Source organism: Gallinula chloropus (assembly GCF_964237585.1).
Source record: "Gallinula chloropus genome assembly, chromosome: 25".
NCBI classification, from domain to species: domain Eukaryota; kingdom Metazoa; phylum Chordata; class Aves; order Gruiformes; family Rallidae; genus Gallinula; species Gallinula chloropus.
Window position 1 is genome coordinate 4,808,458 of NC_140110.1, and position 140,815 is coordinate 4,949,272.

Consider the following 140,815-nt stretch of genomic DNA (forward strand, 5'->3'; position numbering starts at 1 on the left):
AATGGAGAGGGGCTGCTTGGGGGCCCCCTGGGGACCCTTCAGGCCAGCTAGGTCTTTGGGTCCTGGCTCCTTCGCTTTGGGAGCAGTCGCTGGACGTTGGGCATGTTGGCCGGAGAGTGCTTCTCGGGCCGCGGCCTGCAACCTGGCAGGTACCTCCCAGGTTCCCGGCCCAACGAAAGCCCCCAGACCCAAATGGAGAGGGGCTGCTTGGGGGCCCCCTGGGGCCCCTTCAGGCCAGCTAGGTCTTTGGGTCCTGGCTCCTTCGCTTTGGGAGCAGTCGCTGGACGTTGGGCATGTTGGCCGGAGAGTGCTTCTCGGGCCACGGCCTGCAACCTGGCAGGTACCTCCCAGGTTCCCGGCCCAACGAAAACCCCCAGACCCAAATGGAGAGGGGCTGCTTGGGGGCCCCCTGGGGCCCCTTCAGGCCAGCTAGGTCTTTGGGTCCTGGCTCCTTCGCTTTGGGAGCAGTCGCTGGACGTTGGGCATGTTGGCCGGAGAGTGCTTCTCGGGCCGCGGCCTGCAAACTGGCAGGTTCCTCCCAGGTTCCCGGCCCAACAAAAGCCCCCAGAGCCAAATGGAGAGGGGCTGCTTGGGGGCCCCCTGGGGCCCCTTCAGGCCAGCTAGGTCTTTGGGTCCTGGCTCCTTCGCTTTGGGAGCAGTCGCTGGACGTTGGGCATGTTGGCCAGAGAGTGCTTCTCAGGCCGCAGCCTGCAACCGGGAAGGTACCTCCCAGGTTCCCGGCCCAACGAAAGCCCCCAGACCCAAATGGAGAGGGGCTGCTTGGGGGCCCCCTGGGGCCCCTTCAGGCCAGCTAGGTCTTTGGGTCCTGGCTCCTTCGCTTTGGGAGCAGTCGCTGGACGTTGGGCATGTTGGCCGGAGAGTGCTTCTCTGACCGCGGCCTGCCACCTGGCAGGTACCTCCCAGGTTCCCGGCCCCACGAAAGCCCCCAGACCCAAATGGAGAGGGGCTGCTTGGGGGCCCCCTGGGGCCCCTTCAGGCCAGCTAGGTCTTTGGGTCCTGGCTCCTTCGCTTTGGGAGCAGTCGCTGGACGTTGGGCATGTTGGCCGGAGAGTGCTTCTCGGGCCACAGCCTGCAACCTGGCAGGTACCTCCCAGGTTCCCGGCCCAACGAAAGCCCCCAGACCCAAATGGAGAGGGGCTGCTTGGGGGCCCCCTGGGGCCCCTTCAGGCCAGCTAGGTCTTTGGGTCCTGGCTCCTTCGCTTTGGGAGCAGTCGCTGGACGTTGGGCATGTTGGCCGGAGAGTGCTTCTCGGGCCGCGGCCTGCCACCTGGCAGGTACCTCCCAGGTTCCCGGCCCAACGAAAGCCCCCAGACCCAAATGGAGAGGGGCTGCTTGGGGGCCCCCTGGGGCCCCTTCAGGCCAGCTAGGTCTTTGGGTCCTGGCTCCTTCGCTTTGGGAGCAGTCGCTGCACGTTGGGCATGTTGGCCGGAGAGTGCTTCTCGGGCCGCGGCCTGCAACCTGGCAGGTACCTCCCAGGTTCCCGGCCCAACGAAAGCCCCCAGACCCAAATGGAGAGGGGCTGCTTGGGGGCCCCCTGGGGCCCCTTCAGGCCAGCTAGGTCTTTGGGTCCTGGCTCCTTCGCTTTGGGAGCAGTCGCTGGACGTTGGGCATGTTGGCTGGAGAGTGCTTCTGGTGCCGCGGCCTGCAACCTGGCAGGTACCTCCCAGGTTCCCGATCCAACGAAAGCCCCCAGACCCAAATGGAGAGGGGCTGCTTGGGGGCCCCCTGGGGCCCCTTCAGGCCAGCTAGGTCTTTGGGTCCTGGCTCCTTCGCTTTGGGAGCAGTCGCTGGACGTTGGGCATGTTGGCTGGAGAGTGCTTCTGGTGCCGCGGCCTGCAACCTGGCAGGTACCTCCCAGGTTCCCGATCCAACGAAAGCCCCCAGACCCAAATGGAGAGGGGCTGCTTGGGGGCCCCCTGGGGACCCTTCAGGCCAGCTAGGTCTTTGGGTCCTGGCTCCTTCGCTTTGGGAGCAGTCGCTGGACGTTGGGCATGTTGGCCGGAGAGTGCTTCTCGGGCCGCGGCCTGCAACCTGGCAGGTACCTCCCAGGTTCCCGGCCCAACGAAAGCCCCCAGACCCAAATGGAGAGGGGCTGCTTGGGGGCCCCCTGGGGCCCCTTCAGGCCAGCTAGGTCTTTGGGTCCTGGCTCCTTCGCTTTGGGAGCCGTCGCTGGACGTTTGGATTGTTGGCCGGAGAGTGCTTCTCTGGCCGCAGCCTGCAACCGGGCAGGTACCTCCCAGGTTCCCGGCCCAACGAAAGCCCCCAGACCCAAATGGAGAGGGGCTGCTTGGGGGCCCCCTGGGGCCCCTTCAGGCCAGCTAGGTCTTTGGGTCCTGGCTCCTTCGCTTTGGGAGTAGTCGCTGGACGTTTGGCATGTTGGCCGGAGAGTGCTTCTCGGGCCGCGGCCTGCAACCTGGCAGGTACCTTCCAGGTTCCCGGCCCAACGAAAGCCCCCAGAGCCAAATGGAGAGGGGCTGCTTGGGGGCCTCCTGGGGCCCCTTCAGGCCAGCTAGGTCTTTGGGTCCTGGCTCCTTCGCTTTGGGAGCAGTCGCTGGACGTTGGGCATGTTGGCCGGAGAGTGCTTCTCGGGCCGCAGCCTGCAACCGGGCAGGTACCTCCCAGGTTCCCGGCCCAACGAAAGCCCCCAGACCCAAATGGAGATGGGCTGCTTGGGGGCCCCCTGGGGCCCCTTCAGGCCAGCTAGGTCTTTGGGTCCTGGCTCCTTCGCTTTGGGAGCAGTCGCTGGACGTTGGGCATGTTGGCCGGAGAGTGCTTCTCGGGCCGCGGCCTGCCACCTGGCAGGTACCTCCCAGGTTCCCGGCCCAAGGAAAGCCCCCAGACCCAAATGGAGAGGGGCTGCTTGGGGGTCCCCTGGGGCCCCTTCAGGCCAGCTAGGTCTTTGGGTCCTGGCTCCTTCGCTTTGGGAGCAGTCGCTGGACGTTGGGCATGTTGGCCGGAGAGTGCTTCTCGGGCTGCGGCCTGCCACCTGGCAGGTACCTCTCAGGTTCCCGGCCAAACGAAAGCCCCCAGACCCAAATGGAGAGGGGCTGCTTGGGGGCCCCCAGGGGCCCCTTAAGGCCAGCTAGGTCTTTGGGTCCTGGCTCCTTCGCTTTGGGAGCAGTCGCTGGACGTTGGGCATGTTGGCCGGAGAGTGCTTCTCGGGCCGCGGCCTGCAACCTGCTTGGGGGCTTGGGCCCTGTGGTACCTGCCAGGTTGCAGGTCGCAGCCCGAGAAGCACTCTCCGGCCAACATGCCCAACGTCCAGCAACTGCTCCCAAAGCGAAGGAGCCAGGACCCAAAGACCTAGCTGGCCTGAAGGGGCCCCAGGGGGCCCCCAAGCAGCCCCTCTCCATTTGGGTCTGGGGGCTTTCATTGGGCCGGGAACCTGGGAGGTACCTGCCAGGTTGCAGGTCGCGGCCCGAGAAGAACTCTCCGGCCAACATGCCCAACGTCCAGCGACTGCTCCCAAAGCTAAGGAGCGAGGACCCAGAGACCTAGCTGGCCTGAAGGGGCCCCAGGGGGCTCCCAAGCAGCCCCTCTCCATTTGGGTCTGGGGGCTTTTGTTGGGCCGGGTACCTGGGAGGTACCTGCCAGGTTGCAGGCCGGGGCCCGAGAAGCACTCTCCGGCCAACATGCCCAACGTCCAGCGACTGCTCCCAAAGCGAAGGAGCCAGGACCCAAAGACCTAGCTGGCCTGAAGGGGCCCCTGGGAGCCCCCAAGCAGCCCCTCTCCATTTGGGTCTGGGGGCTTTCCTTGGGCCGGGAACCTGGGAGGTACCTGCCAGGTGGCAGACCGCGGCCCGAGAAGCACTCTCCGGCCAACATGCCCAACGTCCAGCGACTGCTCCCAAAGCGAAGGAGCCAGGACCCAAAGACCTAGCTGGCCAGAAGGGGCCCCAGGGGGCCCCCAAGCAGCCCCCCTCCATTTGGGTCTGGGGGCTTTCGTTGGGCCGGGAACCTGGGAGGTACCTGCCAGGTGGCAGGCCGCGGCCCGAGAAGCACTCTCCAGCCAACATGCCCAACGTCCAGCGACTGCTCCCAAAGCGAAGGAGCCAGGACCCAAAGACCTAGCTGGCCTGAAGGGTCTCCAGGGGGCCCCCAATCAGCCCCTCTCCATTTGGGTCTGGGGGCTTTCGTTGGGCCGGGAACCTGGGAGGTACCTGCCAGGTGGCAGGCCGCGGCCCGAGAAGCACTCTCCGGCCAACATGCCCAACGTCCAGTGACTGCTCCCAAAGCGAAGGAGCCAGGACCCAAAGACCTAGCTGGCCTGAAGGGGCCCCAGGGGGCCCCCAAGCAGCCCCTCTCCATTTGGGTTTGTGGGCTTTGGTTGGGCCGGGAACCTGGGAGGTACCTGTCAGGTGGCAGGCCGCGGCCCGAGAAGCACTCTCCGGCCAACATGCCCAACGTCCAGCGACAGCTCCCAAAGCGAAGGAGCCAGGACCCAAAGACCTAGCTGGCCTGAAGGGGCCCCAGGGGGCCCCCAAGCAGCCCCTCTCCATTTGGGTCTGGGGGCTTTCGTTGGGCCGGGAACCTGGGAGGTACCTGCCAGGTGGCAGGCCGCGGCCCGAGAAGCACTCTCCGGCCAACATGCCCAACGTCCAGCGACTGCTCCCAAAGTGAAGGAGCCAGGACCCAAAGACCTAGCTGGCCTGAAGGGGCCCCAGGGGGCTCCCAAGCAGCCCCTCTCCATTTGGGTCTGGGGGCTTTGGTTGGGCCGGGAACCTGGGAGATACCTGCCAGGTGGCAGGCCGCGGCCCGAGAAGCACTCTCCGGCCAACATGCCCAACGTCCAGCGACTGCTCCCAAAGCGAAGGAGCCAGGACCCAAAGACCTAGCTGGCCTGAAGTGGCCCCAGGGGGCCCCCAAGCAGCCCCTCTCCATTTGGGTCTGGGGGCTTTTGTTGGGCCGGGAACCTGGGAGGTACCTGCCAGGTGGCAGGCCGCGGCCCGAGAAGCACTCTCCGGCCAACATGCCCAACGTCCAGCAACTGCTCCCAAAGCGAAGGAGCCAGGACCCAAAGACCTAGCTGGACTGAAGGGGCCCCAGGGGGCCCCCAAGCAGCCCCTCTCCATTTGGGTCTGGGGGCTTTGGTTGGGCCGGGAACCTGGGAGGTACCTGTCAGGTGGCAGGCCGCGGCCCGAGAAGCACTCTCCGGCACACATGCCCAACGTCCAGTGACTGCTCCCAAAGCGAAGGAGCCAGGACCCAAAGACCTAGCTGGCCTGAAGGGGCCCCAGGGGGCCCCCAAGCAGCCCCTCTCCATTTGGGTCTGGGGGCTTTCGTTGGGCCGGGAACCTGGGAGGTACCTGCCAGGTGGCAGGCCGCGGCCCGAGAAGCACTCTCCGGCCAACATGCCCAACGTCCAGCGACTGCTCCCAAAGAGAAGGAGCCAGGACCCAAAGACCTAGCTGGCCTGAAGGGGCCCCAGGGGGCCCCCAATCAGCCCCTCTCCATTTGGGTCTGGGGGCTTTCGTTGGGCCGGGAACCTGGGAGGTACCTGCCAGTTTGCAGACCGCGGCCCGAGAAGCACTCTCCGGCCAACATGCCCAACGTCCAGCGACTGCTCCCAAAGCGAAGGAGCCAGGACCCAAAGACCTAGCTGGCCTGAAGGGGCCCCAGGGGGCCCCCAAGCAGCCCCTCTCCATTTGGCTCTGGGGGCTTTCGTTGGGCCGGGAACCTGGGAGGTACCTGCCAGGTGGCAGGCCGCGGCCCGAGAAGCACTCTCCGGCCAACATGCCCAACGTCCAGCGACTGCTCCCAAAGCGAAGGAGCCAGGACCCAAAGACCTAGCTGGCCTGAAGGGGCCCCAGGGGGCCCCCAAGCAGCCCCTCTCCATTTGGGTCTGGGGGCTTTCGTTGGGCCGGGAACCTGGGAGGTACCTGCCAGGTGGCAGGCCGCGGCCCGAGAAGCACTCTCCGGCCAACATGCCCAACGTCCAGCGACTGCTCCCAAAGCGAAGGAGCCAGGACCCAAAGACCTAGCTGGCCTGAAGGGGCCCCAGGGGGCCCCCAAGCAGCCACTCTCCATTTGGGTCTGGGGGCTTTCGTTGGGACGGGAACCTGGGAGGTACCTGCCAGGTGGCAGGCCGCGGCCCGAGAAGCACTCTCCGGCCAACATGCCCAACGTCCAGCGACTGCTCCCAAAGCGAAGGAGCCAGGACCCACAGACCTAGCTGGCCTGAAGGGGCCCTAGGGTGCCCCCAATCAGCCACTCTCCATTTGGGTCTGGGGGCTTTGGTTGGGCCGGGAACCTGGGAGGTACCTGTCAGGTGGCAGGCCACGGCCCGAGAAGCACTCTCTGGCCAACATGCCCAACGTCCAGCGACTGCTCCCAAAGCGAAGGAGCCAGGACCCAAAGACCTAGCTGGCCTGAAGGGTCTCCAGGGGGCCCCCAATCAGCCCCTCTCCATTTGGGTCTGGGGGCTTTCGTTGGGCCGGGAACCTGGGAGGTACCTGCCAGGTGGCAGGCCGCGGCCCGAGAAGCACTCTCCGGCCAACATGCCCAACGTCCAGCGACTGCTCCCAAAGCGAAGGAGCCAGGACCCAAAGACCTAGCTGGCCTGAAGGGGCCCCAGGGGGCCCCCAAGCAGCCCCTCTCCATTTGGGTCTGGGGGCTTTCGTTGGGCCGGGAACCTGGGAGGTACCTGCCAGGTGGCAGGCCGCGGCCCGAGAAGCACTCTCCGGCCAACATGCCCAACGTCCAGCGACTGCTCCCAAAGCGAAGGAGCCAGGACCCAAAGACCTAGCTGGCCTGAAGGGGCCCCAGGGGGCCCCCAAGCAGCCCCTCTCCATTTGGGTCTGGGGGCTTTCGTTGGGCCGGGAACCTGGGAGGTACCTGCCAGGTGGCAGGCCGCGGCCCGAGAAGCACTCTCCGGTCAACATGCCCAACGTCCAGCGACTGCTCCCAAAGCGAAGGAGCCAGGACCCAAAGACCTAGCTGGCCTGAAGGGGCCCCAGGGTGCCCCCATCAGCCCCTCTCCATTTGGGTCTGGGGGCTTTCGTTGGGCCAGGAACCTGGGAGGTACCTGCCAGGTTGCAGGCCACGGCTCGAGAAGCACTCTCCGGCCAACATGCACAACGTCCAGCGACTGCTCCCAAAGCGAAGGAGCCAGGACCCAAAGACCTAGCTGGCCTGAAGGGGCCCCAGGGGGCCCCCAAGCAGCCCCTCTCCATTTGGGTCTGGGGGCTTTCGTTGGGCCGGCAACCTGGGAGGTACCTGCCAGGTTGCAGGCCGCGGCCCGAGAAGCACTCTCCGGCCAACTTGCCAAACGTCCAGCGATGCTCCCAAAGCGAAGGAGCCAGGACCCAAAGACCTAGCTGGCCTGAAGGGGCCCCAGGGGGTCCCCAAGCAGCCCCTCTCCATTTGGCTCTGGGGGCTTTCGTTGGGCCGGGAACCTGGGAGGTATCTGCCAGGTTGCAGTCCGCGGCCCGAGAAGCACTCTCCGGCCAACATGCCCAACATCCAGCGACTGCTCCCAAAGCGAAGGAGCCAGGACCCAAAGACCTAGCTGGCCTGAAGGGGCCCCAGGGGGCCCCCAAGCAGCCCCTCTCCATTTGGGTCTGGGGGCTTTCGTTGGGCCGGGAACCTGGGAGGTACCTGCCAGGTTGCAGGTCACTCAGGTTGCCGGTTGGGCAAGGCAACCCATCAGGCCAGGAAGCCAGTGTGCATGGTGGCCACCTGACCCGCCGCCTGACGTGACCTGTCGCCTCCTCTGACACGCCGTGAACAGCAACTGTGGAGCACTTCTTCGGCTGTGAACAGCACCTATGGAAATATCTCAAAGGTTTCCTGGCAAACCAAAGCCCTCAGAGCCACAATGCTAGGGGCTGCTTGTGGGCCGCCTGGGGAGGTTTCAGGCCAGCTATGTTTTTCAGTCCTGGCCGCCTTGCCCTACCTGACCAGCCGCCTGACCTGACCTGACCAGCCACCATGCCCAACCGGCCACTTGACCTGACCTGACCGGCTGCCTGACCTTACTGGCCGCCTGCACAATCTGACTGGCCGCCTGCCCGACCGACGGCCCAACATGACCAGCCGCCTGCCCCACCTGACCAGACGCCTGACCAACCTGACCGGCCGCCTTCCCGACCTGCAGCCTGACCTGACCAGTCGCCTTGCCCGACTGGTCACCTGACCTGACTGGTCGACTCTCCCTTCTGGCCGCATGACCTGACCTGACCGGCCGCCTTGCCTGAACTGACTGGCAACCTGACCTGACAGGCCGCCTTGCCCAACCGGCCACCTGACCTGACCGGCTGAGTGACTTGACCTGACCTGACCGGATTCCTGACCTGACGGGCTGCCATGCCCAACCTGACCAGCCATCTGCCCGACTGGCCACCTGACCTGACCTGACTGGCCGTCTGACCTGACCAGACCGTCTGCCATCCTGATTGGCCCCCTTGCCCGACCGGCCGCCTGCTTGACCAGCCGTCTGACATGACCGACCGCCTTGCCCGACCTGACTGGAAGCCTGCCCAACCGGCCGCCCGACATGACCAGCCGCCTTGCCCGACCTGACTGGCCGTGTGCCCGAATGGCCTCCTTACCCGGCCTGACGTGCTGCCTGCCCGACCTGACCGGCCATCTTGCCCAACCAGCGTCCTGACTTGACCGATCGCATTGCCCGACTGGCCGCCTGACCTGATCTGACCAGCCGCCTTACCTGACCTGACTGGCCACCTGTCCTGACCGGACGCCTTGCCCGACCTGACCGTCATGCGGCCACTCAGGTCAGGTCAGGCGGCCGGAAAGGTCAGGCGGTCGTTCGGGCAGGCGGCCGGTCGAGCTGGCGGCCGGTCATGTCGGGCAAGGCCACCACTCAGTTCAGGCAGCTGGTCGGACAGGCAGCCTGTCAAGTTGGGCAAGTCAGCCGGTCAGGTTAGGCGGCCGGTTGGGAAGGCGGCCGATAAGGTCGGGCAGGCTGCCGGTCAGGTCAGGCGATTGGTCATGTAGTGCGGCCAGTCAGGCAGTCAGTCAGGTCGGGTGCCTGGTCGGGCAGGCGACCGGTCAAGTCTGACAAGATGGCCGGTCAGGTAAGTTGGCCGGTGATGTGAGGTGGCCGGTCAGGGCTGGCGGCCGGTCAGGCAGGTTGCTGGTCAAGTCTGGCAAGGCGACCATTCAGGCAGGCGGATGGTCAGGTCAGGTCAGGCAGCCAGTCAGGTAAGGTCAGGTCAGGCGGCCAGTCAGGTAAGGTCAGGCGGCCAGTCAGGTCAGGCAGGTGGCCAGTCAAGCAAGGTGGGCAGTCAGGTCAGGTGGCCTGTCAGGTTGTGCAAGGTGGCCAGTCAGGTCATGTGGCCGGTGAGGTTGGGCAAGGTGGCCGGTCAGGTCAGGCAGCCTGTCAGGTAGGTGGCCTGTCAGGCAGGTGGCCTGTTGGACAAGGTGGCTGGTCGGGTAGGTGGCCAGTCTGGTTGGGCAAGGCAGCCATTTGGGCAAGGTGGCCGGTCAGGTCGGGCGTCCAATCGGGTAGGAGGCCGGTCACGTTGGTGGGCTGATTGGGCAAGAGGCCGGTCACATCGAGCAAGGGGGCCAGTCAGGTTGGGCCGTTGGTCAGAGAGGCTGCCGGTCCCGTCGGACAAAGCAGCCGGTCAGATCAGCTGGCCGGTCAGACAGGCAACCAGTCAACTCTGGGAAGGCGGTCGGTCAGGTCACGCGGACGGTCAGGTAAGGTCACATCAGGCGGCCGGTCAGATAAGCTGGCCGGTCAGGCAAGGCGGCCGGTCAAGTCAGGCGGCCGGTCTGGTCACGTCAGGTGGCCGGTCAGGTCAGGCGACTGGTCGGGCATGCGACCGGTCAGGTCAGGCAAGGCAGACGGTCAGGTCAGGTGGCCATTCTGGCCAGGTCAGGTTAGGCATCCGGTCAGGTCAGGCTGCCGGTCAGGCAGGCGGCCGGTCGGGGAATGCGGACAGTTGGATATGCAGCCGGTTGTGTCGGGCAAGGCGGCCAGTCAGGAAAGGCAGCTGGTCAGGTCAGGCAGCCAATCAGGAAGGAGGCTCGTCACGTCGTGGGGCCGATCGGGCAGGAGGCCGGTCACGTCGAGCTAGGTGGCTGGTCAGGTTGGGCCGTCTGTTGGACAGGTGGCCAGTCAGGTCAGAGAAGACGGCTGGTCAGGTCAGCTGGTCGGTCCGGCAAGGCAGCCGGTCAGGTAGTGCAGCCGGTCAGGCAGGCGACCAGACAAGTCTGGGAAGGCGGCCAGTCACGTCGGGCGGCCAGTCAGGTAGTCGGCCATTCAAGTCTGGCAAGGCAGCCTATCAGGTCAGGCGGCCGGTCACGTCAGTTCAGGTCAGGCATCTGGACAGGTCAGGCGGCAGGTCAGGTCAGGTCATGTCGGGTGGCCAGTCAGGGAGTGGGCCAGTCAGGTCAGGTCAGGTCAGGTGGTCGGTCGGTCAGGTGGCCAGTCAGGTAAAGGAAGACGACCGGTCAGATCAGGCAGGCGGCTAGTCGGGGAGGCAGCCTGTCAGGCAAGGTGGCCGGTCAGGTCAAGCAGCTGGTCAGGTCAGGTCAGGCGGCTGTTCGGGAAAGGCAGCCGGTCAGAGAGGCCAGTCAGGTCAGGCGGCCGTTCAGGTCAGGAAGGCGGCCGGTCAGGTGGGGCGGCTGGTCCAGCAAGGTGGCCGGAAAGGTCAAGCGGCCGGTCAAGTCAAGTCAGGTCAGGCGGCCGGTCAGGTCAAGCGGATGGGCAGGTCAGGCGTCCGGTCAGGTTAGGTCAGGTCAGGTCAGGCAGCTGGTCCGTTCGGGCAAGGTGGCCGGTCCGGACAGGTCAGGTGAGGCAGCCGGTCAGGTCAGGCAGCCAGTCAGGTCAGGTCAGGTCAGGTCAGGCGGCCGGTCAGGTCAGGTGGCCAGTCAGGTCGGGAGAGTTGTACGGTCACGTGTGGCGGCTGGTCGGGCAGGCATCTGGTCAATTCGGGTAAGGTGGCTGGTCAGATCAGGTCAGGTCAGGCGGCCGGTCAGGTCAGGTCAGGTTAGGCGTCCGGTCAGGTAGGCAGCCGATCAGGTTGGGCAAGGCGGCTGGTCAGGCGTCCGGTCAGGTCAGGCAAGGTGGCCGGTCGGGCAAGGCGGCCAGTCAGGTCAGGTGTCTGGTCATGTCAGGTCATGTGGCCGGTCAGGCAAGGCGGACTGCTAGGTCACGTGGAAAGTCAGGTCAGGTCAGGCGGCCAGTCGGGCAAGGCAGCCGCTCAGGTGAGTCAGCTGGTTGGGCAGGCGGCATGTCGGGTCGGGCAAGGCGACCGGTGAGGTCAGGATGCCGGTCGGGCAGGTGGCCGGTCAGGTCGGGCAAGGCGTCAGGTCGGGCAGGCGTCTGGTCAATTCGGGTAAGGTGGCCAGTCAGATCAGGTCAGGTCAGGCGGCTGGTCAGGTCAGGTGGAAGGTCAGGTCGGGCGAGGTGGCCGGTCAGGTCAGGCGGCTGGTCGGGCAAGGCAGCCGGTCAATTCTGGCAGGCGGCAGGCCAGATCACGCGGCCAGTCAGGTCAGGCAAGGAGTCCTGTCAGGTCAGGCAGCAGGTCGGGCAGGCAGCCAGTCAGGTTGGGCAAGATGGCCGGACAGGTCGGGCCGTTGGTCAGGCAGGCGGCCTGTCAGGTCAGGAGGCCGGTCAGGTCAGGTCAGGCATCGAGTCAGGCATGGCGGCCGGTCACGTCAGGTGGCTGGTCTGGCAAGGCGGGCAAGGAGGCCTGTCAGGTCAGGCGGCTGGTCAGGTCAGGTCAGGTAGCCAGTCGGGTAGGAGGCCAGTAAGAAGAGCAAGGCAGCCAGTCAGGTCAGGTGGCCGGTCAGGACAGGCAGCCGGTCACTCAGGCGGACGATCAGGTCGGGAAGGCAGTGGGTTGGTCAGGCGGACGGTAATGTTGGGCAAGGAGGCTGGTCAGGTCAGGCAGGCGTCCGGTAAGGTGGGGCAGGCGGCCAGTCAGTTCGGGCGGGCGGTCAGGTCAGGTGGCCGGTCAGGTGAGGTCAGGCGGCCCGGTCGGGCAGGCGGGTGGTCAGGTCGGGCGAGGCGGGTGGTTAGGTCAGGTGGCTGGTCAGTTCAGGCCAGGCAGCCAGTCAGGGAGGCAGCCGGTCACGTCGTGCAAGGCAGCCAATCAGTTCAGGTGGACGGTCGGGTCACACGGCCAGTCAGTTCGGGCAGGTGGCCGGTCAGATCGCGTAGCCGGTCAGGTCAGGCAAGACGGCCGGTCAGGTCAGGCCGCCAGTTGGGTCAGGTCAGGTCAGGCGGCCGGTCAGGTCGGGCGAGGTGGCTGGTCAGGTAGGGTGGCCGGTCGGGTATGCGGCCGGTCAGGTCGGGCAAGGAGCCCGGTCAGGTCAGGAGGCTGGTCGGGCAGTGGACAGTCTGGTGGGTCGGGCGGCCGGGCAGGTCGGGCAGGCGGCCGGTCAGGTTGGGAGAGGCGGATGGTCAGTTGGCCTGTCAGGTCGGTCAAGGAGGCTGGTCGGGCATGCGACCGGTCAGGTCAGGCAAGGCAGACGGTCAGGTCAGGTGGCCATTCTGGCCAGGTCAGGTTAGGCATCCGGTCAGGTCAGGCTGCCGGTCAGGCAGGCGGCCGGTCGGGGAATGCGGACAGTTGGATATGCAGCCGGTTGTGTCGGGCAAGGCGGCCAGTCAGGAAAGGCAGCTGGTCAGGTCAGGCAGCCAATCAGGAAGGAGGCTCGTCACGTCGTGGGGCCGATCGGGCAGGAGGCCGGTCACGTCGAGCTAGGTGGCTGGTCAGGTTGGGCCGTCTGTTGGACAGGTGGCCAGTCAGGTCAGAGAAGACGGCTGGTCAGGTCAGCTGGTCGGTCCGGCAAGGCAGCCGGTCAGGTAGTGCAGCCGGTCAGGCAGGCGACCAGACAAGTCTGGGAAGGCGGCCAGTCACGTCGGGCGGCCAGTCAGGTAGTCGGCCATTCAAGTCTGGCAAGGCAGCCTATCAGGTCAGGCGGCCGGTCACGTCAGTTCAGGTCAGGCATCTGGACAGGTCAGGCGGCAGGTCAGGTCAGGTCATGTCAGGTGGCCAGTCAGGGAGTGGGCCAGTCAGGTCAGGTCAGGTCAGGTGGTCGGTCGGTCAGGTGGCCAGTCAGGTAAAGGAAGACGACCGGTCAGATCAGGCAGGCGGCTAGTCGGGGAGGCAGCCTGTCAGGCAAGGTGGCCGGTCAGGTCAAGCAGCTGGTCAGGTCAGGTCAGGCGGCTGTTCGGGAAAGGCAGCCGGTCAGAGAGGCCAGTCAGGTCAGGCGGCCGTTCAGGTCAGGAAGGCGGCCGGTCAGGTGGGGCGGCTGGTCCAGCAAGGTGGCCGGAAAGGTCAAGCGGCCGGTCAAGTCAAGTCAGGTCAGGCGGCCGGTCAGGTCAAGCGGATGGGCAGGTCAGGCGTCCGGTCAGGTTAGGTCAGGTCAGGTCAGGCAGCTGGTCCGTTCGGGCAAGGTGGCCGGTCCGGACAGGTCAGGTGAGGCAGCCGGTCAGGTCAGGCAGCCAGTCAGGTCAGGTCAGGTCAGGCGGCCGGTCAGGTCAGGTGGCCAGTCAGGTCGGGAGAGTTGTACGGTCACGTGTGGCGGCTGGTCGGGCAGGCATCTGGTCAATTCGGGTAAGGTGGCTGGTCAGATCAGGTCAGGTCAGGCGGCCGGTCAGGTCAGGTCAGGTTAGGCGTCCGGTCAGGTAGGCAGCCGATCAGGTTGGGCAAGGCGGCTGGTCAGGCGTCCGGTCAGGTCAGGCAAGGTGGCCGGTCGGGCAAGGCGGCCAGTCAGGTCAGGTGTCTGGTCATGTCAGGTCATGTGGCCGGTCAGGCAAGGCGGACTGCTAGGTCACGTGGAAAGTCAGGTCAGGTCAGGCGGCCAGTCGGGCAAGGCAGCCGCTCAGGTGAGTCAGCTGGTTGGGCAGGCGGCATGTCGGGTCGGGCAAGGCGACCGGTGAGGTCAGGATGCCGGTCGGGCAGGTGGCCGGTCAGGTCGGGCAAGGCGTCAGGTCGGGCAGGCGTCTGGTCAATTCGGGTAAGGTGGCCAGTCAGATCAGGTCAGGTCAGGCGGCTGGTCAGGTCAGGTGGAAGGTCAGGTCGGGCGAGGTGGCCGGTCAGGTCAGGCGGCTGGTCGGGCAAGGCAGCCGGTCAATTCTGGCAGGCGGCAGGCCAGATCACGCGGCCAGTCAGGTCAGGCAAGGAGTCCTGTCAGGTCAGGCAGCAGGTCGGGCAGGCAGCCAGTCAGGTTGGGCAAGATGGCCGGACAGGTCGGGCCGTTGGTCAGGCAGGCGGCCTGTCAGGTCAGGAGGCCGGTCAGGTCAGGTCAGGCATCGAGTCAGGCATGGCGGCCGGTCACGTCAGGTGGCTGGTCTGGCAAGGCGGGCAAGGAGGCCTGTCAGGTCAGGCGGCTGGTCAGGTCAGGTCAGGTAGCCAGTCGGGTAGGAGGCCAGTAAGAAGAGCAAGGCAGCCAGTCAGGTCAGGTGGCCGGTCAGGACAGGCAGCCGGTCACTCAGGCGGACGATCAGGTCGGGAAGGCAGTGGGTTGGTCAGGCGGACGGTAATGTTGGGCAAGGAGGCTGGTCAGGTCAGGCAGGCGTCCGGTAAGGTGGGGCAGGCGGCCAGTCAGTTCGGGCGGGCGGTCAGGTCAGGTGGCCGGTCAGGTGAGGTCAGGCGGCCCGGTCGGGCAGGCGGGTGGTCAGGTCGGGCGAGGCGGGTGGTTAGGTCAGGTGGCTGGTCAGTTCAGGCCAGGCAGCCAGTCAGGGAGGCAGCCGGTCACGTCGTGCAAGGCAGCCAATCAGTTCAGGTGGACGGTCGGGTCACACGGCCAGTCAGTTCGGGCAGGTGGCCGGTCAGATCGCGTAGCCGGTCAGGTCAGGCAAGACGGCCGGTCAGGTCAGGCCGCCAGTTGGGTCAGGTCAGGTCAGGCGGCCGGTCAGGTCGGGCGAGGTGGCTGGTCAGGTAGGGTGGCCGGTCGGGTATGCGGCCGGTCAGGTCGGGCAAGGAGCCCGGTCAGGTCAGGAGGCTGGTCGGGCAGTGGACAGTCTGGTGGGTCGGGCGGCCGGGCAGGTCGGGCAGGCGGCCGGTCAGGTTGGGAGAGGCGGATGGTCAGTTGGCCTGTCAGGTCGGTCAAGGAGGCTGGTCGGGCATGCGACCGGTCAGGTCAGGCAAGGCAGACGGTCAGGTCAGGTGGCCATTCTGGCCAGGTCAGGTTAGGCATCCGGTCAGGTCAGGCTGCCGGTCAGGCAGGCGGCCGGTCGGGGAATGCGGACAGTTGGATATGCAGCCGGTTGTGTCGGGCAAGGCGGCCAGTCGGGAAAGGCAGCTGGTCAGGTCAGGCAGCCAATCAGGAAGGAGGCTCGTCACGTCGTGGGGCCGATCGGGCAGGAGGCCGGTCACGTCGAGCTAGGTGGCTGGTCAGGTTGGGCCGTCTGTTGGACAGGTGGCCAGTCAGGTCAGAGAAGACGGCTGGTCAGGCCAGCTGGTCGGTCCGGCAAGGCAGCCGGTCAGGTAGTGCAGCCGGTCAGGCAGGCGACCAGACAAGTCTGGGAAGGCGGCCAGTCACGTCGGGCGGCCAGTGGGGCCGATCGGGCAGGAGGCCGGTCACGTCGAGCTAGGTGGCTGGTCAGGTTGGGCCGTCTGTTGGACAGGTGGCCAGTCAGGTCAGAGAAGACGGCTGGTCAGGCCAGCTGGTCGGTCCGGCAAGGCAGCCGGTCAGGTAGTGCAGCCGGTCAGGCAGGCGACCAGACAAGTCTGGGAAGGCGGCCAGTCACGTCGGGCGGCCAGTCAGGTAGTCGGCCATTCAAGTCTGGCAAGGCAGCCTATCAGGTCAGGCGGCCGGTCACGTCAGTTCAGGTCAGGCATCTGGACAGGTCAGGCGGCAGGTCAGGTCAGGTCATGTCAGGTGGCCAGTCAGGGAGTGGGCCAGTCAGGTCAGGTCAGGTCAGGTGGTCGGTCGGTCAGGTGGCCAGTCAGGTAAAGGAAGACGACCGGTCAGATCAGGCAGGCGGCTAGTCGGGGAGGCAGCCTGTCAGGCAAGGTGGCCGGTCAGGTCAAGCAGCTGGTCAGGTCAGGTCAGGCGGCTGTTCGGGAAAGGCAGCCGGTCAGAGAGGCCAGTCAGGTCAGGCGGCCGTTCAGGTCAGGAAGGCGGCCGGTCAGGTGGGGCGGCTGGTCCAGCAAGGTGGCCGGAAAGGTCAAGCGGCCGGTCAAGTCAAGTCAGGTCAGGCGGCCGGTCAGGTCAAGCGGATGGGCAGGTCAGGCGTCCGGTCAGGTTAGGTCAGGTCAGGTCAGGCAGCTGGTCCGTTCGGGCAAGGTGGCTGGTCCGGACAGGTCAGGTGAGGCAGCCGGTCAGGTCAGGCAGCCAGTCAGGTCAGGTCAGGTCAGGCGGCCGGTCAGGTCAGGTGGCCAGTCAGGTCGGGAGAGTTGTACGGTCACGTGTGGCGGCTGGTCGGGCAGGCATCTGGTCAATTCGGGTAAGGTGGCTGGTCAGATCAGGTCAGGTCAGGTTAGGCGTCCGGTCAGGTAGGCAGCCGATCAGGTTGGGCAAGGCGGCTGGTCAGGCGGCCGGTCAGGTCGGGCAAGGTGTCCGGTCGGGCAAGGCGGCCAGTCAGGTCAGGTGTCTGGTCATGTCAGGTCATGTGGCCGGTCAGGCAAGGCGGACTGCTAGGTCACGTGGAAAGTCAGGTCAGGTCAGGCGGCCAGTCGGGCAAGGCAGCCGCTCAGGTGAGTCAGCTGGTTGGGTAGGCGGCATGTCAGGTCGGGCAAGGCGACCGGTGAGGTCAGGATGCCGGTCGGGCAGGTGGCCGGTCAGGTCGGGCAAGGCGTCAGGTCGGGCAGGCGTCTGGTCAATTCGGGTAAGGTGGCCAGTCAGATCAGGTCAGGTCAGGCGGATGGTCAGGTGAGGCGGCTGGTCAGGTCAGGTGGAAGGTCAGGTCGGGCAGGCGGCCGGTCAGGTTGGGAGAGGCGGATGGTCAGTTGGCCTGTCAGGTTGGTCAAGGAGGCTGGTCGGGCATGCGACCGGTCAGGTCAGGCAAGGCAGACGGTCAGGTCAGGTGGCCATTCTGGCCAGGTCAGGTTAGGCATTCGGTCAGGTCAGGCTGCCGGTCAGGCAGGCGGCCGGTCGGGGAATGCGGACAGTTGGATATGCAGCCGGTTGTGTCGGGCAAGGCGGCCAGTCAGGAAAGGCAGCTGGTCAGGTCAGGCAGCCAATCAGGAAGGAGGCTCGTCACGTCGTGGGGCCGATCGGGCAGGAGGCCGGTCACGTCGAGCTAGGTGGCTGGTCAGGTTGGGCCGTCTGTTGGACAGGTGGCCAGTCAGGTCAGAGAAGACGGCTGGTCAGGTCAGCTGGTCGGTCCGGCAAGGCAGCCGGTCAGGTAGTGCAGCCGGTCAGGCAGGCGACCAGACAAGTCTGGGAAGGCGGCCAGTCACGTCGGGCGGCCAGTCAGGTAGTCGGCCATTCAAGTCTGGCAAGGCAGCCTATCAGGTCAGGCGGCCGGTCACGTCAGTTCAGGTCAGGCATCTGGACAGGTCAGGCGGCAGGTCAGGTCAGGTCATGTCGGGTGGCCAGTCAGGGAGTGGGCCAGTCAGGTCAGGTCAGGTCAGGTGGTCGGTCGGTCAGGTGGCCAGTCAGGTAAAGGAAGACGACCGGTCAGATCAGGCAGGCGGCTAGTCGGGGAGGCAGCCTGTCAGGCAAGGTGGCCGGTCAGGTCAAGCAGCTGGTCAGGTCAGGTCAGGCGGCTGTTCGGGAAAGGCAGCCGGTCAGAGAGGCCAGTCAGGTCAGGCGGCCGTTCAGGTCAGGAAGGCGGCCGGTCAGGTGGGGCGGCTGGTCCAGCAAGGTGGCCGGAAAGGTCAAGCGGCCGGTCAAGTCAAGTCAGGTCAGGCGGCCGGTCAGGTCAAGCGGATGGGCAGGTCAGGCGTCCGGTCAGGTTAGGTCAGGTCAGGTCAGGCAGCTGGTCCGTTCGGGCAAGGTGGCCGGTCCGGACAGGTCAGGTGAGGCAGCCGGTCAGGTCAGGCAGCCAGTCAGGTCAGGTCAGGTCAGGCGGCCGGTCAGGTCAGGTGGCCAGTCAGGTCGGGAGAGTTGTACGGTCACGTGTGGCGGCTGGTCGGGCAGGCATCTGGTCAATTCGGGTAAGGTGGCTGGTCAGATCAGGTCAGGTCAGGCGGCCGGTCAGGTCAGGTTAGGCGTCCGGTCAGGTAGGCAGCCGATCAGGTTGGGCAAGGCGGCCAGTCAGGTCAGGTGTCTGGTCATGTCAGGTCATGTGGCCGGTCAGGCAAGGCGGACTGCTAGGTCACGTGGAAAGTCAGGTCAGGTCAGGCGGCCAGTCGGGCAAGGCAGCCGCTCAGGTGAGTCAGCTGGTTGGGCAGGCGGCATGTCAGGTCGGGCAAGGCGACCGGTGAGGTCAGGATGCCGGTCGGGCAGGTGGCCGGTCAGGTCGGGCAAGGCGTCAGGTCGGGCAGGCGTCTGGTCAATTCGGGTAAGGTGGCCAGTCAGATCAGGTCAGGTCAGGCGGCTGGTCAGGTCAGGTGGAAGGTCAGGTCGGGCGAGGTGGCCGGTCAGGTCAGGCGGCTGGTCGGGCAAGGCAGCCGGTCAATTCTGGCAGGCGGCAGGCCAGATCACGCGGCCAGTCAGGTCAGGCAAGGAGTCCTGTCAGGTCAGGCAGCAGGTCGGGCAGGCAGCCAGTCAGGTTGGGCAAGATGGCCGGACAGGTCGGGCCGTTGGTCAGGCAGGCAGCCTGTCGGGTCAGGAGGCCGGTCAGGTCAGGTCAGGCAACGAGTCAGGCATGGCGGCCGGTCACGTCAGGTGGCTGGTCTGGCAAGGCGGGCAAGGAGGCCTGTCAGGTCAGGCGGCTGGTCAGGTCAGGTCAGGTAGCCAGTCGGGTAGGAGGCCAGTAAGAAGAGCAAGGCAGCCAGTCAGGTCAGGTGGCCGGTCAGGACAGGCAGCCGGTCACTCAGGCGGACGATCAGGTCGGGAAGGCAGCGGGTTGGTCAGGCGGACGGTAATGTTGGGCAAGGAGGCTGGTCAGGTCAGGCAGGCGTCCGGTAAGGTGGGGCAGGCGGCCAGTCAGTTCGGGCGGGCGGTCAGGTCAGGTGGCCGGTCAGGTGAGGTCAGGCGGCCAGGTCGGGCAGGCGGGTGGTCAGGTCGGGCGAGGCGGGTGGTTAGGTCAGGTGGCTGGTCAGTTCAGGCCAGGCAGCCAGTCAGGGAGGCAGCCGGTCACGTCGTGCAAGGCAGCCAATCAGTTCAGGTGGACGGTCGGGTCACACGGCCAGTCAGTTCGGGCAGGTGGCCGGTCAGATCGCGTAGCCGGTCAGGTCAGGCAAGACGGCCGGTCAGGTCAGGCCGCCAGTTGGGTCAGGTCAGGTCAGGCGGCCGGTCAGGTCGGGCGAGGTGGCTGGTCAGGTAGGGTGGCCGGTCGGGTACGCGGCCAGTCAGGTCGGGCAAGGAGCCCAGTCAGGTCAGGAGGCTGGTCGGGCAGTGGACAGTCTGGTGGGTCGGGCGGCCGGGCAGGTCGGGCAGGCGGCCGGTCAGGTTGGGAGAGGCGGATGGTCAGTTGGCCTGTCAGGTCGGTCAAGGAGGCTGGTCGGGCATGCGACCGGTCAGGTCAGGCAAGGCAGACGGTCAGGTCAGGTGGCCATTCTGGCCAGGTCAGGTTAGGCATCCGGTCAGGTCAGGCTGCCGGTCAGGCAGGCGGCCGGTCGGGGAATGCGGACAGTTGGATATGCAGCCGGTTGTGTCGGGCAAGGCGGCCAGTCAGGAAAGGCAGCTGGTCAGGTCAGGCAGCCAATCAGGAAGGAGGCTCGTCACGTCGTGGGGCCGATCGGGCAGGAGGCCGGTCACGTCGAGCTAGGTGGCTGGTCAGGTTGGGCCGTCTGTTGGACAGGTGGCCAGTCAGGTCAGAGAAGACGGCTGGTCAGGCCAGCTGGTCGGTCCGGCAAGGCAGCCGGTCAGGTAGTGCAGCCGGTCAGGCAGGCGACCAGACAAGTCTGGGAAGGCGGCCAGTCACGTCGGGCGGCCAGTCAGGTAGTCGGCCATTCAAGTCTGGCAAGGCAGCCTATCAGGTCAGGCGGCCGGTCACGTCAGTTCAGGTCAGGCATCTGGACAGGTCAGGCGGCAGGTCAGGTCAGGTCATGTCAGGTGGCCAGTCAGGGAGTGGGCCAGTCAGGTCAGGTCAGGTCAGGTGGTCGGTCGGTCAGGTGGCCAGTCAGGTAAAGGAAGACGACCGGTCAGATCAGGCAGGCGGCTAGTCGGGGAGGCAGCCTGTCAGGCAAGGTGGCCGGTCAGGTCAAGCAGCTGGTCAGGTCAGGTCAGGCGGCTGTTCGGGAAAGGCAGCCGGTCAGAGAGGCCAGTCAGGTCAGGCGGCCGTTCAGGTCAGGAAGGCGGCCGGTCAGGTGGGGCGGCTGGTCCAGCAAGGTGGCCGGAAAGGTCAAGCGTCCGGTCAAGTCAAGTCAGGTCAGGCGGCCGGTCAGGTCAAGCGGATGGGCAGGTCAGGCGTCCGGTCAGGTTAGGTCAGGTCAGGTCAGGCAGCTGGTCCGTTCGGGCAAGGTGGCCGGTCCGGACAGGTCAGGTGAGGCAGCCGGTCAGGTCAGGCAGCCAGTCAGGTCAGGTCAGGTCAGGCGGCCGGTCAGGTCAGGTCAGGTTAGGCGTCCGGTCAGGTAGGCAGCCGATCAGGTTGGGCAAGGCGGCTGGTCAGGCGGCCGGTCAGGTCTGGCAAGGCGGCCGGTCGGGCAAGGCGGCCAGTCAGGTCAGGTGTCTGCTCATGTCAGGTCATGTGGCCGGTCAGGCAAGGCGGACTGCTAGGTCATGTGGAAAGTCAGGTCAGGTCAGGCGGCCAGTCGGGCAAGGCAGCCGCTCAGGTGAGTCAGCTGGTTGGGCAGGCGGCATGTCAGGTCGGGCAAGGCGACCGGTGAGGTCAGGATGCCGGTCGGGCAAGTGGCCGGTCAGGTCGGGCAAGGCGTCAGGTCGGGCAGGCGTCTGGTCAATTCGGGTAAGGTGGCCAGTCAGATCAGGTCAGGTCAGGCGGCTGGTCAGGTCAGGTGGAAGGTCAGGTCGGGCGAGGTGGCCGGTCAGGTCAGGCGGCTGGTCGGGCAAGGCAGCCGGTCAATTCTGGCAGGCGGCAGGCCAGATCACGCGGCCAGTCAGGTCAGGCAAGGAGTCCTGTCAGGTTAGGCAGCAGGTCGGGCAGGCAGCCAGTCAGGTTGGGCAAGATGGCCGGACAGGTCGGGCCGTTGGTCAGGCAGGCGGCCTGTCAGGTCAGGAGGCCGGTCAGGTCAGGTCAGGCATCGAGTCAGGCATGGCGGCCGGTCACGTCAGGTGGCTGGTCTGGCAAGGCGGGCAAGGAGGCCTGTCAGGTCAGGCGGCTGGTCAGGTCAGGTCAGGTAGCCAGTCGGGTAGGAGGCCAGTAAGAAGAGCAAGGCAGCCAGTCAGGTCAGGTGGCCGGTCAGGACAGGCAGCCGGTCACTCAGGCGGACGATCAGGTCGGGAAGGCAGTGGGTTGGTCAGGCGGACGGTAATGTTGGGCAAGGAGGCTGGTCAGGTCAGGCAGGCGTCCGGTAAGGTGGGGCAGGCGGCCAGTCAGTTCGGGCGGGCGGTCAGGTCAGGTGGCCGGTCAGGTGAGGTCAGGCGGCCCGGTCGGGCAGGCGGGTGGTCAGGTCGGGCGAGGCGGGTGGTTAGGTCAGGTGGCTGGTCAGTTCAGGCCAGGCAGCCAGTCAGGGAGGCAGCCGGTCACGTCGTGCAAGGCAGCCAATCAGTTCAGGTGGACGGTCGGGTCACACGGCCAGTCAGTTCGGGCAGGTGGCCGGTCAGATCGCGTAGCCGGTCAGGTCAGGCAAGACGGCCGGTCAGGTCAGGCCGCCAGTTGGGTCAGGTCAGGTCAGGCGGCCGGTCAGGTCGGGCGAGGTGGCTGGTCAGGTAGGGTGGCCGGTCGGGTATGCGGCCGGTCAGGTCGGGCAAGGAGCCCGGACAGGTCAGGAGGCTGATCGGGCAGTGGACAGTCTGGTGGGTCGGGCGGCCGGGCAGGTCGGGCAGGCGGCCGGTCAGGTTGGGAGAGGCGGATGGTCAGTTGGCCTGTCAGGTCGGTCAAGGAGGCTGGTCGGGCATGGCGGCTGGTCAGGTCAGGAGGCCTGTCAGCTAAGATCAAGTGGCCAGTTGGGCAAGGTGGCCGGTCAGCTCAGGCAGCCAGTCAGGTCAGGTCAGGCGGCCCGTAGGACAGGGGGACCAGTCAGATCGCACAGCTGGTCAGGTCGGGTAAGGCAGCCGGTCAGTTCAGGCGGCCGGTCGGGCAGGCGGCCTATCAAGTTGGACAAGGCGGCCGGTCGGTTCAGGCGGCCATGCAGGTCAGGTCAGGCGGCCAGTCGGTCAAGGCAGCTGGTCAGGTCAGGCAAGGCGGCTGGTCAGGTCAGCGAAGGTGCCCAGTCAGGTTACGCGGCTGGTCAGGCAAGGCCGCCGTTCAGGTCAGGTAGGCGGCTCTTAGGGCTTTTGTTTGCCAGGAAACCTTCGAGCTCTCTCTGTAGTTGCTGTTCACGGCCTCAGAAGTGCTCCCTTGAAAACATGCCGAACGTCCAGCAATAACTCCCAAACCAAAGGAGCCAGGACTGAAAGACATAGCTGGCCTGAAACCTCCCCAGGCAGCCCACAAGCAGCCCCTAGCATTGTGGCTCTGAGGGCTTTAGTTTGCCAGAAAACCTTTGAGCTGTCTCCATAGGTGCTGTTCACGGTGGGTCAGGGGAGGTGACAGGTCACGTCAGGTGGCGGGTCAGGTGGCCACCATGCACACTGGCTTCCTGGCCTGACCGGCCGCCTTGCCCAACCGGCTACCTGAGTGACCTGCTGCCTTAGTGACTGGCTGCCTCACTGACCGGCCACCTGCCTCACTGGCCACCGTCACTGACCGGCCGCCTCAGCGACCGATCGCCTTGCCTGACCTGCCGTCTGCCTGACCAGACACCTTGTTTGACCGGCCTCCCTGCCTCACTGGCCACCTTGCCTGACCATACACCTGCCTGACCAACTGCCTTGGTTACCGGCCTCCCTGCCTGACCAGCTGCCTACCTGACCTGATACCTTGCCTGACCAGCCACCATGTAGACCGGTCTCCTTGCCTTACTGGCCGCCATGTTGACCGGTCTCCTTGCCTGACCGGCCGCCTTGCTGACTGGGCCTTACCTGACCGGCCGTATGTGGGGAGATCACATGGGGAGAAAGTCAGAAGGGCTGAAGCCCAACTGGGACTCAGCCTGGCCAGTTCTGTACCAGAGAATCAAAGTCCTTCTCTAGGGAGATGAACAGGAACAGGAGGGTCAAGGGGAATCTCCAGCCCTGACTGGACGCAGGGGGAACAGGAGTGACAAGGGATGAGGACAAGGCTGAGGTCCTGAATTCCTTCTTTCCCTCAGCCTTTACTAGTCAAATTATTTGCAGGAGACTGAGGGCGCTGCACTTACAGTGCCTTCCTCCTCCTCCTCTGCATGGGGGTGCAGCGGCACAGGACAGAGCGGCGCCCTGGGTAAAAAGGGAATCTGTGAGTCCCCTGCCTCGCTCCTTGCTGCCCGGCCACCCTTGCGTCGCCCACCGCCCGCAGCCCCAGGACATCCCACAACGCCTGGGGACAGGCCCCCATTTCCATCGCCTCCCTTGGCGTTGCTGCCTGTGGCTGGCAGCTGGCTGCCTCCCCCTTCTCCGGCTGTGTGTCTGCCGGGTGCGCCTGGAGCGGGGTCTCTGCCGGCGGCTGCTCCAGCTGTGGCTGCAGCGGTACCCAGCCATGGCTCCTGCTGCCACGGCTGCTCCTGGCCTTCTGGCAGCCCCACAGCCGCAACACCCCAAGTTATAGTGGAGGGTGAGTGTGACGTGTGATGACATCACAGTGCCGAGAGGTGACGGTGCAAGGGGCAGCCAACCACGTGCCACCACCTGGGCAAAGTCAGTGCCTGGCGTCGCCTGGGAGACCAAGAGGAGCTGGCCCTGGCCCCCCAAATGCCCCCAGCCCCTTGCCCGGGGGGTGAGGGTCAGCTGGGGGCCTGCTGAGGCTTTGATTCTGGCTTTTCGAGGATTCAGGATGAGTCCCCAAGCCTGCCAGCTTCCCAGAGGCCATGTAAAAGCCACGGTAAGAAGATGGGAAAGGGAGTGAACCTCTGGGTCAAAGCCCCCCCCAAGCACAGCACTTGGTCTGAGCAGCCCCTCTTCTCTCCCAGCACCCAGCGACCCAGAACTGGGACAGAGCTGGAGGAGGCCGAGCTGGGAGCAGGACGCCAAAGCTGGGCCATGCGTCGCTCCAAGGGCAGATGGCTGGCGTGACCAGTGGAGGGTTGGGGTGGAATGGTCATGGCTGGGTCCTTTGACCGTTCCCCTCATTGCTCAGCCGTATTTGCCCCAAACCCCAACCCAAACCTTGACCCCAGGAGCCATGGCAAAGGCTCAGCCCAGACTTGCTCCCCTTGAAGGATGAGGACACGGACGTGGAGGCGACTTCTTGGATCTCTCTCCTCAGCCAAGCTGGCTTCCTTCCTGGCCGACTCCTCTTCCCACAGCCTGGGACAGCCTGTTCTTGTGCCGCCAAGTTTTCCTTCAAGGGATCGGTGGGCCCCACAGTTGGGTTCTGAAGGAAACTGGGGGAGATTTTGGCCAGAAACACTCCAAGTTGACTTAAAAGAGATCGAGAATGGGACAAAATGGTTCTCCAGGGAGGTGGGGATACAGGGATGGGGTCAAGGCCACCACCAGCACCACCAGTAGCACCACCAGGAGCTCTGGCTCAGTAGTAGGTGGCCGTGTCACCATCCCTGAGGCTGTTCATCTGCAGCATCACCGTGCTCTGGGAGTTGTCCTTGGAGATGGTGAACCGGCCCTTGACCGATGACCCGTAGTCAGTGCTGCTACCATCGTTACTAATGTGTGTGACCCACTCCAGCCCATTACCGGCGGCCTGGTGAGCCCAGAATATGTGGGTGCTGCTGAAGTCAAAGCCAGAGGCCTTGTAGAGGAGGCGCAGGGAGCCCCCGGGTGTCTTGAAGCCCCTCTGTACTCGACCACTGTCCCAGCTGGAAAAATTAGAGGGTTTTGGAGGAATATAAAGGAATTTTGGGGGAAATGAAGGAATTTGTGGAAAATATGAGGGAATTTTGGGGTAAATTAAGGAAATTTAAAAGATAATTAAGGAATTTGTGGAAAAATTATGAGAATTCTGGGAAAAATTAATAGAATTTGGGGGTAAATTAGGGGTGAGGCTGTTTGAGAGAATGGGGGCTGCAGAAAATGGGTGCTGTAAGAAGCAGCCAGAAACTCTCTGCAGACCCCAGAGAGTAAACATTGGCTGATTCAAGGCCAGAGCTGCTGCTGACTAAGGCCGAGCCAATTGGCGATGGTCACAGCGCCTCTGGGAATCACATACAGGAGAAAGAGAAACACAAGCAGCTGCATTTGCCACCAGAGAAGGGAGCAAAATCCTGACTAAAATTAAGTCTGCTAAGAAGGGAGGGGTGGGGGAAGGTGCTTTGAGATCTGGTCACGCTTCTGACTCGACTCTGGTGTCACTGTCTGTGTAGTGCAGTGTCATCAATCAGAGAGTTTTCTTTCCTTCACTCTGTGTTGAGTCTGTTCTGCCGTGTTGTTGATTACAGGATGATCTCTCCCTGTGCTTATCTTGACTCCTGAGCCTCTCTATATCTATTTTCTCCCCTGTCCAAAAAAAGGGGAGTGATAGATCGACTTTGGTGGGCGTCTGGCCTCCAGCCAGGCCTAAACCACCACACATACTAATCTCACAGAACTGGGGCCTCATTGTTTCCTTGCACCCCCTCAGGATGCTGGGAGCTGTGGTACCCTTGTACCACACGCTGCATCACACACCCCATGTGACACTGGCCCAGGAAGAGCCCTGAGGCAGTGCAGGGGGCAGAATCCCACTTCTGTGGGGCTGGCTCTTCTGCTTGATAAAATACATCAAGGCTTTACTCAGCATCACATCCACCTGCACAGTGCCTTAGTCTACCTTAAATCACAGACTCCAATTTTCTGCTCTAACCCATTCATGAGGAGAGAGGCTTTCTCAGTAACGGGCCTCAGTGGGGCCAATTAACACTCTACAGCAGTTCAGCTTTTTCTTCTGACCTTAACTCTTGGAGAGACTGCTTCAATCTCCTCACAGGATCTGCAGTTCATGGAATCAGCACCAAATACACCATGGGGCTCATTAAAATTGAAAAAGCCCTAACAAGCTATGTGTCTTTTCTTCAGAGTTTCAAGACTTGTACAGCTAATTGGAGAAGTTTCAGGGCTCGATTTAAAGTGGAAGATTTCAATGAGCACTTACTTGAAAAGAAAAAAGAGATTTCAACACTTTCAGGCTTTTTAGTTTTTCAAATTACAGAAGTGACAGCAGCTTTCTCCAATTGATAGTGCACCAGAGGACCTCCTAAGGAGGTGTGGAAAAGTCATAACACCTGTCTCCCTGAGTTCTCACACTGCTTAGATGACCTCCCTCTACACCTCCCCAACCCCACCATGTCTCCAAGAGATGTTTGGGAGCTGCACTCTTTTCCTCCATCAGGTTTCTGCTCTGAGTCTGCAGCTGAATGTTGCAGCCCCTTTGCTGCAATTCCCACCCCGTTTACCCTGAGGACTGGCTGGGAATAGAAACAGAATTCTTCCTCATTTTGAAAAAAGTTATAAAAGAAATAAAACACATTCCCCAACTAGGAGTAAAAAACTGTATGGGGGTGGAGTATATCCCAAAAGTAAATGACAGGGCACATGGCCAGAGAGTCTGCTGAACAGGGGCCCTGAGACACAGTCGGTTTCCTCAGGGCAGGTGGAAATACCCGAAAGGCAAGTTTCAGTGCACAGTGTGACAGTGTCCTGACACCCCAAGGACTCAGGAGGATGTGTATTTCCCCTCCTACTTTTAATACATATCCCCAGAGTTCCTAACTTAGTCTGAGTTGAGAGGCAAGAATAAACTTAGTGGCTGCACACTAACAAGCTTCCAGGGGAAAGGCACTGAGTGTGGAGGGCCATGGCAGGAATGAAGATTCCTGGAGGTTTAGTAGAAGCTGCTAAGGGCTGTGGGTGATGAAACTCCTTCAGAACATTGACACGTGCCTCCCTGAATGCTGATTAGAGCAGAAAATCAGAGGGAGCAATTTCAGGATGACAAAGTGAGAAGATACAGACGTGCTGTGTCATGGAGCCACTTGGATGTGTCCTGGCACACCACAGGGCCCAGTGGTAGTCTAATGCCCACTGAAATGGGGAGGCTTTTGGTCATCACTTCTCCCCCTCCTCTTTTCCTTTAAAGAGCAGGCAGCTGCCTGGATCTCAGCTCTCAGCTGGGGTAAAACCACGACCCTCAGGTCTTTCCTTGGCAAGGGAATGTTCCTAACGATGCCTCTGTCATTCCGTGTGCTAACAGTGTCCATATTTAAAACTGATAAAGGTCCAGCAGTAGCTCCCAAACAAGAGGATTGAGGGCAGAAATATGTTCCTGTCCTGAAACCATGCCAGGCAGCCCAGTAGCAGCCCCAGTAACCTTGGGACTCATGTCTGCCCCTACCAAGGGATCGTTCCTAACAGTGCCTGACACCATCACCTGGGAAAGAAATAACTGCTTGAATCAGTACAGGCTGGGGGATGACCTGTTGGAGAGGAGCTCTGCAGAGAAGGACCTGGGGGTCCTGGTGGGTGACAGGTTGGCCATGAGCCAGCAGTGTGTCTTGGGGGCTGAGAGAGCCAATGGGATCCTGCGGGGCATCAAGAGGAGCGTGGTCAGCAGGTCAAAGGAGGTGATCCTCCCCCTCTACTCTGCCCTGGTCAGGCCCCACCTGGAGTATTGTGTCCAGTTCTAGGCTCCCCAGGACAAAAAAGCCAGGGATCTCCTGGAGAGAGTCCAGAGAAGGGCTACAAAGATGATTAAGGGCCTGGAGCATCTGCCCTATGAGGAAAGGCTGAGTGAGCTGGGACTAATCAGCCTTGAGAAAAGAAGGTTAAGAGGGGATCCTATTAATGTTTATAAGTATCTGAAGTGTTGGACACAGGGGAAAATTTTCAGCCTCTTATCAATGGTCTGTGGGGGCAGAACAAGAGGCAATGGTTTCAAGTTGGAGCACAGGTAGTTCCGCAACAACATGCGGAAAGATTTTTTCCCAGTGAGGGTGACAGAGCCCTGGGACAGGCTGCCCAGGGGGGCTGTGAAGTGTCCCTCTCTGGAGATATTCAAGACCCCTCTGGACACTGACCTGTGCGACCTGTCCTAGGGAAGCTATTTTGACAGGGGGTTGGACCTGATGATCTCGTGAGGTCCCTTCCAACCCCTACAATTCTGTGACTCTGTGACTAGTAGATAGATTGTGAGGCAAGGGGATTGACTGATACATTGAAAGATGAGGTAAGAGGATTGACTGATAGATAGATTGTGTGGTAAACCGGTAGACGGGGATTCACTGACAGATAGATGTGAGGTAAGGGGACTGATAGAGAGATTGTGACATAAGGAGATTGTGAGGTAAGGAGATTGATAGATAGATTGTGAGGTAAGAACATGGACTGATAGATAGATGTGAGTTAATGAGATTGATAGATTATGAGGTAAGGGGATTGTGAGGTAAGGGGATTGTGAGGTATGATGAATGAGAGGGGGATTATGAAGTCACAGGATTGATTGACAGACAGATTGTGAGGTAAGGGGATTGAATGAGATAGATTGTGTGGTAAGGAGAGTAACTAATAGATTTTGAGGTAAGGGGATTGTGAGGTAAAGGGGATTTTGAGTTAAGGAGTTTGTGAGGTAAAGAGATTGATTCATAGACAGACTGTCAGGTAAAAAGATTGACTGAGAAATAGATTGTGAGGTCAGGAGTTTGACTGAGAGATAGTTTGTGAGGTAAGGAATTAGACAGATTGTGAGTTAAGTGGATTGTGAGGTAAGCAGTTTGTGACTATCGCAGTTTTGTGTAGCTGGGTGCTGGGAGAGAACTGGGGCTGCAGAAAATGTCTCATGTAAGGAACAGCTAGAGCTCTCTGCAGGTCCTGAAGAGCAAACATCGGCCAGTTCAAGGCCATAGGTGCTGCTGACCAGGGCCGAGCGAATCTGCGATGGTCACAGAGCCTCTGGGAATCACACAGAGGAGAAAAAAACCACAAGCAGCTGCAACGCCCATCCTGAAGTGAGGCCAGAGGGAGGTCCCAGGGAACTGCAGGCCTGTCAGCCTGACCTCAGTGCTGGGGAAGGTGATAGAACAAATCATCGTGAGTCCCATCATGGAACACATGCAGGACACTCAGGTGATCAGGCCCAGTCAGCATGGGTGTAGGAGAGGCAGATCGTGATGGACCAACCTGATTTCCTTCTATGACAAGGTGACCTGCTGCTCAGTGGATGAGGGGAAGGCTGTAGATGTGGTCTACCTAGATTTCAGTGAAGCCATCATCACTGTCTCCCAAAGCATTTCCCCCTCTGCAGAAACTACCCGCTCATGGATTAGATGGGTACAGTCTGTGCTGGGTTAGAAACTGGCTGGGCAGCCAGGCCCAAAGGGTTGTAGTGAACAGAGTTAAGTCCAGCTGGTGGCAGGTCACAAGGTGTGTTCTCCAGGACTCAGTGCTGGGACCTGTCCTCTTTAACATCTTTATTCATGATCTGGATGAGGGGATTGAGTGCACCCTCAGTAACTTTACACATGACACCAAATTGTGTGGGAGTATTTATTGTCTGGACGACATGTAGGCTCTGAAGAGTGATCTGGACAGGCTGGATCGATGGGCAGAGGTCAATTGTATGAGGTTCTTGGGTTCTTGTGGCCAAGTGCCAGGTCCTGCATTTTGATCAGAATAACACCAGGCAACGCTACAGGCCTGGGTCAGAGTGGTTGGAGAGCTCCCTGGAAGAAAAGGATCTGGGGGTGTCCGTGGATACCTTGGCTGGACATGAGCCAGCACTGTGCCTAGGAGGTCTAGAAGGCTAACAGCATCCTGGCCTGGATCAGGAATCGTGTGACCAGCAGGAGTAGGGAGTGATTGTTCCATTATCCTCAGCTCTGGTGAGGCTGCACCTCGAGTGCTGTGTCCGGTTTAGGGCCCCTCACTACAAGAAGGACCCTGAGATGCTGGAGCATGTCCAGAGAAGGGCAACAAAGCTGATGAAGGATTTGAAGGACAAGTCCTCTGAGGAGCAGCTGAGGCAACTGGGGCATTTTAGCCTTGAGAAAAGGAGGCTGAGGGGGAGACCTTGCCGCTCTCTCCAACTACCTGCAAGGAGGAATGTAGAGAGGTGAGAGCCGGTGTCTTCTCTCCGGGAACAAGTGACAAGATGAGAGGGAATGGTTTCAAATTGCACCAGGGGAGATTTAGGTTGGATATCAGGAAGAATTTCATTACTGAAACTTTAGTCAAGTATTGGAACAGGCTGCCCAGGAAAGTGGTGGAGTCACCAACCCTGGAGGGATTTAAAAGGTTCTTATAGATGTTGTGCTTGAGGACATGGCCTAGAGGTGGACTAGGCAGGGGTAGGCTTTGGTTGGACTCAATGATCATAAGGGTCTCTTCCAACCTAAGTGATTCTATGATTCTCTGGTACAGTTCCAGGAAATTCCTGTTCTGTCATGGTGGGAAAGCACTGTCATGTCAGAAACATAGTTGAGTGGTTCTGCTGTTGGAAATGTGCTTGTAAAACTTTTATAAATGTCAGGGGGAAAAAACGGAATAAAAAGTTGTGCCCCTTTCCAGGCAGAGATGATGGAAAGAGAGCCCAGCTCATCATTACGCAGTGTCTGGGTCACACAAGACCAGGAGATACTGCATTAGCAATGGGATGAAGCTGGTCCATGTTATTAAAGCTGAGACAAACTAGGAGGGGAAAAAAAACCCAACCCAACAGCTAAAAACCCTACTAAATACAGACTGGTCCTAACATGAGTTACATGGCCAGTGATACGCAGAGTGAGCAGTTTGTTGCTGGTTTGAGACATCCAGTCATCACTTTCCAAACAGCATCATTGAGCTCCTGGTTCCTCATGCTGTAGATGGGAAATTTTAATTCTGGAGGAACCACTGACTAAAAATTGTCACTACCAGGTGCAAATGATGGAGAGAAGCTTCAGGTAGGTGAACACAGCAGTGATGAGGAACAGGGAGACCATGGCCAGGTGAGGGAGGCAGGTGGAAAAGGCTTTGTGCTGTCCCTGCTGCGAGGGGATCCTCAGCACAGCCCTGAAGATCTGCACATAGGACACCACGATGAACACAAAACACCCAAAACCTAGACATGCTTTGATTACAATTTCACTGAGGTAGCACCGTGAGCGAGAGAGCTGGAGGATCTGAGAGATTTCTCAGAAGAACTGGTCACAGGCATTGCCCTTGCAGAGGTGCAGTGACAATGCATTGGCCGTGGGGATCAGAGCACTGTGAATCACAACACTGTGACAGTGTTTTTAAGAAGGGAAATAATAACCAGCAGCTGCTTTTTGCCACCAGAGAAAGGAGTGAGAAAGTGTAAGGGAATTTGCAGAGAACAAGGTTGGTGATGTAGGGGGAGAAGGTCCTCCAAGCCTCACTGCAGAGATTCCCCTACAGCCTGTGGAGAAGACCATGGTGACTGAGGCTGTACCCCGCAGCCCATGCTGGATGATGTGGAACAGTGATTCTACCTGCAGCCTGTAGAAGTCCCCAATGTTGAGCATGTGAGGACACTGAAGGAGGCTGTGACCTCATAGGAAGCCTGTGCTGGAGCAGGTTTGCTGGCAGGGCTGTGGAGGACCCATGTTGGGGCAGTCTGTTGCTGAAGGACGGCACCCCACTAAAGTGACCCACACTGGAGCAGTTGGTGCTGATTTGAAGCCATGTGGGAAGGACTCAGGTTGGAGGGGTTCATGGAGGACTGTCTCCTGTGTGTGGGACCCAATGCTGGAGCAAGGGGAGACTGTGAGGAGTCCTCCCCCTGAGAAGGAAGGAGCAGCTGAGACGATATGCGATGAACAGACCCCAACCCCCATTCCCTGTCCCCCAGTGCCTCTCAGTCAGAGATACAAGAGAGTTAAAGAGTGAAGTGGACCCTGGGATATGAGGGGAGGGTCGTAGGTGGGTGTTTAAAATTTCATTTCTTTAGGTTTTGTTCTCATTTCTCTGCTCTATTTGGATTGACTAATGAATTAGATTGATTTTATTGTTGGTGTCAAGTCTGTATTGCCAGTGAGAGTAACAGCTGCATGGCCTCCTCCTGTGCTTTCTCCCTGCATGATATCTCCCTGTCCTGATCAATCTGCTCCCAGGTAGAATGATCTCAGAGATGAGGTCATAGAATGATCCCCATGAGGCCTGAGACACCAAGAGGGAGCCTACAAGAACTGGTCTTCTCCTGCTGAGCTGGGCCAGGCTCCTGGGATGGAGGGAGCTCATGGCAACCCGGCAGCGCTGCAGAGAGACAGCTCTGCCCAGGAGCAGCTCCTCTGCCAAGCACACAGGGCTGGGGACACTGCCTGGAGGCACCAAGGGGAGACCTGTGAGGCTGAGAGAGCTGATGGATGCTGAGAGCTCACTGGAGGAGAAAGGTAAAGAGACTTTGCTTTGAGTTTTCTGCTCTTGGTGACTGGGTGGGAAGAGGGAGCTGAGCTTTTCTCGATAACTTTGCAGCAGGCAGTGCAAACTCATTGGTCATTACGACTTGTAAGAGCATCTCCTTAGCCCTGCACACACAGAGTTTCCCAGGGCAGAGCCCTGATGCCAGGAGGGGTCTGCAAAGTGGAGCAGAGCACAGGGCGGTATGGATGAGGTCTGTGAGCACAGAGCAGGAGGTGACATGGGCAAAGAGAAGCAGCTGCAGTGACAGTTTCAGGAAGCAGAGACTTTGTCAGGAAGGGAGAAAGAGCTGCTCCCAGAAATGCCTTGACAGTGGGGATTTGGTACCTCCCTGACATCCCTCACAGTGGAGACACTTTCCCCCACTGATCCCCTGGTTTCTGCTGCCCAGCAAAGACTCTGCACTACGAGTTCCAGGGTTTCAGGCTGAGATTTCTACTTGGCAGCCCAACCCACAGACAGGAAAAATCCCTGAGTGCCTGTCTGTCTGTCCCTGTACTTCCCGCCTGGGCTGGAGCATTTCTCCCTGATTCCTCTCCTGTCCTTGCTGCTATTGTCTCCTGGTTACCTGAGGCTCTGAGCACGTCCATTGGTGGGGCTGACCTTGAGATGACCCTCACTTCAGGACCCAAATCTGAAGGACTTTGGTCTTTCCAGCAGTGGTAGACCCAAGCCAGCACAAAGCAGACCTCCCAAAAGGGACCTGACAGAATTCTCCCTGAATACGGAGTCAACCTGAGGACATTCCATAAGTAGTGGAAGGGATTTTCCTCAAAGAAAGATTCCCTAATTTCTCTTTGCCTTTTCCTCCTCTGACAGGTCCCCTCACTTGACAGCAGCAGATGTCCAACAGCAGCAGCTCCATCAGCCAGTTCCTCCTCCTGGCCTTTGCAGACACACGGGAGCTGCAGCTCCTGCACTTCTGGCTCTTCCTGGGCATCTACCTGGCTGCTGTCCTGGGCAATGGCCTCATCATCATCACCATAGCCTGTGACCACCACCTCCACACCCCCATGTACTTCTTCCTTCTCAACCTCGCTGTTATTGATCTTGTTTGTGTCTCGGCTACAATCCCCAAATCCATGGTGAATTATTTTCAGGACACCAGGGCCATTTCCTACACAGGATGTGTGGCTCAACTCTTTTTCTTTGTATTTTTGATCACAGCAGAGTTCTGTCTTCTCACTGTCATGGCCTATGACCGCTACGTTGCCATCTGCCACCCCCTGCACTACGGGACCCTCCTGGGCAGCAGAGCTTGTGTCCACATGGCAGCAGCTGCCTGGGCCAGTGGGTTTCTCAACGCTGTGCTGCACACAGCCAATACATTTTCACTGCCCCTCTGCCATGGCAATGCTGTTGACCAGTTCTTCTGCGAAATCCCCCAGATCCTCAAGCTCTCCTACTCAGATGCCTACCTCAGGGAAATTGGAGTCATTGTGGTCAGTGTCTGTTTATGTTTTGGGTGTTTTGTGTTCATTGTGGTGTCCTATGTGCAGATCTTCAGGGCTGTGCTGAGGATCCCCTCGCAGCAGGGACGGCACAAAGCCTTTTCCACCTGCCTCCCTCACCTGGCTGTGGTATCCCTGTTTCTCAGCACTGCCTTCTTTGCCTACCTGAAGCCTCCGTCCATCTCCCCTCCTTTTTTAAATATTGTAGTGTCATTTCTGTACTCGGTGGTTCCACCAGCAGTGAACCCGCTGATCTACAGCTTGAGGAATCAGGAGCTCAAGGATGCCGTGTTGAAACTGATGACTGGATGTTTCTTAGCAGCAATAAACTGCTCATTCTCTTCTACATCCATCTTGCAAACTAACACGTTAGGTCCAGTCTGTATTTAGTAAGGATTTTAGGTTTTTATTTTTCCTTCTATATTTTCTAAGCCATAATAACATTGTCCACATTTATCCTATTCCTAATGCAGTATCTCTAGGTCTTGTGTTCAAGGACTAAGGACGTACTTTCTGCAGGCTACCTGGAGGTATGCACTTAACTTTGATCAAAGGTTTCCACCCCCACTTGCTCCTTGGACATTCAGATGCCCTTCAGCTCTCCGGTTGCTGCTTTGAGGTTCAGAGAGTTGGAAAATGTCCCATCTTTCAGCAGTCTAATGAACTGTTCTGTCAGCAAGTCAGTGTGTTTATAAGTGACCTTTCTATGTATCTGATTGAAATTGTTCTGGGAGAGAATCTCCTCTGAAAGCTGACCCCCTTCACACGCTGCTTGGCCGTAGCAGCAGCTGAGGAGAGAGATTTCATGGGTATTGAACTGTGTCATGTTTAACTGCTGTTTGTTGTCAGAGAAATCTGTCTGTGCCTGTGAGCACAGATGATGCCAGGAAAAGTGTTGGGAGTCCCAGGAGGCCAGTGAGGGACCTGCTGGTCTTGGGGAAGAGAAAGGTTCTCCATGCAGGGTTGGATCTCCAGAGACTGCTTTTCCTGCCTGTCCAGATCTCCTTAGCAGACCCATATCCATCACAGAATGCTGCTGTCACTTCTTCTATCAACTGAGCCATGAGAGAAAATACCCGTGAAGGAAAAATAGTCTCCATTGTAATATTCCTTTGAACTGTCCATCATTAAATACCTAACTGAAATCTAATTATTTGTAGAAGTCTGGATTTTTTTAATGAAAAGGACTTGAACAGATATGCTTTTTAAGGCTTTCTGTATTTTCATGAGTCCCATTGTATATTTTCTTCTGAGTCCGCAGACCTCAGATACTAAGAGGACACTGAAAAAACCTCTGAAAATGTCAGTCAGACCTAATGCCCAAAGTACCTTGAAGCATTCATGGGCCCTACTGGGAGCCATTCCTGACAAAGCCTCCCCATGAACATCTTACACCTCTCAAGTGGAGGCCATGAGGACAAACACAGGCGAAACACAGGCAGCTCTGATGCTGAGGACACCCTGGCTTGGTCTGATGAAGCAGAAATGCCAAGCACTGACCCCCAGCCCCTGGGCATGGAGATCCTGACCCTCACCTGTGTCTCAGGGCTCTTACATGGGATGTGGGCAGTGTGATGCCAAGGGAAGGACAGGGGTATGACACATGGATGCCTCCCTACGTTGAGTTCAAGTAGGCAACAATGCTCCATCACTGTGAGGACAATGGGTCTCCTCTGAGGCCTCTGTTGGAGGGCCATCAGTCGTAGACAAGGGGGAAAAGTCTGCATTTCTATCAGGCCCTTTCAGCCTAGCCAGCATTTTTGCCCATCTGCAGCACAGCCCATCTCACACTGCCCGACGCCTGTGCCTGTTTCCCTGCAGGCTGCAGGCACCCAAACCCTTTCCCCACCTTGTTCTCACCCCACCATGTCCCTGCCTGTACTGCTGTCTCCCCCTCCTCACCAGCTGTTCCCAGAAAAACAAAGCCACCAGCTCATCCACACTTCCACCAAGTAACTCCAAACACCACAGCACTACCCTCAGAATGGCATTTCTCCATGCTTATAACCCATCTGCACCTCTAGTTTTAATTGCCATTCATTTGAAAAGGAAATTTCAATCTCTCTGGAGCTACCCCTATACTCTCCTCAGACTCCCCTTCCCCAGGCTAAAGAAGCCCAGATCTCTCATCCTCTCCACACAAGACATCTAACCCTATCTTAGCAGAATTTCTCTCAACCTCGTGACTGTTCCTCCACACTCGTCCTGAGCTGGGGACCTCCCACTCCTGGACACTCTGCTGGTGTCCACACCAGTGCTGAGTCAAACTGACAGTGAGTGCCTTTGCCTGGGTGGCCGTACTGCTCCCAGTGCTGCCCAACGTGCTCATGGCCAGGTTCCTGTGTAGCAGCCCTGGCTGCTGTGGCATCCCTCAGAACGCCCAAAGCCTCCTCCTTGACACTGCTGCTCCACCAGTCATGTCTGAATTCCCTTGATGTGCGGGTGTTGAGGTTTAACCCTGCTCACTGATGATGTCATCATGCATGGGAGATTCTTTTGGGCAGTTGGCAGCAGCTGCCCTGGCAGTCCTCCCTCACAACAACCAGTGCTCCCTGAGCTTACTTTCTAGTGCAGCACCATGTGAATCAGGAAGGGCCTTGATGCTGTGCAAGCACTGGGCAGCAATGAATAAATTATCATGTGTCACCAGTGCTGGATTGGTCACAAAACAGGACGATGTGTTGGTTCTACCCCCTGTTGTGATTATCCCCTGATGCAGAACATCACAAGATCAGAAGGAGCAGATCAGCTCTGGTTGGAAAAGTTCTTGAGGTTTCTCTTTGTAAAACCACAGAGGGTTGTTCCAGGGTCTGCTGGAAGTGAAGCTCTGATGTGTGAGTGGTTAATTCATGCGTGTAGAAGCCTCAGCTGACTTGTGGTGCCTCAGCAAGAGGCATTAAAGGACAAGATAGAAAATAAATAAAAAGAGGAGAGAGTGCTGTAAATGCTTGTGGTAGTTCAGCCCCAAACAGTGTCTCAGCACCACACACCACTGGCTCACTCCCAGAGGAGAAAGAGACAGAGCCTCTGTTGGTTGGGATAAGGAGAGATCACTGAAAAAAGCACCATGAAACTAGAACAATAAACAGCCCATGACACTCATACCCGGTGAGAACACAGAGTACCTTACCCACCTGAGGATTACAGAGTGCTGCAGGACAGGAGGACCAACCCAACACCCCAGCTGCACTCAGACTGCCCTGGAGGCACCCAGGAGTGGTGCCCAAACCAGCTCCTTTATGGAGAAGTGCTGTCAGGTGGTGTGGAAAACAGCCAGGGCTAACTCAACCTCCCCAAGCAGCCAGCACAGGTGAGATAACTGTGGCCTGACCAGAACCAGGATAATATCCACCCCTTTTTGCTCACTATCTACATCATGGCCAGATGGCTTTGCCTCTGCACTCCCAGTTGCTTTGTTTCCATTGCTGCAACCACCCCCACAGGGCACCCCCACAGGAGTTTGCCAGACCCATCAGCCGCTGTAGGTGCTTCTTCCTTTCCCCAATCTATTACTGCCAGGCAGTTGGCATATGATGCTGGTGCACTCCACACAGACCTACACCACATGGGTGAGGAACATTGGACTTCATCAGGATTGGTGGGTAGCTGCAGATCATCAGGATCATAGTAATTCATCTCTCACATGGCTGATCCCCTCAAACACTGCATACTCTGCTCTGTGGTCATCCACTTGCCTGGCCAACACATGACATCTTCACTGAACGGGTACCTTTCCCCCACACTTGACAGAAGTGGCCTCCAGAGGCTGAGGGCTTGAGACTTCTTTCCAATCACCTTGTCAATGAGTCCTTTTCTGAACAGGGATCCCAGCTGCTTGGCCTCCCTGTCTTCTAATTCCAGGCTGTGTGCCCCATTGTCCCAGCATCGGAGTAGCCAGGGGATGATGTGCTTCCCTGGAAGGCAGCTGAAATCTTTTCTCATTTCTCCCAGCTCACTCATGTACAAGGGTCAGGTTATAATGCTCACTCCCGGAGGAGAAACAGACAGACGCTCTGTGGGCTGGGAGGAGGACAGTTTACTGACAAAATCACTGTGAAAAAATGATAACAGCACATCACAAACTACACTGACATCCAGTGATAACAGAGAGCACTTTACTGACCAAAGGACCACAAGGTACTGCACAATGCAAAGACCAGCCAAATGCCCCAGCCACACTCAGACTGCCCTTAAGGAACCCAGGAGTGTCCCTCCCCAACCAGCCCATTTTATGGGGGGTGATGTCAGGTGGTGTGGAAAACAGCCTGGACACACTCAGCTCAGCTGTGCTAACTCAGGTCACCTCTGCTAATTTAGCTCACCTCTGCTGCCTGCCTAGGGAGGTGAAATCTTGCCTGGCCTGAAACAGGACAGCTGTGTATTTAATCTGCCCTATCTGTCACATATTTCTACCTGTCCAAAGTAAATTGACCATTGTTCCCAGAGTGGATCTGCACACCAATGCTTCTGGTTGCTCTCTAGATTTCCCTTCTCCTTCCCCTTGGACCATTCAGACACCTCTCATCCATCCAGCTGCTGCTCTGAGTTCCAGGGAGTTAAACCCTTGCCTTTCTGGCAGTTGTCTGACTCATTCTGTCTTTAGCAAGCTCTTGAGTTGTGGTGATTTCACAGTCTCCTTCCTCACTAGAACATCTCTCACAGGGTTAAGCTTTGTGGCAGGTGAACCTCACTGGTGGCAGATTGCACTTGGCACACAGTGAGGAGTGTTTGATTTAATGGTGAATCTTGTCAGGTTTCTCCTGTTGTTGGGAAAATAACTCCCTGTGTGCTGCCTGTGTGCAGCCAGTTCTCTAAGGAAAGCAGGGGAGCTGGTACAGAGGGGCTGTAATGCCCCACTGTGGAGTGCAGAGAGAGACCTGATGTAAGGACAAGGGATGCAAGTCCCAGTTGGCTGGTGAGAGTCATGGTGGGCTTGTGGAGATGTGCAGCAAGGTTGTCCCCACTGCCTCAAGGGACCCTTTTTCAGACCAGTCCAGACCTCCTTAGGAGGCACCCTGGATCAATCTCAGTCAGAGGTTGTCACCTCTCCTCTACAGTGAAAATAATACCCTACACCCTTAAAAAGAAATCAATTTTACTCTGAGCTCCCTTTGAAACAGCTTCAATGATCTGTACATCTCTTGAAGACTTGAAGGTAATTCCATGAAGAGACAGAGCTCGTTAGGGCTTGCTTGTTAGTTTAATGAGCCCTGGGGTGCATTTGGTGCTGAGTCCTTGAAGCTCAGGTACTGAGAGGAGATTACACAGAAAACTCCATGTCAAAAGCAGAAGCCAAAGTCCCCTGAAGTATTAATGAGTCCCACTGAGAGCCATTGCTGGCTGAGCCTCCCCAGGGACTCGTTAGAACAGGTAATTGGAGGCCATGTTGGCTGGTAGGCAAAGGCAATGTACAAGCAGCTGAGATGCTGAGCAAGCCCTGGGTTGGTTTGATGAAGCACAAAGGCCAAGCCCTGACCCCCAACCCCAGGAAAGACAGGTCCTGTCCCTCAGGCATTGCTCAGGCTCTTCCTGGGACAGTGTGGGGTGTGTAATGCTGAGGGAAGAACAACAGGATGAGAGTTTCTCCTCATTGTTGGTCCAAAGCCCAGCTAGAAATTCATCTGCCCTCCATTTAAATAAAAGAAAGAGCAGGGAGACCCTCCATCCCCTATCAGATTCAGGAGGAAACATTGTTGAGAGATGAGGTCAAGGCTGAGGTGCTTAATGAAATCTTTGCCACTGTCTTTAGTAATAGGAGCAGTTGTACAGAGAGAATCCAATTCCCTGAGCTGGGAGACAGGGACAGGGAGCAGAATGAGCCCACCTCAATCCAGGAGGAGATGGTCCTGCTGCACCACAGAGATGTGCAGAGATCTGTGGGGCTGAATGGGATGCAGCCAAGGGTGCTGAAAGAGCTGGCAAGGGGGGTTCTCCAAGCCACTTCCCATCAGTCCTGGCTGACTGGAGAGGTACCAGCAGACTGGAAATCAGTCAACGTAACCCCCTGTATAAGAAGGGACAGAAGAATGATCAGGGAAATTACAGGCCTGATAGTTTGACTTCAGTCCCAGAGAAGCTGATGGAGCAGATCATCCTGAGCAGCATTATCCAGTTCATGAAGAACCCCCAGGTGATCAGGCCCAGTCAGCTTGGGTTCATAAGGGCAGGTCCTGTTTCATCAACCGTATCTTCCTCTATGACAGAGTGACCTGCTTCTTGGACAAGGGAAGGGCTCTGTATGTTGTCTACCTTGACTTCAGCAAGGCCTTGGACACAGATTCTGACCAACTTCTCCTAGAGAATCTTGCTGCTTGTGGCTTGGAAACTGTGGTGGTTCAGCCCCAAACAATGGCTGAGCACCACATGCTGCTCGCTCACTCTCGGAGGAGAAACAGACAGAACCTCTGTTGGTTGGGATAAGGACAGTTTACTGACAAAAGCACTACAAAAGGGGAACAATAACAGCCTCAATTGCACTCACACCCAGTGATAGCACAGAGAGTACCTTACAAACCCAACAATAACAGTGCTGCACCATGCCATGACTTCCCCTCCCCAGCCAGCCCCTTAGATGGGGAAGTGATGTCAGGTGGTGTGGAAAACAGCCCAGGTGAACTCAGGTCACCTGTGCTGGCTGCTTGGGGAGGTGAGCTCTGGCCTTGCCAGAACCAGGACATTATCCACCCCTGTTTCCACACCATTGACATCATGCCTGGATCTCATGTTTTCAGAGGATTGGGGACATTCATAACATCATTTATCTATTATTTAGACCATCTGCCATGGAGAAATTTTGTTATACACCAACAATTTAGGGGCTATCCTCACCTAGAACTATTACCTCTCAGGGTACACATTGGAGTTCTCTATACTTTTGCATCACTCATCAAGTGCACCCAGGTCCCTGAGTTAAAGCAATCTCACAAATGGGTTTGTCTTTGCCTGAAGCAGGAATAACCTGGTCTGTTCTTGCCAACTGGTTTTATTGTTTGATGGCAAAACCAGCTTGTAAACAGAATTTGGATCATTTTCTTCCCTTTCTCATAAAATTCCTCTGCTCTGTTGTCCCATGACATGACATCATCCATATAATGCAGGTGTTCTGGGGCTTCACACTGTCCCAACACACTCTGGATCAGTCTATGGCAGTTGGTGGGGCTGTGTTTCCAGCCTTGGAGCCATCATCCCAGATGTACTGGATTCTCTTCCAACTGAAGGCAAACTGTGGCTTGTATTCTGATGCCAAAGGAGTTAAGAAGAAAGCATTTGCTGTGTCATTTGTGGCGTAGCACTTGGCTGCTTTTGACTCCAGTTCATACAGGAGTTCCAGCATGTCTGGCACTGCAGCACTCAGAGGCAGTGTGACCTCTTTCAGGGCACGATAGTCCAGCGTCAGCCTCCCCTCGGCACTGGGCTTCTGCACTGGCCAGATTACACTGTTGAAGGGTGAGCGGGTTCTACCAATCACTCCCTGACTCTCCAGTTGATGATCAATTTCTGAATGGGAATCAGGGAGTCTCTGTTGGGTGTGGTATTATTACCTGTGCACCATCATGGTAGCAATTGGTACTCGCTGTTCTTCAATCTTTAGCAGACCCACAACAGAAGGGTCTTCGGACAGTCCAGGCAGAAGAGACACTTGTTCAATGTCTTCTGTCTCTGAGGCAGCTATTCCAAAAGCCCACTGGTACCCTTTTGGGTCTTCAAAGAGCCCTCTCTGCAGGATGTCTATGCCCAGTGTGCATGGAGCTGCAGATCATCAGGATCACACTAAATCATCTCTCACATGCCTAATTCCCTCAGATAATGGATATCTCTCTCCATGGTCATCCACTGGTCTGGCCAATACACAGCATCTTCAATGAACTGGTACCTTGCCCTTATACTTGGTAGAAGTCACCTCCAGAGGCTGAGAGCTTGAGACTTCCTTCCAATTGCCTTGTTACTGCCTCCTCTCTGGACAGGGATCCCAGCTGCTTGGCCTCCCTGCCTTCTCCCTGCTGCGTGCCCCATTGTCCCAGCATCGCAGTAGCCAGGTGATGATGTGCTCCCCTGGAAGGCAGCTGAAGTCTTTTCTCATGTCTCTCAGCTCAAGGACAAGGATCAGGTTATAACCTCTGGTATTGCCTCTTCAGGTCCTTGCAATGGTCCCAGTTCATCATCATCTCTCACAATGAGGACTGATTTCTTCTGGATAGAGGTGACTGACAGGCGTACTGGTTGGCTGTCTGGATCAGCTCTGGGGTTGGCCTCTGAGGTTTGAGTACCCATGGTGCTTGTTGGGGAGACTGCAGTAGCTGCACTCTCTGAGGTCCAGGTAGCTCCAGTGCCTATTGTAAGGGTTCTTTCTGGCTCAGCTGTGGTGTTGGTTTCTGAGGCCTGGGCAGCCACAGTGCCTCTGGATCTGTTTTTCTTGTCTAGGTATTTTTTAATGCCCTCCCACACCCCATGCCACCCCTGACCCTTCAGCCCAGGGAAGACCTCTTGGCAATATTCTTGGAAGAGTAGTTGGTAACATAGGTCCAGACAGAAATTCAGGAGAGAGAGCAAGACACATATGCTGGTCTGAACCCCCCAGGGATAGTCAACATTCTCAACTGATGCTGTAAAAAGCCTAAAAGGGAAAAGGGGAGGAGAAAGCACCCCTCACCTCATCCTCTACCGTTATCAAAACCCTCAGGCCCAGCCTTGGGCTCCAAAAAGGGCTGTGGTGGTTCAGCTCCAACCAGTGGCTGAGCAGCACATGCCGCTCACTCACTCCCACAGGAGAAACAGACAGAGCCTCCGTGGGCTGGCCTAAGGACAGTTTACTGACCAAACCACCATGAAAGGCGAATAGCCCACAGTGAATTTCACTTATACCCAGTTATGACCCAATAACTGCACAACATGATGACCAACCCAATGACTTGGCTGCACTTGTACTGCCCTGGAGGCACCAGGAGTGCCTCTCCCCAGCAAGCCCCTTTTATGGGGGAGTGATGTCAAGTGGTGTGGAAAACAGCCTGGGCTAACTCTGCTCACCTGTGCTGCCTGCCTGGGGAGGCTAATTCTGCCCTGAAAAGATCCAGGACAGATTGGATGGGATTGGGATGTGATTGGGATGGGATTGGGATTGGGATGATGTAGCCTAGGCACCCATTGAACAGGTGACATGTCAGTTTGCCAGGGTTGTTTGCCTCTGCCCCTATAAAGTCACAGGCTGTAGGAGGTGATAACTGCCCTATGACCTGCTCAAATCCTTCCACAAACTCTGCCAGCCAGGGACTGGCTGCTGAGGGAGGGGGAAATGTTTGAGAGACTGTAATAATGATGATTAAACTGTTGCCCAGGGGAGCAGACAGGAAGATGCCCAGGAAGAGGCAGAACTGCAGGAGCTGCAGCTCTCATGCGTTCTGTAAAGGGCAGGAGTAGGAACTGGCTGATGGAGCTGCTGTTGGACATGTGGTGCCTCTGGGTATGGATGGTCCTAACTGTGACCATCTGGTGTTTTTTCATTTGGCCAAAGGAATTCCCCACCAGGCTCAAAAATGCTCCTCATCCCAGGCAGCATTGCTCTATTGGACCTCGAACCCACTCATGTGTCTTGGACCACCTCTGGCCCTTCAGGCGACAAAAGGGGTTGGTGTCTGAGCAACTCTCTCCTGGCCTCCATCCTCAGTAATTCCCATGGGCACTGGGACCAGCAGCTGCCAGGCAGCCATGCACCTTAACCTTTACAGAGGGACAGAGAACCCTGCCTGTCCCTGCCTGGGTGTCCTGTCTCATGGGGAGACAAGGAAAGGTGATTGTCCTGCCCAGCTCTGTTTTGATCAGGAGAAAGGACTCTGCTGGACACAAGGATTTCTCCCCAGCCAAGGGAGGGAAAGGCAGTGAGAACTTCAGTTTCTTTCCAAACAGGTTCCCTGGAGCTCCAGGGAGGAGCCCAGAGGGGATGGAGGGTATGATGTCTTCACCTGCTCCTCTGCTGTGAGCTGGGCTGGGCTCCTGGGATGGACAGAAGGAGCTCAGAAATATTGCAGCACTGCAGAGAGACAGCTCAGCCCAGGAGCAGCTCCTCTGCCAAGCACACAGGGCTGGGGACACTGCCTGGAGGCACCGAGGGGAGACCTGTGAGGCTGAGAGAGCTGATGGATGCTGAGAGCTCACTGGAGGAGAAATCTCCACAGCACTCTGCCTGGTATGTCTGTGGGTGCAGGGCAATGCAGGTTCTGTTCCTGGAGGGATCTCCTAAAGCTGGGACATGGGGCAGTGTGTGGGGTCTGTCAGGAGGACAGGTTCTCTCTAGGACCAGAAGGTGCTGCCTGGAAGGGATGCCCTTCTGGCCCATCAGAGGGACAGGGCAGGACAGCTGTCTTCTCCTGGGCATTGCTGCAGAGCTGTGAAGCAGTGTGTGAACCCAGGGGTGCCCAGGGCTGTCCTTGTGAGCAGGGTCCTTGTGACCCAGGGTCTGTGTGCTGGGGCAGGGACTCTGCTGCTGCCAGGGTCAGCACTCAGCCTGGCTGGTGGGCTTTCCACAGCAATAGAGACAGCAGCTGTGGGTTGAAGGAGTGACCCAGGGAAGGGCAGCACAGGTTCCCTTTTCTGTAAGAAAATGCTGCCTGGGTCAGCTTCACTTCCAGCTCCAGCTGATTCTTGAGACATTCCAAAGGGACTTTGAAAAAAAAAATCAAGGAAGCATTTTCCTGCAAGGCAGAGTCTGCTTTGACTGTTCCTCTCCTGTGGGCTGTGCTGTGGTAGATGAGAAATTATTTCTCCCCAAAGAATATGCAATGAAAACTCGAATCTTATTAAGACTTTGGAGCTTCTCCTGAGCCCTGCACACACAGAGGTTCCCAGGGCAGAGCCCTGATGCCAGGAGGGGTCTGCAGAGCAGAGCTGAGCACAGGGCAGGTTGGATGAGGTCTGTGAGCACAGAGTAGGAGGTGACATGGGCAAAGAGAAGCAGCTGCAGGGACAGCTGCAGTTAGCAGAGACATTGGCAAGGAGGAAGATTGAGCTGCTCCCAGCAATGCCCAGGCAGTGGGGATTTGGTACCTCCCTGACATCACCCACCGTGCTGACACTTTCCCACAGCAACCCCCTGGTTTCTGCCACCCAGCACAGACTCTGAGACAAGACTTCCACGTTTTCAGTCTGAGAAACCTGCGAGTACCTGTCTGTCTGTCCCTGTCCTTGCAGCCCTGGCTGGACTGTTTCTCACGGTTTCCCTTCCTGTCCTTGCTGCCTTTGTCCCACCATTACCAAAGCTCTGCTCTGCCCTCAGGTGAAACTGGAGTGACAGTGCTGAAAAGCTCATTCTTATCCACAGGGCATTTAGTCTGAGATCACACCATCCTTCTATTTACTGACTGCTGCCAGGCAGGACTGAGTTCTTGAGAGCCACAGCTGACCCTCCTCCCAGCAGTGGCACGCTGGAGCCAGCACAAAGCAGACCTCCCAAAAGGGACCTGCCAAAATCTTCCTGAATACAGGGAGTCAATCTGAGGGCATTCCCTAAGAATTAGAAGACGTTTTCCTAAAAGAAGAGTTCCATCACTTCTCACTGTGTCTTTTCCTCCTTGGACAGGTCTCCACACTTGATGGCAGCAGATGTCCAACAGCAGCAGCTCCATCAGCCAGTTCCTCCTCCTGCCCTTTGCAGACACAAGGGAGCTGCAGCTCCTGCACTTCTGCCTCTTCCTGGGCATCTACCTGGCTGCTCTCCTGGGCAATGGCCTCATCATCATCACCATAGCCTGTGACCACCACCTCCACACCCCCATGTACTTCTTCCTCCTCAACCTCTCTGTTACTGACATTGGCTGCATCTCCACCACTGTTCCCAAATCCATGGCCAATTCCTTGTGGGACACCAGGGCCATCTCCTACACAGGATGTGTGGCTCAAATATTTTTCTTTGTATTTTTTATCTCCACAGAGTACTTTCTTCTCACAGTCATGGCCTATGACCGCTACGTTGCCATCTGCCACCCCCTGCACTACGGGACCCTCCTGGGCAGCAGAGCTTGTGTCCACATGGCAGCAGCTGCCTGGGGCAGTGGGTTTCTCCATGCTGTGCTGCACACAGCCAATACATTTTCCCTGCCCCTCTGCCATGGCAATGCCCTTGACCAGTTCTTCTGTGAAATCCCCCAGATCTTCAAGCTGGCATGCTCAGAGACGTACACAACGGAAACTGGAGTCATTGTGGTCAGTGCCTGTTTATATTTTGGCTGTTTTGTGTTCATCGTGGTGTCCTATGTGCAGATCTTCAGGGCTGTGCTGAGGATCCCCTCGCAGCAGGGACGGCACAAAGCCTTTTCCACCTGCCTCCCTCATCTGGCCGTGGTCTCGTTGTTCCTCAGCACTGGTGTGTTTGCCTACCTGAAGCCCCCCTCCATCTCCTCCCTATTCCTGGACCTGGTAGTGTCTTTTCTTTACTCAGTGTTTCCACCAGCAGTGAACCCCCTCATCTACAGCATGAGGAACCAGGAGCTCAAGGATTCCATGTGGAAACTGAGGACTGGATGTTTCTAAGGAGCAATGAACTGCTCATCTTCGGCATATCACTGGCCATGGAACTCACATTAGGACCAGTCTGTATTATTTGTTTTTTTAGTTGTTGTTTTGTCTTCTTCGTAGCACAGATAGATGTGTGCACTTCACTTTTCTCAGCACGTTTCCACCTCTACTTGCTCTTTGGTAATTCAGATACTGCTCAGCTCTCCAGTGTCTGCTTTGAGCTTCAGGGAGTTGGAAAATATCCCATCTTTCCAATGTTTGTTTAAAAATTCTCTCAGAAGTTCAATGCGTTGATAAGTTACATTTCTATGTATCTGAACAAAAGTTGGTTTGGAGAGAATCTCCTCTGAAAGCTGACCCCCTTCATATGCTGCAGGATGAGCATCAGCCAGCAATGTGTCCTCATAGCTAAATAGGTCAATGGCATCCTGGGGTGTATTAGAAGAGGTGTGTTCAGTAGGTCAAGAGAGGCCTTTCTCCCTCTTGCCCTGGTCAGACTGCATGTTGTGTCTAGTTCTGGGCTTCTCAGTTCAAGAAGGACAGAGAACTCCCTGAAAGGTTCCAGGGCAGGGCCAGCAAGATGGTTAAGGGAATGGAACACCTTCCTTATGAGGAAAGGCTGAGGGAGCTGGGCCTCTTTAGCTTGAAGAAGTGGAGACTCAAGGGTGACCTTATTCATGTTAAGAAATACGCAAAGGGTGAGAGTTGGGAGGATGGAGCCAGGCTCTTCTCAGTGATGGCCAGCGTAGGACAAGGGGCAATGGGTGCAAGCTGAAGCAGAGGAAATTCTCTGTGACTATAAAGAGAAACTATCTCACTGTGAGGGTGATGGAGCACTGGGACAGGCTGCCCAGAGAGGTTGGGGAGTCCCCTTCTCTGGAGACTTTCAAACCCACCTGGATGTGTTCCTGTGTGGTTTAGTGTAGGTGATCCTGCTCTGGCACAGAGGTTGGACTAGATGACCTTTTGAGGTCCATTCGAACTCCTAACCTTCTGTGACTCTATGATTTTGTGATTCCTACACAACGGAATGATCCTAAAAGCTCCTGTTCTCATTTTCAGGTTCAACCAGTGTCCACCTTAGGAAGTGCTAAATGTGCAGGTAGGGCTCCAAAGCAAAAGATTTGAGTGCTGAAAGCTATTCCTGGCCTGAAACCTATCTAGGAAGCCTACCAGCATGTAACCTTAGGGCTCAGGTCTTTCCTTTCCTAGGGAAGAGTCCTAACAGTGCCTGTGGACATTTACGGGCTCTCCCAGAATCCAACATTGACACGCTAAATGTAAAGCAGTAACCTCAAACGTAACGTGTGATGGTATAAAAGTCTTCTTGGCCTGAAAACTCCCCATGTAGCCCACTAGCAGCCACAGTAACCGTGGGGCACAGGGTTTTCATAGACAATGTAGTGGTATGAAATTTGCCTGATGTCTTTTTCCAGCTCTAACAGCGTCCACCTTTGAAAAAGTTACAAGTCCAGCTATAATTCCCAAAGAAAAGGTTTGAGGTGTGAAAGATGTTTCTGACCTTCAACATGCCTGGGTATCCCATTAGCAGCCCCAGTAACCCTGGGGCTCAAGGATTTCCTTAATAAGGGAACAGTCTTAAAACTACCTGACATCATTTCTGGCCATACCAGCGTCCACCTTTGAACCTGCTAAATGCCCAGCAATACATCCCAAACTAAAGGTGTGAGGGATGAAAGATGTTCATGGCCAAACATATCCCCAGGTATCGCACTAGCAGCCCCAGGAACACGGGGGTCAGGGCTTTTGTAGCCATGGGAGGAGATGTAACTCTGCCCAACATAATTTTCCAGCTTCAACAGTGTCCACCTTCAACTCACTGCTCAATGTCCAGCACCAGCTCCATGGCAAAAGGTGTGAGGGCGGAAAAAGGTTTCTGGCCTGAAACCTCCCCAGGTATCCCACTACCAGCCCCATTAACCTTGGGGCTCAGGGCATTCCTAGCCACAGGAACAGTCTTAAAATTTCATTTTTGGGCTCTGCCATCATCCACTCTCGAATATGTTGAACAACCAGCAGTAGAGTCCCAGGTTCTTTAGCACTTATTGCTGTCATTTTGTTATCTCTAGGGAACCTTCTTGGAAAGAAACTGAAGTTCTCACTGACTTTCCCTCCCTTGGCTGGGAAGAAATCCTTGTGTCCAGCAGAGTCCTTTCTCCTGATCAAACCAGAGCTGGGCAGGACAATCACCTTTCCTTGTCTCCCCATGAGACAGGACCCCCAGGCAGGGACAGGCAGGGGTCTCTGTCCCCCTGCAAAGGTTAAGGAGCATGGCTGCCTGAGAGCTGCTGGTCCCAGTGCCCATGGGAATTACTGAGGGTGGAGGCCAGGAGAGAGTTGCTCAGACACCAACCCCTATTGTCACCCGAAGGGCCAGAGGTGGTCCAAGAGACATGAGTGTGTTCAAGGTCCAATGGAGCAATGGTGAAAGAGGGCAGTGCCTGGGAGCAGCAGTTTTGAGCCTGGTGTGGAATTCCTTTGGCCAACTGACAAGACACAGTTACGACCATCCATGCCCAGAGGCACCACATCTCCAACAGTAGTTCCCATCCCCATCCCAATCCCATCCCATCTGTCCTGGATCTTGCCAGGGCAGAGTTAACCTCCCCAGGCAGGCAGCACAGGAGAGCTGAGTTAGCCCAGGCTGTTTGCCACACCACTTGACATCACTCCCCCAGAAAAGGGGCTTGTTTGGGAGGGACACTCCTGGTGCCTCCAGGGAAGTGCAAGTGCAGCCGAGTCATCGGGTTGGTCATCATGTTGTGCAGTGACTGGGTCATAACTGGGGAGAAGTGAAATTCACTCTGGGCTGTTCTCCTTTCATGGTGATTTGGTCAGTAAACTGTCCTTAGGCCAGCCCACTAAGGCTCTGTCTGTTTCTCTTGTGGGAGTGAGTGAGAGGAATGTGCTACTCAGTCACTGGTTGGAGCTGAACCACCACAGCCCTTTTTGGAGCCCAAGGTGGGGCCTGAAAGTTTGTGATAATGGTAGAGGATGAGGTGAGGGGTGCTTTCTCCTCCCCTTTTCCCTTTAGGCTTTTTACAGCATCTGTTGAGAATGTTGGCTATCCCTGGGATGTTCAGACCAGCATATGTGTCTTGCTCTCTGTCCTGAATGTCTGTCTGGACCTATGTGTAACCAACAACTGTGCCAAGAATATTGCCAAGAGGTCTTCCCTGGGCTGAAGGGTCAGGGGTGGCATGGGGTGTGGGAGGGCATGAAAAAATACCTAGACAAGGAAAACAGATCCAGAGGCACTGTGGCTGCCCAGGCCTCAGACACCAACACCACAGCTGAGCCAGAAAGAACCCTTCCAACAGGCACTGGAGCTACCTGGACCTCAGAGAGTGCAGCTCCTGCAGTCTCCCCAACAAGCACCATGGGTACTCAAACCTCAGAGGCCAACCCCAGAGCTGATCCAGACAACCAACCAGTACGCCTGTCAGTCACCTCTATCCAGAAGAAGAAATACATGGAGAAATCAGTCCTCATCGGGAGAGATGCTGGTGAACTGGGACCATTGCAAGGCCCTGAAGAGGCAATACCAGAGGTTATAACCCGATCCTTGTCCTTGAGCTGAGAGACATGAGAAAAGACTTCAGTCGCCTTCCAGGGGAGCACATCATCACCTGGCTACTGCCATGCTGGGACAATGGGGCAGGCAGCAGGGAGAAGGCAGGGAGGCCAAGCAGCTGGGATCCCTGTCCAGAGAGGAGGCAGTAACAAGGCAATTGGAAGGAAGCCTCAAGCCCTCAGCCTCTGGAGGTGACTTCTATCAAGTGTAAGGGCAGGGTACCAGTTCATTGAAGATGCTGTGTATTGGCCAGACCAGTGGATGACCATGGAGAGAGATATCCATTATCTGAGGGGATGAGCCATGTGAGAGATGATTTAGTGTGATGCTGATGATCTGCAGCTCTGTGCATACTGGGCATAGACTTCCTCTGGAGAGGGCACTTCAAAGACCCAAAAGGGTACCAGTGGGCTTTTGGAATAGCTGCCTCAGAGACAGAAGACATTGAACAACTCTCTCTTCTGCCTGCATCATTAGAAGACCCTTCTGTTGTGGGGCTTCTAAAGGTTGAAGAACAGCAAGTACCAATTGCTACCATGATGGTGCACAGGCAACAATACCACACCCAACAGAGACTCCCTGATTCCCATTCAGAAACTGATCATCAACTGGAGAGTCAGAGAGTGATTGGTAGAACCCGCTCACCCTTCAACAGTGCAATCTGGCCAGTGCAGAAGCCCAATGGTGAGTGGAGGCTGAGGCTGGACTATCGTGCCCTGAATGAGGTCACGCTGCCTCTGAGTGCTGCAGTGCCAGACCTGCTGGAACTCCAGTGTGAACTGGAGTCAGATGCAGCCAGATGCTAGGCCACAATGGACATTGCAAATGCTTTTTTCTTGATTCGTTTGTGGCAGAGTGCAGGCCAGACTTTTCTTTCACTTGGAAGGGAATCCAGTACACCTGGGATTGACTGCCTCAGGGCTGGAAACACAGCCCCACCATCTGCCATGGACTGATCCAGTCTGCATTAGAGCAGGGTGAAGCCCCAGAGCACCTACAGTATATTGATGATGTCATGGCATGGGACAACACAGCAGAGGAATTTTTTGAGAAAGGGAAGAAAATGATCCGAATTCTGCTAAAGCTGGTTTTGCCATCAAAGTAAGGGCAAGAGACCTGCTCCAGAAATCCACTTTTAAGGATTAAAATAGCAGGATGGGTGTCATCAGATCCCAGTGGATGTTATCAATACAACAGCAGCTATGTCTCTATCAACCAACACAAAGGAGACAGAAGCTTTCCTAGGCACTGTGGGGTTCTGGAGAATGCATATCCCAAACCACAGTCTCATTGTCAGCCCTCTCTACTGTGTAACCTGGTAAGAGAACGATTTCCAATGGGTTCCTGAGCAGCGAGAAGCCTTTGAAGAGATCAAACAGGAGATAGTCTGTGTAGTAGCCCTTGGGCCCGTCCAGACTGGGCCAGATGTAAAAAATGTGTTCTACAGGTCAGCCTGGGAGAATGACCCTACCTGGAGACTCTGGCAGAAAGCACCAGGGGAGGCTCAAGGTCAATCTCTGTGGTTTTGGAGTTGGGGCTACAGAGGATCCAGACACTCTAACAGAAAAGGAAATACTGGCAGCACAGGAAGGGGTTTGAGCCACCTAAGAAGTGATTGGGACTGAATCCCAGCTCCTCCTGGCACCCTGACTGCCGGTGCTGGGCTGGATGTTCAACGGGAAGGCCCCTTCTACACACCATGCCCCTCATGCTACGTGGCAGCAAGTGGGTTGCACTTACCACACAGTGGGCTGGAATAAGAAACCCCACTCACCCAGGAACCCTGGGAGTGATCACAGACTGGCCAGAAGGCAAAGACTGTGGAATATCACCACAGGAACAGGTGCCACGTGCTGAAGAGACCTCAGTGTACAGTGAACTGCCAGAAAATGAGAACAAATATGCCCTGTTCACCAGTGGTTCCTGTGGCATTGCTGGTAAACATCAGAGGTGGAAGGCTTCTGTGTAGAGTCCTACACGTCTAGTTGCAGAAGCTGCCTATGGAGAAGGCAAATCCAGCCAGTTTGCAGAGGTGAAAACCATCCAGCTGGATTTAGACTTTGCCAAAGGAGAAAACAGGCCATATATTACATATTTCTTTATACAATTTCCCGGATGGTGGTCCATGGCAGATGGTCTAAATAATAAATGATGTTATGATCCTCCCCAGTACTCTGCAAAAGTAAGATCTGGGCATGATGTAGATGGTGTTGAAACAGGGGTGGATAATGTCCTGGTTCTGGACAGGCCAGGCTCACCTCCCCAAGCAGGCTGCACAGGAGACCTGAGTTCTCCTGGGCTGTTTTCCACACCACCTGACATCACTTCCCCATCCGAGGGGCTGGTTGGGGAGGCGTGGTCCTGGCATGGTGCAGCACTCTGTTATTGTTGGGTTTGTAAGGTACTCTCTGTGCTATCACTGGGTGTGAGTGCAATTGGGGCTGTTATTGTTCCCCTTTTATGGTGCTTTTGTCAGTAAACTGTCCTTATCCCAACCCACAGAAGCTCTGTCTGTTTCTCCTCCGGGAGTGAGCGAGCAGCATGTGGTGCCATTGTTTGGGGCTGAAACACCACAGTTTCCAAGCCACAAGCAGCGAGTTTCTCTAAGAGAAAGTTCTGGAAAACTGTGTCCAAGGCCTTGCTGAAGTCAAGGTAGACAACATCCAGAGCCCTTCCCTTGTCCAAGAAGCAGGTCACCCTGTCATAGAGGGAGATCCAGTGGGTCAAACAGGACCTGCCCTTATGAACCCAAGCTGACTGGGCCTGATCACCTGGGGGTTCTTCATGAACTGGATAATGCTGCTCAGGATGATCTGCTCCATCAGCTTCTCTGGGACTGAAGTCAAACTATCAGGCCTGTAATTTCCCTGATCATCCTTCTGTCCTTTGTCATATAGGGGTTACACTGACTGATCCAGTCAGCCAGGACTGATGGAAAGTGGCTTGGTGAACCCCCCTTGCCAGCTCTTTCAGCACCCTTGACTGCATCCTATTCAGCCCCACAGATCACTGCACATCTCTGTGGTGCAGCAGGACCATCTCCTCCTGGATTGAGGTGGGCTCATTCTGCTCCCTGTCCCTGTCTCCCAGCTCAGGGAATTGGATTCTCTCTGTACAACTGCTCCTGTTACTAAAGACAGTGGCAAAGATTTCATTAAGCACCTCAGCCTTGGCCTCATCTTTCCACAATGTTTCCTCCTGAATCTGAGAGGGGATGGAGGGTCTCCCTGCTCTTTCTTTTATTTAAATGGAGGCCAGATGAATTTCTAGCTGGGCTTTGGACCAACTATGAGGAGAAACTCTCATCCTGTTGTTCTTCCCTCAGCATTACACACCCCACACTGCCATAGGAAGAGCCTGAGCAATGCCTGAGGGGCAGGACCTGTCTTCCCTGGTGCTGGGGGTCAGGGCTTGGCCTTTCTGCTTCATCAAACCAACCCAGGGCTTGCTCAGCATCTCAGCTGCTTGTACATTGCCTTTGCCTACCAGCCAACATGGCCTCCAATTACCTGTTCTAACGAGTCCCTGGGGAGGCTCAGCCAGCAATGGCTCTCAGCGGGACTCATTAATACTTCAGGTACTTTGGCTTCTGCTTTTGACATGGAGTTTTTTGTGTAATCTCCTCTCAGTACCTGAGCTTCAAGGACTCAGCACCAAATGCACCCCAGGGCTCATTAAAAATACAAGGCAAGCCCTAACGAGCTATGTCTCTTCATGTAATTATCTTCAAGTCTTCAAGAGATGTACAGACCATTGGAGCTGTTTCAAAGGGAGCTCAGAGTAAAATTGATTTATTTTTAAGGGTGTAGGTTATTATTTTCACTGTAGAGGAGAGGTGACAACCTCTGACTGAGATTGATCCTGGGTGCCTCCTAAGGAGGTCTGGACTGGTCTGAAAAAGGGTCCCTTGAGGCAGTGGGGACACCCTTGCTGCACATCTCCACAAGCCCACCATGACTCCCACCAGCCAACTGGGACTTGCATCCCTTGTCCTTACATCAGGTCTCTCTCTGCACTCCACAGTGGGGCATTACAGCCCCTCTGTACCAGCTCCCCTGCTTTCCTTAGAGAACTGGCTGCACACAGGCAGCACACAGGGAGTTATTTTCCCACCAACAGGAGAAACCTGACAAGATTCACCATTAAATAAACACTCCTCACTCTATGCCAAGTGCAATCTGCCACCAGTGAGGTTCACCTGCCACAAAGCTTAACCCTTTGAGAGATGTTCTAGTGAGGAAGGAGACTGTGAAATCACCACAACTCAAGAGCTGGCTAAAGACAGAATGAGTCAGACAACTGCCAGAAAGGCAAGGGTTTAACTCCCTGAAACTCAGAGCAGCAGCTGGATGGTTGAGAGGTGTCTGAATGGTCCAAGGGGAAGGGAAATCTAGAGACCAACCACAAGTGCTGGTGTGCAGATCCACTGCTAAGTGGGGATTTCAGTCATGGTCATAGAATCATAGAATCTCCTGAGTTGGAAGGGACCCATAAGGATTATCAAGTCCAACTCCTGGCTCCACACAGGGCCAGCCAAGTCAGAGCAAGGGACTGAGCGCATCATCCAGATGCTTCTTGAACTTGGTCAGGTTCAGGACTGTGACCCCTCCCCTGGGCAGCCTGTTCCAGGGCCTGACCACCCTCTCAGTAAAGAACCTCTCCCTCATATCTAGCCTAAACCTCCCCTGCCACAGCTTCATGCTGTTCCCTAAGGTTCTATCTCTGGCCACCAAAGAGAGATCAGCACCTGCCCCTTCTCTCCCCCTCCTCAGGATGCCACAGACTGCAATGAGGTCTCCCCTCAGCCTCCTTTTCTCCAGGCTGAACAAACCAGGGGGCTTCAGCCTCTCCCCAAGAGACTTCCCCTGCAGACTCTTCACCATCCTCATTGTCTCCTCTGGACACTTCCCAATATTTTTATGTCCCTCTTGTCCTGTGGTGCCCAAAACTGCACCCAGCACTTGAGGTGAGGCTGCACCAGCACAGTGTAGAGTGGGACAATCCCCTCCCTGGACCTGCTGGCAATGCCATGCTTGATGCACCCCAGGACACGCTTGGCCCTCCTGGCTGCCTGGGCACACTGCTGGCTCGTGTTCAACTTGTTCTTGTGTTCTTGTGTCTCGTGCAGCAAGGCCACAAGATGTGGGAGCAGGAGGTGTGATAAGGATTCAGTGCTCCTGGGACTGAGAAAGAGACATGATTGCCAAGGTGCAAGATGGGTGGAGTATGTAAATGTAACCTTTAGTTAAGAGCCAATTAGAATACGACAAGTACAACATGTGGTAGGAACAGTATCAAAGGAAGGGTGTGCTTGCAATGAAGTTGAAGTTGCTTTATCAGTCACACTGATTGGCAGCATCTTCCCTCTCATCGTGGCACCCATCCTTGGTAACAGTCTTGGTAACAGTCTCTTCCCTTGAAAGAATTTTGGGGAAAATGTGAGAATTAGGCAATTTAGGGGGAAAATAGAGGATTTGGGGGGAAACGTGAGGATTTTGGTGGAGATATGAGGATTTGTGGGAATTCCTGTTTCCTTGGGCATGGAGAACATCCTGCAGTGACCAGAGGTGAAGCTGGATGAGTCGTGGCCAGGATTCTGGGAAGACTTTGGGTGAAATTCCAATGGTTTTGGAGTTTGTGCTTGAACGAGACCTGGATCTTTGTGCCAGGATGCCAGGGAGATGCCAGGAGGTGGGGACATGGCAATGGGGTGGTGACCACCATCAGCACCACCACCACCATCTCTGGCACAGTAGTCGGTTGCCGTGTCATCGTCATTGACTGATGATGCGTATCGGGCGTCCCAACCATCTCCAGCCCCTTCCCAGGGAATCCTTATGCCCTGGGATCTTTGATGGTTGGATCAAGAGTTGACCCAGTTGACCCAACCCTTGGCCATTGCCCTCTGGCTTTGACCGTTTCCCTCCAACATCAACCCCTTTCACCCCAACACTCAACAATCACCCCAATCCTCAACTGGTCACCCCAACCCTTTATTCAGTGTCAGAGCATTCTCTGTGTCCCTCCCCCTCCAGAGGATCCTTTGGGTTTCTTGACAGTGGCAGAGATGTCACTCTGTGTGGGACTCCACATCAGTGGCTTTGGCAGCAGAGAGGCAGCAGGAGCCCCAGTGAGAAGGGAAATTGGGTTCCCCATTCTGGTTCCCCCACGTCCAGGCAGCCCTGCAGCAGCCCTACTGCTGCCATCAGCTGAGCACATCAGCAGAGGGGGTGCTGCTCTGTGAGGGTGGGTTTAGAAAGAGCACAAATGCCAGACTGGGACAGGGGTAAGGGAGGAGGGGGAAACATGAGGAAAGATCCCAGACACACCAGGGTCAGTGAGGAAGGAGGGGGAGGAGGAGTTCCCTCCCACAGAGTTGAGAAGGAGAAAAATACCCCTTCCTACCCCAAAGGCTTTAATAGGAACAAGTGGGGAGGCACAGAGTAACCACAGGAGAATAAACAGAGAGCAAACCCCGGGCTGTTTCTGCTGCCCCTGGGAGAAGGGAGATGGTTCCCTGGTGCTCAGGGCTCTCCCAGCTGCACAGACCTCTCCTCCCTCCTGGCTGCACCCAGCTGCATGGGTGGGACGGGCTGTGCTGGCCCAGGGCTCAGGGGCTGCTGTGCACTGAGCTCTGGTTTCACAGCCTTGGTGTCCTCAGGGGGCTGTGCCACAGACACCCCTTCAGCATCGTCATAGCCTGTGCTGTCCTGGGGAGGGGACCAGGCATCTCCCTCAGCTCCAGGGGCCTCAGCACGTCTCTGGGGGTGCAGGTGTGTCCCTGCAAGCAGCAAGGCAGCCCACTGAGTGATCGTCCTACGAGGTGCCCGTCCTGACCTGTACATCACCTTCCTCCCTTCTCCTCACCAGTGGAGAAATATTTACCTCCCCCTCCCACCAAGGGTCCCCCCCCAAGGGAAACACCAAGGGCAGGTAGGTCTATTGCCAGATTGTGGGCTCTCAATATGGCAGCAATTCATCTGGCACCACAGGAACCCTCAGCACTGTCTTTCCCTCTCACCTCCACGTGCATCCCTGGGACCAGCTCCATCCTCTGGTGCCCTGGGCATTTCCCAGTCTCCTTGCCCAGACACTGGATCCTCCCCAAGCTCAGAAACCTCCCTGGCATCGTCATAGCCATCTGCTGGGTCACCTCTGGGCAGGACAGGCATGTCTGAAAGGGGAGGGGAGATGCTGACAGAGAGAAGACACATCCTGCAGAGCAGAGGAAGGGAGGATGGGCAGGGACATGGGCCTCAGACACTGGATTTGGCAGCACCAGAGGATTCCCCTGCCCATTTCCTCCCCTGCTGCTCACGGTGACACTGGTGTCCATCACCAGTGTGCAGGGAGGAGAGATCCACCCCTTCCTGCCCCCCATTACCTGGTGCTGATCCTGGACCATCCTCCTCCTCAATGTCCTCATAGTGGGTCTGCATCATGTTCAGGGACCCCTCTGAGTAGGAGCCTGGAGAGAAGTGATGGAAGTTTTATGGGGTGAGTTCTGCTGACCCAGCTTGTGCTCAGTGCTGCTGGGGACAGGGGACCCACCGAGCCCGGGCTGCATTGGACAAGGGCTCAGGAGTTCTCTTGCTCTCCTGGGAAAACCCCAACTCACAGGGGCTCCCAGAGCTGCCTTGGGACAGCCCCTTCCCTCACCCCTCAGGTGACAATGGGATGTAGAGACATGCAGTGAGGGGCTGTCCACTGGCTGGGACAGGATGAGCTGGTGAGGATGAAGCTCTTCTCCAACAACAAGACCTGGCTGCTCTCCCCACAGAACCCCACAGCCCCAGTGCTGCAGGGACCTTGGGCCAGGGGGCTGCAGGGGGTCAGTCTTAGGTGGGAGCCATGGGAAAGAGCCTTAGAGATATGGCCCCCATGAGGGACCCAGACCCACCTGACATGCTGAACCTTGCCTGCTTCTCCAATGCTGGGCTGTACCCGATCTCCTCGTACAGGGCCTCAGGGAAGGGCTCCCAGGCTCACTCAGAGGCTGCAGACAGAGGCAGGGCTGACTCAGGGATGTGGCTCAGGGATGGGCAGAGAAGGGATGGATCCTGATCTGCTCCCCCAGCCCTGTTCCCCTGGCTCAGCCCAGGGCTTTCCCCACAGCACAGCCCCACTGCGCTCTCCAGTCACTGCTGCCACTTCCTCAGGAAGGGCAATGTCCCCATGGAGATGGTCAGGGGCAGCAACACCCTCACACCCTCCCTCAGAGACAGCCCTTGTGCCCCTCTGGACCTTGGATCCTGTTCCTGGTGCTGAGCTTGGAGCAGCTCCTGCCTTTCCTCTCCCCTGGAGCTGTCCACTCTCTGCCCAATGGATCCATTACACAGCCCCTGCCCTGCTGGGGGGAGGTAAGGGTTGGATGGAAGAACAACCAGGGGTCCTGATGCTGAAAGGATGGAAGGTGCTGTCCAATGATTGTCCCAGCATCTCACACCCCCAGAGCCCCCTCCCCATCTCCCCAGAGCACTCCCAGTGGCACATCCTCATCTATCCCCCTTTATCTCATCTCCCCAGCCCAGCTGTGCCATTTCTCTCCCGGCCCCATCCCTGACTCCCCCCATGTCTGGACTCTCTCTCCCCCTTCCTGCTGGTTGCCCGTGGTCAGGCAGTCAATGGGGTGACACATGGGAATGAGGGCAGCACACACTCTTGTCCCCCAGCTCTGCCTGTACCACTCACTGACACCCCACAGCACCCCTGGCCTTGCCAACACACATCTTCACCTGGGACCGTGGAGAACAAACCCACCTCTGCGCCCAGCCCTGGCGCTCCACGCTTGCCCAGCCAGGAGGGCCAGGAGCAAGCAGAGAAGGGCTCCCAGGATGATGCAGATGATGACAAGCAAGGACTCTCTCCTGCTGCTGGTCAGACGGTCCCGGGTGGCATCTGCACAGGCAGGAAGCCAGAAATAGCAGCCCCAGGGCTGGGAGAGGTGGGGGGCTGTGACACCGCAGTCCTGACCCCATGACACCGGGGTAAGGGACCCCAGGGGGGAGTGATGGGAAAGGTCCCACCCTTCTGGGGACTGACATCCCACCTCGGTAAGTCCCACCCTGGCAAGGAGCCCCTTCCCCCTGGCTGTGGGTCACAGCCTGGCCCTGGGAAGAGCCGGCGCTGACACACAGGGCAGGTTACCTGCTCGGGGGGTTGGTGTTGTGGTCCTGGGTGCAGCTGCAGAGGAGGAGAAGGAGAGCTGTGGGTTAACTGGGATACTGCTGTGCTGGGTAATGGGAATACTGAGGGGCTGGTTACTGGGGATACTGGTGGGGTGGTTACTGGAAATACTGGTGGGACTGCCATGGGCCTCTCCCAACCAGTATGCACCCACCCTCAAACCAGTACAAACCCCCCAAAAAACCGTTATATACCCCCCGAAACCAGTATGAACCCTCCAAACCAGTACAGAACTACCCAAACACAGTATAGATGCCCTAAAACCAGTAAAAACACCAAAACATGTATGAAACCCCAGAAACCAGTATAGAACTACTAAGACCAGTATAAAACCTCACAAACCAGTATAAATTCCCCTAAACCAGTATGGACCGCCAAAACCAGTATAGAATCTCCCAAACCAGTATAGAACCCCAAACCAGTAGCGAATCCCCTCAAACCAATATGAACCCCCAATAAAACCAGTACAGAATACCCTCAAACCAGTATAGACCCCCCTGAAAACCAGAATGTACCACCCAGACCAGTACGAACACCCCAAAACCAGTATAGCACCCCTCAAACCAGTATAGAACCCTGAAAAACAGCTGCAGAGGAGGAGGAGGACACGTGCTGAGGGGCTGGGTGTGCAGGTCCCGGGGAGCCTCCTCTCTGACCTCCCTGGCACATCCCAACACACTGGCCCTCCTGTGGGGCTGCTCCTTCAGGGGTGGCCAGGCAGGAGCCCAGGGCCCTGCTCGGGGCCACGGGCAGGACAGTGCAGCCCCCGGGAGATGCTCACCCGAGCAGTTGACGGCAGCGTCCTCCTTATGCCGGCAGGCGCCGCTGTCCCCGGGCCGGGCCCAGCAGTGCTGCAGAGACGGCTCTGTGCCCCGGCACTCCACCTGCTCCAGCCAGATGGGGCCCGTCCCCTTCCCAAACGCCGCCTCGCCCAGGGCAGACCCTGCGGGGCCACAGCCCAGCTGCCGGCACGCCACCGCCGCGTCCAGCATGTCCCAGGAGTCGTCGCACACCGTCCCCCAGGAGCCGCGGTGCCAGACCTCCACTCTGCCCGAGCACCCGCTCTCGCCTCCCACCACACGGATCTTCTCCCTGTCTGGAGAAGGCAGAGACCTCTCAGGGCTCCAGGGCAGCAGGCAGAGCCCTGCCAGGGGAGAGAGGCCTGCAGAGGAGCAGCTACCTGTGCAGCTCCTGGAGTTTGGGCACGGGGGATCCAGGGTTGGGGCCGTTCTTGTCTCTCTGTCTGTAGAAGGAAATGCCGTGGTGAGGGGCTGCAGCAGGGGGGTCGTGTGGCAGAGAGCGGGGCTGAGTTCTGCCTGTGCATCCCTGAGTCACCTTGCTCAAGGGAGCAGCTGAACCCCGGTCACTCAGGGGACACACCCGGCAATGTGGGGGACCCTGACTGCTCAGCCCCCAAGGGAGCCTGGTTCACAGAGGGCAGGATGGGGGACACTGTTTGGAGCCCTGATGGGTCTCTGTTGAGACCTCTCCTGCAGACACCTCTGCCTCCCCCAGGCACTGCTGGCAGCCTGGCTGCCCACTGCTGCTGAATGTGTGGGGTCCGAGAGCTGAAGGCTCCTTTGTGCCACCACCAGCAGCAGAAGGGTCTGGCATGGAAAGAAAAGCCCCTGTGGGCTCTGTCTGTGTCTGACAGTGCCCAAAACTGAGCAGAATCTGGGGATGCTGGTGCCCAGGTGGCTCAGAGTTACCCTTGCAGGTGATGTGGGTCTCATCACGCAGGTCAGTGCAGGACTGTGGGTGCCAGGGAGTGGAGGGACACTGCCAGAAGGAGCTGTGACTCTTCCCACACTCCACATGATCCACCCAGGCACGGCCAGGCAGCGTTCCATAAGTCAGGAATGGATCCAAGGATACTGCATTCCCACAGCCCAGCTCCTTGCAGGCCAGAGACACCGTCTGGGGAGTCATTGAGTTGGAGCAAACGCTGCCCCAGGTCCCGTTATAGAAAACCTGCAGGCGCCCGGAGCAGCTGTCGTTCTTCTCCAGCCTCAGGGCCACAAACTCTGCGAGGAGAGAGACCAAAGGGAACAGGATGGTGCAGGGCTGTAGGATCAGGGGTGCCCCTGAAGCCCCCAGACAAGGAAAATGCATGGCCAGACAGTTGCCCTGGCAGCCCCTGACAGACAGACAACCCTTCCCTCCATTGTCTCCCCAGAGACGCCATGTGGGACAGAGAGGACCTGTGCGTGGGTGTCCCCACGATGGGCTTGGGCAGGGGCTCAGAGGCAGCCAGGGACAGACTCAGCCATTACCGGCTCTCCCCTTTTCCCCACCTCCCCTGTCCCTGGGCTCCCAGCACAGCTCCCAGCACAGACCTGAGCAGACGACTCCGGCGTCCTCTTTGTGCCCGCAGTCGGGCTGCCCCCAGGGCCGTGCCGGGCAGTCCCAGAGAGCAGCTTCGGCCCCCGAGCAGCTCACGCTGCCCAGCCAGACCTGCCCGGCGCCTTCCCCGAAGGCAGCAGAGCCAACGGCCTCCACCGCCCCTCCGCAGCCCAGCTGCTGGCAGACGACGGCGGCGTCGGGCAGGTCCCAGCCGTCATCGCAGACGCTCCCCCAGCTGCCCCGGTAGTAGATCTCCACTCTGCCTGCACAGCGCCCGGGCCCGTTCACCAGCCACACCCGACGGCTCCCTGCAGCAGGAAGAAGCCCGGCTGCTGTCAGGGGATGGTGCCCACCCAGCCCAGAGCCCGGGGGTCCCTGCAGTGCCACTCACCCCGGCAAACGACCCCCACGTCCTGGGCAATCCCAGCTGCCAGTGCGCTCTCGGGCAGGGAGGTGTTGCAGAGGGTCAGGTTGGACTCATGCCCTGCGCACCGCACCCCTCGCAGCCCCACAGGACCCGTCCCTCTCTCGGGCTTTGGGGGGTTGTAGGCTCTCTCTGCCTCTCCACACCGCAGCTGCCGGCACACCACGCTGGCCTCCTGCACGTCCCACTGGTCATCCAGGACTCGGCCCCAGGTCCCGCGCTGCAAGATCTCCACTCGCCCGTCACACCGGCTGCCTCCACCCACCAGCCGCAGGGCCCCGGAGCTGTCTGAGCCTGGGGAGAGCAGCCATGGCCCAGCCTCAGCAGCACCAGAGAGCCCAGAGACCTGCCGTGCCTCTCCAGGCTCTAGAAGCCTGATGGAGCCCTTGAGACCTATTGCCTGCCCAAACACTCTACATTGAGCTTCAGGAGCAGCTTTTCTCATGGTTGGTTTCCCAGGGACTGAGCCCTGCTGGGCAAGACACTCTCTTTGCTCTTGGTGGGGCACAAACACAACAACATGTCCCTGCTGAGGCAGATGGGCAGCTTCTGCAGGAGGGAGCAGCAGATGGTGGGATGGCCTGGGGATGGGCAGCACCAGGAGAAGCCTTGCTCATCCTGAGCCCTGGCACTGCTGATACATGGGACACCCCACACATCTCTGCCCCTCTGCACCCCTGGGTTCAGGGACTGGGAGCTGGTTTGACCCCAAGGCTGCTGGTGGCTCAAGAGACTGACCCCTGCCCCAGGAGGGCAGAGATGTCTGACCCTGTTCAGTGTCAGCTCTCCCACCTCAGAGCGTTCAGTGGGAGCAGATCAAGCTCTCCAGATCACTCCAGGTGAAGGGAGGGTTTCTCCAGGGAGAAGCTCACCCTGTGCCCACCATGGGGTCCCTTGCTTTGGGTGGCCATGTCACACCCCAGGGGACAATGGGGGTAAGACGCTGTTTTCCCAGCACTCACCTGAGCAAATGACAGCAGCGTCCCTGTCATGGGAGCATGGGGAGGCTCCCAGGGCAGTCACTGGGCACTGTCCCAGCTGGGCTTCTGTCCCATCACAGTGGAATGACTCTCTCCAGGTGGGGCCGGTGCCTCTCCCAAAACGCCCTCCTCCAGGAAGGGACTCGGCGAACCCACAGCCGAGGTGGCGACAGAGAACGTGGGCGTCCAAGAGGTCCCAGTGGGAGTCACAGAGGGTGCCCCAGGTCCCCAGCACCTGGACCTCCACCCGCCCATCACAAGCCGTGCTGCCATTCACCAGCCTGAACCCTGGGGAGAGAGGAAGAGGAGAAAAGGGGCATTGGTGCTCTTCACCCCTCCTGCCTTCAAACCCAGTTGTGTGTCCTGTCCCCATCCTGCTCCCTCCCCCCAGCTCATCCTCAGCATTCAACACCCCACCCTGAGTCCTTACTTGTGCAGATGACACTGGCATCGTTGGCGTGGGTGCAGGGTGGGTCCTTGTGGGACCCTGTGGGGCAGAAGGCCAGAAAGGATTCATTCCCCAAGCACTGCAGCTCTCTGTCCCAGATGGAACCAACACCTTCTCCAAAATGAGCTGCCCCAGGGATGGACAGGGCTACCCCACACTGCAGCTCTTCACAGACCACGTCAGCGGCTTTGGGACCAAAGTCTGAGTCACAGACAGTTTTCCACTGGTTCTCATCACGGATCTCCACTCGTCCTGAGCAGCGGCTGCCCCCTCCAACCAGCCGCACAAACCCTGGAGCAAGCAAAGACCCCTGTTTGTTCCCAGAGCCCTCTGGCAATGTCCTGAGCATGTCTCACCCCATCTCTCAGGTGGCTACAGGCCAAGAGCCTCACAACCATCCCAGCAGCTCCCAGTGGGTGCTGATGGTACAAACACACCAGAGCCCCTCCCTGCTCTCAAGAAATCAGCACAGCACTGGGGTCTGGTTGTTCTCCCACAGCCACAGCCACAGGCACTGCTCAGATAAACTGCTGCTCTTCTAGAGACCTTGGGCTGCTGGGCATCAGCCCCAGGCCCTGAAGCACCCAGAGTTCTCTGGCCCGAGGTGATGGGCCCAGGTGCTATTGGATGCTGCAGCCTTCTCTGCCTACCTCTCATGGAGTGACCCTGTAAGAGGCAGGAGGTAGCCAAGGGCCACCCTGCTCTTCGTCCTAATCCCTTTGTTCCTCCCCTCTGAGTAGCTCCTCTGCTTTGGGACACTCCTATCTACCAGGGAACATAACTCGAAAAGCCCTGGCCACCTTTGTTCCTTCCCTGGAGCTGCGCATATCATGGGAGCTGCTATGAGGTCCTCATGGCTTCCAGACAGGTTTTCCTGAACACATCTATCTCCCTACACCAGGCAGCCATGGAGCATGGGCTGAGCCACATTAGGGGTCAGGCAATGACAGGTTCCCACTGGGCTTTCCTCAGAGACCAGGGAAACCATCAATGACAGTCTCAACTCAGCAGTGACCAGCCACACCAGGCCCTTTTCCAGTAGCCCCTTGCTGCCCTGAGGGTACACTCAGCTCCCTTCCCCATCGTGGCCACAAAGGTGGTGACCAGCTGGCCCCTTACCTGAACATGTCACTCCAGCATCCCAGCTGTGATAACAGTTCTCTTCACCTGAGCCATCGTTTGTGCACTCAGACAGGGCAGACTCGGTGCCATCACACTCAACACCGTACATCCAAATGGGGCCAGATCCTGGCCCAAAGTGTGCAAAGTCATGACCTTCAACAGCATCCCCACAGCCCAGCTGCTTGCAAACCACTGCAGCATCTTTAATGTCCCAGCCGATATCACACACTGTCCCCCACTGTCCCTGTTGTTTCACCTCCACTCTTCCAGCACAGCGTCCACCACCATTTTCCAGCCTCACCTCTGCAGCCCCTGAAACACAAACATGGGAACCTTCAGGAGAGCACTGAACACTAGACCACAGGTCTGGAGGTTCCTCCTTCCCAGGAACCAGTGTGCATGATGTACCCTTCCATGCTGTCCTCAGGGCAGTGTCAGGCTCACATTTGTCCCCAAGGCTTTCACCATGCTGGAGGTGCTCAGCTCTAACCCCACTGGGTTATTCACAACCCCACAGCCAGCAGCACCTCCTCCAAACTCAACCACCACCTTCCCCTTCCCACCCATACACTGTGCCCGGATCTTCACAGGGCACAATCTCCCCACAAGCCCAGACCCCCCCTGCAACAGCCCTGTGCCCCCAGACCCACTGGGAAAGGCACAAGTTCAGTTGACTTGAGCACTGTCTGCCTCTCATCTCAGTGGCACCTCCAAAGACACCCCATTCTCAGAGATACCTCGATGTTCCCACTACTGCCCGCTGACCCTGTCTGTGGACAAGGATGCTGCACTTACCCCTGCACAGATGAACCCAGAGCAGCAGCCACAGCACCCGAAGGGACAGGAGACTCTCCATCCCCAGCCTCAGCCTTCTGTCCTACTGGAACAGCCCTGCAGCAGCACACTCCCTGTCACGGCTCCTGGGGACCCACAGAGACGACAGTGATGAAAGGGTAATATATCTCTTAGATGCAGACCCAGCTGCATGAGGAGCCAATCAAAGCAGCAGCCCCTTTTTAGTCGTTATCGGGAGGTATCTCCCCTCCGACACAGCCCAGCCCTCCAATGAACTCCTCCAGCTCCGTTCATGACCATATATGAGGGACACAGAGGTCCCGCTGCGCATGTCACGGTCACTGGGGCAGGGGATGGTCATGGGACAAGCTGGGTGTGGAGGAGAAATGGGTCTGTCCCCGCTCGGTCCCTGCTGGGGGCACTGGGAGCAACGAACATCTCCTCTGCTGGGCTTATCCAAGAACCCAAGGCCAAGAACGTCCAGGCACCGCCAGCCGTGGGAGCCACGGAGCTGGGACTGCTGCGGGTGTGTGTCAGGCTGGAAAGGAAACAGCCCCTGCTCCTGCTCCAGCCCCGCTGTGCTGGGAGCAGCAGCTGGGAAAAGCCCTTGGCCAGGGGCAGAGCTGCAGCCCAGGAGTGCTGGCTGGCCCCTTCCTCCCCGCAGAGCCCCACGGCGAGTCCCTGGCAGGAGCCCGGGCTGGGCCATGTCCCTGCCCTGGCAGCAGACACGCAGCCCAGGGGCTCAGCCGTGTCCCTGGCTCTCAGCGTGTCACCCAGGGGCCATTATTCCCCCCGGGCAGAGCGGGAGCTGGAGCCTGCAGGTGCACAAACCACAGCCCACGTGGCCTCGCAGCGCTCGCCCTGCTCCCCCCGGGCAGCAGCCTGTGGTTTCCTGCTGGCACTGTGCCCAGGCACATCCCTGCAGTGCCCTGAGACAGCCCCAGCCCCACTGCTCCAGCCAGGGCTGCAGCTCCTGAGCCCTGGGATGCCCCTCTGATGCACAGGGCTGCTCTGCACCCAGCCCATGGCCACGGGCTGCCCTCGGCCATGTGACCTCACACCCTCCTGCTGCCACCGCTCTCTGCTCCTCAGGTCAAGGGATGGTGACCTCACTCACGAGTCCCTGTGTCCCACGGGGGTGGGTGCTGTGTGCAGGCTTCTGGGGATGATGGTTCTTCCTAAAAGCCATATTTGGGTCGTACTGGCCATATTGGCCCAACTCTGCTTTTGATGACGTCAGAAGGGCGCCCACAAGCCATGTGCCTTCTCTTGGCATCACAGCTACTCCAGCACCAATGAAATCACAATGTCACACACAAGCCATGTGCACACTCCTGGCCCATCCACCCCTCAGGCAAAGGTGATGTCACAGCATCTACCACTGCCATGTCCCCATTGATTCAATGAGATACAATAATGCTGAGTCAATTGATATAGATTTAGCTTAAGAGACAAATAATATGACTTTAATATAAGAAGAATTTGCTTGTTTTGAGAATAGAAAGAATTTGAGTGGTTTAGAGTAGATTTGTTTTGGATTTCAGTAGGATATGGCTGTACCTGTGGTTTAGAAACTATGGAGAAAACTGCAAAGAGAGAAGAAGACATCCAGCCTTCATCCCTGAAGACCACCAGAAGACCCCCTGGGTGTCCCTGAGCATGCTCTGTCTGGGAGGAGTTAATGGAAATGGCTTCCTGGGAGTAATTTGCATCCCCCTGCCTTGCCTTAGAAATGTACTGACTGTGCGTATGGATCCAAGTGCCACAGCAGCTGGAATAGATGTAACTGCTTTCCACGTGCTGATCCTTCTTTTATAAGGAATTAGAGCCAGTCCCAAGCAAACTGCAGGATACAGAGCAGAGGGGATTTGTCAGCACCGCTCAGGTGCGACCTCCAGAGCTCTGTGTGGCTCCCAGCTGTGGTCAGAGATTCTCCCTGGCCCCTCCTTTTGTTATTGATACAGTATCATTTATTATTAATGCATTATCATTATTAATAATATTTTAAAATGTTATAATATTAAAAATATTATAATATTTAAAAACAATAATATTAGTAATAATATTTTTAAATACCGTAATATTCAAAAAATACAATATTTAAAATTATAATACTATTAATAATGTTTTAAATATTATAATATTTTAAATTATAATATTAGTAAATTAATATTATTAAATTTGAAAAATATAATGTTATCAATAATATTTTAAAATATTATAATAATAAAATATAATATTGAAAATTATAATATTATTAATAATGTTTAAATATTATAATATCTAAAAATATTATTTTTAAAATTATAATGTTATTAATAATATTTTAAATATATAATAAAATATTATAATATTGAAAATTATAATATTATTAATGTTTTAAAATATGCTAATATTAAAAAGATTGTAATATTTTAAAATAATATTTTAAAAGTATAATATTATTATTAATATTTTAAATATTATGATATTCAAGAATATAATATTTTAAATTATAATATTATTAATAATAATTTAAAATATTATAATATTTAAAAATATTATATTTAGAGATTATAATATTATTTATAATATTTTAAAATCTTATAATAATAAGATATTGTAATATTTAAAATTATATTATTAATAATAATATTTTACAAATATTATAATAAAATTATTAAAACATTAATGAAAAGGAGAATCTCCCACCTTGATTGGTTTTGGGGGAGGATCCATTGTGATTGAGGATGTAGAAAGGTCTGAGGTACTTAACGCCTTTCTGGCCTGTCTTTAGGAATCAGAGCAGTTTCTCTCCTGATACCCAGACCCCTGAGTGGAAAGATGGGGACGGGAAGTGGATGGAAGCCCCCAACATCCTAGGAGATCCTCCTCACTTGCATTTCAAAGCCTGCCTGGTTTCAAATGTGGTCTGTTGGATCCACCCACCCCAACCTATGACTCAGTTTACCCCTTGGCTTTCATCCAGGCTCTGGCTGCTGAAATCAGCCGACTCGCACCCCAGGAAAAGCACCAGGTGTCCAGCACCAGGTTTGTCCTTAGGAGCTGGGTGGCCAAGGAGATGTCAAGGATGCCAGGCAGCTGTGCCCTGTGCATGGCCACCATGGGCAGGGAGAGGGCCTGAGGGCTGCTGGGCACAGGGATGCCTGGGGACCAGCACCCCAAAGGCCTTCCTCCAAAGGGTGCTGGGCTAAGGGGTGGCAGACAGGGCTGTGGTGGGCAGGACTTCAGTGGGTGAGGAGTGTGTGTGTGTGGCTCCAGTGGATGGAGCTTTGATGTCACCTGGAAACACAGACTCACCCTGTCCCCAGGCAGCATGAAAGGCAGCAGCCTGCCCTGTCCCACAGACAGAGCTGCCACAGGGACAGCTAGAAGACCTCCTCAGAGGGAGCCCTTCAGGAGCAGCTGGAATTCCCTGGCACAGCTTGAGGGAGGCAGAACAAAGGCAGGAAGAGGCTAATGGATCTACTTTGCTGCTGGCAAAGCCACCTTTAGAGCCCATCTGCTGGATGGAAAAGCTGCTTCAGGAGATTACAGCCACCACCCATCCCTGCAGGTGCCAGAGGCACTCAGGCCTTTTCCTCTGGAGAGCCATGGCCAGGGCAAGGGAATTCCTCTGGAGAAGCCCTGCAGAGCTCACCATCCTCCCCTGCCATGGAGCCAGGGGCAGCAGTGCAGCTGTAAGCAATGGGATAGAGAGAAGTGGACAGGGTCCCACTGCTCTGCAGCACCCACTGGTGTCCCCAGTCAGTGCAAGGGAAGGACACTGGCCCCCAGGGTCCATCAGGTGGGGGGGGGGCACCTGGACCCTCGGATGCTCAGAGGGCTGGAGCAGCTCCCCTACAGAGAGAGGCTGAGGGAGCTGGGATGGGTCAGCCTGGAGAAGAGAAGGCTGTGGGGGACCTCACTGCAGCCTCCCAGTCCCTGAAGGGAGCAGAGGAACAGGAGGGGAATCAGCTTGTTAAATGGCAGAGACTGGCAGGACAAGGGGGATGGGTTAAAACTAAAGGAGGGAAGGTTTAGATTGGCTATTAGGGGGGAGCTTTTTACAGAGAGAGTGGCGAGGTGCTGGAACAGGCTGCCCAGAGAGGGGGTGGAGAAGCATCTTTGGGCTGGCTGGGGCTGGCACACAGTTGGTTTTCCTCCCAGCAGTCTGCACAGTGCTGTGCTTTAGATTTGTGACCCAAACTGTGCTGAGATCACACACAGATGCTTTAGCTATTGCTGAGCAGGGCTTGCACAGCATCAAGGCCTTCTCTGTTCTCACTCTCCCGTCCCAGGGAGGTGGCTGGGGCTTGGCAAGGGTGTGGGAGGGGACAAAGCTGACCAAAGGGGTTATTCCATCAACATGACATCACGCTTGGAGATAAAACTGGGCAGGGCTTTCTTTCCAAGGGGAGCCTGGTTGGGCATCAGTCAGTGGGAGGTGAGAGTTGGTCAGTGACTGCCTTTACACCACTTCTATTGGGGGTGGGGCGCTGAGGCCCTGGGTTTTCCTTCACTTTTGATGCTCTTGGTATCTTGAGTCCAGCCTGCCTCTGTAGAGGGTGTGTCCAGCCCTGTTTGTCTCTGTACTGGGGTGCTGGAAAGGACAACCTGCCTCTGTATCGGGGGTTTCTTGCACCCTGTGTGTCTGCACAGGCTGTGTGGCAATGGACAGCCTGCCCATGTAACAGGGGTGTCGCAATGGAAAGCTTGTCTCTGTACTGGGTGTGCCTGGCACCCCATGCCTCTGTACCAGGGTGCTGTAAAGGACAGCCTGCCCTTATGCCAGGGGTATCTTGCACCCTGTGTGTCTGTACCGTGTGTGTGGTAACGGACAGCCTACCTGTGGAAGAAGTGTGTCTGCAACCCCGCAGCCATGTACATGAGATGCCAGAATAGGAAGCCTTCCTCTGTCCTAATGGACAACCTCCCTGTGTGCCATGGATGTCACAATGAACAACCTGCCTCTGCACCAGGGATGTCACAATCAACAACCTGCCTCTGTCCGTGGAGCCTCACACCCTGTGCCTGTGTACCAGGGTGCTATAAAGGACAACCTGCCTCTATACCAAGGTTGTCTTGCACCAGGTGCCTCTGTACAGGGTGTGTGGTAATGGAAACCCTTCCTCTGTACCAGGGGTGTCACAATGGACAGCCTGCCTCTGTACTGGGAGTGTCATAATGGACCATTTACCTCTGTACTGGGTGTGTCAGAATGGACAGCCTGCCTCTGTACAGGGTGTGTCTAGCACCCCTTGTCTCTGTACCGGGGTGCACTAAAGGACAGACTGCCTCTGTAATGGGGGTTTCTCTCACCCTGTGTGTCTGCACAGGGTGTGTTGTATTTGGCAGCCTGCCTCTGTACTGGGGGTGTTGTAATGGAAATCTTGCCTCTGGAGCAGGGGTATCTGGCACCCCATGCCTCTGTACAGGGTGTGTCTGGCACCCCGTTCCTCTGCACCAGGTGTGTCTGGCACCCCATGCCTCTGTACCAGGGTGCTGTAAAGGACAGCCTGCCCTTAGAACCAGGGGTATCTTGCACCCTGTGTGTCTGTACCGTGTGTGTGGTAACGGACAGCCTACCTGTGGAAGAAGTGTGTCTGCAACCCCGCAGCCATGTACATGAGATGCCAGAATAGGAAGCCTTCCTCTGTCATGATGGACAACCTCCCTGTGTGCCATGGATGTCACAATGAACAACCTGCCTCTGTCCATGGAGCCTGGCACCCCGTGCTTCTGTACCAGGGTGCTCTAAAGGACAACCTGCCTCTATACCAGAGGTGTCTTGCACCAGGTGCCTCTGTACGGGGTGTGTGGTAGTGGAAACCCTTCCTCTGTACCGGGGGTGTCTTAACACACTGCCTGCCTCTCTACTGGGGGTGTCATAACGGACCATTTACCTCTGTACTGGGTGTGTCAGAATGGACAGCCTGCCTCTGTACAGGGTGTGTCTAGCACCCCTTGCCTCGGTACCGGGGTGCTGTACAGGACAACTGGCCTTGAACTGGGGGTGTCTTGCACCTCGTGTGTCTGTACAGGGTCTGTGGTAACGGACAGCCTGCCTCTATACTGGGGGTGTCGTAATGGACAGCGTGACTCTATACCGGGGGAGTCTTGCACCCAGTGCCTCTGCACCACAGGTGTCATAATGGACAGCCTGCCTCTGTAACAGGGTGACAAAAGGACAGCCTGCCTCCATACTGCAGGTGTCATAGTGGAAAGCCTGTCTCTGTAACGGGGGTGTTGTAATGGAAAGCTTGCCTCTATAGCGGGGGTATATGGGAACTCTTTCCTCTGTAGCGGGTGTGTCTGGCATCCCATTCCTCTGCACCAGCTGTGTCTAGCACCCCATGCCTGTCTACCAGGGTGCTGTAAGGGACAGCTGGCCTTGAACCAGGGGTGTCTTGCACCCTGTGTGTCTGTACAGGGTGTGTGGTAACGGTCAGCCTGCCTCTACACTGGGGGTGTTGTAATGGACAGCGTGACTCCATCACGGTGGTGTCTTGCACCTGGTGCCTCTGTACCACAGATGTCATAATGGACAGCCTGCCTCTGTGCTGGGGATGTCATAATGGACAGTCTGCCTCTGTCTGGGTCATCTCACACACTGTGCCTCTGTACCAGGGTGCTCTAAAGGACAACCTGTGCCGCAACAAGAGGGAAGAATGCTGCCAATCAGTGTGATTGGTAAAGCAACTTCAACTTTATTGCAAGCACACACTTTCTTTTATACTATTCCTACCACGTGTCACACATTGTATTTTAATTGGTTCTTAACTAAAAATTACATTTACATACTCCACCCATCTTGCAGCCTGGGAATCATGTGTTCTTCTCAGTCCCAGGGACACTGAATCCTTATCACACCTCCTGCTCCCACATCTTGTGGCCTTGCTGCACGAGACACAAGAATACCCTGACCAATTGTTGACCCTTCTGTTCTCACCAACACGGCGTGGGGCCTGGTCTGACTGAGCTACACAGGCGACTGCTTGGGCAGCTGCTCCATAGGCTCATGGCCTGGCTTCTCAAGCCATTTTGCAACACCCATCTCGCAGTCCCTGCCCACCCCCGTGCCTTGATGGGGGGGAAGAAGGGAGTGAAATCATGATTGGAGTGAAGTCTGCTAAGAAGGGAGCGGGGCGAGGTTAGAGGTGTCTTAAGATCTGGAGAACCCCATCCTCCCCAGTCCCTGCCCCCCTGTGCTGCAAAGAGGGGGAAGAAGGGAGCAAAATTCTGACTATTGTCTGCTAAGAAGAGGGTGGTGGAGGGGAAAGTGTTTTAAGATCTGGTTACATTTGTTTTAACATTTTGTTGCGTTCCCAACTCCAGTGTCACTGTTTGTGTAGTGCAGTGTAATAAATTAAGTAGTTTTCCTACTTCACTTGGTGTTGAGTCTGTTTTGCCCATGTCATTGATGACAGGACAATCTCTCCCTGTCCTTACACTGATTCCTGAGCCTCTCAATATATTTTCTCCCCTGTCCAAATACAAAGGGGAGTGAGCAAAATGCCTTTGGTGGGCATCTGGCCTGCAGCCAGTGCTAAACCACCACAATGGACCAAAAGATGTTCCTGTTCCAGAGAATCTCCTCTGAAAGCTGACCCCCTGCACACGCTGCTTGGCCGTAGCAGCAGCTGAGGAGAGAGATTTCATGGGTATTAAACTGTGTCATGTTGAACTGCTGTTTGTTGTCAGAGAAATCTGTCTGTGCCTGTGAGCACAGATGATGCCAGGAAAAGTATTGGGAGTCCCAGGAGGGCAGTGAGGGAACTGCTGGGCTTGGGGAAGAGCAAGGTTCTCTAGACAGGGTTGGATCTCCAGAGACTGCTTTTCCTGCCTGTCCAGATCTCCTTAGCAGACCCATGTCCATCACAGAATGCTGCTGTCACTGTTTCTATCAACTGAGCCATGACAGAAAATACCTGTGACTGGAGAAAGGTCTTCCATGGGAATTTCCTTTGAAACCTGTATTACTAAGGACCCAATTAAAATCCAAGTAGTTGTAGGAGTTTTGAGCTCTTTAATGAAAATTATGTGAATAAACATGTTTGTAAGGGCTTTCTGGATGTTAATGAGCCCCATGGTGTCTTTTCTTCTGAGTCCACAGACCTCAGATACCAAGCGGACAGTGAAGAATCCTCTCCAGAAGTCCAAGTCAGGAGTAATGCCCAAAGTACCTTGAAGCACCAACAGGCCCCACTGGGAGACATTCCTGACAAAGCCTCCCCAGGGGCTCCTTAGAGCAGACAACTGGAGGCCATGAGGACAAACCCAGGCAAAGCACAGGCAGCTCTGATGCTGAAGACACCCTGGCTTGGTCTGATGAAGCAGAAATGCCAAGCGCTGACCCCCAGCCCCTGGGCAGGGAGATCCTGACCCTCACCTGTGTCTCAGGGCTCTTCCTTGGGATGTGGGCAGTGTGACACCAAGGGAAGGACGGGGTATGACACACGGTGGCCTCCCCTGGAGTGGGTGCAAGGAGTCAGCCATGCTCCATGGCCATGAGGACAATGTGTCTTTCCTGAGGCCTCTGTGGCAGGGACATCAGCCACAGCCAAGGGGGCAAAGACCTATCAGGCCCTTTGGCCATCTGCACCACAGCCCGTGCCACACTGCCTCACACCTCTGCATGTTTCCTTTAGGCTGCAGGGACGCAACACGCTTTCCAATCTCATTCCCACCCCACGATGGCCCTGCCTGTACTGCTGTCTCTCCATCCTCACCAGCTGTTCCCACAAACACAAAGCCACCAGCTCGTCCACATTTCCTCCCAGTGACTTCTTGCATCACAGCACTATCCTCAAAATGCTGTGTTTGCCTACCTTCTGCAGCTGGTAATGGCATTTCTTTACCCAATGTTTCCACCAGCTGTCAACCCCTTTCATCTACAGCATGAGGAACCAGGAGCTCAAGGATGCCGTGTGGAAACTGAGGACTGGGTATTTCTAAGCAGCAATAAACTGCTCATCCTCTTCTACACAGAGCTGGCCATGTAACTCACGTGAGGACCTGTGTGTATTTAGTAGCTTTGTGAGTTGTTCTTTCTTTCCTCCTAGTTTGTCTAGGCTGCAATAACATGGTTCACTTCCATCCTTTCCTAATCCAGCAGCTCTTGGTCCTGTGTGACCCAGACACTTTGCAATGACCTGCTATAGAAACACCAAGGGACCCTCGATACCGACTGAGGTCGTCATAGACCTTCATTCCCAAACTGTTTCCACTTTGCTCTGGACACAAGAACAACAAAAAGAAGGGGTGTATATAACCTACATAACATGTTCTGCTCCAATTATTTGGTCATTTTCAATAAGCATGGTGGCCACAAATCCAGTAATGACATTTAAAGCCAAATGGTCATTTCACTTTGAGTCTTAAATCAGAACTACAGGGAGTTTCAAAATATGTGGTGTATTTTAAACCCAAAGGATGCTTAATTCAATTATTTGATTTTATTCCATTAATCCAAAGGATGCCTCTCCATGCTCCTACCTGATTGCTATAGTTACACTGAATGGTAACTTCCTGGTTGGTTATGCCAACCAGGTTCTACCACAAGCCAAAGGGTTGGATTCCCTCAATATCTCAACTCCCATAAGATTCCTATTAGACCCAAAGCTATCAAATCATTTCTTATGACCAATTTCATTGACCCATGCCCAACTTAGCCACTGAGAGATGAGTTTTGCTCACCAGTGGTGTTGCTCAACATGCACCATAACATGTCACCTCTGACAGGAAAAGAGTGATTATAAGTTGTACAATTAATGGGTTAACAACCAGGGAAGACACAAGGATTTCCACACCTGAAGGTCCAGTCACAAACACTGTGACCCACAAAACCTCCATTGTTGTCATTCCAATTCAGACAATATTCCCCCTTTTCTGGAACTGGGGTTTTCCATGGGTTTGTTTCCTCATTCCAATAGAATGAATCATGACCAATGGTTATGTCACTTAGATCACTCAGGAGCCATTCTGGGGATATTGTTTCAACGTCCATGGCCAGTCTTTAAATCCTGAATGGCTCCCACATCCCCAAAAATTTCTCAGGTTAAAAGCGTTGGGCACCTGCTGGCCTAAAGTTATAAATCCATTTGCCACCCCAGGCTGAAGAAGGGGGCACAAACGTTTCCCCAGATGAGCTTTTAAAAACCCTTTCAAAAGCCCATTAGTTCTCCCCACTATCCCATTAGCTTGGGGGTAACACAGGGGGTGAAATCCCCACCTGCCTCCTCCTTCCTTGGCCCAGTCCTGCCCCTTGGCAGCAGTGAAATGACTGCCCTGGGCTGACTGAGCAGACTGGGGGTTGGCAGAAAGCGAAACCAATTGGTCAGGGCCCGCCCTGGATGTTCTCCTGCTGCTCCTGGAAATGCCTGGGCTTGGACTAGGCCAGAAATGATTTCCACTCCCACTAATACTCTTGTTTCCCCTCCGCCTTCCCAAGGGCTCCAATAGAGTCGATGTGCCAGGCCTCCCAAAGGGTCTTTTTCTCTCTCAGCTGGAGGGGGGTCTCTTCCATGGGGTGCCGCTCTAGCCGCAGGCAGCATTGTTCACAGGCCCAGAGCCAGGTGGGGCAAGCTTCCCAGTGACAGGCCACCCCCTGGCATGTGCCTCCCTGTGGGAATCCTTGGATCCTGCCTGGCCACGTTTCACATGCAGCCATTCCAGGAGCCTGTCCCAATGTCCTCTGAGCTGGTCCTCTTTCTGCAGAGGGGCAATGCTGGCCAGTTCCTCTGAGCTGAGGGAGCTGGGCCTCGTTAGCTTGGAGAAGAGGAGGCTGAGGGGTGGCCTTATTCAGGTCAGTTGGTCAAAGCTGGAGCAGAGGAAGTTCCATGTGAATGTCAGGAGAAACTCTTTCACTGTGAGGGTGCCAGAGCCCTGGGACAGACTGCCCAGAGAGGTTGTGGAGTCTCCTCCTCTGGAGAATTCACACCCACCTGGATGTGTTCCTGTGTGGTTTAGTCCAGGTGATCCTGTTCGGGCAGGGGGATTGGACTAGATGATCTTTTGAGGTCCCTTCCAACTCCTAATGTTCTGTGATTCCTTGACCTTGGATCTCCCTGCATGTCTCTTGGAGCACCTCTGGCCCCTCAGGTTTCACTGGGTGTTGGTGTTTGAACACCTCCTTCTTGGCCTCCACCCCCCATTAATTCCCATGAGAGCTGGGACCAGCAGCTCCCAGGAAGCAGGTGCCTCTTTTGTGCCCACTGGAACTGTGGCAAGAAGAATCCCAGCTTTGGTTGGATTGGGGCAGCCATGTGCCCAAGCTGCATCCCCTTTCAGCCCCAGGACTGCAAAGCAAGGATGAGGTGCATCTAGTCACTTGTCATACATTTTACCCTCCCCAAGGGGAAAGAGTCCCCTTCCCGTCATCTTCTGTGGGTCCTGTCTCATGTGGAGACAAGAAAAAGTGATTCTTCTGCCCAGCTCGTGTTTGATGAGGAGAAAGGACTCTGCTGGACAGAAGGATTTCTCCCCAGACTAGAGAGCAGATGGCAGGGAGGACTTCAGTGTCTTTCCAAGTTGGTTCCCTGGAGCTTCAGGAATACCTCAGAGGAGCCGAGGAGTACGTGACGCCTTCACCTGCTCCTCTGCTGTAGCTGGGCTGGACTCCTGGGACAGTGGGAGCTGATGAAACATTACAGCAATGATGAGGGACAGCTCTGCCACAGAGTAGCTCCTCTGCCAAGCACACAGGGCTGGGGACACTGCCTGTAGGCATCAAGGGGAGACCTGAGAGGTTGAGAGAGCTGACAGATGCTGAGAGCTCACTGGAGGAGAAATATCCTCAGCACTCTACCTGTGAGTATGTCCCTGGTATGTCTGTGGGTGCAGGGCAATGCAGGTTCTGTTCCTGGAGGGATCTCCTAAAGCAGGGACATGGAACAGTGTGTGGGGTCTGTCAGGAGGACAGACCTGAATGTTCTTCCTGGAAAGGATGCCCTTCTGCCCCATCAGAGGGACAGGGCAGGACAGCTGTCTTCTCCTGGGCATGGCTGAGGGGTGCCCAGGGCTGTCCTTGTGAGCTGGGTCCTTTTATCCCAGGGTCTGTGTGCTGGGGCAGGGACTGTGCTGCTGCCAGGGTCAGCACTCAGCCTGCCTGCTGGGCTTTCCACAGGGATATAGACAGCACCTCTGGGTTAAAGCAGTGACCCAGGGAAGGGCAATGTAAGGTCCTTCTGCTGTAGAAAGTGCTGCCTGGGTCAGCTTTGCTCCCAGCCAGAGCTGATCCTTGAGAAATGCCAAAGAGAATATTTCTCCAAAGGCAGAGTCTTTGCTTTGACTTTTCCTCTCCTGGGGGCTGTGCTGAGTGTGGTAGATGAGAACTTATTTCTCCCCTTGAGAATATGCAGTGAAAACTTGATTCTCATGAAGATGTTGGAGCCTGGGCTGAGCCCTGCACACACAGAGGTTCCCTGGGGCAGTGCCCTGATGCCAGGAGGGGTCTGCAGAGCAGAGCTGAGCACAGGGCAGGTTGGATGAGGTCTGTGAGCACAGAGCAGGAGGTGAGAAGGGCAAAGAGAAGGATCTGCAGGGACAGCTCCAGGCAGCAGGGGCATTGTCAGGGAGGGAGTAGGAGCTGCTCCCAGAAATGCCCTGGCAGTGGGGATTTGGAACCTCCCTGACACTTTCCGACACCCACCTCCTGGTTTCTGCCACCCAGCACAGACTCTGCACCCAGAGTTACTGGGTTTCAGGCTGAGTGTTCTCCTTGCCAGCCAAACCAGCAGTGAGGAGAAACCCCTGAGTGCCTGTCTGTCTGATCCTGACCCTAAAGCTTTTGCTGCAGCATTTCCTGCTGTATCCCCTCCTGTCCTTGCTGCCTTTGTCCCACCATTACCTGGGGCTTTGATCATGTCCATTGGTGGGGCTGGCACTGAGCTGACCCTCACTTCAGGACCCCCATCTGTAGGACTGAGGTTTTCCAGGCAGCTCCTGCTGGGCTGCAGCTGCCCCCCACAATGGCACCGCTCTCCCAGGGACTCTTGTGCCCCAGAAAGGAGCCCCATGCAGGAGACATCTCGGCACAGAGGCCGTGGCAATGCCACTCATCACCTGTGTGTGGGCAGCTGCACTGAGCCCTGTGTGTCCCTGGCTGGGAGCAGGGAGCTGAGATCCTCCTTGGGTAGGATGAGACTGCAGGAGGGCTTTGGAGCTCTGCCCTGTGAGACTGGATTCCTCAGCTCTCAGTCAGGAGAAAATCAAAGCTCCAAAGCTCTGCTCTGCCCTTGGTGAAATTGGAGTGACAGTGCTGAAAAGCTCATTCCTATCCACAGGGGATTTAGTCTGAGATCACACCATCCTTCTATTTACTGACTTCTGCCAGGCAGGACTGAGTTCTTGAGAGCCACAGCCAGCCCTCCTCCCAGCAGTGGCACACTCAAGCCAGCACAAAGCAGACCTCCCAAAAGGGACCTGACAAAAGGCTTCCTGAATACAGGGAGTCAATGTGAATTGGAAGAAGTTTTCCTCAAGGAAGAGTTCCCAAACTTCTAACTGCCTTTTCCTCCTTGGACAGGTCTCCACACCTGACAGCAGCAGATGTCCAACAGCAGCAGCTCCATCAGCCAGTTCCTCCTCCTGCCCTTTGCAGACACACAGGAGCTGCAGCTCCTGCACTTCTGCCTCTTCCTGGGCATCTACCTGGCTGCTCTCCTGGGCAATGGCCTCATCATCACCACCATAGCCTGTGACCACCACCTCCACACCCCCATGTACTTCTTCCTCCTCAACCTCTCTATTCTAGACCTTGGCTACATCTCCACCACTGTTCCCAAATCCATGGCCAATTCTCTGTCAGACACCAGGGCCATTTCCTACACAGGGTGTGTGGATCAAATATTTTTCTTCCTATTTTTGATCTCTACAGAGTACTGTCTTCTGACTGTCATGGCCTATGACCGCTACGTTGCCATCTGCCACCCCCTGCACTACAGGACCCTCCTGGGCAGCAGAGCTTGTGTCCACATGGCAGCAGCTGCCTGGGCCAGTGGGTTTCTCAACGCTGTGCTGCACACAGCCAATACATTTTCACTGCCCCTCTGCCATGGCAATGCTGTTGACCAGTTCTTCTGCGAAATCCCCCAGATCCTCAAGCTCTCTTGCTCAGATGCCTACCTCAGGGAGATTGCAGTCACTTTGCTTAGTGCCTTTTTAGCTTTTGGGTGTTTTGTGTTCATTGTGGTGTCCTATGTGCAGATCTTCAGGGCTGTGCTGAGGATCCCCTCGCAGCTTGGACGGCACAAAGCCTTTTCCACCTGCCTCCCTCACCTGGCTGTGTTCTCCCTGTTTGTCAGTACTTCCTTCTTTGCCTACCTGAAGCCACCCTCTATCTCCTCTCTATTTCTGGACCTGGTAGTATCATTTCTTTACTCCGTGGTTCCACCAGCAGTGAACCCCCTCATCTACAGCATGAGGAACCAGGAGCTCAAGGATGCCATGTGGAAACAGATGACTGGATGTTTCTAAGCAACAATGAACTGCTCATCTTCTGCATATCACTGGCCATGTAACTCACATTAGGACCAGTCTCTATTCAGTATGGGGTTTAGTTCCTGTTTCTTTGTTTGCCTCTAGTTTATTTAAACTGGAATATGATGGTCCACGTTCATCCCATTGCTGATACAGTATGACCCACACGCTGGGTAACGATGGGCTGTGCTCTCTGCATCACGTCTGCCTGAAAAGGTGCACATATTTTTCTTTCTTAAAATTTCTCCTGACATTTATTAAATATTTATAAGTACATTTTCATCAACTGAATCACTTGACCACTTGTCTGAAATGGCAATGCTTTCCCACCATGACAGAACAGGAATTTCCTTGAAGTGGAACAAACATAAAGTCACAGAATCTTTCACAAAGTCCAACCACAGCCTAACCCTGCCTAGTCCACCTCCAGACCATGTCATCAAGCACAACATCTGCACACCTTTGTAATACTTCCAGGGATGGCTACTCCACCACGTCCCTGGGCAGCCTGTTCCAATAGCTGAATACCCTTTCCATAAAGAAATTCTTCCTGATCTCTAACCTAAATCTCCCCTGGTATAATTTCAAGCCATTCCCTGTCATCCTATCGCTTGTTATCTGAGATAAGAGGCCAACCTCCACCTCTCTATATCCTTCTTGCAGGTACTTCTAGAAAGTGATAAGGTCTTCCTCAGCATCCTGAAGACTAAAACGCCCCAGTTCCCTCAGTTGATCCTCACAGGACTTGTGCTGCAAACCTTTCACTGTCTACTCTGCCATTCTCTGGACACAATCCAGCATCTCAACGTCCTTCTTTTAGCAAGGGGCTCAAAACTGGACACAGTACTCAAGGTGTGGCCTCACCAGAGCTGAGTATAATGGAACAATCTCTTCCCACTCCTGGCAGTCACACTATTCCTGATCCAGGCCTGGATGCCGCTGGCCTTCTTGGCCACCTGGGCACAGCGCTGCTCATGTTCGGCTAACACCCCCATATCCTATACTTCTAGGGAGCTCTCCAGCCACTCTGCTCCAGGACTGTAACCCTGCCTGTTGTTATTGTGAGCAAAGCTCATGACCAAGCCCCATAAAGCCTCTGCCAATTGATCCAGCCTGTCCAGGTTGCTCTGCAGAGCCTTCCTGCCTTCTACAATTTGGTGTCATGTACCAACTTATTGAGGCTGCACTCAATCCCCTCCTCCAGACCATTAATAAAGATGTTCAAGAGGATGGACCCCAGCACTGAGCCCAGGAGAACACCACATGTGACGTGCTGCCAGCTGGATTTAACTCCACTCACCACAGCTGTTTGGGCCCAGCCTTCAGCCAGTTTCTGACCCAGCAAAGAGTATACCCATCTAATCCATGAACAGAGGCTTCAGCAGGGTGCCCTGGGGGAAACTGATGAAGGCTTCACTGAAGTCCATGTAGATCACATCCACAGCCTTCCCCTCATCCACTAAGCGGGTCACCTGGTCATAGAAGGAGATCAGCAGCTTGAAGCACAATCTGCCTTTCCTAAACCCATGCTGACAGGGCCTGATGGCCTGAGTGTGGTGCATGTGTTGCATGATGGTACTCAAGATAATTTGTTCCATCACCTACCCTAGCACCAAGGTCAGGCTGACAGGCCTGTAGTTCCACAGGACCTCCCTCTGTCCCTTCCTGTAGATGGGTGTCACATGTGCCAGCTTCCAGTCAGGTGGAAACACCCCGGTCAGCCAGGACTCCTGGTAACTAAGGGAAAGTGGCTTGGGGAGGAAATCCACCAGCTCCCTCAGTACCTTGGGGTGTTTCCCATCCAGACCCATCAACTCGTATGGATCTAAGTGGCTGAGCGGGTCAGTAACCAGTTCCCCATGGATGATGGGACTTCAGTCCACTTCCCATCCCCATCTTTCCACTCAGGGGTCTGGGTATCAGGGGACCAATGGTGTTACTACTAAGGACTTAGGCAAAGTACATCAGCCTTTTCTTCATCCTCCATCACAGTGGTTCCCCCCGATCCAGTGAAGGTGGGAGATTCTCCCTGGCCCTCCTTTTGTTATTAATGAATTTATAGAATTAATAACAAAAGGATTACCAGGGAGAATCTCCCACCGTTATTGTAGGTAGCAAACAAAAGTTGCAAGGGTTGAAAAAATTTCCTTTCCAGAGACCTCCCCAGGTAGCCCACTAGTAGCCCCAGTGTCTTTGGGGTCAGGGCTTTCCTAGCCAGGGGAACAGTCCTATGATTGCCCCACAAAATTTTTGTGGCTCTACTAGGTTCTGCCTTTGAAAATTCTAAACATCAATAGCTCCCAAATAAATCTGTGAAGGCTGAAAGATGTTCCTGGGCTGAAACCTTACCAGTTAGCCAACAAGCAGCTCTTGTAAACTGTGGGCAAAGGGCATTCCTGGCTATGGGAATTGTCCTATAACACCAGACATCATTTTCCAGCTCTACCAGCATCCACATTCAAAGACACTAAATGCCCAGCAATAGCTCCACAACAAAAGGTTTGAGGGCTGAAATATCTTGGGAGTCTGAAAACTCCCCAGGATGCCCAAAAGCACCCCCAGTAACCTTGAGGCTCAGAGCTTTTGTAGCTGAGGGAACGATCTTAATAGTGCCTGATGTCATTTTCAGCCTCTACCAGCATCCAACTCCAAATGTGCTGAATATCCACCAATAGCACCAAAGCAAAAGGAGCGAGTGATTAAAGCTGCTCCTGGCCTGAAACCTACTCAGACATCCCATTAGCAGCCCCAGTAATCTTGGAGCTCAGGACTGTCCTTGTCAAAGGGAACAGTCCTTACAAGTGCCTGACCTCATCTTCCTGCTTCAGCAGCGTCAAGTTTCAAAAATGCAAAATATCCAGCAAGAGCACCTAAACCTGCCCAGGCTGTGCACTGGGAGCACCAGTAAAGCTGACCCCCTTCACACGCTGCTTGGCCGTAGCAGCAGCTGAGGAGAGAGATTTCATGGTTATGAAACTGGATCATGTTGAACTGCTGTTTCTTGTCAGAGAAATCTGTCTGTGCCTGTGAGCACAGATGATGCCAGGAAAAGTTTTGGGAGTCCCAGGAGGCCAGTGAGGGAACTGCTGGGCTTGGGGAAGAGCAAGGATATCCAGACAGGGCTGGATGTCAATAGACTGCTTTTCCTGCCTGTCTAGATCTCCTTAGCAGACCCAGAGCCCTGGGACAGGCTGCCCAGGGAGGTGGTGGAGTCTCCTTCACTGGAGATATTCAAGACCCGCCTGGACTCCTATCTGAGTGATATGTCCTAGGGAGCTGCTTTGGCAGGGGGTTGGACCTGATGATCTCTCAATGTCCCTTCCAACCCCTACAATTCTATGATTCTATGTCCATCACAGAATGCTGCTGTCACTTCTTCTGACAACTGAGCCATGACAGAAAATACCTGTGACTGGAAAAAGGTCCTCCATGGGAAATCCCTTTGAAACCTGTATCACTAGGGATCCAACTAAAATCCAAGTAGTTGGTGGCCTCCCCTTTGGTAGATGCAAGAAGGCAACCATGCTCCATGGCCTTGAGGACAATGTGTCTTCCCTGAGGCCTCTTTGGCAGGGACATCAGCCACAGCCAAGGGGGCAAAGATCTCATTTCTATCAGGCCCTTTCCACCTGTCTGGCACCCTTGGCCATCTGCACCACAGTCATCCCACACGGCATCACCCCTGTACCTGGTTCTTTGTAGGCTGCAGGGATGCAACACGCTTTCCCACCTCATTGTCACCTAACAATCTACCTGCCTGTACTGCTGTCTCTCCCTCCTCGCCAGCTGTTCCCACAAGCACAAACCCACCAGCCCATCCACACTTCCTCCCAGTGACTTCTTGCACCACAGCACTACCCTCAGAATGACATTTCTTTATCCTCATGTCCACCCTGGCCTTCAGAGTCATCAGTTCACATGGACTTCCTTTCTTATGTTCTTTTCACATAGCACAAAGAGGGCTTCCCTCAGCCTCCCCTTCCCCAGGCTAAAGCAGCCCAGGTCTCTTGGCAGCCTTTCCCTGACCACATACGTGTTCCTCCTCATTCCTCCAGATCGGGGACCCCCACACTGGGACTGACTGCTCCAGAGGTGGCATCATCATTGCTGAGTCCAGATGGACCAGAAGGACCCTTGTCTGTGCAGCCACACTCCTCCCAGAGGAGCCCAATGTGCTCATGGCCACATCCCTGTTCAACACCTCTGACTGCTAGGGCAGCCCCTGCAAGACCAAAATTCTTCTCCTTGTGGCTGGTTCTCCACCCATCATGTCTGAGCTGCCTTGATGTGTGGGTGTTGTGCTGGAACCTTTTCTCATGGTTTCACCCCAGCCCCGAGCCGAGCATCACGCAGCCGCTCTCTCTCTAAGAGGGGGTGTGTGTGTGGGGGGAGGACAGGGGGAGGGAGGAAGGGAGAGAAAAGGAAACCAAAAAGCCGTAAACCTTGTGGGCTGGGATAAGGACAGTTTACTGGAACAGCAGAGAGACAGAAACAACAAAAACAACAACAACAACAGGACATTGTGGTAAAATACACACAGCTGGTGATGCACAGTGCAGTTTGTCACTGAACCCCACAGCTCTGGCCGCACAGCTCACAGCCGTCCCGAAAACACGTGTGTCCTGGAGCTGAGTTCTCCTGCCCTCACCACACTCCTTTATGCTGATCATGGTGTAATTTGAATGGAATATGCTTTTTTGGGCAGTTTGGGTCACCTGTCTTGGCTGTGCTCCCTCCCAGCTCCCAGGGTGCTCCCCACCTTCCCATTAGTAGTAGAGAATGAACAACAGAAAAGTCTTTGATTGCTTGGACACAACTAAAACCTCCCTGTTATCAGCACTGCTCTCATCCTAACAACCAAATGTGGCACCACACTGGCTGCTAGAAGGAAAATCAACTGTATTCCTCCTGAAACCAGCCCACCTTTGTAGACAACAAGTGCACCACAACAGTGGGCTCACTCCTGTAGTCATACAGTGTGGATAATCCCCTTGGTCAGTTATGGTCAGCTGGGCCTGTTCTGTCCCTTTCTGGGCACTTGTGCACTCCCAGTTGACTCATTTCTGGAACAGAATTAGAATAAAGGCCTTAATGCTGTGCAAGCACTGCTCAGCAAGGAAGAAACATATTTATTTAGACTTTATGGCTTACAAATCAAAACACCAGAACTATGGGGGCCACCAACATGAGAATTAATTCCAGCCGCAGAGAAAATATGGGCAGGAGGAGGAGATCTCTTCTGCTTGGAAATCTTCCTGATGTTCCTGGTCATCAAATCCACGAATTTCTCAAGGTCTCTCTGAAGGGAATCTCCATTTCACTAAAGGTTCACATGTGCTTGCAGATGGCTCTCTAACTTACGGTGCTTTTAACAAAATACCAGCAATAGGTGCTAAATAACCTGGGACTCTACTGCTGGACATCTAGCATGTTCGAGAGTGGATGATGGTACAGCCTGAAAATGACATTTTTAGGACTGTTCCTGTGGTTAGGAATGTCCTGAGCCCCAAGGTTAATGGGGCTGTTAGTGGGCTACCTGGGGAGGTTTCAGGCCAGAAACCTTTTTCCACCCTTGCACCTTTTCATACAATCATAGAATTGTAGGGGTTGGAAGGGACCTCAAGAGATCATCGAGTCCAACCCCCCTGCCAAAGCAGGCTCCCTATCTCACATTACACAGACAGGCATCCAGACGAGACTTGAATATCTCCAGAGAAGGAGACTCAACCACCTCCCTGGGCAGCCTATTCCACTGCTCCGTCACCCTCACTGTGAAAAAGTTCTTCCGCATGTTGGTGCGGAACTTCCTGTGCTCCAACTTGCAGCCATTGCCCCTTGTCCTATCCCCACAGACCACTGAAAAGGGGCTGGCTGATTCCCCCTGCCTCCCCTGCTTAAGATAATTATAAACTTTAATTAGGTCCCCCTTAGTCTTCTCTTCTCAAGGCTGAAGAGTCCCAACCTACTCAGCCTTTCCTCACAGGGGAGATGTTCCAGGCCCCTAATCATCTTTGTGGCCCTTCTTTGGACTCTCTCCAGTAGATCCCTGTCCTTTTTAAACCAAGGAGCCCAGAACTGGACACAAGGGGATTGGACTGATGATCTCTCAAGGTCCCTTCCAACCCCTATGATTCTGTGATTTCATACAGTAAGTTGAGAGATTCAGCTGCTGAAAATGTGCTTGTCAATTTTTAATAAATATAAGGAAAAAAATATAAGGAAAAAATATAAGGAAAATAAAGAAGGAAAAATTGTGTCCCTTTGAACTCAGACATGATAGGAAGAGAGCACAGATCTTCATTATGCAGTGTCTAGCTCACACAAGACTGAATGGGATGAACATGCACCATGTCATTATAGCTTAGAAAACTACAAAGAAAAAAATTCAACTACAGAAAACATGGCCAGTGATGTGCAGAAGAAGATGAGCAGTTTATTGCTGCTTAGAAGCATCCAGTCCTCAGTTTCCACATGGCATCTTTGAGCTCCTGGTTCCTCATGCTGTAGATGAGGGGGTTCACTGCTGGTGGAAACACTGAGTAAAGAAATGCCAATACCAGGTCCAGAATTAGGGAAGAGATGGAGGGGGGCTTCAGGTAGGAAAACATGGCAGTGCTGACAAAAAGGGAAACTACAGCCAGGTGAGGGAGGCAGGTGGAAAAGGCTTTGTGCCGTCCCTGCTGCGAGGGGATCCTCAGCACAGCCCTGAAGATCTGCACATAGGACACCACGATGAACACAAAACACCCAAAAGCCAAACAGACACCAAGAAAAAGGATTCCAGTTTCCCTGAGGTAGGCATCTGAGCAGGAGATAACTGTGTAGATGTTGTGCTTGAGGACATGGTCTAGAGGTGGGCTAGGCAGGGTTAGGCTGTGGTTGGACTCTATAAAAGATTCTGTGATTCTGTTGGGGAAGACAGCAGGCCTGCTGGCAGCCTGGCACTCTTCACCAAGACACAGGCCCTGACAATATCCTCCAGTTCCCATGAGACAGGAGAAGTTCCTCATGCTGAGAGGATTTTGATAATCACATTCTCAAAAGACAGTGGCCTTGATGACAGGGGTACAGACTGCCCTAAACCAAGAAGAAGTAATGGGAAGGTACTTGGGAGTAACGGCACATGTTCAGAACCAGCCATAATAAGATGATCAAAACAGCCAGTATGTGGATATTTTTAGGCATCAAACGTAACCTAATCATATTTAGCTATAAGATATGTTATTAGAACTTGTTATAAGTACTAACCAATCAGTGGACTGTAAACAGTGTATGTAACCAATGAGCAGTTATTTAGCTTGCCACGTTTGCAGTAACAAATGCCTATAATCTGTGTGATTTCACCCAATAAACGGCTTCACTTCAATTCATACTGAATTACGAGTTGCCCATTGCTGATCTCTGCATGATTCTAAGGTACACTTCAAGGAAATTCCTGTTCTGTCATGGTGGGAAAGCATTGCCATTTCAGACAAGTAGTCAAGTGCTTCAGCTGATTAAAAAGTTATTATAAATATTTAATAAATGTCAGAAAAAATTTAGGAATGAAAAATTTTTGCACATTTCCAGGCAGATGTGATTCAAAGAGAGCAAAGCCCATCGTTACCCAGCGTCTGGCTCACAAAGTTATTGTATCAGCAATGGGATGAATGTGGACCATGATATTACAACTTAAAAAAACTAGAGGGAAACAAAGAAACAGGAACTAAAACCTCTACTAAATAGAGACTGTTCCTAATGTGAGTTACATGGCCAGTGATATGCGGAAGAAGATGAGCAGTTTGTTACTGCTTAGAAACATCGAGTAATCAGTTTCCACACAGCATCCTTGAGCTCCTGGTTCCTCATGCTGTAGATGAGGGGGTTCACTGCTGGTGGAAACACTGAGTAAAGAAATGCCAATACCAGGTCCAGAAATAGGGAAGAGATGGAGGGGGGCTTCAGGTAGGCAAACATGGCAGTGCTGACAAAAAGAGAAACTACAGCCAGGTGAGGGAGGCAGGTGGAAAAGGCTTTGTGCCGTCCCTGCTGCGAGGGGATCCTCAGCACAGCCCTGAAGATCTGCACATAGGACACCACGATGAACACAAAACACCCAAAAGCTAAACATACAGTGACCACAATGAGTCCAGTTTCCCTGAGGTAGGCATCTGAGCAGGAGAGCTTGAGGATCTGGGGGATTTCACAGAAGAACTGGTCAAGGGCATTGCCATGGCAGAGGGGCAGTGAAAATGTATTGGCTGTGTGCAGCACAGCATGGAGAAACCCACTGGCCCAGGCAGCTGCTGCCATGTAGACACAAGCTCTGCTGCCCAGGAGGGTCCCATAGTGCAGGGGGTGGCAGATGGCAACGTAGCGGTCATAGGCCATGACAGTCAGAAGAAAGTACTCAGTTGAGATTGAAAATTCAAAGAAGAAGAGTTGAGCAACACATCCTGTGTAGGAAATGGCCCTGGTGTCCCACAAGGAATTGGCCATGGCTTTGGGAACAGTGGTGGAGATGTAGGTAAGGTCAAGGGCAGAGAGGTTGAGGAGGAAGAAGTACATGGCGGTGTGGAGGTGGTGGTCACAGGGTACGGTGATGATGATGAGGCCATTGCCCAGGAGAGCAGCCAGGTAGATGCCCAGGAAGAGGCAGAAGTGCAGGAGCTGCAGCTCCGGTGTGTCTGCAAAGGCCAGGAGGAGGAATTGGCTGATGGAGCTGCTGCTGTTGGACATCTGCTGCCATCAAATGTGGAGACCTGTCCAAGGAGGAAAAAGCAGAGAGAATTTAGGGAAATTTTCTTTTAGGAAAATCCCTTTTACTACTTATGGAACGCCCTCAGGTTGACTCTGTATTCTGGGAGACTTTTGGCAGGTCCCTTTTGGGAGGTCTGCTTTGTGCTGGCTTGGGTCTGTCACTGATGGAAAGAGGGAAGTCCTATAGGATTTCTGTAGGTGGGGGTACTAAAGTGAGGGTCATCTCAGAGCCAGCCCCACCAATGGACATGCTCAGAACCTCAGGTAACCGGGTGACAAAGGCAGCAAAGTACAGGAGGGGAAACAGGGAGAAATGCTCCAGCCATGACTGGAAGTACAGGGACAGACAGACAGGCACTCAGAGGTTTCTCCTAACTGCTGGTTGGGCTGCCAAGGAGAAGACTCAGCCTGAAACCCTGTAACTCTGGGTGCAGAGTCTGTGCTGGGTGGCAGAAACCAGGGAGTGGGTGTCGGAAAGTGTCAGGGAGGTCCCAAATCCCCACTTCCAGGGCATTTCTGGGGGCAGCTCCTCCCTGCCTGACAGTGTCTCTGCTGCCTGGAGCTGTCCCTGCAGCTGCTTCTCTGTGACCATGTCACCTCCTGCTCTGTGCTCACAGACCTCATCCAACCTGCCCTGTGCTCAGCTCTGCTCTGCAGACCCCTCCTGGCATCAGGGCACTGCCCCAGGGAACCTCTGTGTGTGCAGGGCTCAGTAGAAGCTCTGACAAGTCCTAATGATCCCTGAGTTTGCTCTGCCTTCTGCAAAGTTATCAAGAAAAGCTCAGCTCCCACTTCCCGCCCAGTCACCAAGAGCAGAAAATTCAAAGCGAAGTCTCTTTACCTTTCTCCTCCAGTGAGCTCTCAGCATCCGTCAGCTCTCTCAGCCTCACAGGTCTCCCCTTGGTGCCTACAGGCAGTGTCCCCAGCCCTGTGTGCTTGGCAGAGGAGCTGCTCCTGGGCAGAGCTGTCCCTCTGCAGCGCTGCCAGGTTGCCATGAGCTCTTTCCATCCCAGAGACCTGGCCCAGCTCAGCAGTTCTTGTAGCCTCCCTCCTGGTGTCTCAGTCCTCATGGGGATCATTCTATGACCTCATCTCTGAGATCATTCTGCCTGGGAGCAGAATGATCAGGACAGGGAGAAATCATGCAGGGAGAAAGCACAGGGGGAGGTCATGCAGCTGTTACTCTCACTGGCAATACAGACTTGACACCTACAATAAAATCAATCTAATTCATTACTCAATCCAAAGAGAGCAGAGAAATGAGAAAAAAACCTAGAGAAATGAAATTTTAAACACCTGCCTACAACCCTCCCTTCTTATCCCAGGGTCCACTTCACTCTTTAACTCTCTACTGTCTCCGACTGAGTGGCACAGGGGGACAGGGAATGGGGGTTGGTGTCAGTTAATCACACATCGTCTCAACTGCTCCTTCCTGGCCAGGGGGAGAACTCCTCACTGTCTCCCCTTGCTCCAGCATTGGGTCCTACCCACAGGAGACAGTCCTGCATGAACCCCTCCAACGTGAGTCCTTCCCACATAACTTCAGATCATCACAGATTGCTCCAGCTTGGGTCCTCCACAGCCCTGCCAGCTAACCTGCTCCAGCACAGGCTTCCTATGAGATCACAGCCTCCTTCAGTGTCCTCACATGCTCAACCTTGGGGACCTCTATTGGCTGCAAATAGAATCACTGTTCCACATCATCCAACATGGGCTGCAGTGAACAGCTTCAAGTCACCATGGGTTTCTCCACGGGCTGCAGGGGAATCTCTGCAATGAGGCTTGGAGGACCTTCTCCCCCTACTTCACTGACCTTGTTGTCTGCAAAGTCCTTTATACTTTCTCACTCCTTTCTCTGGTGGCAAAAAGCAGCTGCTGGGTTTTATTTCCCTCCCTAAAAATACTGTCACAACGTTGTGATTCTCAGTGTTCTGCTCCCCACAGCCAATACACTGTCACTGTCCCTCTGCAAGGGCAGTGCCTGTGACCAGTTCTTCTGAGAAATCTCCCAGATCCTCCAGCTCTCTCACTCATGGTCCTACCATAGTGAAATTGTAATCAGAGCATGTCTAGCTTTTGGGTGTTTTGTGTTCATCGTGGTGTCCTCTGTGCAGATCTTCAGGGCTGTGCTGAGGATCCCCTCGCAGCAGGGACAGCACAAAGCCTTTTCCACCTGCCTCCCTCACCTGGCCGTGGTCTCCGTGTTCCTCATCACTGCTGTGTTCACCTACCTGAAGCTTCTCTCCATCATTTGCACCTGGTAGTGACAATTTTTAGTCAGTGGTTCCTCCAGAAGTGAAATTCCTCGTCTACACCATGAGGAACCAGGAGCTCAATGATGCCGTTTGGAAAGTGATGACCAGATGTCTCAAAGCAGCAGCAAACTGCTCATTCTGCATATCACTGGCCATGTAACTCACGTTAGGACCAGTCTGTATTTAGTAGGGTTTTTAGCTGTTGGGTTTGGGGTTTTTTTCCCCCTCCTAGTTTGTCTAAGCTTTAATAACACTGACCACCTTCATCCCATTGCTAATGCAGTATCTCCTGGTCTTGTGTGACCCAGACACTGCGTAATGATGAGCTGGACTCTCTTTCCATCATCTCTGCCTGGAAAGGTTCACAACTTTTTCTTCCTTGTTTTCCCCCTGACATTTATAAAAATTTGACAAGCACATTTCCAACAGCTGAACCACTCAACTATGTTTCTGACATGACAGTGCTTTGCCACCAAGACAGAACAGGAATTTCCTGGAACTGAACCATAGAATCATAGAATCACTTAGATTGGAAGAGGCCTTTACGATCATTGAGTCCAACCAAAGCCTACCCCTGCCTAGTCCACCTCTAGGCCATGTCCTCAAGCACAACATCTATAGGAACCTTTTAAATCCCTCCAGGGATGGTGACTCCACCACTTCCCTGGGCAGCCTGTTCCAATACTTGACTAATGTTTCAGTAATGAAATTCTTCCTGATATCCAACCTAAATCTCCCCTGGTGCAATTTGAAACCATTCCCTCCCATCTTATCACATGTTCCCAGAGAGAAGACACCGGCTCTCACCTCTCTACACTCCTCCTTGCAGGAAGTTGTAGAGAGCAGTAAGGTCTCCCCTGCAGCCTCCTTTTCTCAAGGCTAAAATGCCCCAGTTGCCTCAGCTGCTCCTCAGAGGACTTGTGCTTCAAATGCTTCATCATTTTTGTTGCCCTTCTCTGGACACGCTCCAGCATCTCAGGGTCCTTCTTGTAGTGAGGGGCCCTAAACCGGACACAGCGCTCCAGGTGCAGCCTCACCAGAGCTGAGGATAATGGAACAATCACTCCCTACTCCTGCTGGTCACACGATTCCTGATCCAGGCCAGGATGCTATTGGCCTTCTTGGCCACCTGGGTACAGTGCTGGCTCATGTCCAGCCAAGGTATCCACGGACACCCCCAGATCCTTTTCCTCCAGGGAGCTCTCCAACCACTCTGACCCAGCCCTGTAGCGCTGCCTGGGGTTATTCTGATCAAAATGCAGGACCTGGCACTTGGCCTTGTTGAACCCCATAAAACTGGCCTCTGCCCATCGATCCAGCCTGTCCAGATCACTCTTCAGAGCCTACATGTCGTCCAGAAGGTTGACACTCCCACACAATTTGGTGTCATCTGCAAACTCACTGAGGGTGCACTCGATCCCCTCGTCCAGATCATGAATAAAGATGTTAAAGAGGACAGGTCCCAGCACTGAGCCCTGGAGAAAACACCTTGTGACCTGCTGCCAGCTGGATTTAACTCAGTTCACCACAACCCTTTGTCCTGGCTGCCCAGACAGTTTCTAACCCATCTAATCCATGAGCGGGTAGTTTCTTCATCAGGATGCTTTGGGAGACAGTGATGAAGGTTTCACTGAAATCTAGGTAGACCACATCTACAGCCTTCCCCTCATCCACTAAGGCAGCAGGACACCCTGTCATAGAAGGAGATCGGGTTGGTCCAGCACAATCTGCCTCTCCCAAACCCATGCTGACTGGGCCTGATCACCTGAGTGTCCTGCATGTGTTGCATGATGGGACTCACCATGATTTGTTCTATCCCCTTCCCCAGCACCGAGGTCAGGCTGACAGGGCTGCAGTTCCCTGGGACCTCCCTCTGGCCACTCTTCAGGATGGGTGTTGCAGCTACTTGTGGTTTTTTTCTCCTGTGTGTGATTCCCAGAGGCTCTGTGACCATCGCAGATTCGCTCGGCCCTGGTCAGCAGCACCTATGGCCTTGAACTGGCCGATGTTTGCTCTTCAGGACCTGCAGAGAGCTCTAGCTGTTCCTTACACCAGACATTTGCTGCAGTCCCAGTTCTCTCCCAGCACCCAGCTACACAAAACTGCGACACTCACAAACTCCTTACCTCACAATCCAATTAACTCACAATCTGTCAAATTCCTTACCTCACAAACTATCTATCAATCTCCTGACCTCACAATCTATTTCTCAGTCAATCTCTTTACCTGACAGTCTATCTATGAATCAATCTCCTTACCTCACAAACTCCTTACCTCAAAATCCCCTTTCGTCATAATTCCCTTACCTCATAATCTATCAAACCCCTTACCTCACAATCAATATATCACTCAATCTGCTTACCTTATATCTCTCTATCAGTCAATCCCCTTAGCTCACATTCCCCTTACCTCACAATCCCCTTACCTCACATTCCCCTTACCTCACAATCCCTTTACCTCACAATCCCTTTACCTCACAATCCCCTTACCTCACAATCTATCTGTCAATCAATCCTGTCACTTCATAATCCCCTTAACTCACAATCATCATACCTGACAATCCCTTTACCTCACAATACACTTACCTCATAATCTATCAGTCAATCTCCTTACCTCACAATCTGTTTATCTGTCTATCAGCTTACCTCACTATCTATGTATCAGTCAAGCTCAGTCAATCCCCTTACCTCATCTTTCAATGTCTCAGTCAATCCCCTTGCCTCACCATCTATCAGTCACAGAGTCACAGAACTGTAGGGGTTGGGGGGACCTCAAGCGATCATTGGGTCCAAACCCCAGCCAAAATAGGTTCCCTAGGACAGGTCGCACAGGTCAGTGTCCAGAGGGGTCTTGAATATCTCCAGTGAGGGACACTTCACAACCCCCCTGGGCAGCCTGTCCCATTGCTCCCTCAACCTCACTGGGAAAAAGTCTTTCCGCATGTTGGTGTGGAACTTCCTGTGCTCTAAATTGAAAACATCACCTCTTTTCCTCTCTCCACAGACCATTGATAAGAGGCTGGCCATTTCCCCCTGTGTCCCACACTTCAGATACTTACAAATGTTAATAGGATCACCTCTTAACCTTCTTTTCTCAAGGCTGAACAGTCCCAGCTCACTCAGCCTTTCCTCATAGGGCAGATGCCCCAGGCCCTTAATCATCTTTGTAGCCCTTCTCTGGACTCTCTCCAGAAGATCCCTGGCTTTTTTGTCCTGGGGAACCCAGAGCTGGACACAATACTCCAGGTGGGGCTACCCAGGGCAGAGTAGAGGGGGAGGATCCCCACCTGTGACCTGCTGGCCACACTCCTGTTGATGTCCCCCAGGATCCCATTGGCTCTCTTAGCCACCAGGACACACTGCTGGCTCATGGCCAACCTGTCACCCACCAGCACCCCCAGGTCCTTCTCTGCAGAGTTCCTCTCCACAGGTCATCCCCCAGCCTGTACTGATTTCAGCAGTTATTCCTTCCAAGGTGATGATGTCCGGCACTGTTAGGAACGATCCCTTGGTAGTGACAAACATGAGTCCCAAGGGTACTGGGGCTGCTACTGGGCTACCTGGGATGGTTTCAGGACAGGAACATATTTCTGCTCTCAATCCTCTTGCTTGGGAGCTACTGCTGGACATTTATCAGTTTGAAATATGGACACTGTTAGCACAAGGAATGACAGAGGCATCATTAGGACCATTCCCTTGCCAAGGAAAGACCTGAGTGTCGTGGTTTTACCCCAGCTGAGAGCTGAGATCCAGGCAGCTGCCTGCTCTTTAACGGAAAGGAGGAGGTGGAGAAGTGATGACCAAAAGCCTCCCCATTTCACTGGGCATTTGAGGACCACTGGGCCCTGTGGTGTGACAGGACACATCCAAGTGGCTCCATGACACAGGATGTCTGTATCTTCTCACTTTGTCATCCTGAAATTGCTCCCTCTGATTTCCTGCTCCCATCAGCATTCAGGGAGGCACGTGTCAGTGTTCTGCAGGAGTTTCATCACCCACAGCCCTGAGCAGCTTCTACTACACCTCCAGGAATCTTCCTTCCTGCCATGGGCCTCCACACTCAGTGAATTTGCCCAGGAAGCTTGTTAGTGTGCAGCCACTATCATCAGTTTGTTCTTGCCTCTCAACTTCTGGACAGTTGCAGGGGGACTTTAAGGAGACACTGTCTTCTAGAAAGAGTTTTACTGATGTGATGATGTCAGCTAACACAGGATACAGCACAAGTCCATTTCTTTCTCAGTCCTGACTCACTAATATTTTCAGCATCAACAAAGATTTTCATTTGACTGTAAAATGTTGCCCAAAAAACCTCCATTTTCATTTTCTAAAGATGGGCCTGGGGTCAGGGGACACAGCCAAGGAGAAGTGACCATAGGAGGCTGGGCAGGGTGTTCACTAGGGACAGGAGTTGGTGACAAGGCTCTGGGCAGGAAATTTGGCCAGGAAGAAGGCCAAAGTGGGTGCTGGAGCTCTGCCAGAAAACCCTGAGAAATTTCTTCACATTTAAAAAGATACAAACACGTTTTCACTGACTGAATATTTCCAAGCAATCAACTGTTGTTTTCCACAATCAGACTAAGTTAGGAGCTCTGGGGATAAATATGAAATGTAGTAGGAAAAACACACATCCTCCTGAGTCCTTGGGGTGTCAGGACACTGTCACACTGTGCACTGAAACTTGCCTTTTGGGTATTTCCACCTGCCCTGAGGAAATGGACTGTGTCTCAAGGCCCCTTTTCAGCAGATTCTCTGGCCATGTGCCCTGTCCTTTGCTTTTGGGATTTACTCCACCCCCTTACAGTTTTTTACTCATAGTTGGGGAATGTGTTTTATGGTTTTTTATCATTTTCTAATCATTTTTTTCAAAATGAGGAAGAATGCTGTTTCTATTCCCAGCCAGTCCTCAGGGTAAAAGGGGTGGGAATTGTGGCAAAGAGGCTGCAACATTCAGCTGCAGACTCAGAGCAGAAGCCTGATGGAGGAAAAGAGTGCAACTCCCAAGCATCCCTTGGAGACATGGTGGAGTTGGAGAGTTGTAAAGGTGTCTAGGCAGTGTGGGAACTCAGGGAGACAGCTGTTATGACCTTTCCACACCTCCTTAGGAGATCCTCTGGTTCAATTTTAGTTGGAGAAAGCTCCTGTCACTTCTGTAAATTGAAAAACTAAAAAGCCTGAAAATATTAAAACTTCTTTTTTTATTTTTTAATTAAGTGCTCATTGAAATCTTCCACTTTAAATAGAGTCCTGAAACCTCTCCAATTAGCTGTACAAGTCTTAAAACTCAGAAGAAAAGACACATAGCTCGTTAGGGCTTTTTCAATTTTAATGAGCCCCGTTGTGTATTTGGTGCTGATTCCATGAACTGCAGATACTGTGAGGAGATTGAAGCAGTCAGAAGAAAAAGCTGAACTGCTGTAGAGTGTTAATTGGCCCCACTGAGGCCCATTACTGAGAAAGCCTCTCTCCTCATGAATGGGTTAGAGCAGAAAATTGGAGTCTGTGATTTAAGGTAGACTAAGGCACTGTGCAGGTGGATCTGATGCTGAGTAAAGCCTTGATGTATTTTATCAAGCAGAAGAGCCAGCCCCACAGAAGTGGGATTCTGCCCCCTGCACTGCCTCAGGGCTCTTCCTGGGCCAGTGTCACATGGGGTGTATGATGCAGAGTGTGGTACAAGGGTACCACAGCTCCCAGCATCCTGAGGGGGTGAAAGGAAGCAATGAGGTCCCAGTTCTGTGAGATTAGTATGTGTGGTGGTTTAGGCCTGGCTGGAGGCCAGATGCCCACCAAAGTTGATCTATCACTGCCCTTTTTAGTTCGACAGGGGAGAAAATACATATTGAGAGGCTCAGGAGTCAAGATAAGCACAGGGAGAGATCATCCTGTAATCAACGACACGGCAAAACAGACTCAACACAGGGTGAAGGACAGAAAACTCTCTGATTGGTGACACTGCACTACACAGACAGTGACACCAGACTCAGATAATGAGAAGTGTGACCAGATCTTAAAGCACCTTCCCCCACCCCTCCCTTCTTAGCAGACTGCACTTTAGTCAGGATTTTACTCCCTTCTCTGGTGGCAAATGCAGCTGCTGGTGTTTCTCTTTCTCCTGTATGTGATTCCCAGAGGTGCTGTGACCATCGCCAATTGGCTCGGCCTTGGTCAGCAGCAGCTCTGCCCTTGAATCGGCCAATGTTTACTCTCTGGGGCCTGCAGAGAGCCTCTGGCTGCTTCTTACAGCACCCATTTTCTGCAGCCCCCATTCTCTCCCAGCACCCAGCAACTCGAAACTGCGACACTCCACCCCTGGCCTCTGTGAAACACATAGATGAGAATTGTTCTTTAAATCCCCATCCCAACAGAAATTCTCTACAATTATTTCACTACCCAGCTCTGTTCAGCCTGTTCTGCCCATTCCCTCAGCCAATTAGTGTCCTTATCTCAAATTCCTGGAGCCCCACATTGGGCGCCAAAAAGGACTGTGGTGGTTTGACTCTGGCTAGAGGCCAAATGCCCACCAAGCCACTCACTCACTCTCCTTTTCAGCCAAAAAAAGGGAGAAAACATATATATCAGGAGGCTTAGGATTCAAGATAAGGACAGAGGGATCACTTTCCAATTAGTGCAATGGGCAAAACAGACTCAGCACAGAATAAAGGAAATAAAACTCATTTATTACAACTGCAACTACACACCCAGTGAACCAGAGTTGGGTAATGAGAAGCACGTCCAGGTCTTAAAGCACCTTCCCCCACCCCTCTCTTCTTAGCAGAGTTAAACTTCATTCACAATTTTACTCCCTTCTTCCACCCCAACATGGAGCAGGGAGGGGCAGGGAATGGGGAGTGGGGTTCCGGTGGTTCCTCACCAGCTGCTTTCATTCCCCAGATCTTAACACTTTGAAATCCCCTGCACCCCTCCCTTCTTCAAAGACTTGAATTAATCATAAATTCTCTCCCTTTCACCCCCTTCCATCACAGCACTGGGAGGGACAGGGAATGGGGAATGGGGGTTTTCTCCTTTATGTGATTCACAGATGTGGTGTGACCATCGCTGATTGGCTTGGCCCTGGTCAGCAGCAACTTTGGCCTTGAATTGGCTGATGTTTACTTTTCTGGGGCCTGCAGAGATCTTCCAGATGCTTCTTACAGAATCTATCTCAGCAGCACAGCGACGCAAAACTGCTAAGCCAGGGTGCCAGGCAACTGAGGTCACAGGACACCAGCGTCCTGGAAAATCAGTGGCCCAGGAAACCAGTGGCCCAGGAAACCAGGGCCTTAGAAACCAGGAGTCATGGAAACCAGGGCTGCCAGGAAACTGGGGTGAATGGAAAAAAAGGGGCACGGGAAACTGGGGGTGTGAGAAACCAGTGGCACCAGAACCGGGGAGTGTGGGAAACTGGGAGCGCAGGTAAGCTGGGTTTAAGGAAACTGGAGGCGCGGGAAACCAGGGTGAGGAGACCCCAGTGTCCCAGGAAACCAGGGTGCCAGAAAACTGGGAACGCAGGAAACAAGTGACATGGAAAATCAGTGCCCCGGGAAAGCAGAGCCCAGGAAAGCAGGAGCTTGTGGAAACCTTGGTGCCAGGAAACCGGGGTCCTGTAAATTCAGTGAGCTGGGAAAACAGAAACGTGGGAAACCGGGGTCCTGGGGGCATGAGAAACCAGAGTGCTGGGAAACTAGGGGCACAGGACCACAGTGGTGTGGTCCTTCCCAGAGGAGGAAGGAGTGACCAAGACAGTGTGTGATGAGCTGACCCCAGCACCCATTCCCAGTCCTCCCTATGCTGCTTAATGGGAGGAAGGAGAGAACTGAAGACTGAAGTGGACCCTGGGAAAAACAGGGAGGGTTGTGGGTGGCATCACTGTAATGACAAGTGAGATGAAAGAGACAGATCATGCAGGTACAGGGACAGAAAAAGAAGGCCCTTTGCAGTCAGGCATGATGCAAGAAGAGCACAGCTCATCATTACACAGTGTCTGGATCACACAAGACCGAGAGGTACCACATTAGGAATGGAATAACTGTGGACCATGTTCTAATTGCTTAGACAAACAAGGAGCAGAAGAAAGCAACAACTAAAAAGGCCAATAAATACAGACTAGTCCTAACAGGAGTGACATGGTCAGGAATATGCAGAAGATGAGCTGCTTGTTGGGACTCAGAAACATCCAGTTATCTGTTTCCACAGGGCATCCTTGAGCTCCTGGTTCCTCATGCTGTAGATGAGGGGGTTCACTGCTGGTGGAACCACCGAGTAAAGGAATGACACCAACAGATCCAGAAACAGGGAGGAGATGGAGGGGGGCTTCAGGTAGGCAAAGAAGGCAGTGCTGATAAAGACAGAGACCATGGCCAGGTGAGGGAGGCAGGTGGAAAAGGCTTTGTGCCGACCCTGCTGCGAGGGGATCCTCAGCACAGCCCTGAAGATCTGCACATAGGACACCACAATGAACACAAAGCACAGAAACCAAAACCAGATACTGACCACAATGACTCTTATTTCCCTGAGGCAGGCATCTGAGCAGGAGAGCTTGAGGATCTGGGGGATTTCACAGAAGAACTGGTCAACAGTATTGCCCTTGCAGAGGGGCAGAGAAAATGTATTGGCTGTGTGCAGCACAGCATTGAGAAACCCACTGGCCCAGGCAGCTGCTGCCATGTGGACACAAGCTCTGCTGCCCAGGAGGGTCCCGTAGTGCAGGGGGTGGCAGATGGCAACGTAGCGGTCATAGGCCATGACAGTGAGAAGAAAGTACTCTGTGGAGATAAAAAATAAAAAGAAAAAGACCTGAGCTACACATCCTGTGTAGGAAATGGCCCTGGTGTCCCACAAGGAATTGGCCATGGCTTTGGGAACAGTGGTGGAGATGAAGCCAAGGTCAGTAGCAGAGAGGTTGAGGAGGAAGAAGTACATGGGGGTGTGGAGGTGGTGGTCACAGGCTATGGTGATGATGATGAGGATGTTGCTCACAAGAGCAGCCAGGTAGATGCCCAGGAAGAGCCAGAAGTGCAGGAGCTGCAGCTCCCGTGTGTCTGCAAAGGGCAGGAGGAGGAACTTGGTGATGGAGCTGCTGCTGTTGGACATCTGCTGCTGTCAAGTGTGGAGACCTGTCAAAGGATAAAAAGGTAGTGAGAAATTAGGGAACGATTCTTTGAGGGAAACAGTTTCCAATTCACATTGACTCTCTGGATTCAGGAAGACTTTGGTCAGGTCCCTTTTGGGAGGTCTGCTTTGTGCTGGCTTGAGTGTGCCACTGCAGGGAGGAGGGTTGGCTGTGGGCTCTGGAGAACTCAGTCCTGCCTGGCAGCAGTCAGTAAACAGAAGGATGGTGTGATTTCAGTCTAAATCCCCTGTGGACAGCAATGAGCTTTTCAGCACTGTCACTCCAATTTCACCAAGGGCAGAGCAGAGCTTTGGAGCTTTGGTTTTCTCCTTACTGAGAGCTGAGGAATCCAGTCTCGCAGGGCAGAGCTCCAAAGCCCTCCTGCAGTCTCATCCTACCCAAGGAGGATCTCAGCTCCCTGCTCCCAGCCAGGGACACACAGGGCTCAGTGCAGCTGCCCACACACAGGTGATGAGTGGCATTGCCACGGCCTCTGAGCTGAGATGTCTTCTGCATGGGGCTCCTCTCCTGGGCACAAGAGTCCCTGGGAGAGCGGTGCCATTGTGGGGGGCAGCTGCAGCCCAGCAGGAGCTGCCTGGAAAACCTCAGTCCTACAGATGGGGGTTCTGAAGTGAGGGTCAGCTCAGTGCCAGCCCCAATATTGGATTTGCCCAGAAGCCCAGGAAACGGTGGGAGAAAGGCAACAAGAACAGGAGAGGAAACGGCGAGGAATATTCCACAGGAGGCTGGAAGGACAGGCACTCGGAGGTTTCTTCTCTCTGGGACAAGGACCCTGCACCATATTTCCATGTGTCAGACTTTACATCCACTGCTTCTTTCCACAGTGCAAATGCAGCCATGCCCAGGAGAAGACAGCTGTCCTGCCCTGTCCCTCTGATGGGGCAGAAGGACATCCTTTCCAGGCAGCACTTTCAGGTCCTATAGAGAACCTGTCCTCCTGACAGACCCTACACACTGTCCCATGTCCCAGCTTTAGGAGATCCCTCCAGGAACAGAACCTGCATTGCCCTGCACCCACAGACATACCAGGGAGAGGCTGTGGAAATTTCTCCTCCAGTGAGCTCTCAGCACCCATCAGCTCTCTCAGCCTCACAGGTCTCCCCTCGGTGCCTACAGGCAGTGTCCCCAGCCCTGTGTGCTTGGCAGAGGAGCTGCTGCTGGCCAGAGCTGTCTCTCTGCAGCGCTGCCAGGTTGTCATGAGCTCCCCCCATCGCAGGAGCCTGGCTTAGCTCAGCAGGAGAAGACCAGTTCTTGTAGACTCCCTCCTGGTGCCTCAGGCCTCATGGGGATCGTTCTATGATCTCATCTCTGACATTCTCTGGATGTCCCTGCCCAGGGCCTGGGGTCAGCACTTGGCATTTCTGCTTCATCAGACCAAGCCAGGGTGTCCTCAGCATCAGAGCTGCCTGTGCTTTGCCTGGGTTTGTCCTCATGGCCTCCAGTTCTCTGCTCTAACGAGCCCATGGGGAGGCTTTGTCAGGAATGGCTCCCAGTGGGGCCTGTTAATGCTTCAATGTACTTTGGGCATTAAAAGTCTGCAAGAAGGGAGGGGTGGGGGGAAGGTGCTTTGAGATCTGGTCCCATTGTTTTAAGATCTGGTCACGCTTCTCATTACCCAACTCTGGTGTCACTGGGTGTGCAGTGCAGTGTAAGAAACTAGAGAGTTTTCTGTCCTTCCCGCTGTTGGGTCTGTTTTGCCCAGGTCGTTCATTACAGGATGATCCCTCCCTGTCCTTATCTTGACTCCTGAGCCTCTTGATATCTATTTTCTCCCCGTCCAAATAAAAAGGGGAGGGATAGACCGACTTTGGTGGGTGTCTGGCCTCCAGCCAGGGCTAAACCACCACACCCACACCAGCCACATGCCTCTCTCAGCATCAAAGCTAATCCAGCACCAATGAAACCACAACGTCATGCACAAGTAAGGGGCACACTCCTGGCCTGTCCACCACTCAGGCAAAGGTGATCTCACAGCATCTACCACTGACATGTGCCCATTCCTGGCTTGTCAGGTATTTTGGCACCACTGACATCACAAGGACATTCACAAGAGATCTGTCAGTTCCTGGCCAATCATACATCCAGCTACCAGTAGCCTCAGAAGGACGTGTACTGTCCATAAGCCTGGTCCTAGACTCAGGCTAGAGACATTTCCTCAGAACCCACACAGCCTATTGGTCTTTTCCCTGCCTATCAACTATTCAGGGAGTAATGATACTCTCTACACAAGTCTTGGGCTTATCTGGCCTATCAGCTACTTGGGAACCACTGACATCACAACACAGACCATCTGCCTTCTCTTGTCCTGTCAACTGTTCTGGAATCAGTGACCTCACAGCAACCTCCACTGTCCACAGCCTGCTCCAGGTCTGTCAGTATGACCTCACAAGCACGTATTCTTTTCTAATAGTGGATGGAATGCCTTGTTTAGGAATTAGGATGAGAGCAGTGCTGAGAGCACCCTGATGTTTCTGGTTGTTGCCAAGCAATCAAGGACTTTTGCAGTTGTTCCTGTTTCCCTACTAATGAGAAAAGAGGGGATGCTTTTCTAGGGGAGTCTAGTTTGGTGAGAAACTGCATTGTGTGTTACCAGTTGCACATAATTTTTTTTGCTCTAAAGTGCATTATCATTGTCATATGTATCTTTCTGCTATTCCAGTACACTATCCTTATCCCAACCCATGGGGTTTTGGTTTCTTGGTTTTATTTTCTTTCCCTTTCCCTTCCCCTTCCTGCCCCACCTCCAACTCCTTTCCCCCTCTTCCTTTTAAAGAACAAGCAACTGTGTGGTGCTCAGCTCTCAGCTGGGGCAAAACCACGACACTAAGCTTTTTTAGCTCTAGAAATCTTAAACAACAGGATCTTTTTATAGACACATAAATAAATTTATTACTATTATTATTTACTCCTATTTATAGATATATTTCTGTCCAGAGATTTTTTCCTGGTCCAAAAGCAGACAGGCAGCCGATGCCAAGGCTGCCTCTAGGACACCTGGGGGTGATGGTGTCCAGAAGCATCTTCCTGTGTGTAATGACAGGGTCTCCCTTTGCCATGTGCCCCTGAGGACAGCAGGATGCATTGTCTGGTTTGTCCATCTAATCACAGGGGCTGCTTGAGAGCAGACAGGGGGTGACAATGTCAAGAAAAGATCATCAGCCAATCACAGAGCAGTGTGACATTTACCAGTGTGGCAGCTGAAGGCCATGGAATGGCCGTACATATTGGTGAACAGAACAAGATTGCAGCCCCTGTGTATGTGGGGGAAGGGCCTTCCGGGCCTGATGTGAACCAGAAAAGGTGGCCAGTCTTGCCAGCCGGTCACAGGTAGAGCACATGGCCAGTTGTCCCTGTTCCGGCCAGGACAGAGGGATCTTCCCCAAGCAGCCAGCACAGGTGAGCCGAGCTGCCCCGGGCTGTTTTCCACACCTCATGGCATCACTCCCCTGTCAAAAGGGCTGGTGGGGGAGGGGTGCTCCTGGGCGGCTCCAGGACAGTTTGAGTACCACCAGGGCATTGGGTCAGTCCTTGCCTCGGTGCAGTACTCAGTGTCACTGTCTTGCTGGGTCGGTACAGTGCTCTGTGTCATCACTGGGTGTGTGAACCCTGTCCCAGGATGTTGTTGTTGTGCTGCTCGTCAGTCAACTGTCCTTATCCCAACCCAGGGGGCTCTGTCTGTTTGTCCTCATGAGGAGGGGTGAGAGAGAGGCGTGGGGTGGGTTTGCCTGGCCTCTGGGGCAAGTAGAAAAGGGTAACTCATGCTGGGATGGGGCAGACGGGTCTGAGAAAGGATTGGATCCAGGAGTACCGAGACTTCTCTCTGAGAAGGAGTTGAGAAAGCAAGTTTGATTCTCCCTGGTTTGCCCACCTGGTAGGATGTGACAGGCCTTGAGAACCAAGTCTAGTGGATAGTGTCCCTGCCTGTGGTTGGGCAGTTGGACTAGATGATCTTCAAAGATTTGTTTCCAGTCAAAACTATTTGATGATTCTGTGACCCCGTTCTTACCAACTTCTCCCTTATCAGCACCAAGTGGGTGATCAGAGATTCAGAGAGGAGACTAGTCAAGGACTGGGAACACAGGTACAAGGGAGGGCACCCAGCCATGATCCAACTTTCAGCCTCACATCACCCTTGGTGTAGATGGCATGGACCTCGCATCTATGTCATGGTCTTTCCACTCAGGTCACCAGACCCCTCTGGGAGGCCTTGGGCTGTCCACACAGCACCAGCTCTGGGATTTCCTGGAGGTTTGGTGTTTGCCCACTGAGTGGAGTTGTGTTGGGCACCCAAGCACCTGGTGTGATATTAGAGACTTTTGTTTGTTGGTTTGTTTTACTTGATGGCGTGAGAATGAGAGCTCTGCCATGGAAGTCTTCAGTCCAGGGGTCTGGATGCATGTTAGCTTGATAGTGGCTGAGCTTCCTGGGCACTAGAGAGAGACACCTGGGGCACTTCTCAGTTTGATCAGCTCAGGAACAAGTTTCACAAAGCACATTCAGGTGCTCTACAAGCCTGGGGTCACTGTGGGTGGCCAAGGATATCCTGCTTTCCTCTCCGGCCTTCAGCTGATGCTCAGGAAGGTGGGCATTCTCAGAGCCTTTCCATTCATCCTTGCTAACGCCAGCATGTGTCCTGGAACACCCCCTGGCACCTCAGTCATCACAAAGTATCTGTATGTGAGCACCTGAGTCCTCGCTGAATAAAGGTAAAGGTCTCAGAGCAGGGGATCACGTGCTGGCAACTCTTTTGTGTAACAGGATTTCCAGCTCCTCTGGGTCAGTGAGGTCCAGGTGGAGAGCCAAAACTTGCTTCAAGGGCCTCCTGGTCAGGATGAGCTGCTTGCATTGGCTCTGTGGAATCCCTGCCCTGCACAATGGAAGCTGACCCCTTCTTATCCCTGTCCGTGCGTCCTTTTTCTGAAGGATCAAGAATATGTGTGTCCAAAGGGACACACTGACACGTGTCATAGAGAACCTCCCTCTGGAAGGACAAGCCATGCTGCCAGAATCAGTCTCTCTCCACTGTGAGAGCAGCATGTTCCCCAGGGGTGACCCTGGTGCCTTTCAGGAGCTGCCAGCCACAGAGCCCATGAGACATCTGCAGTGAGCCCAGAGTGGGAAGAGAAAGGTGCCTTGGGCTGGTCTGCTGCTGCTGAGCTGGGCTGGGCTCCTGGGATGGAGGGGGCTCCTGGCAAGCAGGCAGTGCTGAAGAGAGACAGCTCTGCCAAGAGCAGCTCCTCTGCAAAGCGCAGGAGGGCTGAGGGCACTGCCTGCAGGCTCCAAGGCAGACAGAGAGGAGAAAAGGCAATCTGGGTGGGAGAATGCCCAGAGCTCACAGAGAAATCTTCATGGATGTGGACATGTTATCAAAGAATCATAGAATCATAGAATGGCATGGGTTGGAAGGGAAACTAAGGATCTTAGAGCTCCAACCCCCTGTCACAGGCAGGGCCACCAACCTCAGGCCTGGATCTACACAAGGTTGCCCAGTGCCCCATCCAACCTGGCCTTGAACACTTCCAGGGACAGGGCATCCACCACCTCTCTGGGCAGCCTGTTCCAGCAGATCACCACTCTCTCTGTAAAAAACTTCCCCCTAATATCTAATCTAAACCTTCTTTCCTTTAGTTTTAATCCATTCCCCCTTGTCCTGCCATTATCTACCCTTTTAAAAAGTTCATTCCCCTCCTGTTCCTCTGCTCCTTTCAGGGACTGGGAGGCTGCAATGAGGTCCCCCCACTGCCTTCTCTTCTCCAGGCTGAACAAGCCCAGTTCCCTCAGCCTCTCTTTGTAGGGGAAGTGCTCCAGCCCTCTAATCATCTTTGTGGCTCCTCTGAACCCTCTCCAGCAGTTCTATATTTTTCTTGTATTGGGGGCCCCACCTGGCTGAGGCCTCATGAGGGCAGAGCAGAGAGGGACAATCCCGTCCTTGTCTCTGCTGGCCACCCCTCTTCTGATGGAGCCCAGGATACCATTGGCCTTACGAGCTGCAAGAGCCACTGCTGGCTCATGTTAAGTTTCTCATCCACCAGAATCCCCAAGTCCTTCTCAGCAGAGCATCTGCAGCAGGGCCCGAGGCAGCGCTCCAACCTCTCAGAGCCTCTCGCTGTGGGACAGGCACTGCCAGCCACAGCAAGGCAACGGGACCAGACCCATGTGCCCTGAAAGCCACAGGCCAGGGAGCTCTTGAACCTCTGTCCCCAGCTCAGAGGAGAGCAGACACTTCACCGAGAGGTTGTTCCTGCAGCACCCCAAAAAATGCTGGGGCAGATGGGATGGGCCATGCTGTCTCCCCCTCACCCTGCCTTCCTCCTGCTTCTGCTGCTGCTCGGTGAGTTGGGGGATTTCTTTGCACTGAGATTCAGGCCTGGAGGACTGTGAGTGGGGTAGGACAGGGCAGCTCCTGGGCACAAGGGAAAATGGGGAAAGGTGTGTGGAGCAACCAAGCAACAGTGAGGGGCAGAGCTGCTTAGATGAGGGGAGGGAAATGATGCTTCCTCCAGCTACGGTGCAGCTCTGAGCAAAGGGTGCATTTTTCCAACACCTCTAAGAGGGTTTGTGTTATAGCATGGGATTGGCTATCTTCTGGAGTGCTTTAGGGAGCCAGGGGCATGCATCTGGAACATCCCCACCCAGAACATCCTCGGGTGGTGTTAGTTTCAGAGCTGAGGACATACAGGATGGATACACAGCGGTGGGAAGGTGATTGCACAAGGACTCAGCAGTGGGGAGAGGTCCAGGGGGACTTGGATGATCCAGGTTGCTGCCCATCTAACCAAAACACTCTCTGCCCACTACACAGGTGCCAGAGTGACTGCCCAGGACATCTGCAGCTCTCCAGATAACGGTGAGTACAGGGATGTGCACTGAGAGGTGTGCAGGGGGTGGAAATGGAAGAGGCATTTTTTTCCCTGGGACTCTTCCATCCCTGGTCCAGAACATTCTGCACCCTCATCACTGTGAACATTTACTTGTGCTACCACTACATCACTGTCTTCCTTCCAGGTCACCTCCCAGCTCCTCATCTGAACCTCAACGTTCTTTCTGCTCAGCCTGGTGGCACAGTTCAGGCCTGGTGCTCTATACTCATAGGGTCACCTGCTACCTGAATTGTCTTCTGCAGGGATGGGGTGGAGGAGTACAGCCTGAAAGCCAAACTGGATCAGTTGAACTACTTTCTGCTGCTCAATGTCACCCTGCAGAGGGCAGGAAAGTACACATGTGGGTATCAGCACAAGAACAAGAGTAACTTGGCTCCCAAAGAGTCATTCCTGGTCTTCAGTTATGGGTACAGGTGAATGGGGGTGACACACAGTTTCCATCAGATCAAGTCCACTTTCATGGAGAAGGGGATCTTGGAAACTTGCCTCTGCCTCTAGTAATTCCCATGAGAGCTGGGAACAGCCATGGAAACTGGGGCAAGAGGAATTCCAGATGCAATGGATTTGTGGAAGTCATAGGGCAGAGCTGCGTCCCCTTCCAGCCCCTGTGCTGCAAAGCAAGGATGAGGGGTCTGGAGTGACTCTCACAGGGGAAAAGAGTCACCTCCCTGTCCCTGCCTGGGGTTCCTGTCTCATGTGGAGACAAGGAAAGGTGATTCTTCTGCCCAGCTCTGGTTTGATCAGGAGAAAGGACTCTGCTGGACAGAAGGATTTCTCCCCAGGCAAGGGAAGGAACGTCAGAGATGAGATCATAGGGTGATCCCCATGAGGCACCAGGAGGGAGCCTAGAAAAACTGGTTTTCTCCTGCTGAGCTGGGCTGGGCTACAGAAATGGAGGGAGCTCATGGAATCCCGGCAGCACTGCAGAGAGACAGCTCTGCCCAGGAGCAGCTCCTCTGCCAAGCACACAGGGCTGGGGACACTGCCTGTAGGCACCGAGGGGAGACCTGTGAGGCTGAGAGAGCTGATGGGTGCTGAGAGCTCACTGGAGGAGAAATCTCCACAGCACTCTGCCTGGCATGTCTGTGGGTGCAGGGCAATGCAGGTTCTGTTCCTGGAGGGATCTCCTAAAGCTGGGACATGGGGCAGTGTGTGGGGTCTGTCAGGAGGACAGGTTCTCTCTAGGACCAGAAGGTGCTGCCTGGAAAGGATGTCCTTCTGCCCCATCAGAGGGACAGGGCAGGACAGCTGTCTTCTCCTGGGCATGGCTGCAGTTGTGAAGCAGCGTGTGCACCCAGGGGTGCCCAGGGCTGTCCTTGTGAGCAGGGTTCCTGCAGCCTGGGGCTGTGTGCTGGGGCAGGGACTCTGCTGCTGCCAGGGTCAGCACTCAGCCTGCCTGCTGGGCTTCCATCAGCATCACTGCAGAAAGAAGTTGTGGGTGGGAAGTGTGACCCACGGAAGGATAGTGTAGGTTCCTTCTGCTGTCAAAGGCTACTATGTAGGACAGGTTTGCTCCCAGTGCCAGCAGATACACAGCAACTTTGATGGACTTTTCCAGGAGACCAAGGATGCTTTTTGCAGTACAGGTAAATAATTTTTTTGAATTTTCTGCTCCTGTGCACTGGGTGGGAAGTGGGAGCTGAGCTTTTCTTGATAACTTTGCAGCAGGCAGTGCAAACTCATTTGTCATTAGGACTTGTCAGAGCATCTCCTGAGCCCTGCACACACAGAGGTTCCCCAGGGCAATGATCTGATGCCAGGAGGGGTCTGCAGAGCAGAGCAGAGCACTAGGCAGTTTGGATGAGGTCTGTGAGCACAGAGCAGGAGGTGAGATGGGCAAAGAGCATCAGCTCCAGGGACAGCTCCAGGCAGCAGAGACATTGTCAGGTAGGGAGAAGGAGCTCCCTAACAGGTATCCGTCAGGTACGTCCCTGACATCTCCTGTTGTGCTGACACTTTCCCGAAGCAACCGCCTGGTTTCTGTCTCCAAGCACAAACTGCACCCAGAGTTCAAGGATTTCATACTGAGTCTTCTCCTTGGCAGCCCAACCCCAGTGAGTAGAAACCCCTGAGTGTCTCTCTGTCTGTCCCTGTCCTTACAGCCTTGGCTGCAGCATTTCTTGCTGTTCCTCCTCACGTCCTTGCTGCTTTTGTCCCACCATACCTGGGACTCTGGGCACATCCATTGGTGGTGCTGGCACTGAGCTTCCCCTCACTTCAGGACTCCCATTTGTAGCTTCAAAGCTCTGCTCTGGGGTTAAATTGGAGTGACAGTGCTGAAAAGCTCATGCCTATCCACAGGGGATTTAGTCTGAGATCACTCCAGCCTTCTATTTCCTTACTGCTGACTGTCAGGACTGAGTTCTCGAGAGCCAAAGCTGACCCTCCTTTCAGCAGTGGCACGCTCAAGCCAGCACAAAGCAGAGCTCCCAAAAGGGACTTGACAAAACTTGTCCTTAATGCAGAGAGTCAATCTGAGGGTATTCTATTAGAATTGAAGAGGTTTTCAAGAAGGAAGAGTTCCCTCAACTAGCTGCCTTTTCCTCCTTGGACAGGTCTCCACACTTGATGGAAGCAGCAGATGTCCAACAGCAGCAGCTCCATCAGCCAGTTCCTCCTCCTCCTGCCCTTTGCAGACACACGGGAGCTGCAGCTCCTGCACTTCTGCCTCTTCCTGGGCATCTACCTGGCTGCTCTCCTGGGCAATGGCCTCATCATCATCACCATAGCCTGTGACCACCACCTCCACACCCCCATGTACTTCTTCCTCCTCAACCTCTCTGTTCTTGACAGTGGCTTCATCTCCACCACTGTTCCCAAATACATGGCCAATTCCTTGTGGGACACCAGGGCCATTTCCTACACAGGATGTGTTGCTCAACTCTTCTTCTTTGTATTGTTTATCTCTACAGAGTACTTTCTTCTCACTGTCATGGCCTATGACCGCTACGTTGCCATCTGCCACCCCCTGCACTACGGGACCCTCCTGGGCAGCAGAGCTTGTGTCCACATGGCAGCAGCTGCCTGGGGCAGTGGGTTTCTCTATTCTGTGCTGCACACAGCCAATACATTTTCCCTGCCCCTCTGCCATGGCAATGCCCTTGACCAGTTCTTCTGTGAAATCCCCCAGACCCTCAAGCTCTGCTGCTCAGATGCCTACCTCAGGGAGACTGCAGTCACTTTGCTCAGTGCCTGTTTAGCTTTTGGGTGTTTTGTGTTCATTGTGGTGTCCTATGTGCAGATCTTCAGGGCTGTGCTGAGTATCCCCTTAGGACAGGGACAGCACAAAGCCTTTTCCACCTGCATCCCTCACCTGGCCGTGGTCTCCCTGTTTGTCAGTTCTGGTATGTTTGCCCACCTGAAGCCCCCCTCCATCTCCTCCCTTGTTCTGGACCTGGTGTTGGCATTTCTTTAATCAGTGTTTCCACCAGCAATGAACCCCCTCATCTACAGCATGAGGAACCAGGAGCTCAAGGATGCCATGTGGAAACTGATGACTGGTTGTTTCTAAGAAACAATAAACTGCTCATCTTCCGCATATTGCTGCCCATGGAACTCATTATGACCAGCCTTTATTCTGTAGTGGTTTTAGTTGTTGGGGTTTTTTCCTTCTATTTTGACTGCCATGTAATTGCATGTTTCATGTTCATCCCATTTCAAACGTAGCACCTTCTGGTCTTGTGTGACCCAGATGATGAGTAATGACGAGCTGTGCTCTCCTTGCATCATATCTGCCTCCAAAGGGCTACAGTTTTTTCTTTCTTTTATTTCCCCATAAATTTTTAAATAATTTACCTCACATTTCCATCAGCTGAATCACTTGTCTGGAATGGCTTTCCCACTATGACAGAATGGGAATTTCCAGGATTGGGACCCATGGCAGCAGAAGAAATGTTCACCTGTCCCTGTACCTGCATTACCTCCAGGGTGTTTCTTTCATCTCCCCCATAATTCAGGTGTTTCCACCTGTCCTGATGATACAGCCATGACTAAGAACATCTTTTCCACAGATGGGCTGGACATGTGCACTTTACTTTGATCACAGGTTTCCACCTCCACTTGCTCTTTGGGTACTCAAATGCTACTCATCTCTCTGGTTTCTGCTTTGAGCTCCAGAGAGTTGGAAAATGAGACCAATATCCATCCCAGAATGCTGCTGTCACTCCTTCCATCAACTGAGCCATGACAGGAAATACCCGTGAAGGGAAAATATCCTCCATTGTAATATTCCTTTGAACTATTCATCATTAAATGCCTAACTGTAATCCAATTATTTGTAGAAGTCTGGATTTTTTTTTAATGAAAAGCACTTGAAGAGATATGCTTTTTAAGGCTTTCTGTATTTTCATTTGCTCCATGGTGTCTTTTCTTCTGAGTCCACACACCTCAGATACTACGTGGAGAGTGAAGAAACCTCTCCAAATGTCAAAGTCAGAACGAATGCCCAAAGTACCTTGAAGTATTCATGGGCCCTACTGTGAGCCATTGCTGACAAAGCCTCCCCATGAACATCTTACACCTCACAAGTGGAGGCCATGAGGACAAACACAGGCACAGGGCAGGCAGCTCTGATGCTGAGGACACCCTGGCTTGGTCTGATGAAGCAGAAATGCCAAGTGCTGACCCCCAGCCCCTGGGCAGGGAGATCCTGACCCTCACCTGTGTCTCAGAGCTCTTACATGGCATGTGGGGAGTGTGATGCCAAGGGTAGGACAGGGGTATGACACATGGATGCCTCCCTAGGTTGAGTTCAAGGAGACAATAATGTTCCATGGCCATGAGGCCATGAGGCCTCTGAGGCCTCTGCAGGGACATCAACCATTGCCAAGGGGAAAAAGACCTCGTTTCTGTCAGTTGCTTTCAGCCTGGCCAACACCCCCCACCTTCTGCACCGCAGCCCATCTCACTCTGCCCCACACCTGTGCCTGTTTCTCTGCAGGCACCCAACCCCTTTCCCCACTTTGTTCTCACCCCACGATGTCCCTGCCTGTACTGCTGTCTCCCCCTCCTCACCAGCTGTTCCCAGATAAACCAAGCAACCAGCTCATCCACACTTCCTCCAAGTAACTCCAAGCACCACAGCACTACCCTCAGAATGGCATTTCTCCATGCTTATTACCCATCTGCACCTCTAGTTTTAATTGCCATTCATTTGAAAAGGAACTTTCAAGCTCTCTGAGCTACCCCTATACTCTGCTCAGACTCCCCTTCCCCAGGCTAAAGAAGCCCAGATCTCTCAGCCTCTCCACACAAGACCCCTAACCCTATCTTGGCAAAATTTCCCTCAACCTCATGACAGTTTCTCCACATTCATCCTGACCGACCCCCCCCTCCTGGACACTCTGCTGGTGTCCACACCAGTGCTGAGTCAAACAGTAAGTGCCTTTGCCTGGGTGGCCATACTGCTCCCAGTGCTGCCCAATGTGCTCATGGCCAGGTTGCTGTGTAGCAGCCCTGGCTGCTATGGCATCCCTCAGAATGCCCAAAGCCTCCTCCTTGACACTGCTGCTCCACCAGTCATGTCTGAATTCCCTTGATGAGGTTTAACCCTGCTCACTGATGATGTCATCATGCATGGGAGATTCTTTTGGGCAGCTGGCACCAGCTGCCCTGGCAGTCCTCCCTCACAACAACCAGTGTCCCTGAGCTTACTTTCTAGTGCAGCAGCATGTGAATCAGGAAGGGCCTTGATGCTGTGCAAGCACTGGGCATCAATGGATAAATTATCATGTGTCACCAGTGCTGGATTGGTCACAAAACAGGACAATGTGTTGGTTCTACCCCTGTTGTGGTTATCCCCTGATGCAGAACATCACAAGATCAGAAGGAGCAGATCAGCTCTGGTTGGAAAAATTCTTGAGGTTTCTCTTTGTAAAACCACGGAGGGTTGTTCCAGGGTCTGCTGGAAGTGAAGCTCCGATGTGTCAGTGGTTAATGTGTGTGTAGAAGCCTCAGGTGACTTGTGGTGCCTCAGCAAGAGGCATTAAAGGACATGATAGAAAATAAATAAAAAGAGGAGAGAGTAATTTAAATGCTTCTGGTGGTTCATCCCCAAAGAGTGGCTGAGCACCACACACCACTGGCTCACTCCCAGAGGAGAAAGAGACAGAGCCTCTGTCGGTTGGGATAAGGAGAGATCACTGAAAAAAGCACCATGAAACTAGAACAATAAACAGCCCATGACACTCATACCCGGTGAGACCACAGAGTACCTTACCCACCTGAGGATTACACAGTGCTGCAGGACAGGAGGACCAACCCAACACCCCAGCTGCACTCACACTGCCCTGGAGGCACCCAGGAGTGGTGTCCAAACCAGCTCCTTTATGGAGAAGTGCTGTCAGGTGGTGTGGAAAACAGCCAGGGCTAACTCAACCTCCCCAAGCAGCCAGCACAGGTGAGATAACCGCAGCCTGACCAGAACCAGGACAATATCCACCCCTTTTTGCTCACCATCTACATCATGCCCAGATGGGTTTGCCTCTGCACTCCCAGTTGCTTTGTTTCCATTGCTGCAACCACCCCCAAAGGGCACCCCCACAGGAGTTGGCTGGACACCTCAGCCACTGTAGGTGCTTCCTCCTTTCCCCAATCTATTACTGCCAGGCAGTTGGCATATGATGCTGGTGCACTCCACACAGACTTACACCACATGGGTGAGGAACATTGGACTTCATCAGGATTGGTGGGTAGCTGCAGATCATCAGGATCACAGTAATTCATCTCTCACATGGCTGATCCCCTCAAACACTGCACACTCTGCTCTGTGGTCATCCACTTGCCTGGCCAACACATGACATCTTCACTGAACGGGTACCTTTCCCCCACACTGGACAGAAGTGGCCTCCAGAGACTGAAGGCTTGAGACTTCTTTCCAATCACCTTGTCAATGACTCCTTTTCTGAACAGGGATCCCAGCTGCTTGGCCTCCCTGCCTTCTAATTCCAGGCTGTGTGCCCCATTGTCCCAGCATCGCAGTAGCCAGGGGATGATGTGCTCCCCTGGAAGGCAGCTGAAATCTTTTCTCATTTCTCCCAGCTCACTCATGTACAAGGGTCAGGTTATAATGCTCACTCCTGGAGGAGAAACAGACAGACCCTCTGTGGGCTGGGAGGAGGACAGTTTACTGACAAAATCACTGTGAAAAAATGATAACAGCACATCACAAACTACACTCACATCCAGTGATAACAGAGAGTACTTTACTGACCAAAGGACCACAAGGTGCTGCACAATGCAAGGACCAGCCAAAAGCCACAGCCACACTCAGACTGCCCTTAAGGAACCCAGGAGTGCCCCTCCCCAACCAGCCCCTTTTATGGGGGGTGATGTCAGGTGGTGTGGAAAACAGCCTGGGCACACTCAGCTCACCTGTGCTAACTCAGGTCACCTCTGCTAACTTAGCTCACCTCTGCTGGCTGCTTGGGGAAGTTAACTCTTCCCTGGCCAGAAACAGGACAGCTGTGCATTTAATCTCCCCTGTCTGTCACATATTTCTACATGTCCAAAGTCAATTGACCATGTCTGAAATCATAGTTCCAACAGTGGATCTGCACTCCAGTGCTTCTGGTTGCTCTCTAGATTTCCCTTCCCCTTCCCCTTGGACCATTCAGACACCTCCCAACCATCCAGCTGCTGCTCTGAGTTCCAGGGAGTTAAACCCTTGCCTTTCTGGCAGTTGTCTGACTCATTCTGTCTTTAGCCAGCTCTTGATTTGTGGTGATTTCACAGTCTCCTTCCTCTCACTAGAACATCTCTCACAGGGTTAAGCTTTGTGGCAGGTGAACCTCACTGGTGGCAGATTGCACTTGGCACAGAGTGAGGAGTGTTTGATTTAATGGTGAATCTTGTCAGGTTTCTTGTGTTGGTGGAAAATAACTCCCTGTGTGCTGCCTGTGTGCAGCCAGTTCTCTAAGGAAAGCAGGGGAGCTGGTACAGAGGGGCTGTCATGCCCCACTGTGGAGTGCAGAGAGAGACCTGATGTAAGGACAAGGGATGCAAGTCCCAGTTGGCTGGTGAGAGTCATGGTGGGCTTGTGGAGATGTGCAGCAAGGTTGTCCCCACTGCCTCAAGGGACCCTATTTCAGACCAGTCCAGACCTCCTTAGGAGGCACCCTGGATCAATCTCAGTCAGAGGTTGTCACCTCTCCTCTACAGTGAAAATAATAACCTACACCCTTTAAAAAAGTCAATTTTGCTCTGAGCTCCCTTTGAAACAGCTTCAATGATCTGTACATCTCTTGAAGACTTGAAGATAATTACATGAAGAGGCATACCTCATTAGGGCTTGCTTTTTCTTTTTAATGAGCCCTGGGGTGCATTTGGTGCTGAGTCCTTGAAGCTCAGGTACTGAGAGGAGATTACACAATAAACTCCATGTCAAAAGCAGAAGCCAAAGTACCTGAAGTATTAATGAGTCCCACTGAGAGCCATTGCTGGCTGAGCCTCCCCAGGGACTCGTTAGCACAGGTAATTGGAGGCCATGTTGGCTGGTAGGCAAAGGCAATGTACAAACAGCTGAGATGCTGAAGAAAGCCCTGGTTTTGTTTGAGGAAGCAGAAAGGCCAAGCCCTGACCTCCAGTCCAGGGAAGACAGGTCATTTCTCTCAGGCATTGCTCAGGCTCTTCATGGGGCAATGTGTGGTGTGTAATGCTGAGGGAAGAACAAGAGGATGAGAGTTTCTCCTCCTTGTTGGTCCAAAGCCCAGCTAGAAATTCATCTGTCCTCCATTTAAATAAAAGAAAGACCAGGGAGACCCTCCATCCTCTATCAGATTTAGGAGGAAACATTGTGGAAAGATGAGGACAAGGCTGTGGTGCTTAATGAAATCTTTGCCACTGTCTTTAGTAATAGGAGCAGTTGTACAGAGAGAATCCCATTCCCTGAGCTAGGAGACAGGGACAGGGAGCAGAATGAGTCCACCTCAATCCAGGAGGAGATGGTCCTGATGCACCAGAGATGTGCACAGGTCTGTGGGGCTGAATGGGATACACCCAGGGGTGCTGAAAGAGCTGGCAAGGGGGGTTCACCAAGCCACTTCCCATCAGTCCTGGCTGACTGGATCAGTCAACATAACCCCCTATATAAGAAGGGACAGAAGGATGATCAGGGACATTACAGGCCTGATAGTTTGACTTCAGTCCCAGAGAAGCTGATGGAGCAGATCATCCTGAGCAGCATTATCCAGTTCATGAAGAACCCCCAGGTGATCAGGCCCAGTCAGCTTGGGTTCATAAGGGCAGGTCCTGTTTGACCCACTGAATCTCCCTCTATGACAGGGTGACCTGCTTCTTGGACAAGGGAAGGGCTCTGGATGTTGTCTACCTTGACTTTGTCAAGGCCTTGGACACAGTTTCCCACCACCTTCTCCTAGAGAAGTTCGCTGCTTGTGGCTTGGAGACTGTGGTGGTTCAGCCCCAAACAATGGCTGAGTACCACATGCTGCTCATTCACTCCAGGAGGAGAAACAGACAGAGCCTCTGTGGGTTGGGATAAGGAGAGTTTACTGACAAAAGCACCATAAAAGGGGAACAATATCAGCCCCAATTGCACTCACACCCAGTGATAGCACAGAGAGTACCTTACAAACCCAACAATAACATAGCGCTCCACCATGCCAGGACCGCCCATCCCCAGCCAGCCCCTTTGACAGGGAAATCATGTCAGTGTCGTGGTTTCAGCTGGGATGGAGTTAATTTTATTTCTAATGGCAGATGGAATGCCATGTTTGTGAGTTGGGAGGAAAGCAGTGCTGATAACACCCTGATGTTTCTGGTTGTTGCCAAGCAGTCAAGGACTTTTCAGTTGTTCCTATTTCCCTACTAAGGAGAAGGAAGGGGACACAGCCAGGACAGGTGACTCAAACTGGCCAAAGGAGGTATTCCATATCAATTACATCATGCTCAGCATAAAATGGGGGCTGGTGGGAGGAAGAGGAGGCAGCTCCAGGACATGCAGTTTTGCGGATGGTCCTGTTTTCGGGACGGCTCTGGGCTGCACAGCCTGAGTTGTGTGGTTCAGTGACAAACTGCATTGTGTATCACCAGTTTCATATATATAGCTACAAAGTCCTGTTATCATTGTTATATCTCTCTTTCTGCTATTCTAGTAAACTATCCTTACCCCAACCCGTGGGGTTTTGTTTCCTTAGGTTTGTTTTTTTTCCCTTTCCCTTCCCTCCCCCCCGGCAAAACTGCTTCTCCCCCCACACTCCCTTTTAAAGAACAAGTGACTGTGTGGTGCTCTGTTCTCAGCTGGGGAAAAACCACATCTGATAAAATAAAAAAAAAAACCTCTTCTTAAAAACATGAAAATTCTTACATTAAAGTTATATTAATTGTCTCTTAAGAATCACAGAATCACAAGGTTGGAAGAGACCTTTGAAGATCATCGAATCCAACCGTTCCCATCCTTTGCTAAACCAGATCCCCAAGTACCTCATCAACCTTTTTTTGAACAAATCCAGGGATGGTGACTCAGCCCCTCCCTGGGCAGCCTGTTCCAGCCCTGACAACTCTTTCAGTAACAAATTTTTTTCTAATATCCAATCTAACCCTGCCCTGGCACAGCTTCATGCCATTTCCCCTTGTCCCATCTCCTGTCACCTGGCTGAAGAGACCATCCCCAACTCTCTACAACCTCCCTTCAGGAAGTTCTAGGTGGTGATAAAGTCTCCCCTCAGCCTCCTCTTCTCCAATCTAAACATCCCCAGCTCCCTCAGCCGTTCCTCATAAGATTTGCCCTCCAGCCCCTTCCCCAGCCTGGTTGCCCTTCTCTGCACTTGGTCAAGGACCTCAGTGTCCTTTTTATGGTGTGGAGCCCAGAACTGCACACAGTACTCAAGGTGTGGCCTCACCAATGCCCAGTACAGGGGCACAATTACCTCCCCAGACCTACTGGCCACTCTGTTTTTGATACAAGCCAGGATGCCATTGGACTTCTTGGCTGCCTGGGCACACTGCTGGCTCATGTTCAGCCTGCTGTCACCCAACACCCCCAGGTCCTTCTCTTCCTGGAAGCTCTCCAGCCAGTCTCCCCCAAGCCTGTAGTGTTGCAGGGGGTTGTTCTGTCCCATGTGCAGCACTCTGCACTTGGCCATGTTAAACTTCATCCCATTGGTCTCAGCCCATCGGTCCAGTCTGTTCAGACCCCTCTGAAGAGCCTCCCTACCCTCAGGCAGATCAACACTTCCTCACAGCTTAATGTCATCTGCAATTCCCTACATTCCACCCAATGACCTGAGTCACAATTCAACGACTTCCACGTTTTCACTGTCCTAAGTTTCACTTATATATTTTAGCAGAGCTCTGTATATCTCAGTTTCTGATTGAACCCTTATCTGAGAGAGAGATGTTACCGTAATTGACACAACCAACAGCAAAACTCATCACAGTAATGCCAATTATAATCATCAGCAGTGTGTTGTCCCCCCCTTATCTTATGTGCTGTCTGTTGCATCTCCAGATTGACAATTGTCCTTTATCTTCCTATTCCTGAATCCCCAACAAAGGATTTCAGATGAGGCAGCCTGAATCCTCCACTTCCCAAGTCAGCAGAGAAAAAAATACCACAACCCATTTCAGTTTGCAAAAGCAACACACCCCAACTGTTAATCTTTCCCCTGCCCACTGGCTTGTGGCCTACAGGGCCTATGTAATTGCCAATCAGTTCCCAATAGCTTGCTTCCCTGCTTCACTGCTTGGGCACAAAATGAGTACCTCTGATTACATGACCAGAAGTACCCCAGACTGAGGTATTATCTCATTTAATAATACTTTAACTCCTCATCTGGCTTTGTTTTGCAAGGAAATGTCTCTGGACACCCAGAAAAGGTATTGATAACTCCCAATCAGTACTTGCACCCCTCTTTTCTTGGGAGCTCAGAGAAAGCAATTTTCCAGTGGTCCCCTGGGATGGTTCTTACTCCAATATTCCCTAATCATACCCAGTTAGCTGTGTTTGAGGGATTTTTCAAACACATCTCACGTCACTGAGTCACTGTCAAATGGCAGGATATAGGTTTTTTTCCCCATTAATTATTTATTTTAAAAATTTATACAGGGAGTCCACTCCACAACATGTCCTATTGTGTTGTTCTTTGTGTTCTTTGACAATTCCCTTTGTTATTCTATTAATTCTTTATCAGCCTGTGGTGGTTTGACCCTGGCTGGAGGCCAGATGCCCACCAAAGTTGGTCTATCACTGCCCTTTTCAGCTGGACAGGGGAGAAAATAGATATTGAGAGGCTTAGGAGTGGAGATAAGGACAGGGAGAGATCATTCCACAATCAGTGTGAGGGGAAAAGAGACTGAACACAGCATAAAGGAAAGAAAACTCCCTAATTTATGACACTGCCCTGCACCCCCAGCGACACCTGGGCTGAACTCAGAGGGTGGGGATCAGTGGAGCAGAGCCTGGCTGGAGACCTGTGACTTGAAAGACTCCCCTGCCCCAGAGTCTGCCAGGTCCTGGGCAAGCAGAGAGGCCAGGTAGGGCTGGCCTACCCCTCAGAACTAAGTCCTGAGCTGGGCTGGGTCAGCAGGGAGAGGAGAAGGCTCTGGGGAGACCATATTATAGCACCATCCAGTCCCTGAAAGGTGCCTGTAGGAAGCTGGGGAAGAACTGTTCCAGAGGACATGGAGCGATGGGATGAGGGGTGATGGGATTAAACTAGAAAAGAGAGACTGAGGTTGGGTGTTGGGAAGAAGTTCTTCACTCTGAGGGTGGTAGATCTCTGGCTCAGGGTGCCCAGAGAAGTAGTGGAGGCCCCATCCCTGGAGACATCCAAGGTCGGGCTCAATGGGGCTGTGAGCGACCTGCTCTAGCGAAGATGTCCCTGCTCACTGCAGGGTGGGACTAGATGGGCTCTGAAGGTCCCACCCAGAAGACCAGAGTTGCTCATGTGTGTTGTCTTCTCCTGGGATGTCCCTGCCCCTACAGAGCCTTTTCCCTGGGCACAGTGGCCGTGCTGGCCCGGCTGGACACTCAGGCCTCCTCCCCGGCCTCCCCGCCGGGCCCCAGGCTGGTGGTGCTGCTCTGCAGAGCACGTGGGCTGTGGTGCCTGAAAGCCACGGAGACAAACCCCAGGCAGGTCCCTGGGAATTGGCCACCATCCCTGGGAGCACTGGGCATCCACAGGCCCCTACCCCAGGACTGTACCCCACACCCCAGGCCCATACCCTAGACCCAGACCCCAGGCCCATACCCCAGTCCCATACCCTAAGGGCCCATACTCTAAAGGCATCCCCCAGGCCCATACCCCGGGCCTATACCCCAATCCCAAATCCCCGGCCCATACCTCAGGCCCGTAGCCCCTGTCCTCCCCTCAGCCAACCAACAACCCAGCACATCCTCATAGGAGGAACTTTCATCCTGCTCCTTACATCCTCCGTGAAAGAGGAACCCAACCTCCAGACACCGGCACTGGAAAACACCCTTTTATTGCAGAGATACAACATGAGGAGCCAGCTGCCCCCTCACTCCACACACATGGACGTGGGTGGCTGGAGGGAGGGGTGGAGCAGCTGCAGAGAGTCCTGGACAAACAGGGTTATCATGGACACTGTGCCAAAAGCACAGGAGGTTCCTCAGAGGGGGTAGGAGTCACTTGTGAAGAGACACGGTCGGGCTGCTGCTGCTGAGTGACACGTGGGTCATGAGATTCTTGAGTGTGTCCTTGAGCTCCTGGTTCCTCATGCTGTAGATAAGGGGGTTCACTGCAGGAGGCACCACCGAGTACAGAACAGCCACCACCAGGTCCAGGGATGGGGAGGAGATGGAGGGGGGCTTCAGGTAGGCAAACATGCCGGTGCTGATGAACAGGGAGACCACGGCCAGGTGAGGGAGGCAGGTGGAAAAGGCTTTGTGCCGTCCCTGCTGCGAGGGGATCCTCAGCACAGCCCTGAAGATCTGCACATAGGACACCAGGATGAACAGGAAACAAGCCATGAATAGAAAAGCACTAAAAACAACGAGCCCAACTTCCCTGAGGTAGGCATGTGAGCAGGAGAGCTTGAGGATCTGGGGGATTTCACAGAAGAACTGGTCAAGGGCATTGCCCTTGCAGAGGGGCACTGAAAATGTATTGGCTGTGTGCAGCACAGCATGGAGAAACCCACTGGCCCAGGCAGCTGCTGCCATGTGGACACAAGCTCTGCTGCCCAGGAGGGTCCCGTAGTGCAGGGGGTGGCAGATGGCAACGTAGCGGTCATAGGCCATGACTGTGAGAAGAGAATACTCTGCTGCCATCAGAAAAGAGAAGAAGAAAAGCTGAACAGCACATCCCGCGTAGGAAATGGCCCTGCTGTCCCAGAGGGAATTGGCCATGGCTTTGGGGACCGTGGTGGAGATGGAACCCAGGTCGAGGAGGGAGAGGTTGAGGAGGAAGAAGTACATGGGGGTGTGGAGGTGGTGGTCACAGGCTATGGTGATGATGATGAGCCCGTTGCCCAGGAGAGCAGCCAGGTAGAGGCCCAGGAAGAGCCAGAAGTGCAGGAGCTGCAGCTCCCATATGTTTCTGAAGGCCAGGAGGAGGAAGTGGGTGATGGAGCTGCTGTTGGACATCTCATCCCTCTGGACATGGGGGCACTTTGCAAAGAGATAAAACCAGTGACAGGTTAGGGACACTTCTCCAGGGAAAACCAAAGGCAAGTCCCATGGACAGCCCCTGCTACACCTTCCCCCTGTTTCTCTTGTAGGATAGTCACCTTCAGCTCTGCCACTGGAGGTCTGGTTGGTCCTGAGGGAGGGTCCTCTCTGGACCCACCTCTGACCTCTGCTCCCAAGGACTCACCCCTGCTTTGCAGGAATATTTGGGATAGTGACCAGCCCAGTTGTTGGGCTCTTTCAGATGAACCCACCCCTAACTCTACAGAGGGGCTCATCATCACCTGCACCCCCAACTCCTGAGAAACACCAGAGGGGGACAGGGCAGTCAGAGAGGGAACACAGCCACCCCTGAAATCTTCCTGGGGAGGGTTGTCAGTTGTCAAACCCTCAGCATTTCTGCTTCTCTCCAGGAGAACAGGGTCCTGAGAGGCAGGAGGATTTGCTATGGCACCTCTTAGCTCCTCCTCAGGGCTTCCAGGGAGAGCAGAGGTGCTACAGGGCAGGTTTGCATCCTGGGGTGCAGCTCACAGCTCCAAAGGGCCCCCCACCCCAAGGAGACAACCAAGTGCCCTGACGGTGTCATCTGGTGAAGAGAAACACAGCTCATTGCCTGTTGCCTACAGCCCCAGAGGTGTGAGACAACCTGTTACTTCTGGTTTCCATGGAGACACTGATGAGAGAAGCAGCCAAAGGAGGAAAACCCAGCAAGGGGCTGGTGGGGAGAGGCCAGGGAGAGGCCCTCAGGACCCCGTCCCCCCTTCCCCAGCTGGGCATCCCGCCCTCCAAGCACCCACAAGTTCCTCCCCAGCCCTGTGGGGAGCTTTCCCAAGGCTCTGTTGGGGATGTAGGGGAGGTGGTCCGTGCTGCAGACCCCTGGGGTGGGAGGGATGGGGGCTCACTGGGAGGAAGAGCACTCTACCTTCTCCCTCCCAGGATGCTGCTGGGCTCCGCTCCCAGGCCAGCAGGTTCTCACCCTGGGCTGTGTTTCCTTGTGCCCCATGTTTCCTCAGTCAGCACCCACAGATACCATCCAAGCCACCATCCCTCCAGACACCTGTCTGTCCGTAAGGAGCATCTGTCTGTCTGTCTGTCTGTCTGTCTGTCTGTCTGTCTGTCTGTCTGTCCGTGGGTCAGGAACACGCTGGTGGGCACAGCGGAGGCGACACAAGAGGGGGAGGTGGGGCTGGGGGGCACATCAGGAGGCTTTCAACTGCCTTTCCTGATGGCCACGGTGACCTGGTCAAACTGGAGACCTCATATCTCCATTTCCCCCCCACACCCACTACCCAAAAAACACCCCCCCAAACCCACCCACCCACCCCCAGGAGCTGGACAGGGACAGCACAGGCTCAGCAAAGCTCCTTCACCCCCACCTCACCCTGTCCTCAGGAAATGTGTCCTGGAACATCTCCTGCAGCCCCCAGGGTCTGGGAGTTCCTTCCACCCCCAGCTCCTTCCCCCAGCTCCTGAGTGATGACCCTGGATGAAGAAGCCCCCAAACCCATCCCTCTCCTGGCTCACATCTCCCCCAGGATGTGGAGATCCTGCTCAGAAGGACAGGGGGAGGCTCCACACCCCCATGACTACCCACAGGAGAAAGGGGGGGGTGGTCAATCCCAGCTCTGAGGCTCATCCTCCTCAGCCGTGGGAGTGGTACTTACAGACCCCCCTCCCACCCACTGTGAGATGCTGTAGAAGACCTGGGAGCTGGGGATTGACATCACAGAAGGGTTTTAGGGTTCCTCCACCTCTCCACGTCCTTCCACCCTTCACCTCCCCATCCTGCTCCTCTCTCCTGGCTGCCTGCAGAGGAGCTGCTCCCAAGCAGAGGTGTCTCCTCTTGCTGGGAGCTCCTGCTGCTGCCCAAGCCCAGAGCATCAACTCCTCCTCCTCCTCCTTCTCCTCCTTCTCCTCCTTCTCCTCCTCCTCCTCCTCCTCCTCCTCCTTCTCCTCCTTCTCCTCCCCCTCCCCCTCTGGGCTCCCTCAGGGTCTCCCTGGGCATCCAGGATCTCATGGGCCTCCAAGGAAGAGGCAGCGGCTCAGACAACAAAGGACATCAGTTCTCTGGGAGGGGGCCACCCCCACAAGAGCCTCAGCCACCCCCAGCACGGCTTCTCCATCACTCTCCACTACCTGTGCTTGTTCCTCTGCCCCCAGGATGTCCCACCACCCACATCCCATCTGTGGTTGGGGGCTAGAACCGTCTGAGATGTCCCACCACCCATGTGCCATAAATGGTGGGGGTCTGCATCCCTCCAATATGCCCTACCACCCACATCCCATCAGTGGTGGGGGTCTGGATCCCTCCAACCTGTCCCACCACCCACATCCTATCCGTGGTGGTGGTCTTAATCCCCCTCAGGTGTCCCACCACTCACATCCCATTGGTGGTGGGGGTATGGATCCCCCCAACATCTCCCACCACCCACATCCCATCAGTGGTGGGGGTCTGGAACCCCTCTGAGGGAAAGGAAGGGAAGGGAAGGGAAGGGAAGGGAAGGGAAGGGAAGGGAAGGGAAGGGAAGGGAAGGGAAGGGAAGGGAAGGGAAGGGAAGGGAAGGGAAGGGAAGGGAAGGGAAGGGAAGGGAAGGGAAGGGAAGGGAAGGGAAGGGAAGGGAAGGGAAGGGAAGGGAAGGGAAGGGAAGGGAAGGGAAGGGAAGGGAAGGGAAGGGAAGGGAAGGGAAGGGAAGGGAAGGGAAGGGAAGGGAAGGGAAGGGAAGGTGCAGGGCCAGGGAGGTGAAACCGGCACCTGTGGGGCCCACTCAGCACCCCCAAGCTCAGGGGGAAACGAGCTGCTCCCTGGGAGGCTCTCCTGGGAAGAGGAGGCAGCTCAGGGACACTTGTTCCTGGCCCAGCTGGTGTGTTTAAAGCCTGGTTTATCTTTAGGACTGACCCAGCTGGGGTGGTTAAAGCCTGGTCCCCTCCTAGGCTGGGGGCTGCCACGAGACAACGTGCTCCTCAAGACACCTGCTCTTCTGAGGAGGGGGATGTTTGGGGGCTGCAGGCTGCATTCCAGAAGGGAGTTCTCTCCTGTGGCAACGCCCAGGAGCTCCATGGAGAAGATACCAGAGGGATGGGGCAGTAGAGATGCTGCTTGTTGTGTGCAGGGTGTTTGTTTTGGGGAGGTACTGGGAGAAATGGCAGTTTTCCCCTCAGACACCTGTCCCAGCTTCCCCTGCCCGGTTCTCCATAGATGGATCCTAACATCCAGCAGCAGCAGATGTCCAACAGCAGCTCCACCACCCAGTTCCTCCTCCTGGCCTTCAGAAACACGTGAGCTGCAGCCCTTCACTTCTGGCTCTTCCTGGGCATCTACCTGGCTGCTCTCCTGGGACACATCCTCATCATCACCATGGAGCTGAAGAGAAGGAGCTCAGTGACCACTGTGGAGACACCACAGCAGCATGGCCCAAACCCTCAGCCTAACCCACAGCCTAACGCAACACCTAACCCACAGCCTAACCCAACACCTAACCCACAGCCTAACCCACCACCTAACCCTCAGTCTAACCCAACACCTAACACAACACCTAACCGTCAGCCTAACCCAACGATTGACCCAACACCTAACCCAGTGCCTAACACTCATCCTAAACCTCAGTCTAATCTAACACCCAACCCAATGCCTAACCCTCAGCCTAACCCTCAGCCTAACCCAACATCTAACCCTCAGCCTAACTCACTGCCTAACCCGCAACCTAACCCTCAGTCTAACCCTCAGTCTAACCCAACACCTAACACACCTAACCCAATGCCTAACTCAGCCTAACCCAACGGCTAAATCTCAGCCTAACCCAACACCTAAGCCTCAGTCTAACCTAACACCTAACCCACAGCCTAACCCAACACCTAAGCCAACACCTAACCTTCAGCCTAACCCATCACCTAACCCACAGCCTAACCCTCAGCCTAACCCAACACTTAACCCTCAGCCTAACCCACTGCCTAACCCTCAGCCTGACCCAATGCCTAACCCAATGCCTAACCCAATGCCTAACCCAACACCTAATCCTCAGCCTAACCCTCAGTCTAACCCTAACCCCTAGCCCAATGCCTAACCCTCAGCCTAACCCTCTGTCGTGGTTTCACCCCGGCTAAGAGCCGAGATCCACGCAGCTGCCTGCTCCTTAAAGGAAAAGAGCAGGGGAAGGGGGAAGGGGGGGTGAAAGGTAAGGAAAGGGAAAAGGAAGGGGCAAATAACCCCAAAACCAAGAAACTAAGAGGCCCGTGGGTTGGGATAAGGATAGTTTACTAAGATAACAGAAAGATCCAATCTAACAATGCTAACAGGACTTTAGAGGAAAAATATATGAAGCTGTTGATACACAATGCAGTTTCTCACCAAACCCACAGCTCAGGCCGTGCCTCCCAGAGCTGTCCCAGAACCCGACCGTCCCCCAAGAACCGCGTGTCCTGGAGCCGCCCTCGGCCTTCCTCCCGTCAGCCCCCCGTCGCACTGGGCAGGACGTGATTGGCGTGGAATACTCTCTTTGGCCAGTTTGGGTCATCTGTCCTGGCTTCACCCCTCCTTTCTCATGAATAGAGAAACATGAAGAGCTGAGAAAGTCCTTGACTGTCTGACACAACTAACAACATCAGGGTGTTACCAGCACTGCTTTCATTTTAACTCCCAAACACAGAATTCCATCCGCTGCTACAGAAGAAGTTAACTCCATCCTGACCGAAATCAGGACATCTCTAAAAGCCTTAACATGCTGTATATTCTCACAGCTCCTGTAACTCCTTTAAAATCAATATCATACTCTAAACTAAAACCAAAATCACCTCGAAGTTAAGCTATTATATCAGGGTGACTGTAACACTATGAGGATCAGCTGAGGGAACTGGGGCTTTTAAGTCTTAACAACAGGAGGCTGAGGGGACACCTCGCTCCCTACAACTACCTGCAAGGAATGTGTAGAGAGGTGAGGGTCAGTTTCTTATCTCAGATAGGGATGGATGGGATAAGAAGAAATGGTGTCAAATGCACCAGGGGAGATTTAGGTTACATATCAGGAAGAATTTCTTTACTGAAAGGGTAGCCAAGTACTGGAACAGGCTGCCCAGGGAAGTGGTGGACTCACAATCCCTGGAGGTATTTAAAAGGTGTGTACATGTTGTGCTTGAGGGCATGGTCTAGAGGTGGACTAGACAGGGTTAGGCTGTGCTTGGATCATAGAATCACAGAATCCCAAACTGGTCTGGGTTGGAAGGGACCCCAAGGGTCACAGAGCTCCAAACCTCCTGCCACAGGAAGGGACACCAACCTCCAGCCTGGATCTACACAAGGTTGCCCAGGGCCCCATCCAACTCGACTTTATTGATACAACGCCTTCCCCTGGGGCAAGCCTTGAGGTTTCTGTGATCACAGAGCCACTTTCAGTGCTGGTCCCCAGCCCAAAGTTCCTCTAAGAGACAAGGCTCAGGAGGTCGAGCCCATCTTGTGGATTTCCTTGAAACAGCAGAATTTTGCCAGCCATGGAATTGGGGAGCAGTTACCCCAGGAGTAACTTCCTTGCTCTCCTTTCTACCCCAGTCTTAGCTGTTCTCTCCCAGGGGTGACGAGTAACGTGATTTGGGAGGAGACAGAGCCTTTTGGTGTAGCCAGTTCCATTGCTGAAGGTGTCCACAGCCTGGAGGCAGAAAACGTTGACAAAAAGGTACCATGAAACTTGAGGAGATACACGAACAAAGGCCTCCCCCACAGAGTAAAATCACTTGTGTGTTCCTGTACTCGCTCACAGTCCCACAGTAACTCAACACACAGATGTACAAACATGTCCCACTAAACCCTGATGTCAACGACTGGTAACTCCCAGTACCTGCATGTACAGGACTGGAGTGTGAATCACACTGGATAGTGACACAATCGCGTCAAACAACAGAAACCCCAGAAAGGCCAGGGGGTCTCTGCAGGGCGGGGAGGTTCTGTCACCACAGAGAACACCTCTGAAAGGTAAACACAGCCTTCTTCAATTTCACTGGGCTGAAGGAGATGCCAGTGAGTGTTTTCTTCCCTTTCAGCTTGTCAGTCTTGTCTTACGAGCAGTTGACACCACAGTCCCCCCCATCTCAACCATCTCAGGATAAGGCAGGGCCATCTCAACCATCTCAGGATGAGGTTGTCGTCACACGATCCCTGACCCTGAGTGAGCTGCGTGAGGTTCGAAAAGATTTCAGCCGCCACCCAAGTGAGCACATCATCACTTGGCTGCTCCGATGCTGGGATCACGGGGCCAGTAGTCTGGAATTAGATGGCAGGGAGGCCAAGCAGTTGGCATCCCTAGCTAGAGAAGGAGGCATTGACAAGGCAATTGGGGAAAAGCCTGAAATCCTCAGCCTCTGGAGGCGACTACTGTCAAGTGTGAAGGAGAGGTATCCCATAAAGGAATACATTACATGTCAATCACCCAAGTGTAACAACATTGAGGCAGTTATCCAGCACCTGAGAGAATTAGCTGTACGGGAGGTAATTTATTATGATCTGGACAACTCACAGTTTCCCTCTGATCCTGATGACGTCCTATGCACCCCAGATATGTATGAAGTGCACCAGCAGGGCACACCAATTCATTGGCATCAATGGACTGGAATGATGCAGATCCACCAACCGTATATAAGGTGTCCTGCCGACTCCAGAGTTATCAGGACAATGTTTCCCTCTCTATCATCGCAGCAGAAGAGAAACTTGTCAAACGACTTGACAAAAATGTGTCCAACTCCCAACCCGTATGGGGCAATGTTGCAGCTACTGAGAGAAAGCGTCCATCGTCCCAGAAGGGAGGATATAGAAGGAACACACTGCGAGAGACGCTGTGGTTTTACCTGCGTGACCATGGTGAGGACATGAGTAAGTGGGGTATGCAGCCCACCTCAGCCCTTCAAGCACGAGTAAATGAGCTGCGAGGCAAGAGGATCGCACAACGCGGTTCTGCCAGGAAGAACGCTGCACCAGTGAACAGCCAACACAGTCAGCAACAATAGAGGTGCCCTGCCTCCAGCCAGGTGGAGGAGAGGGATAACCGTGTTTATTGGACTGTGTGGATCCGATGGCCTGGCACGTCAGACCCACAAGAGTACAAGGCTCTGGTGGGTACTGGTGCCCAGTGTACGCTAATGCCATCAAATCATGTTGGGACTGAACCTGTTAGCATTTCTGGAGTGACAGGGGCATCCCAACAATTGACTGTGTTAGAGGCTGAAGTGAGCTTAACTGGGAAGGACTGGGAGAAACACCCAGTTGTGACTGGCCCAGAAGCTCCGTGCATTTTAGGTATGGATTATCTCCGTAGAGGGTATTTTAAAGACCCAAAAGGGTACCGATGGGCTTTTGGAATAGCTGCTTTGGAGACAGAAGAAATTGAGCAATTGCATGCCTTGCCTGGACTCTCGGACAATCCTTCTGTTGTGGGGTTGTTGAAGGTTGAAAAACAGCAAGTGCCAATTGCTACAACAACTGTGCACAGGAGACAATACCGTACTAACCGAGACTCCCTGATCCCCATCCATAAGCTGATTCGTCAACTGGAGAGTCAAGGAGTGATCAGCCGAACCCGCTCACCCTTTAACAGTCCCATATGGCCAGTGCGGAAGTCTGATGGAGAGTGGAGGCTGACAGTGGATTATCGTGGCCTAAATGAAGTCACTCCAGGTATGAGTGCTGCTGTACCGGACATGCTGGAACTGCAGTATGAACTGGAGTCAAAGGCAGCCAAGTGGTACACCACAACTGACATTGCAAATGCTTTCTTCTCAATACCACTGGCGCCAGAGTGCAGGCCACAGTTTGCTTTCACCTGGAGGGGCATCCATTACACGTGGAATCGTCTGCCCCAGGGGTGGAAACACAGCCCCACCATCTGCCATGGACTAATTCAGACTACACTGGAAAAGGGTGAAGCCCCAGAGCACCTGCAGTATATTGATGACATCATTGTATGGGGCAATACAGAAGAGGAAGTATTTGAGAAAGGAAAAAGGATAATTCAAATCCTTCTAGAAGCTGGCTTTGCTATAAAACAAAGTAAAGTCAAGGGGCCTACGCAAGAAATACAGTTTTTAGGAATAAAATGGCAGGATGGGCGTCGTCAGAGCCCCAGTGGTGCATATGAAGAGTATATTAGGGAAGACAGTTTGGGTCATCCCTGCTTCAGGCAAAGGTAAACCCATGTCTGGGATTGCTTTTGCTCAAGGACCTGGTTCTACTTGGTGGGTGATGCAGAAGAATGGAGAATTTCGATGTGTACCCCAGAGGGATTTGATTTTAGGTGAGACTGGCCAATATAATTAATAAGGTAGAAATTGTATTATAATAATTGCTCTGTACATTCATTATTGCTATTATTGCTGTATGTTGTTGTATGTTGTACCAATGGAGTTACAGCTGGAGTCATACAAGTCAATGAAGGCAGAGTGCCACGAGGACGGGACCAAGACCTGGTGTTCCAAGAACTTTTTTTCCTCCTTCCCTTTGAACATGAACATCTGTGATTCACAGACTATGAACATGGACCATGTCAGGTGTATCAGTCGAGAGCCCGAGATGCAGTGTGCAACGATCCAATGGCGCATACTGACACCATGAGAGACTGTTACGACAAATGAAGCCTGAAAATCATCATGGACTAAATGTTCATTCACTCAACAAACTCAGAGGAATGGTCCATGGACTAAGGGAATAATCCCTGTATGCACATGTGTGCGTATACATGTGTGCACACATATATGTGTGTCTGGAACAAGAAATGGTTGGATCTGGTCATGACGTAAATGGTATGGAATAAGGGGTGGATAATGTCCTGGTTTTGGTCAGGATGGAGTTAATTTCATTTGTAACAGCAGATGAATGCTGTGTTTGAGAGTAAAATGGGCGTAGTGCTGATAACACCCTGATGTTTCTAGTTGCTGTCAGACAGTCAAAGAATTTCTCAGCTCTTCATGAGAAAGGAGGGGCAAAGCCAGGACAGGTGACCGAACTGACCAAAGAGAGTCTTCCAGGCCAGTTACGTCCTGCCCAGGATACCGGGGGCTGACAGGAGGAAGGCCGAGGGCGGCTCCGGGACGCGCGGTTCTTGGGGGACGGTCGGGTTCTGGGACGGCTCTGGGTGGCACGGCCTGAGCTGTGGGTTTGGTGAGAAACTGCATTGGGGATCAACAGCTTCATATATTTTTGCTTTGAAGTCCTGTCAGCATTGTTATATTGTATCTTTCTGTTATCTTAGTAAACTATCCTTATCCCAACCCACGGGCCTCTTAGTTTCTTGGTTTTGGGGTTACTTGCCCCTTCCTCTTCCTTTTCCCTTCTCTTCCCTCTTTCCCCCCCTCCCCCCCACCTTCCCTCTTACCCTGCTCTTTTCCTTTAAGGAGCAGGCAGCTGCGTGGATCTTGGCCCTCAGCCGGGGTGAAACCAGGACAAAGTCAGAGGTCAGAGTGGTTTTAGAGCCACAGGGAGGGAGGGAGTCCCAACGCTGGCAGCCAACCCAGGCTGGGAAATGGGAAGCAACAGAGGGACTGTGAAAACTATGCTCCTGATACCCTGTGACACTATGCTTCCCCCATTGCCCCCATGTTTTCCTGACTTTTCCCTGTTTATATGGATTGGTAACCATTGGTGCTGATTGTGATTTCTGCATCTGTCTCACAGTGAGTTCAGGAAGACAGGTAACAACACAATCGCCAAGGGTTATCTATGCTCATGTGCACACCCAGGCACTGGTCAGTGTCCACTGTCCACGGGTGGTATGTAAATATGACTATGAGCCAATCATCTTACTCCATAAATAGTGAGCAGTCCAAGAGCCCTTTGAGCTCTCCTGAGACAACAGCGGGCTGCACGTCAGGATCTCCCCTTGAAAGGGACGCCTCTCAAGGTGACTTCTCGAGGTCGAGAGAATCCTTGCCATGACAGATCCGCAACAGATCCTGGGTAAGTGAGCTGGGAATAAGTGCACTTAGATTTGTGATCTTGGCTAAGAAATAGAAAGGATTAATTGTGTATAGAATCCTTTAGATATAAACCGTTGACCAAGTCTGGCACTGAGACTGAATCCAGCCGCACCTGGGCTCCTCTCTGAGCAGGAGTTTAGAAACCAAGGGGATTCTTTCTGAACCTCGTGACTCAACGGGAGGGTCTCCCTGATAGATTCGTCTGACCCTGTTCTCTGTGCACTAACTAATCAAGAGTACCTTCCCATCGAATCTGAATTACTCTCACGTTTATTACCAAACACCGTTACACCCTTTTGTTTTATATCCATAAACATCTTATTGCCTCTCCCTTAAGAGTGAAGTGCATCCCTCTGATCTGTCCCATCTGTGACAGCCGTGCAGCCCAGAGCCATCCCGAAAACTGGACCGTCCCCAAAACTGCACGTCCTGGAGCTGCCTCCTCCCACCAGCCCCTGCTTTTATGCTGAGCATGACAGAATGGGTATGGAATACCCCCTTTGGCCAGTTCGGATCACCTGTCCTGGCTGCATCCCATCCTTTCTCATTAGTAGGGAAATATGAACAACTGGAAAGGTCATTGATTGCTTGGCAACAGGGTGCTCTCAGCACTGCTCTCATCCTAATTCCTAAACACAGCATTCTATCCACTATAAGAAAAGAAATTAAACTCCATCCTAGCTGAAAACAGGACACTTAGGTATGCAATGGATCAAGCATGTGGAGAGTAGCCTCATAGATTTGGTAGATGCTTGGGAGGTCACTGGAAATCTCAACAATGTGTCCTTGGCCAATAGGGGAATACGTGCTTGTGAGGTCATACTGACAGACCTGGAGCAAGCTGTGGACAGTGGAGGTTGTTGTGAGGTCACTGATTCAGGAACAGTTGACAGGACAAGAGAAGGCAGATGGTCTGTGTTGTGATGTCAGTGGTTCCCAAGTAGCTGATAGGTCAGACAAAGCCCAAAACTTGTGTAGAGCGTATCATTACTCCCTGAATGGTTGATAGGCTGGGAAAAGACCAATAGGCTGTGTGGGTTCTGAGGAAATGTCTCTAGCCTGAGTCTAGGACCAGGCTTATGGACAGTACACGTCCTTCTGAGGCTACTGGTAGCTGGACGTATGATTGGCCAGGAACTGACAGATCTCTTGTGAATGTCCTTGTGATGTCAGTGGTGCCAAAATACCTGACAAGCCAGGAATGGGCACATGTCAGTGGTAGATGCTGTGAGATCACCTTTGCCTGAGTGGTGTATAGGCCAGGAGTGTGCCCCTTGTGCATGACGTTGTGGTTTCATTGGTGCTGGATTAGCTTTGATGCTGAGAGAGGCATATGGCTTGTGTGGGTGTGGTGGTTTAGCCCTGGTTGGAGGCCAGACACCCACCAAAGTGGGTCTATCCCTCCCCTTTTTATTTGGACAGGGGAGAAAATAGATATCAAGAGGCTCAGGAGTCAAGATAAGGACAGGGAGAGATCATCCTGTAATGAACGACCTGGGCAACACAGACTCAAGAGAGGGAAGGACAGAAAACTCTCCAGTTTCTTACACTGCACTGCACACCCAGTGACACCAGAGCTGGATAATGAGAAGCGTGACCAGATCTTAAAACAACGGGACCAGATCTTAAAGCACCTTCCCCCCACCCCTCCCTTCTTGCAGACTTCAGTGTAGTCAGGATTTTGCTCCTTTCTTCCCCCACATTGTGGCTCGGGAGGGGCAGGGACTGGGAGATGGGGCTTCGGTCAGTCCCTTGCAAGTTGGTTTCCTTCTTGGCCAGGGTGGGGGGGTCATTCATTCCTCACACCCTCCCCCTGCTGCACTGTGGGGTCCCACCCAGGGCAGAGAGTCCTTCACGACCTTCTCCAACATGAGTCCATGAGCTGCCCCACCGTGGGTCACTGCTATGGGTGCAGTCATCAGTCACAGTGTCTCTCAGTCCCAGTCCCCCACGGGGTCACCAGCCTCCCCCCAGCAAAACTGCTCTGGCACAAATCTCTCCCTTGCTCAGCTCTGTGTCTCTGTCTCTCTCCATGAGCTGCCAGTGCTGGCAGGGGCTGGCTCCAACGTGGGTCACAGCATCTACTGCCTGTCTCCCCCTGCTCCATCCAGCGTGGGGCCTCTCCACGGGCTGCAGGTGGGGTCTGGGCTTTTTCCCTGGGCTGCAGTGGGACACCCGCTCCACCATGTGTTTCTCCCCAGGCTGCAGGGGCATCTTTCTCTCTGGCACATTGGGCATCCTCCCCCCTCTTCCCGGCCTTGGTGTCTGCACAGCTCGTTCCATCTTCTCACTCCCTTCTCTGCTGGAAAAAGGCAGCTGCTTGTGTTTATGTTTCCCTAAATGTGATTCCCAGAGGCGCTGTGACCATCACTGATGGGCTTGGCCTTGGTCAGCAGTGACTCTGCCCTTGGATCAACCAATGTTTGCTCTGCAGGGCCTGCAGAGAACTTCCAGCTGCTTCTTGCAGGAGCCACCTCTGCAGCCCCCATCCTCTCCCAGCACCCAGCTACGCCAGACTGCTACAATAACTGACCTTCCTATGTATCTGAATAACAATGTTCTGGGAGAGAATCTCCTCTGAAAGCTGACCCCCTTCACATGCTGCTTGGCCGTAGCAGGCAGCTGAGGAGAGAGATTTCATGTGTATTAAACTGGATCATGTTGAACTGCTGTTTGTTGTCAGAGAAATCTGTCTGTGCCTGTGAGCACAGATGATGCCAGGAAAAGTGTTGGGAGTCCCAGGAGGGCAGGGAGGGAACTGCTGGGCTTGGGAAGAGCAAAGTTCTCCAGGCAGGGTTGGATCTGAAGAGACTGTTTTTCCTGCCTGTCCAGATCTCCTTAGCAGACCCATATCCATCACAGAATGCTGCTGTAACTTCTTCTATCAACTGAGCCATGACAGACAATACCCATGACTGAAAAAAGTTCCTACATGGGAAATTCCTTTGAAACGTAAGGACCCAACTAAAATCCAAGTAGTTGTAGGAGTTTTGACTCTTTAATGAAAATGAGTTAGAGCCATGCTTGTAAGGGCTTTCTGGATGTTAATGGGCCCCATGGTGTCTTTTCTTCTGAATCCTCAGACCTCAGATACCAAGATGAGAGTGAAGAAACCTCTCAAGAAGTCCAAGTCAGGAGTAATGCCCAAAGTACCTTGAAGCATTAACAGGCCCCACTGGGAGCCATTACTGGCAAACCCTCCCCATGGGCTCGTTAGAGCAGAGAACTGGAGGCCATGAGGACAAACCCAGGCAAAGCACAGGCAGCTCTGATGCTGAGGACACCCTGGCTTGGTCTGATGAAGCAGAAATGCCAGTGCTGACCCCAGGCCCTGGGCAGGGACATCCTGAGATTGTCAGAGATGAGATCATGGAACAATCCCCATGAAGCCTGAGGCACCAGGAGGGAGTCTACAAGAACTGGTCTTCTCCTGCTGAGCTTGGCCAGGCTCCTGGGATGTGGGGAGCTCATGGCAACCCGGCAGTGCTGCAGAGAGACAGCTCTGCCCAGGAGCAGCTCCTCTGCCAAGCACACAGGGCTGGGGACACTGCCTGTAGGCACTGAGGAGAGACCTGTGAGGCTGAGAGAGCTGATGGATGCTGAGAGCTCACTGGAGGAGAAATCTCTGCAGCCTCTCCCTGGTATGTCTGTGGGTGCAGGGCAATGCAGGTTCTGTTCCTGGAGGGATCTCCTAAAGCTGGGACATGGGGCAGTGTGTGGGGTCTGTCAGGAGGACAGGTTCTCTACAGGACCAGAAAGTGCTGCCTGGAGGGGATGCCCTTCTGCCCCATGAGAGGGACAGGGCAGGACAGCTGTCTTCTCCTGGCCATGGCTGCATTCGCACTGTGGAAAGAAGCGGTGGATGTAAAGTCTGACACATGGAAATACGGTGCAGGGTCCTTGTCCCAGAGAGAAGAACCCTCCGAGTGCCTGTCCTTCCAGCCTCCTGTGGAATGTTTCTTGCCATTTCCTCTCCTGTCCTTGTTGCCTTTCTCCCACCGTTTCCAGGGACTCTGGGCACATCCAATTATGGGGCTGGCACTGAGCTGACCCTCACTTCAGAACCCACATCTGTAGGACTGAGGTTTTCCAGGCAGCTCCTGCTGGGCTGCAGCTGCCCCCCACAATGGCACCGCTCTCCCAGGGACTCTTGTGCCCAGGAGAGGAGCCCCATGCAGGAGACATCTCGGCACAGAGGCCGTGGCAATGCCACTCATCACCTGTGTGTGGGCAGCTGCACTGAGCCCTGTGTGTCCCTGGCTGGGAGCAGGGAGCTGAGATCCTCCTTGGGTAGGATGAGACCGCAGGAGGGCTTTGGAGCTCTGCCCTGTGAGACTGGATTCCTCAGCTCTCAGTCAGGAGAAAACCAAAGCTCCAAAGCTCTGCTCTGCCCTCATTGATATTGGAGTGACAGTGCTGAAAAGCTCATTCCTATCCACAGGGGATTTAGTCTGAGATCACACCATCCTTCTATTTACTGACTGCTGCCAGGCAGGACTGAGTTCTTGAGAGCCACAGCCAGCCCTCCTCCCAGCAGTGGCACACTCAAGCCAGCACAAAGCAGACCTCCCAAAAGGGACCTGACAAAAGTCTTCCTGAATAAAGGGAGTTAATGTGAATTGGAAACTGTTTCCCTCAAAGAATCGTTCCCTAACTTCTCACTACCTTTTTCCTCCTTGGACAGGTCTCCACACTTGATGGAAGCAGCAGATGTCCAACAGCAGCAGCTCCATCAGCCAGTTCCTCCTCCTGCCCTTTGCAGACACACGGGAGCTGCAGCTCCTGCACTTCTGCCTCTTCCTGGGCATCTACCTGGCTGCTCTCCTGGGCAATGGCCTCATCATCACCACCATAGCCTGTGACCACCACCTCCACACCCCCATGTACTTCTTCCTCCTCAACCTCTCTGTTACTGACAGTGGCTTCATCTCCACCACTGTTCCCAAATCCATGGTCAATTCCTTGTGGGACACCAGGGCCATTTCCTACACAGGATGTGTGGCTCAACTCTTCTTCTTTGTATTTTTGATTGTCACAGAGTACTGTCTTCTCACTGTCATGGCCTATGACCGCTACGTTGCCATCTGCCACCCCCTGCACTACGGGACCCTCCTGGGCAGCAGAGCTTGTGTCCACATGGCAGCAGCTGCCTGGGGCAGTGGGTTTCTCAACGCTGTGCTGCACACAGCCAATACATTTTCAGTGCCCTTCTGCCATGGCAATGCTGTTGACCAGTTCTTCTGTGAAATCCCCCAGATCCTCAAGCTCTCCTGCTCAGATGCCTACCTCGGGGAAATTGGAGTCATTGTGTTTGGTATCTGTTTAGGTATTGGGTGTTTTGTGTTCATTGTGGTGTCCTATGTGCAGATCTTCAGGGCTGTGCTGAGTATCCCCTTAGGACAGGGACAGCACAAAGCCTTTTCCACCTGCATCCCTCACCTGGCCGTGGTCTCCCTGTTTGTCAGTTCTGGTATGTTTGCCCACCTGAAGCCCCCCTCCATCTCCTCCCTTGTTCTGGACCTGGTGTTGGCATTTCTTTAATCAGTGTTTCCACCAGCAATGAACCCCCTCATCTACAGCATGAGGAACCAGGAGCTCAAGGATGCCATGTGGAAACTGATGACTGGTTGTTTCTAAGAAACAATAAACTGCTCATCTTCCGCATATTGCTGCCCATGGAACTCATTATGACCAGCCTTTATTCTGTAGTGGTTTTAGTTGTTGGGGTTTTTTCCTTCTATTTTGACTGCCATGTAATTGCATGTTTCATGTTCATCCCATTTCAAACGTAGCACCTTCTGGTCTTGTGTGACCCAGATGATGAGTAATGACGAGCTGTGCTCTCCTTGCATCATATCTGCCTCCAAAGGGCTACAGTTTTTTCTTTCTTTTATTTCCCCATAAATTTTTAAATAATTTACCTCACATTTCCATCAGCTGAATCACTTGTCTGGAATGGCTTTCCCACTATGACAGAATGGGAATTTCCAGGATTGGGACCCATGGCAGCAGAAGAAATGTTCACCTGTCCCTGTACCTGCATTACCTCCAGGGTGTTTCTTTCATCTCCCCCATAATTCAGGTGTTTCCACCTGTCCTGATGATACAGCCATGACTAAGAACATCTTTTCCACAGATGGGCTGGACATGTGCACTTTACTTTGATCACAGGTTTCCACCTCCACTTGCTCTTTGGGTACTCAAATGCTACTCATCTCTCTGGTTTCTGCTTTGAGCTCTAGAGAGTTGGAAAATGAGACCAATATCCATCCCAGAATGCTGCTGTCACTCCTTCCATCAACTGAGCCATGACAGGAAATACCCGTGAAGGGAAAATATCCTCCATTGTAATATTCCTTTGAACTATTCATCATTAAATGCCTAACTGTAATCCAATTATTTGTAGAAGTCTGGATTTTTTTTAATGAAAAGCACTTGAAGAGATATGCTTTTTAAGGCTTTCTGTATTTTCATTTGCTCCATGGTGTCTTTTCTTCTGAGTCCACACACCTCAGATACTACGTGGAGAGTGAAGAAACCTCTCCAAATGTCAAAGTCAGAACTAATGCCCAAAGTACCTTGAAGTATTCATGGGCCCTACTGTGAGCCATTGCTGACAAAGCCTCCCCATGAACATCTTACACCTCACAAGTGGAGGCCATGAGGACAAACACAGGCACAGGGCAGGCAGCTCTGATGCTGAGGACACCCTGGCTTGGTCTGATGAAGCAGAAATGCCAAGTGCTGACCCCCAGCCCCTGGGCAGGGAGATCCTGACCCTCACCTGTGTCTCAGAGCTCTTACATGGCATGTGGGGAGTGTGATGCCAAGGGTAGGACAGGGGTATGACACATGGATGCCTCCCTAGGTTGAGTTCAAGGAGACAATAATGTTCCATGGCCATGAGGCCATGAGGCCTCTGAGGCCTCTGCAGGGACATCAACCATTGCCAAGGGGAAAAAGACCTCGTTTCTGTCAGTTGCTTTCAGCCTGGCCAACACCCCCCACCTTCTGCACCGCAGCCCATCTCACTCTGCCCCACACCTGTGCCTGTTTCTCTGCAGGCACCCAACCCCTTTCCCCACTTTGTTCTCACCCCACGATGTCCCTGCCTGTACTGCTGTCTCTCCCTCCTCGCCAGCTGTTCCCAGATAAACCAAGCAACCAGCTCATCCACACTTCCTCCAAGTAACTCCAAGCACCACAGCACTACCCTCAGAATGGCATTTCTCCGTGCTCATAACCCATCTGCACCTCTAGTTTTAATTGCCATTCATTTGAAAAGGAAATTTCCAGGTCTCTGGAGCTACCCCTATACTCTGCTCAGACTCCCCTTCCCCAGGCTAAAGAAGCCCAGATCTCTCAGCCTCTCCACACAAGACCCCTAACCCTATCTTGGCAGAATTTCTTTCAACCTCGTGACTGTTCCTCCACACTCGTCCTGAGCTGGGGACCTCCCACTGCTGGACTCTCTGCTGGTGTCCACACCAGTGCTGAGTCAAACTGACAGTGAGTGCCTTTGCCTGGGTGGCCGTACTGCTCCCAGTGCTGCCCAACGTGCTCATGGCCAGGTTGCTGTGTAGCAGCCCTGGCTGCTGTGGCATCCCTCAGAACGCCCAAAGCCTCCTCCTTGACACTGCTGCTCCACCAGTCATGTCTGAATTCCCTTGATGTGCGGGTGTTGAGGTTTAACCCTGCTCACTGATGATGTCATCATGCATGGGAGATGCTTTTGGGCAGCTGGCACCAGCTGCCCTGGCAGTCCTCCCTCACAACAACCAGTGCTCCCTGAGCTTCCTTTCTAGTGCAGCAGCATGTGAATCAGGAAGGGCCTTGATGCTGGGCAAGCACTGGGCAGCAATGGATAAATTATCATGTGTCACCAGTGCTGGATTGGTCACAAAACAGGACGATGTGTTGGTTCTACCCCTGTTGTGGTTATCCCCTGATGCAGAACATCACAAGATCAGAAGGGGCAGATCAGCTCTGGTTGGAAAAGTTCTTGAGGTTTCTCTTTGTAACACCACGGAGGGTTTTGCCAGGGTCTGCTGGAAGTGAAGCTCCGATGTGTCAGTGGTTAATGTGTGAGTGTAGAAGCCTCAGCTGACTTGTGGTGCCTCAGCAAGAGGCATTAAAGGACATGATAGAAAAACAATAAAAAGAGGAGAGAGTGCTGTAAATGCTTGTGGTGGTTCAGCCCCAAACAGTGTCTCAGCACCACACACCACTGGCTCGCTCCCAGAGGAGAAAGAGACAGAGCCTCTCTGTTGGTTGGGATAAGGAGAGTTTACTGAAAAAAGCACCATGAAACTAGAACAATAAACAGCCCATGACACTCATACCCGGTGAGACCACAGAGTACCTTACCCACCTGAGGATTACAGAGTGCTGCAGGACAGGAGGACCAACCCAACACCCCAGCTGCACTCAGACTGCCCTGGAGGCACCCAGGAGTGGTGCCCAAACCAGCTCCTTTATGGAGAAGTGCTGTCAGGTGGTGTGGAAAACAGCCAGGGCTAACTCAACCTCCCCAAGCAGCCAGCACAGGTGAGATAACCGCAGCCTGACCAGAACCAGGACAATATCCACCCCTTTTTGCTCACCATCTACACCATGCCCAGATGGGTTTGCCTCTGCACTCCCAGTTGCTTTGTTTCCATTGCTGCAACCACCCCCACAGGGTGCCCCAACAGGAGTTGGCCAGACACCTCAGCCACTGTAGGTGCTTCCTCCTTTCCCCAATCTATTACTGCCAGGCAGTTGGCATATGATGCTGGTGCACTCCACACAGACTTACACCACATGGGTGAGGAACATTGGACATCATCAGGATTGGTGGGTAGCTGCAGATCATCAGGATCACAGTAATTCATCTCTTACATGGCTAATCCCCTCAAATACTGCATATTCTGCTCTGTGGTCATGCACTTGCCTGGCCAACACATGACATCTTCACTGAACGGGTACCTTTCCCCCACACTTGACAGAAGTCGCCTCCAGAGGCTGAGGGCTTGAGACTTCCTTCCAATCACCTTGTCAATGACTCCTTCTCTGAACAGGGATCCCAGCTGCTTGGCCTCCCTGCCTTCAAATTCCAGGCTGTGTGCCCCACTGTCCCAGCATCGGAGTAGCCAGGGGATGATGTGCTCCCCTGGAAGGCAGCTGGAATCTTTTCTCATTTCTTCCAGCTCACTTATGTACAAGGGTCAGGTTATAATGCTCACTCCTGGAGGAGAAACTGACAGACCCTCTGTGGGCTGGGTGGAGGACAGTTTACTGACAAAATCACTGTGAAAAAATGATAACAGCAAATCACAAACTACACTCACACCCACTGATAACAGAGAGTACTTTACTGACCAAAGGATCACAAGGTGCTGCACAATGCAAGGATCAACCAAATGCCCCAGCCACACTCAGACTGCCCTTAAGGAACCCAGGAGTGCCCCTCCCAAACCAGCCCCTTTTATGGGGG

The 140,815-nt window shown here is 54.1% G+C and overlaps 6 protein-coding genes across 6 annotated transcripts; 3 read left to right on the forward strand and 3 right to left on the reverse strand.

Annotated features, from left to right (window-relative positions):
* Positions 1–33,317: 33,317 nt before the first annotated feature.
* On the forward strand, positions 33,318–34,316 carry LOC311200881 (olfactory receptor 14A16-like; the record flags this gene model as incomplete). The annotated part of the gene is made up of 1 exon (XM_084275184.1): positions 33,318–34,316. One exon carries the CDS (start codon positions 33,318–33,320, stop codon positions 34,314–34,316), a length of 999 nt encoding a protein of 332 aa, XP_084131310.1.
* An 11,202-nt stretch (positions 34,317–45,518) lies between these two features.
* On the forward strand, positions 45,519–46,445 carry LOC311200883 (olfactory receptor 14I1-like; the record flags this gene model as incomplete). The annotated part of the gene is made up of 1 exon (XM_084275186.1): positions 45,519–46,445. One exon carries the CDS (start codon positions 45,519–45,521, stop codon positions 46,443–46,445), a length of 927 nt encoding a protein of 308 aa, XP_084131312.1.
* An 8,916-nt stretch (positions 46,446–55,361) lies between these two features.
* On the reverse strand, positions 55,362–64,582 carry LOC311200884 (scavenger receptor cysteine-rich type 1 protein M130-like; the record flags this gene model as incomplete). Its single annotated transcript, XM_084275187.1, has 12 exons — positions 55,362–55,440; positions 57,112–57,199; positions 57,410–57,493; positions 59,993–60,303; positions 60,392–60,482; positions 60,921–61,235; positions 61,548–61,862; positions 61,946–62,262; positions 62,937–63,246; positions 63,389–63,697; positions 64,057–64,072; positions 64,574–64,582. The coding sequence occupies 12 exons, from the start codon at positions 64,580–64,582 to the stop codon at positions 55,362–55,364; spliced, it is 2,244 nt and encodes a 747-aa protein (XP_084131313.1).
* A 14,271-nt stretch (positions 64,583–78,853) lies between these two features.
* LOC311200979 (olfactory receptor 14A16-like) lies at positions 78,854–79,780 on the forward strand (the record flags this gene model as incomplete). Its single annotated transcript, XM_084275278.1, has 1 exon — positions 78,854–79,780. The coding sequence occupies one exon, from the start codon at positions 78,854–78,856 to the stop codon at positions 79,778–79,780; it is 927 nt and encodes a 308-aa protein (XP_084131404.1).
* Positions 79,781–87,574: 7,794 nt separating this feature from the next.
* On the reverse strand, positions 87,575–88,501 carry LOC311200885 (olfactory receptor 14A16-like; the record flags this gene model as incomplete). The annotated part of the gene is made up of 1 exon (XM_084275188.1): positions 87,575–88,501. The coding sequence occupies one exon, from the start codon at positions 88,499–88,501 to the stop codon at positions 87,575–87,577; it is 927 nt and encodes a 308-aa protein (XP_084131314.1).
* Positions 88,502–98,939: 10,438 nt separating this feature from the next.
* On the reverse strand, positions 98,940–121,350 carry LOC311200793 (olfactory receptor 14A16-like; the record flags this gene model as incomplete). The annotated part of the gene is made up of 2 exons (XM_084275099.1): positions 98,940–99,638; positions 121,126–121,350. 2 exons carry the CDS (start codon positions 121,348–121,350, stop codon positions 98,940–98,942), a joined length of 924 nt encoding a protein of 307 aa, XP_084131225.1.
* Between the last annotated feature and the right edge of the window lie 19,465 nt (positions 121,351–140,815).